This window comes from Cottoperca gobio, chromosome 14 (assembly GCF_900634415.1).
Source record: "Cottoperca gobio chromosome 14, fCotGob3.1, whole genome shotgun sequence".
NCBI lineage: Eukaryota > Metazoa > Chordata > Actinopteri > Perciformes > Bovichtidae > Cottoperca > Cottoperca gobio.
Genome location: NC_041368.1, coordinates 14,359,366 through 14,503,544, shown reverse-complemented (window position 1 = coordinate 14,503,544; position 144,179 = coordinate 14,359,366). Strand labels below are relative to the sequence as shown.

At 40.0% G+C, this 144,179-nt stretch overlaps 5 protein-coding genes and 1 non-coding gene across 6 annotated transcripts in view; 4 read left to right on the top strand and 2 right to left on the bottom strand.

Moving 5' to 3' along the window:
• Positions 1–26,363: 26,363 nt before the first annotated feature.
• On the top strand, positions 26,364–35,268 carry ufm1 (ubiquitin-fold modifier 1). Its single transcript, XM_029448995.1, has 6 exons — positions 26,364–26,461; positions 26,563–26,619; positions 29,200–29,257; positions 30,676–30,715; positions 32,239–32,271; positions 34,188–35,268. Coding segments are annotated over exons 1-6 (264 nt in total). The 5' UTR covers positions 26,364–26,459; the 3' UTR covers positions 34,262–35,268.
• An 11,260-nt stretch (positions 35,269–46,528) lies between these two features.
• Positions 46,529–101,280, top strand: frem2a (FRAS1 related extracellular matrix 2a). Its single transcript, XM_029449010.1, is given in 25 exon segments — positions 46,529–51,503; positions 54,358–54,447; positions 66,467–66,613; positions 74,294–74,524; positions 79,577–79,702; positions 80,842–81,093; positions 85,950–86,099; positions 86,257–86,466; positions 87,360–87,557; positions 87,913–88,077; positions 88,346–88,528; positions 89,757–89,887; positions 90,263–90,421; positions 91,297–91,600; positions 92,124–92,255; positions 92,641–92,972; positions 95,745–95,937; positions 96,057–96,182; positions 96,351–96,439; positions 96,441–96,479; positions 96,619–96,753; positions 96,943–97,069; positions 97,438–97,625; positions 97,717–97,863; positions 98,384–101,280. Coding segments are annotated over 25 exon segments (9,378 nt in total). The 3' UTR covers positions 98,933–101,280.
• Positions 101,281–102,591: 1,311 nt separating this feature from the next.
• Positions 102,592–109,896, top strand: trim47 (tripartite motif containing 47). The gene is made up of 8 exons (XM_029448745.1): positions 102,592–102,834; positions 103,219–103,430; positions 106,169–106,214; positions 106,361–106,456; positions 106,736–106,960; positions 107,167–107,189; positions 107,268–107,389; positions 107,520–109,896. The coding sequence occupies exons 1-8, from the start codon at positions 102,652–102,654 to the stop codon at positions 108,047–108,049; spliced, it is 1,437 nt and encodes a 478-aa protein (XP_029304605.1). The 5' UTR covers positions 102,592–102,651; the 3' UTR covers positions 108,050–109,896.
• Positions 109,897–111,249: 1,353 nt separating this feature from the next.
• On the bottom strand, positions 111,250–126,717 carry trim3b (tripartite motif containing 3b). Its single transcript, XM_029448119.1, is given in 18 exon segments — positions 111,250–113,513; positions 113,802–113,942; positions 114,035–114,105; positions 114,809–114,850; positions 115,224–115,392; positions 115,641–115,808; positions 115,939–116,042; positions 117,288–117,666; positions 117,866–117,997; positions 117,999–118,019; positions 118,523–118,621; positions 118,795–118,896; positions 119,105–119,285; positions 119,532–119,683; positions 119,857–119,964; positions 120,495–120,624; positions 122,676–122,851; positions 126,525–126,717. Coding segments are annotated over 17 exon segments (2,298 nt in total). The 5' UTR covers positions 122,822–122,851; positions 126,525–126,717; the 3' UTR covers positions 111,250–113,360.
• A 12,933-nt stretch (positions 126,718–139,650) lies between these two features.
• On the top strand, positions 139,651–139,722 carry trnaw-cca (transfer RNA tryptophan (anticodon CCA)). The gene has a single exon. It is a non-coding gene; the product is annotated as a tRNA-Trp (tRNA).
• Positions 139,723–141,618: 1,896 nt separating this feature from the next.
• fhdc3 (FH2 domain containing 3) overlaps positions 141,619–144,179 on the bottom strand; it is a 7,863-nt gene continuing 5,302 nt past the window's right edge. The window contains exons 7-13 of the mRNA XM_029448419.1: positions 144,148–144,179; positions 143,899–144,006; positions 143,707–143,777; positions 143,408–143,525; positions 143,156–143,320; positions 141,880–142,953; positions 141,619–141,830 (exon numbers count right to left, since the gene is read on the bottom strand). The exon at positions 144,148–144,179 is cut by the window's right edge and continues 39 nt beyond it. Of these exons, the coding sequence (XP_029304279.1) occupies positions 141,886–142,953; positions 143,156–143,320; positions 143,408–143,525; positions 143,707–143,777; positions 143,899–144,006; positions 144,148–144,179 (1,562 nt within the window). The 3' untranslated portion in view covers positions 141,619–141,830; positions 141,880–141,885. The remainder of the gene's footprint in view (positions 141,831–141,879; positions 142,954–143,155; positions 143,321–143,407; positions 143,526–143,706; positions 143,778–143,898; positions 144,007–144,147) is intronic.

Here is a 144,179-nt window from a genome sequence, read left to right as displayed (position 1 = left end):
CTGTTCAATGCACTCTAAAGAGTCGCTTTTTAAGGAAACTGTTGATGTTGTTTGCTTCCCCTCTCTAAGTTTATTTTATCTCTGCTTTTATACGTTTAAAATAAACTGCACTAGATGAATGTGTAGCGCTTTACTTTCACGTTAGATTAAATAACCCTCCACTAACAGGTGTGATGTATATTTTCTTTTGCGGTTTGTTTCCTCCCAAATCTCAAACACATGTAAGTCAGTGGGACTGGAGGCTTTAAAGCATCCATCTCTAATTCATCTCAAATACATGCAAATAAGTGGGACTGGAGGCTACAAAGCACCCACTGGTAATTATCCAACATATTTGACAAGCAAGCAGTTAAAAAGTATTTTCTTACAGTGCAGGGAAGATTCAAGGACAACATGTCAGATAATAAAGTAGACTTAAAACAAAACAAAACAAGGAACCACTTACAGTAGAGATCTGAATCACTCTGAAAAACATCTTAAAATATTTAACTAAGCTGGCAATTATGAGATATTTTCAAATCAATATCAACAAGTTTAAATTAAAAATGGAAGCTGCACAAGCACAATGCAGAAATCACTTGCAGAGCACAGATACAATACAACTACATAATACATTTAGTTTGAAAGCATTTCAGACTGTTGTCTCCTCAATTGTTTTGAATGTAATTTTTAAACATGTGTTCAGAGAGGATGTAGAAATGAGGGGAGAAATAACTGGCACAACTCCTGTTGCTAAGGCTACTGCTGTCCCTCGAGATGCAGTAGTGTGCCGGAGTGTGTGTGTGTGTTGCTGTGAGGGTGTGTGTGTATGTGTGCTTTAAGCATTAGTGTGTGTGCATTAGATTTGAAGACAGAACTTCTCACTTCAGTGAATTAATGTGTGAGCCTCTTTGCCCCAAGGGAGCTGGTGGAGAGCCAGGTGTTGCCCCCCGTCTGACCCCCTCTATCAAGGGGACGACCAGATGGGGGAGTCTAAAAGCCTTTTTTGGGAGCAATGGTACTGAACGATGTCCGGGAGCAACTCAGACTCCTACACAGAGATGACAAAGAGTGGGGGTGTTGACACGTCTGAAGTCAAAGTGAGATAAAAGAGGGATCCAAGAAAAATACTCTGTTTAAGTCTCTCTTTACATAGTATAGTGTACACCTTGCCTTGTGGCGTCTGACAAACTTCTCTCCAACTAACACTACTGACTATTGACTTTTGTGATTGCCCTCTTCCCACCTTCCTTTCAGCTTGTCGACTCAGATTTTAAGATATCATTCTTTTTTTTATCATCCTTCATATACAAGGCACTAGGCACTGCTTTACTCCAATCCTACAGCCCTGACGATTAAACAAAACAAGAATTTACTCCACAAAGCAAGAGATTTAATCATCTTCACCAGGAGATTATGTGTTTGGTCTTGTGTGTACATGTGTGTACATGTGTGTGTGTGTCCACAGCTCATTTTGCATACAACTGGACCCGTCAGCCTAATATTTTCTGTGCACATTTATGAATGTATGCTCAAGGAGCTCTTGTGTTTGAGGTAATTCACTTTTTTACTGACTGTTTTATGCAGTCATTGACCGCTGACTTCTCCCTCCTCTTAACCAGCTGGTAGAGAACACAAGTGATCAACAACTGCTTCAGTATTTAAATATTGTTTCAGTTAGGGATTGGGAATTGCTCCTGTCCAGATTTGCACACTGCAAACAACGTTTGCTATCTAGTAGTGTTCGTGATCTATTTTCCATCAACACTGATGCATGTGATCGGGGCTCAATGGGTCTAGCTGTGATTCCCTCAACACATGGCTGATAGCAGACCATTCTGCAAAACACCAATCATAGAAAATATCTTTTGAGCATTTTCAACTGACTATTCTTAAAATATCTGCACATGGCAACTACACATTGGTATGACAAACAAAATGTTTGGTTAAGAAAAGATCATCAGGTGTGATGTGATTTGGAGGGAGACTCTTGAACAGCTCATGTTTTTTGTTGTGCTAATTTTAGGTCTTTCCTGGCCTAGCTTGCAGCTGCTTTCCTGCATCATTTTAAAAATAAGAGGTATCAAAGACATTTTTGTGCTACAGTCAGCAGCCACAAATAAGTTGGAGGGTGTTTGTTCAAATGACTTTATGAAATGAATGAGTTCTTTAGCTGCTCAAAACAATTGCAATTAATGATGTTTACACAAAATGTAGTCTCTGCCCTTGCCCGAGGTGTTTTCACAGATCTCCGTCTGTCTGACTGGCTTACAGCACAAACATTAATTCAGGATTCAGTTTGCTGTTGAGATATTCTTACACTATTTAGACAAAGGCTTTGGACTATCACTTGCTTATGTGGGAGGATTACGAACAGGCTGACAATCTAACAAATCCTACTGTAGGTGACAGTGACTCTTCGCTTTTTTGAGATGCAATTCCTTTTGTTCTTTAAAAACAGTGTTCATGCAGTCCTTGCCTAAATGTTCCTATAATTGATGTTGCAGAGAACTCCTGCTGCTTATGGTTAAGAAGGACCTTATGAAAGCTCGGTTCAAATATAAATATTAAAAAAAACCAGTGCCCTAGTTGCAGGCGTACAGAGACACTGCTTTGAATTCTGGTCCCTCTGATATTAGTTTTCTAACTTTTCCAAACTTTTCAGGCAAGGAGGTAATTGGACAAAACTGAAATATTTCTGTCTGATATGCTCAAACTTGCAACAAAAAAAAGACTTCTTACTTGATTTTATTAATTCATGAATGTAGGATTCTGGTGGAATATATTTCAGAGATATCAACACGTAAATAAAACCTGCCTAACACACACACATCATTAAAGTTTTGGATACTGTATATAAAACAGAACAATATTCTCTAATGTAAAGGCAGCTCACAGTCTTACATATTCCACTGACTTGTGAATGCACAGTAGTGCATGTTTCCCCTTTTAGAGGTGGCTTATGAATATGATATAATTACTTAAGATTGTGTCCTTGTGCAGGTTTAATAAGGACACATTGTGTTGCTGTCTGGATGCTGCTCATACCTAAATGTGTCTCCTCGATTAAAAAAACCCAGTTTTAAAATGACACTACTCTGCATCACTGCCCCTGCTGCCATAGTGTTAATGAATAGATACACTTGCAGTCAGCTGCAATCATAATAATATCTAATAATTTGAGACAACCGTATAGGGAAGACTTCTTGTTTTTTCAGTTCATGTTTCCTCCAATCCTTTTCGTACATACTTGAAGTATTGATTTTCATAAGAGTATGATCAATAAACATTGTAGTCTCTCTTCTTTGTCTTGTTCTCGTCACCTTCTGTCAAAGAATAGAAATGTCACTAGCTGTGACACTGTGTAGGAAGGTTGTCAGCTAACGTAGTGACACCACAAATATTTGTAAATATATCAAAATAAATCAGCAAAAAAAAAAAGGGAGACATGCAATAAAGGAAAAAGGAGAAGAAGCCTCAGTAAGTGTCTGAGTCAGAAACTATTGCGTAATTTCCCCATCCTTCTTCTTATCATTAAATTGCCGTTATGAACATTAACCAACATGTGTATTGCCCATCACTTGTCTGTGTTTGTTGCCCTCAGCTTTTCACAATATATGAAGTTGTTCTGGTGCTCTGGAGTAATTTGATTGCGGGTGTGATTATGAGCTGTCAATCACACACACACACACACACACACACACACACACACACACACACACACACACACACACACACACACACACACATACACACACACACACACACACACACACACACACACACACACACACACACACACACACACACAGTGTCCAGTCATGCTTGTACTAATGCCTTGGGAGGTTCATGGTAATTACCCTTATCGACCTCTCTCCGGTATGGTGGTCATGGGTTATCTGACCATGGATCCAATCACAATGCAAATAAAAGGTAAGTTGAGCAGACCAATGGAAGTCATGGTTCATGTTTTGTTCCCTTTGCCTCTTGCCTTGGGTGAAACCTCCGCCAGAGAAATCCAATTATTAGCTCAAACAGCATTGATTGTGTCCTGCCCTAATAAGGTATTAAGCAAATCCAGAGAGAAAACACAGACAGTGTCTACCTCAAAAATAAAAGCCTGGTCTGAGGAAGATTTATGTAGAACAACACATAACAAGGGCTTTGTCATTTAATCAAACGGTCATTCTGTATTCTCCAATGCCTCACTGAACCTGCACCTTTGATTATCATTCAATATTTGAATCAGTTAAATCACATACACCACCAATATTGAACACACAATCCACGTAGAAATCAAATACACACTAATGAGAGAATCGTGCAACATGTGTGCTGGATATGAATCAGTTCATCATGGACAGAGGACAAGAAGAGATAAATACAGTAAAGGACTGAAGGAGAGATGCACTGAGAAGGAGGAGATGTGCATGTCCACTTAGTAGGGATGGAAAGACTACAAGAATGTATTATGGGGAAAATAGAAATGACACATTTTCTGTGGCGTTTTGGTAAAGCCTGTAGTCCCCGGCTAATTGAGTGGAAAGAGACAAGTCTGCACTTAAGGTGTGTGTCTGACAACATAGGGCAAACCCTTAAACATCAATAATTGTCAATTTCTTTGTGTGTCTGGGAATACGTGTGTCAGCTGTCTGTCACTTTGATCTCATATCACTGTGAAGTTTTAGAGTCTTAGCGTCATCAGGGGGAACATTTCTGCTTCTCACATTCACGGCCATCTTCTTAAGAAAGCTTGTAGCACTTAACTTGTCTCTTTATGTCAACGAATACAAACACTTGACTAATTTTTCCACACCAATTTAACAGGTGTACATTTAACCGGAAATGCACCAGGATGAAAAATATAGCACATTAGACAAAAAGGAAATCGGGGTGACTCTGTGATATTCATGACTTTTTAATGGATGGAAAGTGGAAATACTACACCAAAAACCTTTTTTGTGGAGTAGAAGTGTAATATTTCATTATGTATGATGACGACACAGAGTCTACATTTCACAGACTTGTATGAGATATCGGTGGGGGTTAAGTGCCTTGCTTTATTCAGCGATAAGTGGCGATGGGGGGGGGGGGGGGGTATAACATAACAATTCACAATTGCTGGTTACAGAAGTGAAGATAAAAATAACAATGCAACAGAATAATAAATCAAAGCAGAAAACTGAGTAGAGAGGGAATTCAGCAGTCGTTAAATGTCTTATCTGCAAGCAGAAACCACACCCTCGTACAAATGATTTAACCTCGTGTAACTCGTTCTCAGATTAACTGGTGAAGCATGGAGACAGCATAAAACATTTAGCGCCACTGCATTATAGTGAAGATTTCAAATACGAATTGTATCATTGCATGAAGACTTTCTCTCCTGGGTAAAAGTTAGGTAGTAGAAGGCTGAGATTATTAGCATGCCTTGTTGGCTTTTCTCCTTTCCCGCACGCTTCCGCCATTAAAACGACATGCTCCTCTGCTGACACAGTGAGAGGTTAGGAACCGTCAAAAATAACCAAGCAACTGGGTTCCATACTTTTTTTCTTGCCTGATAGGTAACTGGTTTTACTGTGTAATTACTGTGAGTGGGTACAAAAACGACAGCAAAAAGTGTAATCTCGCACCTTGGGAGGAGAGAGCTTTCTAAAGCTTCTCAAAGGACACCGTCACCATGGAAATGACCAGTCTCTGAAAATAACATAAATCGTCAGTGCACTGTAATTATAGGTGTAGAAACATGTACTCCATAATTTATTTGTCACTGTGCTTCTTCTCTTTACAGGAATATGCATGCATGAATGACACGTCTAAGAAAATAACAGTTTTGGATATGTATTTCTTAAGGATAAATCAATAAAATGGAACAAGAAAACAAGACATAATGTCCTGTTGTTTGATTCTTATATAGCTTGTTGGGTTAGTACAACATTAATTACATACTGTACATATCCCCTCCTCATTAATCACAAAGCATTGTATCCCTCTGGTTTATGTCATTTCTGTGGTAATTAGAGATCTTCTATTCTTTTTGAGTTGCTGGGGAAGCAATCCCTAGACAATAGCAGCACAATGTAAGAGTTGCTTGGCTTCCAGAAATACATGATAAAAACACCATCAGGACCAGAGCTGAGCAGCAAGGTCATCCATAGATGCCTTGCAGTGCTGCAGTGGCTTCAGGAAAGCTCTACAGTTTGATGCACAGCTGTCAAAGCTGTAGATGTAAGACAGGCCTCGTCCACACACGTACACAGGTTGTTTTTTTGTTTTTAAACATAGCTTTTTCTATGCATTTTGCGTTTTCGGTCACTAAAAATGGAGCTTTTGACAAAACTCAGTACACGGTTAAAACTTTCAGAAACTTTAGTTTTGATGTATAGACAGGGAAAACACGTTTTTGGTTTGTCATGTCGTAAAGTGTGGCGCCCTTTTCTCCTTTGTCAGGCGTCACAAATGAGTTGTGTTTAGATGGTAACACCTCGATTTGCGAAATATGGTAAATCTCTTAAGAGACTCGCGGCCCAATGTCCCATTCCAACAATAACCATTCGAGGTCAATGCCAAACCATCTCGCAAGAGTTTCGCAAATCGAACGTGGCCAAAACAATGCTGCTTCTGACATTGCTAACAGGACTTTTTACATGTTTACTTATGTGTGAGGTGTGTGTATGTGTGTGGCCCAACCTCCTGTCAGCGCTTCAATTGTGTTTTTGCATTTTCATCGGGACAGAGAATTGTTACACAATCTTTTTATTTTTTAAATACGTAATTCTTTTATGGGCTTGCATGGACTGAATTGCATCCCTATACATCTCCAGGAACTCAACAGGGTGGAAATAAACTGGTCTGAAAGACATACAGACGGTTGTTGTTTGTATAACAATAAAAACTGATGTATTATGATTGCAGATGATACATCATGTTTTTTGTGGTTGTTTTTTTAACGCTAATAGTTTTGGCTAATATGAAAATGATCCTACTTTCATTGGAAGTCAGTCCATTACTGGCAGGATGTATTCATTTTGATTTTAGGGCTTTTGACAGTTTCATCAAATCTCTTTTTTGTGGTTTCCTGATAGTACATTGTGGCAGCGTCAACATGTGGTGGTGTACATAGACTTAAAATGGCAAGTTATAGGCAGAAATTCTGACAATCTGGGATGTTGTAGTTTTAAAGTGTAAAGTCTCTTCACAGGTAGCTATCATTTAAGTCAGTGACAGTGTTCACATGTCTTTAGCCACCGCTTAGTCCAAATCCCTGTGGGTGCTTCCACAAATATAAAACCTATAACTCTCTGTGCAGCAGAGGTTGTGGATGTATATCTATTTAGAAAATAGAAATATAAAGTTACAATATAGAAATGTATTCCTTAATAACAGTGATATTCCCCATTATCACATTGTGTATCTATGCCTTTAAAACCAAACTGACCCAAAGGGGTATTGAGGCTCGACTCTAATTACCGACCAAAGCGATCAGGCAATGTTAGATAAAACACATAATAAACCGTGTTTGGAATATTAACCGGTTCATGTAGAAAATTGTAAGTACAATTGAGATACATTTTCAGGTAATTAACTTGACCATTAGGAAATTATATATATATATATATATATATAAAGAGAGGGAAAATGAAAATGTGTGAAAAGAAAGCAGCAGAGTGAGGTCAGACGAAGTATCTAAAAGGCTTTTATTTCTTCAGCTTTAAAAGGCAAAGAGAACTCTTGAGTCCCTGGGGGCTTAGCCAGTGAATGTCATCGCATTTAGCTACACGTCCATTTTTTTAAAACACCATCTGTGGACAGTCTGGTCTCTCAAGGGTAAGGTGCAGTACATATTTCAGTCACAGAAACGGTAAAGGGAAACCAAATAGAAAGCAGAGATACAGTATAGTGAACGTGATAAAATGTAATTGTTTTGATATTTTTAATCCAATCTATTTCCATTTCCCTTCATATGCATGTGTTCATTTCATCTGTCACATTAGCATGGGGCAGCTCTTGTTACCTCAGAGGGTGTTACACCGCTTGCTGTGCTCACTGAACCATATGGGAACTGGTCGAGTGAAATGGAATACAACAGACTAAGTGAGGAACATAATAGATTTCAGCAGGTGCAATATGTGTAAGGATATTAGGGTAATTCATTTGCATGTGAGGTTAAGCTTATCGCAGTGAAATAGAGTTTGCAGCTTATTATTACCAAAGGAAGAAGTGTAGATATTTTAATCAGATGTAAGATGGAGATACAGAGAGAAGCAATCAGCAGAGAAAGAGAAAGGAAGTTGCTTTTCATCTTATCTTCTGGGTTAATTAAAATGACCTCATACAATAAAAAGGTGATTTGTCTTTGCTATATGAAGAACATTAAATATCTCAGTAAAACACATACTCACAAAACTCCATTTAAAGTGGTGGATTTACGTATTATGTCAGATTCATGTTATACATAGATAGACAGACATAGAAAAGGAGAGAGAGCTACAGCCCACAGCTTTGTTAGAACCATTAAGGCTGAAAGCATTACAATCAAGGGATCGAATGAAACACCACAGGGAGTCTGTGCAATAGACAACAAACCAAGAAGAAGAAAAAAAGGCCACAGAAATGCAGCCTTAGGTCATGCAGCCTTGTCAGCCAAAGGCCACTATCGGTCATTTTAGAAATGAGAGAAAAGAGATGTTAAATGATCTCGATACTGTTTTATTGTTTCCAGAAATCAGAATTGTGCCTAAGTAGACACATTTGAATCACACTATGGTTTGACAGCCATTCAAACTGAATGCTGTGCAGCGAACAATTATAATCACTAAAATACAAAACAAACAACTACACAGTTTACATAATAGAAATATATCCTCATTATGATGTTTTTGCTTGTTACTGCTCCTGCTGCAGCCGAATCTATGTACATGTCTCGTATACGTGTGATGAACGGGGCACTACAAATGTGTAACCCAAAATGTTACCAGTATGCATTACTCAAACTAAATATCCATTTTCTGGTGAGTGGTGAAAATAGAATACTTTCACTCGAATACTTAGCATTCAGATAAGCTGTTATGCATCATGCTTTCCATGGTGTAAAATAATCAAGAGATATTGCATGCTGGAAAATCTAGTGGCATATGGTATCAGACACTCTGCAGGCGCTCTGCAGCATTTCTTATGACAGCTACAAGTCTTAATCCTCAGCTTGTTTGACTCGCCATATTCAAACACAGAATACTAACATTGGGCAAAACTCCAGTACTGTAAACTGGCATCAGCTGTATGAAAACAGAAGGTCAATAAATAAACCGAATGTTCCCTTAAAATTGGCGTATTCATTTATAAATTCACATTTTCCACTAGTGTACACATATGTTTGACAACATCCGTTTCTATGATCACGAATGCTTATTTAATTTAAAAGGTCCTCATTACTTCAGAAAGCATCAGATATGGGTGAGTTTATTAATGCCTTGTTAATGACGTGACACTTAGTGAACATGGTCCGGTTGCTCATTTTGCTCAGACACTGAAGTCTCTGGCAAATGGCAACATTAGCTCGCTCTTCTACTGAATGTCTATCCAATTGTCGAGGCCATGTTTCAAACTGCAGTTAGTGTGTCAGCGCAAACACAGTCTGACTCTGTGGCGCACCAATCTGCTACATCATACTGATGTTACAATGAATCACAGTCAATATAGTACAACATAGCGTGCGTCCGGAGCTTGAAGTTGTGTGAGAACGTTCATCTTCATGATTCATGGCAAAGATGAATCTAAAACTAAATCTTTGTCGGTGGGATGCTAATATGTTGCCCAATAACAGTTACATTTCACAGAAAGAGGGAAAAAGATAAGGGGGAAAAAAGCATTGATGCTTCAAATTAAAGGGTTGGTTATACAGTACAGTCTTATCTTTGAATAGAAATAAGAATAAGAATAGGTCAGCTGATGGAGGATATTGTGGACACTTTTAGAAAGAATCTAGTTGCACCACAAGACGCTGAACAGGTTGACCTAACCTCTCACCTCTTAAACCGTACACGCTGCTACCAATTCACACAGTTATGTATCCAGAGATTCTGACTGAAGTGTCATCCATCATATTGCCTGCATTTAATCATTTTCTTTTACTTCTGCTAACATTTGATTATAACTGGAACCTCCTCATGTATCATCCTCAGGGACCAGATGCAGAGCCATCAATGTTTCCTCCCAGTAGGTTAAGGTTGACATTTTTTAACATATCGCCGAAACCCATTTTGTATCCCATACCCATGAAAAAGGTTCCTATTATTGTTTAGAAATATATATATATATATATTTAAATACTTAAGAAGAGCACATTCAGAATTAAAAGTTAATCAGATGTAGAGCAACACTTGTTGGATCATTACAATGTTGTGTAAGTGGGTTACTGTATAAAAGGACTGGACTTCTGATTCTGATTCTGATTCTGATTCTGATTCAGCGCTGAACTTGACCACACTACTTTTGTTTCACAATAACTTACTTACTTTGATAGATCCATGAATTAGTCCTTTTATTTGTAATTCGAAAAATAGAGCAGTGAGATTTATTTGACTTAAAATACCTTAATAGCCATACCTGGAGGGATTTTAGACATGTGCATGATTAAAACTAACTAGCTTGAGATAACATGGCATGTCATGGTAGACATATACTGTAGTGTAGTTAGGATACATAAGACCAGCATTCAGTGGGGCTTTGCAAATATGTGAGAATAAAGTCATTTCAGCAGAGTGAAAAATGTTTGCTTGTGAAATGTCGGGAGGGTTTGTTTTTTTTTTTGTTCAAAGTAAATACCTATCTTTTCATGCATCCAAGACCAGCTGGTGTTTGAGTGCATGCTTGAACTATAAAAGCAGAGTAAGCAGATTTTAAAATTGGTGTGTTCATGGATGTAGTTTTTCGAAAAGACTAAAATATAAGCTGCTGGACACGCTTGATCTTCACTCCTGTATTTTCGAGCATCATTATGGCATTACAGATGACGAGCTGCATGTAACTTGAGCTCAACCATTTGGAAAGCATCCCCTCTTGGTCTGAAGACAAAAAACCTCTTGAGGAAGCAATGCCTTGAATTAGATTTGCTCTCCCTCCGGCCGCAGCATCTTTTAACTCAACTCCACCCAGGCCTATTGTTCGAAATGGCAGGAAATCATTGTCATCATTACATTTTACAAGAGATCATTAACTTTGTGTACTTGTGTGTGTCACAGTGCATTAGTTGTTAGCGCTAATCAAATCATGCTGCTACGTCGTCATTTCTCATGACTAGATGCAGCGCAAACCTTTAACACTGCATTCAAATAACTTTCTAATCAGATACATAGTCACAAGATATTTTCCTGTAGCATTACATCACTCTCTGAGTCACAACACTTTAACATAATCCCCTATGTCTATAATTGCCCATCATTTTAGATATATATGCACTGGGGAGAAAACCAATTTGAGAGGATGCACTCAGCCAATCTGACAGTACATGCAGAATGATGTCAGGAGAAATGTCGAGCTGCCACTGGATTTAATTGGTTTAATCCCTGTAGAAATGAAAATGAACCTTTGCGGTCTGGAAGGATAAAGTTAGTCTTGGATTAAGAGTTTAGGGATAAACTCTCTCAACTCTGCAAGGACACCGTTCTGAGTTTCTTAATGAATTATACAGGAGGAGTGTCCTGTTTTTATTACATTTTGATTTAGATTTATTTCTACCACGTGAGCGTTGATGATATTGACTTATTGTCTCATTTTATAAGCAATTCTGTGTGTCTGTGTGAGTGCAACGTCTCCTTTCGCATCACACAGCAGGAAAATAAAAAAAGAGTCTCTTTGTATAAGGTTATACTCAGGCACACAATGACTATGTTTACATGCTTTTTTTTACATTACATTACATACATACATGTTTAGCAGGTGTAATGTTATCATGTTCCTCATCTTAGTTTAGCTTGTTAGCATGCTAATTAGCATTAGGCTTATGGGAATGTTTTCCTTTTATTAACGTTATTTCTTTTCAACATAATACAAGGGTTAAAGGTCAAGAGTTTACCATGTTCGAGTTTCTGTTTCGTCCACAGTCAGGTGAAGAATTTAGCAAAAAGTTTAGAAGGGAAGTAAAAGGAATACTGTAATAAAGGAGTACTGTCACACATATCAACAGTGCAATATTTGACTAGAACTGATTACTTCATTGTAAGTGAGAACATTTATTAAAAAGGACTGCAATGCACCAGCTCCCACTGTGGCATCAAATTGCAAAAGTGACCTTTTATAGTATTTTTTATTAAACGTCAACTGCGCTCAATGGAAGACTGATGTTTTTAGGTGTTTTACTCAAGAGGGAATAGAGCTTTTGAAATGTCCTGGGCTAATAAATATTCAGCCGGTGACATTTCAGAGCTGATGCCAGGCATGCAAAAATACATCATAGGATTTCAGTCTGAAGGTGAGTTAATGTAGTTGACTTGATGTGTGTGAATTCTACAAACAACACCAACAGGCGCACATTGTGAAGGGAAATCAATGTCATCAACATCAATCTGGAAAAGTTGTTATTTCCTTTCATCTAAAGCGAGCAGGTTTAGAAGAAGGTAATTGAGCATGTGTGAGCTGCATTACTCACATGTATCTGTCCCTGAGGTGAACAATGAAACTAAGCACCCGCATAATGTTGCCTTCTGTTGTGGGCCACCGCTTGTATCATTATTGACCACATCGAAAATAATTATTTCACTCGGATACGCCGCTAAAATCTTTACATTGCTCTCTGCATACATAATTACTGCTTGTAACAGAGTTAGGACATTCTTATTAACACTATTGATGTCAATGGGCAATAGTCAGCAGACTGAATAAGTCTCTGATCATGACCAGAAACACACAAATGTTCAAAATCTCACCTCTCATAGGCAGAGTAAATGTGCTGAAAGATGCAAATTACATTCAAACACATCCACCAAAATCAGAATGAACACGTTGGACCAATGTCTGTGTCCTCAAGCAGTTCAGGTATTTGGTCCCAGCATACGAGCAGATGAGGGATGTAATGATGTCTTGTGGAATAGAGAATGAAAATCAATGCAGCAATCACTGGGAGTATTGCCTTTTCTTTCTTTTTTTTAAACCTCTTTGATCAATCACACAGAAAGCATATGAAAAAGTGAATTTTATAAATGTTGCTGAGAGTCGGGGAAGGGCGTGTGTTTGTGCGAGTGCTTTGAAGCTTATTATAGAGCAAAGCAGGTGGGTGTTGGTTCCAGATATAGTTACTCTGAGTGCCCTTCTCTTTGAGATGAGCTGGACGGGATGGCGAATCCTGGAGCTTTACGAACTGCCCCATCTACATATCATCAACACCTCTAGAGACTAAAACTACTGACTCACTGGACACGTAACACATTCCAGTGGGTGAGTCGATGTGGCCTGAAATGTTTACAGAGCACAGAACCTCTGCACTGCATTCAACCTACACTCTCTTGTTGTAAAAGTAGCTTCAACATGGGTAGTAATGATTTTTTTTATCTGGGAACATGTCACATATTAGACATTATGCAAATGATAAATGTCACAGAGGCTTGAATTGCAGACACATGTTTCACGTATGTCACATGTTCTATTTGCATCTATTGTTTTTAGAAATATATCCTCTTCATTTATATTGTAAGCATCTTTAACCAGCAGTCTATACATATGGTAATCATCTTCTTGGATATGATCAGCTAGCTGCATTGTCTCCATGACCCCAATAGTCAAATTCAAATCTCTGCACAAACTATATCAGTTCTTCATGTGAGAAGCTGTATTGTATCTCTAGACTGCTGTCTCATTTACGAGGAATGAAAATGGGTGATTTAATCAAATCATATTAAAATTCTAATTTGCTTTACCGGCATGATTGAGTAGAGCAAGTGTCTACAACAACCATTCATATTATTATACCAGTTTCCATTAGTGAATCAGTTCAGCACAACTTCTACCACACAATTACCCAATGTTAGAAACCAGGGCCTGTCTATGTGCACTATCCACTACTGACTGTGCTTTGCACCATGCATAATTCATTTCACTAAAACAGCACAGTTGAAGTGTAAATGTCAAACAAGGACAACACACCTCCGCTCCTTACATGGCATCACGGCAGTCTCCCACTTTTCCCTCACAGCAACTTCCAAATGACCTTTTCAATAAGTGCTGCAAAGATACTGTATTCTTTTCTGACTCTGTCACTGCCTTTCTTGTATCGTCATTCCCGGAGTATTTAAACATCAAGTCCTACGTACATACAACCTATAAACTGGGTAAATACATACATGGTTCAATGTCCGCCTCTATGAGTTAAAAATGTCAGAACATGCAGTTGTGAGAGTAATTTAAATGTGTCTAGAGATTTCTTCCAGCTGTTCCTTTACACAAAGCAGTAAATAAATAAATGTGCAGTGGAAATATATACAGGAAAGTGGTTTAGGGGATCTTTTACTTTGTACTTATTAACATCCTGGTAATAATAGATCTGTGCATGGCCTCAGAATAACAATAGTGTGGTTCAGCGTATATACACATTACAGGTGTATCTCCTTTGTGTGGTCAGGTTTCCGTTCTATCAGACATTTCCAGACAAACTTATCCTTTCTGAATTAAGTGTGATAAGTTTGCAAATGTTCTTCCCTCACTTCCTTCCCGATTCTCTTTCATCTCCTGCGGGTGGCCACTGAATATAAGGAAAAAATATTCCCTCTCAGACAATGAGCCGAAACTCGTCTCCATGGTTACCAGGTGTGGTATGAATAATGTCAATAGCTGGCTGGTGTGTAATCTCTTAACTGTCTTAATTTTGTCATCCCTCCCTTCCTGTCTTTGCCTCCAACCATCCTGTGCATGGTGCAGCAGTATGGGCGCTCACTGCAGCAGATTATGGCACACGTTGAGGTGTATTGATCAGGTCTGACCCGTCTAAAGTGTAACCATGCATATCGGTCATATGATGAATTATTACTTTGGAGGAGATGGAGCCTCATGGAGGGAGTCTGTCCATTAAAAGGATTAAGGATGGCAAATGAGCTTTGTTCACAATCTATAGTGCCCCCTGCCTCTCTATATCTACATTATCTACTTCAATATCCATTAACCTCTACCCCAACCCTGATGCACACGCACAAGCACACACATATACACACACCCAGATCTGTGGTTTCTCTCAAGTGGTTATTAGTCTTCCCACAGGGCACAAGTCATATAGAAGCACATTATATCAGAGTGCTCATTATGTTTGTATCATCAGAGCTTTGTGTGTGTTGGAAAAGGAACAAATACTGAAGTCAGCCACTGTGACAATGTGAACAAAACAAGGTTGATAAAAGGAAGGAGGCCTGAGGGCATTGGGAATCTCTTAAGCTTTTGTAAGTTGTCACAGAAACCGCATGTGCCTTTTCAACTACTCATGGTTGGACTTAAACATGTTAAACAGGCAGGAGGAGAGGCATTGCAGAATAGTGGATTAAAATAAACGATTAATAGCCTTAAAAAGACAATGAATTGAAACATTAGCATAGCTGAATATTAAGAAAGCAAGGTGGTTCGGAAAACAAGCCGTGGCTTCAAGCATCACGCACCACCACTGTGCTGAATATGATGAAGACAAATTGAAGATCAACAAGTACACAGGCAGGTAGCTCAGCAGACAGGAGCGTAGGACGGCAGCCACTTAGACTCACAATCGGAAACTTGCAAATAATGTGACTGAATAGCTGTGACAGAAGCACATGGATGGCTCTTTTATCTCCACAAACACAATGGTGTGACTCATCATTGCCGACCTGACAGCTAAAATGAGATCACTAGTCAATTTCCCATTGACAATAGAACACCTCTTCTATCTCCTGCGTGATAAAGTTTATAGCCCTAATCCAAAATGTGTTTACTGTAACAAGATTAGCACAACCTGCCTGCATAACACTATTTAAGCAAAGCAGCAATAATTTATCATCATGATGGCAACAATATTGTAATTATTGACTGTAGCTTTAAATAATTGACTGTGTTACTATAATGAGAAGCTGGGGGGACCATAATAACATCTCATACATACAAATTGGTAACAACAAACTGTATTTCCATAAATTATATGAGCTCTTTTTGGTGCATCATTGGAGAGAAACACTGCATGGTATTTGACACGGTCATGGTGGTGGGATGAGAAGAAATACATTTTCAGTTGTCTTGCATCATGCCAAGCAAATCTTTCTTTGCTAAGGTGCATTTACAGGGAAGGATCCTGCCACTATAGCGTCTCCCAAGAGGAAACTGAAACTCAAATCCTTGTGCTGGATGAGCAGAACACCTCAAGCTTTCCCGAACTGTGTGACAGGGCCTTATGGTGCTGGAAGCATCAATGAGTCCAAACTGCTGTCTATGCACAGTTTCAATATAGATCTAAGTCTGCGAATATTTTTTCTGTTGGTTCGAACACAATCAAAAAAGACATGAGTTACACGCTAAAGCCATGAAAATGGCATGTGGAATGAGCACAAGCACAAATAAGTAGAACTGTCAGACTGTTGACAAAAATGTGCGAGCATCCAGCCAAAATGCCACCTTGGCAGCACAAAATGCTGCTATCCACCATGTGCTGTGCAAAACGGATGCCATATTGTCTCTGCAAGATCACATTGTCCTGTGAGGACCAGTTTGAAACACCACAGCACCTCTGTGTGTATGTATGCACAAGTGTGTGAGTGTGTGTGTGTGTGTGTGTGTGTGTGTGTGTGTGTGTGTGTGTGTGTGTGTGTGTGAGACAGGCACATCTTAAGTCAGACCTCCATCACTTCAGTATAGTGCCTGCAGTTTCCCAGGCCAGTCATCCATTAAGCCTCTGATTGCTGAAGGAGGCTCAGGGTGCACTCTGTGCTCCCAACCTGTTGCCGAAAACAGCAGGGTGATCTCCACCAGCTTCACAGCCTTAACTGCTTTTCATACTCTCACCATCTTGTCTAATATGGTTACGTTTCAGCACAAGTATCTTATCATTCTTTTCCTGCTTTCGATCACACCTCAGTATGACCAAAACAAGTGCAAAGCGTGAAAACTGATTGAAGTTAAAACGGTTTTCTTATCGCAATTACGCAGACAAGCTGAAGAAGGATGACTGTTTAATTAAGAAGGAAGTGTGGTTTGGAAGATCAGTAATGGAAAATATTGTTTTGCGTAACACACTATATTTCGACGTTTCTTCACTAAGTTTTTATGTGGTTTGTGATTAAAAAAAACACCAGTTTTAATTAATCTAACTGCTATCTGTGGAAATGCACTTAAAATAGAGCAACTAGCTAATGTAGAGACACGTTTCCCGTGTCTTATTAAAAAATATGCACATCTCCTCCTCTTGAGGTTGCGTGGAACCACACTGAATATTTAAAGCAGTGATCGAATATATTATGTGATGTTAAATTGCCAACTTAAAATCCTTGCTCCAATAGTATACAAGACAGCTGAAAATGTCCACACCAATTACATCAATGCGTTGGTCCTACTGTACCACTGTGAGGACAGCAAGGATGACCTTTATCTTCTGTTGTACGCAGAGAAACTCATCTCTATGCAACATCCTTCTCTTCCACTGAATCACATCTCCAGCTCCCAAATCTAGGTTACACTTTACAATAAGAGAGCCAACGTCCTGAATCATTTCCATATATCGAGCAAGGAACAAATCAGGAACCAACTTCTAATAAAGGAAAAGCTAAAAATGTGTCCGATTGGTTCTTTACTCCTCAGGCATTATACATCTTATTGTTTACCTCGTTCTAACGTGTTACATTATCCTGTGCTATTTCAAAGTGTTCCTTATAACCTTTTCTACACATCTGCTAGTGCACTCATTGAGATATCTCTGAATAAGAGTGTCAGATGTCTGCTAGAAATGTAAACTGGTTTTAATTATGACCAAATATGAGGTACAGCCACTGAACCAGTTTATAGTGTGACGAACTTCAGGTGCTTGGTGTAATTTTGTACTAACCATTAGCATTACGATGTTTTGAGCACTGCTGTGCTGCATGCTTGACCCTCCCTCTCATCTCTGTTTCATCCTCTGTATGAGCTGAACGAGAGGAGCCCTGCTTTCACATGTTTCTAATGTGTGTGTCAAATTGAAATTCACCACAGCAGCACTTGAACTGTCATTCACAAGGCTGTAATTTACAATAAAGCAAATATGGCATAAAGATGAGCCCCCCCCCCCCCCTCCCTGGGCTGCATCTATCGGCAGCATTAAATTATATCTACAGGGCTCCAATTCAAGCTTTTTCTCACCTGAAAATCATGTTATCTGTCAAGTGTTACGTCCCCCACTCTAACAATTTGGTGCTTGTTGTTCTATAAGAACCATATTAACTTATTATGTTATATACGATAAATGTGCAGTAAACTGCCCTGGTTGTATTTGTGCAGAAACGTATTACTCAACACATTGCATCACATGATGCCAAATTCAAAGATGGGACAATGCAAAATAACATTCAGCAATAAAACTATAAGACAGTAGGCTGCACACGTTACATAAACATGCAGCATTACATTTATATGTGGATTCAAGCGCAATGGCTATGTAATAAGGGTGCAGCCAAGAGTGACAGGCGGTCGACGGAACAGAATGAGTTCCATTAGCGGTAGAAAAGCATGTGCCTTATATGGTTGTGAGGGTGATTGAGTGTGAGAGATATTTGGAGTGTGTGAGACAGGACGTTGACCATCTGCAATGACTGGCTAGTGTTTATATGGCAGAGGATGGAGAGATGTTAGTGCCAGACAGATCAGAGAACACAGCTACTGAGCTATATTATGTAGTCACCAGTCCATTACAAAAACGTGACTGAGAATCCATCTGACAATGAGTACACAAACCCGTACATAATTCTCTTTAGGGATAATTATATGCAGATACATGAGCGGATAAATGATACTTCACAACACTTCACCATGACAAAGCTTTATACAGGTATTCCATCCGTTTGTTCAATGTTGTCTTGGTAAATAAAACAATCTGTTTTCACAATGTCTTAGGCATGTAAATCCTATCTCAGATTAATTATACATACTTATATTTGACTGTTTTTGTTAGCTTGTTTGTTAGTTTTAGTGGTTTTCATTGTTGCAGATTGTCAGCTTTTTGGTAGCTGGACTCAAACTTGCTAATATTACATCCATCAACAAAATGCTTCAACAAAATGACTGTGTGGATGACTGTAATGTCTTATCAAGTAAAACAATAAAAAGAGGGAGATTTATCAAGGAAGATGAGCTGTTAATCAATCCATTTTCACTTTTAAATGTCACAGACATTCTGCAGGGGAGACTGCCATTTTATTGAACTTCTAAAATCAGTTGTGTAATTAAGAGTTATTCTATACAGAGCAAATTTGGCAGGTTTAGTTACTTTCATGTCCATAAAGAAATTAGTTTACACTGATTAGACGGAGCTGTCTTAAACGCAAAACTTGGAGAGAAAAAGGCTCCTTGCGGCATTAAAAATGAAACCCACTAAGCAAGTTAGAATTGATTTCATGAAGGCGATCCACTCTTTAATGAATCTAATGAATCAGGTAACGATAAAAACATTGGTGGTGCAAACTCCTATTGATTTTCTTAATTTAACATGTTGAATGATCGTCTGCGTGGGCAGAATTCTGCACATTCGGCTTACAGGTGTGTGGTGCAGAATAAACAGAAAGTATTTGTCAATCATTCACATCCCAGACTGATTGTGGTACACGGTTTTATTTGGCAGAAACACTGATTTTCCTCATCTAAATATAGCTGGCTATGTCTGGAAGTGTGTGAGTGATGGCAGAAGAAGAGGATTGGGCGATAATCATAAGCGCTCTTATTAGTGCTTTAGGCCTCATCTTCTGTAGTGTAGGCAGCTGAGAAACAAATAGATTCACTGCTCATGGTTACACACGCGCACACACACACACACACACACACACACACACACACACACACACGCACACACAACAAGCTGCACATACGTCTAGTACTTGGAGTACTATAGTTTAAAAGGTTGGTAATGATAATGATCCATTTTTGAGTTGCCACTGCTTCTCAAACCCTCTGAGAGCTAACTGTCACATATAATGGTCTTATTTGTATTGATTCTGTAATTGTTGCTGTTTTTGGTTTTGGTTAACCTTTGGAGAATTTAAAGGGAAAATAAAACCTTGGGCAAAGCCACCCTAATGCTATTAAGCTGGACTGCGATGGGAGGCTGCTTTAATTGTCAGCAGCACATACTATTCCAATCTTTGAGGGAGGACGAAGGTGACAGAAAGATGGTAAATTACAAATTGGATTCAGTATTGTGGAGATGAACGGAGACAGGAGAGGAGAGTGGTGCTAAATCTGGAAAGCCGTTGCAGCGCATCAGTGAGGAAACTTTTAAAAAGACACATGACAAAAAGGATGGAGATAAGGAGGAGAGGAGATGGAAACGCGATGGTGGGGTGAGATAAAGCGAGTTGAAAACAAGCAAAACCTTCCATATAAGAAACATATTTTGTACATTATAAGCACGCAATCTTTGTGTTATCTGATTGAGAAAATGTCTATATAATTGTCATACAATGTTATTCTATGTGCAGAAATGTCACACTGTCATACTTTACAGTGTCATCATACTAAACTTGCAAAATTCATATTGCGTAAAATCATACTGTGATGAGGCTGAAATAGAGCCTGCCGATAATTACTGTCGCTTCACGAACACACACACACACACACACACGCACACACACACACACACACACACACACACACACACACACACACACACACACACACACACACACACACACACACACACACACACACACACACACACACACACACACACACAAACACATGTTCACCACCCTTCCTTATGCCTGACTGCTGCTTTCTGTTTTCTTGTCCTGTCTTCTCTCCCAACACTTATCTTAAGTTTACGCTGCATAAGCATCACATTGTTCTCCATAAATCTTCATTTTACTTTGGCACTCATTCCAAACCGGTCGGGAGATCTTCCAGGCAACATCCAATCCATTCTGAATGAAGCTTGTAATTAAAACGGATGCTTGTCTGCTCTTGGCTGTTGCCCTATAATGTGCTTGTATCTTGATATCACATTGCCAACCCTTTTACTCGCCTGCTACCTGAGCAGCAGTCTTGTCAATAGAAGTGATGTGCTATTGTCTGCAGATTATAAATATGCACTGTGCGTGAGAAGTCGGAGTCATGCTGATAGATAAGATAGATCTTTTTTTTTTGAGAGAAGAACTGTCAGCGTTTACGGGGAATTCAGCACATTACTTATGTAAACTGGTGTTTGAAGGAAAATATGAAAAAAAGAAATAACTGCTTTTTTCCCTCAGTTGCTTTTCATTTCCTAAACCCACAGAGCATACGTCCGACGAACATGTTCTGTCAGGCATCATTAGAATTTGGTAATTGCGCATGTGTGTTTTAATGATGTATATATATTTGGCCTCTCTCTTGCATCTGTGATTAATTTTGTTTGGGCTCAGAGTGCCACCAGGATGATGACTTGACTTCTAAATAGCAACTAGTGAATTCATTAACAACAGGAAGTTTAAAAAGAACTATCAATGATATGTATCGTAGGAAGTCGTATGTCATGTGTCTTTGCAAAAGCTGCTTTGGTGCTGTGCGTATCATGCCCTCTCTGTGTTAACAAAGCCTCAGCTCAAATTGAATTACAACTCAGTATACTGGGGATTGTGTAAAGTAAATGAGCATTATAAGAGTGTGTAAAAGTTTGTCTCCTGAGGTTTCTTTGCAAAAGTTTAAACAGATGATTACTCATCATCATGTTTCATAATAAATGAAGGACCAACATTTTGGTAAGGTTATCTGTTTAGTATGGATGATCATTGTTTGAGCACCTGCTTGGAATGATATCAGCTCATTAAATGGAAGTTATCAGTAGTTATGTGTGTGATATATAGGGGTTAGAATGGGCCTGCTACACCTACGCCATTATCATCTATTCACATGGTTGCTCACCGATACGGTTAAAGAAGACAGTGACCTCTAGTAGTCATAGTAATTATGACTACCCAAAGGGGGGGGTGAGTGGGATGGGAGGGTTAATGGGTCATACAAACACAGGACTTTAACCCAGGTGACTGGAGTTCGAGTCCCGTGTGAAATCAAAAAGGATGTTACGTCACAAACGTAAGCATGCTTATTTGAAGTGGCAATAGACAACGTATTTGCTGGAACATGTCATTATGAAGTAAATATTGATTGCACAGTGTAATGGCTGTAGAATAATGACACCATCTGCGTTTACATTGGGTGTCTATAAGCCTCGCTTTACAATGCAACTCACTCTGCCACCGGGTTGTGTTCTTTCTGTAAATGAAGGCTCAATTTACGGCACACAAAGGAAGACGACAGCACTTGACTTCAAATTTCTCAGTTGTACTGTAAAATGTTTATCATATATATATATATATATATACAATTGTCAGTTGAACCACGAAGTCAGCATGAATAACAGAGAGGAGAACTGGGTATAGTTTCAGATGTATTAATACTATACTGTATACTCTATATACTGTATATACTGCACTGGATCTGTTTAGACTGCTGCCATGTCTTTAGTAACAGTAAGTATATTTAAGTGATGTTTTTAACACACATGTACTTGCACACGCACAAACACACACACACACTGATTCTAATAAGGGCACTGATTTCTTCTTCAACACCCTCCTGATGATGCAGTCCATGGCTCCAGTATTGCAGGTACAGTTTGATAAGCTAAGCCCGGGCTTTAAAAACTAGTCTTCACTAAAAATAGAACGGAGCAAAAAGGCTCTTTATTAAGGCATTAATTATGAACTACCTCTCTGTCAGGAGCTGCAGACATCACTGGGTCTATTACTGAGGGAAAATCGAGGATCCAAGTGTCTATTATAAATGAAGCCGGCAATATGCAGCTATCAAGCGGGTTATCGTCAGTGTGGAGTAAGGTGAGGTCAGGAAATTAATGAAAGGAAAGTTTTGGCTATTCAGATATCGACATTGTATCATAAGTATTGATATATCATTGATATCTCAGTTGAACTTCACAGCTTTTAAAGTTATCTACACAAGCCATGCAGGCTAATATTATATGGCCAGTAGAAATACAAAACACAGGAACATAAAACCGCTGAATCAAAAGCTGCACTCACAAATCCAACAACTTGAAACTCAGAAGGATTAGTGAGGGGGTGTTGCAGAGTATTTGTAGCAACAGCATGTCCTACATATAAATAGAGAATGATCTGTGTTTGTAAGTCAAAGAGTTCTCCAACACTGGCTGTAGACACTAAATATCATTTACACACTGTGCGCTACTTACCAATGATGCTTTGTTTTTTCTTGCTGGGTCACCATGACCTTTCCCAGAGGGTGAGAGTATTCGATTATGTCAATATTTCTGTTGATCCAGTGAGAAATAATACAGATGGTTCATCAGTGACCTTTTTGGCGAGTAGAAAGACACACAATCACATCTATTATGCTAGTACTGTACACCTATATGTGCATGCATGTTGGTTGTGCACATGAATACTGTTACACTTCTGCAGGTAATTGTCATTTTTCACTCTCTACTTATAGGACCTGCTTTTGGTATGTTAATAAGCTATTTCAGTGCATAGTGCACTGTATGCAGTCATTGTATTTTGCATTTTAATGCACTCTCATGCCTCCTCCGTCAGGATGATTTACAATTGTTGGACTAGCAGATCTGCTTCAAAGCAAAAGTTAATTTTTTACCACAATGATGGATTCAGACAGTCTGAAAATCTGTAAGGAATCTCTTTCTGATTATGCGATTGTCTTTATGATCAAGGAGAATATGATGATCAGGCAAGACACTTCAATGTGACTACTTTATTTAAGCGTTCTACTGTGTCCTGAATATGCTGAATTCACCATGTTCATCCTAATTGTAAAAAGTGAAGCTTATCTACTTTTGATGTATTCAAGGTGCTCATACATTATTCATAAGAAATAATTTACGTAAAAACGAGATTTTACGAGATATATTTTCTCATTAGCTTACATGTGCCGCAGCCCTCGACAGTGCTTCTTTCAGATACCACACAAGGTTGTCTTCCTCTGTTTCTTTCCGAGCCTTTACCACATCTTCCTCTGCATTTGTACTTTTTTTTTCTGGGGAAGACCCACCACTAAAATCCCAGAGGTGTGTGCCTGAGTGTCTGCGCTGTAAATGCGAGTCATCATAATAAGTCTGCTCCATTTCTCTTTGCTGGTTGTCATTTCACTGCCTACACTGTATCATCCTCTCCGTCTCTCCCCCTCTCTTTCTCTGGATGGTAGAGCACCAAGAGCTTAACTCACATGGGCAATATCTCTGAAACATGGGCTTGTAATATACATTCAAATATGCATGAGTGATTTGTCATATCTTTTTTTAGGTGTAATTTGAAAATGTCATAATAATTTAAGCTAAAAGACCCACTTACCAACTTTCAGAGGTTTGAACTGCACCTCACAGCGTTCTTCAGCGAATGGAGCTGTCTCAGTTGTCTTCATGTGACCTATGTATGAAACTTTACTCCTTTCTTGATTCTTTCCTGGCTGTCCATTGACTCCTGTTAGATGACCTTTGAACTCCTCTCAGTCGATGCTGTGATCGGTTATGTTCTTCACAGGCAGTTGAGGTTTCCTGTTTCTGATAATCATTCAGTCTCTTGTCCAAGGTCCTCATCATCCTCTCCTTAAAACAAATAGTTCAACAATATATAGAATATAACATATATGTGTTTTCTTAAATACTCATTCCTTTCAAACACAGTATATGAGTCAGAACAGGAACTAGAGGCCTAATTAAATCAGACTATAGTTGATGAGACTTTTTGATTATATGACTTAACAATACCATAACCACCGACACTTGCATTCTGATTAAACCAGCATATATTTACTTATTACATTCTGTACATTCTTTTTTTCTATATATATATTTCTTGTACACAATTAAATTAATTTGTATTTTATAGAAGATTTCTTTTTAATAATATTTATGTATTTGCTCTTATTTTTTATTTGTCCTACTGTGTTTATGTTTGCACCATTCCACACCAAATCAAATTCCTTGTATGTGAAAACCTGCTTGGCAATAAACCAAATGCTGATTCTGATATTCAGATTTGACGAGATATTTGTACAGCTCGTCCTGGAATACATACACATACGTTCACATGGCTTATCATCACCATTCAGATGTGTAATCATTCAAAGCCAGAATATAACTGAATAAGTCTGGTCTGTGCTTTGTTGGCTGACCTTTATAGTCTTACTATAAATAGTGCCCCCTGAAAATATCGGCAAAATGCTGAAATGCTGCCATTGTGGCCCGAACAATCCATTCATCATTAAATAATTTGGCAAACTCCCTTCGTTTAGATCAGCATTAACCAGGTTCAGTTTTTCAGCTGTCATTATATATTGTTGCATTCTGCTGCATTCGTTCTGTATGAACCAATCCTAGAAGTGTTTAAACTAATGTTCTGCAAATCCTGTATACTGTACCTTACCAACAATTACCTAAACATGATAGATGTTTATGTACATTTTGGTCAAAGTTTCATTATTGTTATGCAGTTGAAAGCACTTTAAAAGTCATTTGTGTGCTTTCCACAGAGTACAACATCCAGTACTAACATATGGCTGCCATACCACAGTGCATACACAAAAACTGTATATTCTCAGAAAACCAAACCTGCAAGAAAACAAATATCCAAATATGTAGCTACACCGTGAAAAAGGGTTCATAACTTATTTCATTTTAAAAGCTGTTAAACAATTCTATACCACGGGAAATTAATAAACAATTGTGACAAACTATTTGAGTCATAATACATATTATGTTACATTACCATGCAGCAGCTGCATATTTTTGTCCACAATAAAAACATGACACATTCACATTGCCTGCCTCTCAAGATAGTGTCAAATCTCTGTACATGTAGTTTGTGGAAGGGCACACCGTGCATCTCTTCCTTTAGGAAAAGATAAAAAAGCTTACTCTAAGTTTACCTGAGATATAGGATCCATCTCCTTCTCCATTACAACACGCGCCCAAGAAAATGTCAGTGCGCCTCATGGATATGTGCGCTTTCTGTTGTCATTTACGGTAAATGTTAGTCGTTTGGTATGAATGCCTGACAGTTAATAGTACAAACGATACCTTCATTTTTTATTATATCGCGCGGATTTAAAGCACAACAATTGAAAATGTTGATAAAATACTGAGATACTCCAGAAAAGACGAAACATAAACAGATATGTGTCAAAAATAGCATTAGATGGATGACGTGTATGTATGGGTCCTTCGGACTTCCGGGTGTGTATAAACAGATCGCTAACCGAGTCGCCTCTCCCAAAAGATGTAAGTTTCTTCCCTTTTTTGTGTAATGATTCCCTGAATACATTTCTTTTCATCAGCCAACATCACGGTGCTAATAACACCCTTTTGGTCCTCTTCATTAGGTCTAAAGTAACGTTTAAAATCACCCTGACGTCGGACCCCCGGCTGCCATACAAAGTGTGAGTACACTGACAGCTCAGCAGTCACATCTTTATCGTTACATTCAGCTACGTTTCACTTTGAAAAACTATTAATTTAACATTGTAGCTTATCGCTACTGCAGATTCTGGTATTTGATGCTGTTGTGGAAACGTGGTGGTGTTTTAACTTGAGCTACAGTGAACGTGGTCACTGGGTCAACATATGTTAGTGTAAAGCTGTGATTCACATGCTGATACTGAATAACAAGGTACACTTCCGTTTTAGACATTGTATATACAGTAATTGTATGGCTAGCATTACAGCATGAATGAATGAAATGGACCTGGCTCCATCCCATCCGGATTTACAGGGCTTTATTAATACAAATAATGTAACTTTGTTGTTGAGCTTATTTCTCTGTGACACATTTGAGTTTTGTGAAAGAACAGATGACAGACAAGAGGAGCAGCAACAGAAATAACCACATGCATGGCTTATTGTTCAGTGGACTTTGTGTGCAAGTTATGTTACACTCAGACAGACTTCTCGGAGCAGTGCATTTATGCTGTAAACTATAAACATAGACGGCTATAACATTAGTGGAGGGTCACCCTCTGTGCAAAGGACCCGTTCTCTTTAAACATCCATAATAGGACCTATAATGCCACCCTGTGCACAGCGTAATTCATGACTGTGTGTGTGTTGTCAGACTCAAGCACTCTAGGCATGTTTTACGACCTATAAAAATGTTTGGAAAGGTTATTTGTGTTGGATACGTTTTTTCCGCATAAAAAAAAGCAAAAACATTTAACTGCAGGACACATTTCAAATTTATTTATCATTTATTCACTGTAAAGTTAATTATTTGTGTGTGTGTGTGTGTGTGTGTGTGTGTGTGTGTGTGTGTGTGTGTGTGTGTGTGTGTGTGTAATTCAGGCTTTAGGTTTTCACATTACACATGTGTAATGCTTCCAAACTATTTGTGGCGTCACAAAGTCTTGTTCATAGGTAAAAATAAATGAAAAGCATTGATTGCTTTTAATTCTATTTCTGCCACTCCAGATGAAGTAATTTTATTTTGAAGTGCATATAATATAATATTTGATTCACTAGAATGTACTGCTGGTTAGGGCAGTGTGTATAGGATCCTAGGAGCTGCTATTAAGTGCTAACGTGTTGTGCAGTTAACTGTCCGTTACTACTTTCCATTGTGTATTTTGGTGGCGGATGATTGTGGGAATAAACTAACTCCAATTGTAGATTTTTATAGATAAGTTGTTATAGGTGGTTTACACTGTGTGTGTGTGTGTGTGTGATTCAAAAATGATTTGTATTTAATAGTGTGTACAGCTCTGTCACTATAGCCACTATTCTACTTTAGAGGGGTATGATTTTATGTGTTTTGTTGTTGTTCAAAAGCACCAAAAGTCTGTCGATGTCAAACAGCAGGGTGCTAAATGACAGCAATAGGCTCACGTTAAAAACCTAGTTATTCTGCATTGTGGTTGATATTATGTATTTTTGAATCCCTTAAATTTCAAATTCAAATTCAGAGGCTTTATTGGCATGGCCATATTGAAACACAGTATTGCCAAAGCACATTGTACATGGTGGTTGTACAGTTTTAATGTGCCTTTTATATAATACATATCTGCCATAGGTCAAACAGATATTGACAGAGCGATGAAATATCTTTTCGTAAATATTTCCCAACAGAGCATCATGCTGAATTTTGGCTTTTGTACTACTTTGAAAATAAGTAGCTGCCAAATACTGAGAGCATGCAGATTATTCTCGCCCTAAAGTGTTGACAGGGAGTTGATTATCTAATGAGGTCAGACAAGGTCTCGCTGCAGCCTTTAAAGTCTTAACATCAATAGAGGGATGATGATAATAGTACATGAGGAATCGTGTTACTTCTGGCAGAGGACTGAACTTGAGCACACCATCAGTCCATTTCAGATGTTTTTATTTATTGTTAACAGTCACATTCAAGTTACCACTCCCTCTCAGTTAAGGCAACATGGTGGTCTTTAATGCTTTCACTCTCGTTCATTACGCTCAAGCTGCAGCTCATGCTTTGCTCCTCTCTCCGCTGCTGTACTGACTATGTCAATTAATGTTGCCCTCCGCCGCCCCAGCTCCTTCTTTATCACCTTACTTTGCTATTGCATCTTCAACCTTGTGATTTAAGAAAAACAAAACAACAACACACATCTTGGATACATGTGTCCGTGGATTTCTGTTTGTATACCCCTTGGAGCTGCACTGCAGGATTAATTTGCCGAAGCATCCAACTGAAAGTGCGTAACTATTTATACCATAAATGGTCTTATATCCTCTGACATAAATTATTCTGACAGAACTAATGTTACACTCAATTTAGTACCGTTAGAAAATGTTCCTTATGTTCTCCTGCTCTCCGTGGAAGTCAAAACGAATGGTCAGAGTTGCACTTCTGGAGCTGTTAAGGTGTAATTGACTTGCTCTGCAACATTAAAGAAGCTCGGGCACTTGTTGGAGCTCAGGCCATTAGTTTGAGAGATTCTATTTAATCATGTTGAATTCATAAATATTAAAAAGTTAAACATGTTTTTTTTTTTTTTATCCTGTTACAGATTAAATGTCCCAGACAGCACACCGTTCACAGCCGTTTTGAAGTTTGCTGCTGAAGAGGTAAGCTTACGGTTTCGGCTATACTGTAAATATGTATTGAACAACAAGGAGTGTTCATGTTGGACTTCACGAGTTGCATTTAGCCATAACATCCTGTAGATGCATATGGAGACATGGTGTATGTGTAAATATACTTGATACAATTTATAAACGGTGCCATAATTTTGCAGTTTGTCCCGCAGAGACCACTTATTTATTTATCATTCACTGTTGATTTATAAAAACAAAACACATTAACATTCACACCAAGACTCAACATCAACTTAAAAGGTGTGAAGGAAAAGGCAACACACTCCTTACACACTTAACAAGGACCGAAGCTAGAACTGTGGCTGCAGGCATGCCGAGGACTGGAGCTGCTGCTGAGGTGTTGCGTTTACGATGTGTATATATCATAGGGTGTTCATGTTCTCCTATTGGGAACACTGTTATTTTGTCGAAAGCTTACAAAGTGGTTTATAAAATAAAGACATATTTAATTAGCCAGCGGCAATATTTACCTGCTGTTATTAGCAGGAGTGTGTTTTTAAGCCTTACTGTCAGTGAGCAATATAACAGATGTGTTGGAGAGCACAAGATACACTTAGCCATGATTAAAACTGTTCCTCAAAGACAGAATTGAAAACATATTTTATTTAATAATTACCCAACAGTGGGTGATTCAAACTATATTTTATCCACCAAATTGATCCTACATGAAACAAAGCTCAACACCGATTCGTTCCCAATCCAAACTGTATTTCATGCGAACTGCTTGTGCTACCTGGCAGCAGTTTGGTGAGCAGCAGCTAACCCTATCTTTCTCGGTGACAGCCTGCCCCCTCTATCCTTTCACTGCAAATCTCACCAGCCCACATCCTCCTCGGTCCAACACTGAAGTAGGACATGTATTGTGACCATGCTGAGTGATTCTCTTCCAGAAATTCAAGCGTGGATATATATGCCCTCAGGCTCTCTCCTGTGTGTGTGTGTGTGTGTCTGTGTGTGTGTGTGTGTGTGTGTGTGTGTGTGTGTGTGTGTCTGTGTGTGTGTGTGTGTGTCTGTGTGTCTGTGTGTCTGAATATGTGCACACACACACACATGTGTCTGTCAACTGTAAAAGTTAGATGGCACACAAAAGCCTGAAAACAAAACGCGCTACACGGCACTTTGTTTCTGTTTGTATCACCAGTTTTGTTTCTGAAGACATCGTAACTGCAGCTCCAATTTTGAAGCTGTCCCCCAACAAAGTCAGTGAATCTCAGTGCGCTGACTCAGTGGATTTTCTTTTTGATGATTTATTCACACTGTGTCTTCAGGCCAAGTGGAATTGGGTTGCAACATGTCCCTGGTTATTTAACCAAAGTCAGTGCTGCTAAAATGTCAACCTAGTGAAACTCACTAATGGATATTTCTCTCTGCTTCCTTTTCTCTTACAGTTCAAAGTGCCATCAGCAACCAGTGCAATAATAACAAATGGTGAGTTTAGGAGAAGCTTTCAGATAATAATTATTTTCTCTCTTGAGCAAACTACTCCAAGTGGGAAAGTGACATGTTTAGCAGCTTGACGGGTATTAAAGTCATTATTTAGACATCTTGTGTGTTGACAGAGATCGTTGGAAAGTCTTGAGTTGTGAGGATTTTAGGGAGAAAATAAATCATTGCACTGCCGTGTGATGCTGGTGAATGAAATGCTGTCAAATAAGATAATGATATATTATAATGATCAGGGGAAATATTCTTCCTTTGTGGCATGGTTGTACTGTATTATAACTGAAAGTCAAAAGTATTTACTTTCTTTACATTTCCAAGAGCGAGGAGAAAAACCAAATGATCAAACCAAAGGTTCCTTTTTTTGTAACGCAAAGAAAGGATAGGAGCATCCGTGACATTAATGAGCACCATGTAGAATTTATGGCAAATGTATTGATGTCATTTGAGTCCTGAGGTTTCAAAGGAGAACATTGCTGTGTTTGTTTCACTTCAAACTCCCAGAGGCTGCAGCAATGTTGACCATCAATCCACAGAGTACAAGCAGTACTCTGTGTCTGCTGCTAATTCTGTTAAAGATGCATTCAGTAATTCATGACCTTTTATTGATATGTACCAGCTGGCATTGCAAGATATCAGACCGCAGAAGCCCACTGACACACGTTGACCTCTAATTTACACATCTTGTTTGAATATTGGCAACACGTAAGCTAGCTAAGTAGAGCCTATATAAAGCAGAACTTATCATTATTAAAGATGTAAGATATTGCAATTCAAAAAGTTCTTCTTACTTCATACACTGCTACTAGTTAATGATTTAGTTGAAAAGTGATTATTTGACTCGATTGTTTTAAAATTGAACTCTGGCCGTCAAACTAATGGAAAGAGTTTCTATCAACATCCTAACAGATGCATGTGTATCATAACCCGAGCCAGTGAAATATAAACAGCTGGATTCATCCTCCCACAGAGCGCCACAGTTATAGTAATCACCAGAAGAAATTACAGTACGAGGTGTTCGAGGCTGTCGGAAACAAAAACTGTCGGCTCATTCATGGTTTCCCAACAATTAAACCGTGCGCCGCCTCATACAAACTTATTATGTTTTTGTTTATCTCTGTTATGTACTGACAGTCAAAGGCAACCGACAAAGATACATTTAGAACATGTATGCCTGATGTGTTTTCTCGTAGGAAGAAGACATTTAGGGGGCTGTGGGAATATTTGGACACATTGCCAAATAAGACTGAGATGAGATGTGTGTGTTTTAAAATGGTTGAGATATTCTGCCATGTCAAATGCAAGCTTTGTTTTTGTATCAGTGCAGAATTAATGGCTGGTCTGTTATTATTCCAGATGGAATTGCCTGCTTCTTTGGCACACTCATTTATTTATTTGTATTGCCTAGTACAAACATGATTATAGATATACTGGTGATATTGTAAATGATCTTTCTGTGTTCATGTCCTTTGCCTCATGTCTATATTTGTTCTTTCATGGTTGCATTGCAGATGGAATAGGAATCAACCCTGCACAGACAGCAGGTGAGTCGTTCTTTTCGAGCCTTAGATAATCTTTCTTTTCACAGATTAAAAAAAACCAAAAACATTTTAGTTTGTATTTCCTCAAAAGGTACCGTCAGTGGTGTAAAATGTTGTTCTTCCTTCCATTCAAATACATTAAGTTCACTTGGCAGCATTATCGACCTCGGGGCTTTCTTTTAAGCACTTTCACGCTTATTAATGTGCTTTCATCAAAGCAGATCTTGACTAAAACATATTTCATCATGCACTTTGGTAACGCTGGTGGCATTGTGTTAATAGTCTAAGATTAATTTGATAAAGCCCCCAGAGGCGGTGACTTACAGCATGTGGGTGGTTCCACAAAGAAGGAAAGAAATGAAAGGCTGAATATGAAAAGCCTTACTTGAGGTAACGTTACAAATCAATCTGGGATCAAACGGTTCCAGCAAATATAATCCAAGGTTATTTAAATCGGGTTTTGGAAGAGTGACGCTACATTGGTATTAATGGATGTATAAAACAGAGACAAGTTACCAGCCAGAGAAATGTATGATAAATACAAAGTAAATATTCTAAAGAAAAAGCTAAAAACGGTTGCCACTAAGCTTACCAGCATAGCAAGATATCGCAGATCAGAAATATGCAGTGACTCTGACATAGGCAGTAGTGAAAACCACCTAAAGGGTTTGTCTGCTACGGTGTTTACCTTGTGTAACCGTGACATCCTGAGTTGGCCTCAGCCCCAAAACTGTTGCCCAGTCTCTCATCTCTTCTCTCTCTACGCCTTTTTAGAAGGACAGGGGAGTCCAGGTGTATGATCCTGTCCTGAGTTTTAAACACTTTCATTTTGTCGAGTGCCTAACCCGAAGGTTATGTAATAGTGCAAGGTTGCTAAAGTGTCTAGCCGCATTGCACACTGATTGTAATCCTAACATTGTGACATCTCTGTGTTGGAGCTGGCCTCATGCTTGTTTGCATGGAAATGATGTTTATTGATTCATGAATATACATGCGGTGCCTCGAGAGGCAGTATTTAATGTTAAATTAAATTTAAAAAGTGGCGAGCAACATTTACCACGCTGTTTAGTCAGAATTCACTTGACTTTAGAGTCGCACATTATTGTCAAACCCCGGTGACTCACTTTTTCTCTGTGTCAGCCTCCCTGCTGTTTCCCTGAGGTTCATGCTACATTGTGTAGTTGGGTAATGGATGACTGGGTTTTCTGCATAGAGTAGGATAAGGTAATGCCTTGCTTTGACCGAAGGCAACGTTGGGTCTTTTCTGTCAGGAGAGGAAAGAGTGGTGGGCATTCACAACAGCTTTCATGCTGTGTGCTGCCAAGAATAGCCTCAGTTCAGACACCTCCGTCAGATTGCCTTGTTTCAGCCACTGCAGCCACTCCGCCTCTTGTTCACAGGACTCAGGACACGGTGGGAAATTGATCCGATTAAATTTTTACAATCTCTTTTTCTTCACACGTCTTTTATATCAAACATTTCCTGTAGCATAATGGGGGAATAGTCAAACATGTGTGTATGATCTCAGCATGATTGCTGCTTGAATGAACGAATGAATGAATGAATGAAAGTGCTATCTGTGCTTCAATAATGCAGTGTTCTACATTATTCAAATGAGGTGTGTGTGTGTGTGTGTGTGTGTGTGTGTGTGTGTGTGTGTGTGTGTGTGTGTGTGTGTGTGTGTGTGTGATATGTTACCTTCATATTAAGGTTTAAGATAATCAGATACAGTTATAGTCAAAAAGTTCCAGTATTTTTCATCACTACTTTGGACAAACCACCGAGAGTAGAAAAGTGAAAGGTTCTCTCCCAGCTTGTGATTTGAAACGTTGTTTGCCATGTGTCGGCTTCAGTGATTGTTAGAGAACACCCATTTATAAACTGTGATCTTTGATGTGGTGCTCTGTCCTGTGTTTCAGGGAACGTGTTTCTTAAACACGGCTCAGAGCTTCGCATCATTCCCAGAGACAGAGTGGGAGGACAAGGAGACTGATGCTGCTTTTCCTCGTTGACGGCATAATGACTCACCCGGCAGAATCATATAACACTTGAGACGCAGGAAACACCTCGGCGTGTGTCATACTTATTTTCTGGCCCACAACTGACAGTGACTCACATGAGAATATACAGTATATATATTTAAACTTGATGACGGCATGTACACACACACACTTGCATGCTCCCTGCTTCTTCATTCTCAGTTTTTTTTTTCTTTCTGTAAGTGTAGTTGCGTTAAAAGATTGACAGTGACAAGAGTTTGTAGAGGTACTGAGTAATTAGTAAACACAAACACAGCAGCTGCATCATGGGAAATATCTTAGCTAAGATTAAACAAGAGTCAACACTTCTAGCTTTTGTATCTTTGTAAATGACAATAAATCCGTGTGACTAACAACATCTAATGACCTTTTTTTTTGCAATGTTTACTTTTGTCTTCATCAGCATTGTGAATATGGTAATGTAAGAGGTGAACCTTTTCTTTATAAATATATGTAACACATGCTTTTAAGGACCATTCTCATTAGAGTAAGTGGCTGTTGATATGCAGGTGTTCACATTAGATATTCTTTTGTTTTCTTTTGTCAAAGTATTCCTTCAAACACGTGATAAATAAACTTGCATCTTGGATCTGTAACCGCTCCTTCAATAAATAGAAGAAGATATTTACATTTTAGCTAATGTAAGAACACGTGAATTGTTCATCTGTCCAACAGTGCAGGCACGTGGATCTTTGCTGCCCTCTGTCAGGTTGTATTTTAACATCAGTTTGTTCTCACCCTCACTTTGTATTACAAGCCATGTATTATGCCCCATATTTTCACTTTAGATAGAAAAAGATTACATTGAGTAATATGAAGTATTTAATATGCACTGCGAGCTTAATTAAGAGCAGGTGGTGAGAAAAACGAGGCAGGCATCCAAAAAGCTTCGATTATAATGTCGAGGTCCTGAAGTAAATCATTCAACACTTGGTGGAAATAAATCCCGTGCTTGATTGCAGTCTTTGTGTCTTTCCTTTTGTCGGGATCTGCTGGTAATTTTAAATATCAGTGAATAGAAAATATACCTTCCTATTACGTCTCCAGATCTCAACCAAAACTAAAAGAGTCAAGAGTCTCTCGGACTAATTAAGGACGCAAAGCAGTTTATCCTTCATGAGACACCTTTACTTTAATCAGTTTTATCTGAGTCATTTGTTTTCTAATGTGGTTCTCTTTACTCCGGGAAAACAGAAATGCATACTTTGGAAGAGAAATATGCAAGAGAGAATAATGGAGCGTGCATGCTGTAATGCACAAGAGGAAGAACACCGTTGTGTCTCACCAGCCATTAGGATGCAGAGTGCCATCACAAATGGATGTTCTCATTTATTTTAATCAAAGTCGCTGCTGGGCACTTTCACCAGGAATGTACTTCTGAAATAGGAAAAGACCACACAGAGCCCTGGATGCAGCAGATGTCATCTATCACAGTGTTGGCCTAGCTTAATTATAGCAGTTGTCTGCAAAATAATAGGAATTTAAAAGCATTAAATGCACTTGTTCAAAATGAGGATTTCAATCTTAAGAAACAATCAGTTTTTCTAAAAAAGGTTGTTTTTTTAGGCTAGAGGAAATATTTGATACATTACATACTGATTAAATACAAGGAAAAAAGATAACATGGATTCATTAAAAAGTAAGACATCAGCTCATTCCATCACGTCCTCTGATTCTGCGCTCTCTTAGGCATGAAATTAAAGTTTCACACTTAAACATAGCGGATGCTGCAGTTTTAATTTTCACGAGCAACGAGGTAGAAAGATGCTTTATAATCACATTTCAGGTTGAGCTGTCTGTCCTGAGCCGAGTTCAGGATGAACTGCTCACAGAGCTGGCTCACAATGTCGCCTGGATGAAGTCCTGACTGGGACTCACACAAGAGGAGAATTTCTTTTGATCCACCACCACCGCATCAGTAGCAGAAGCATTCCAGGCGTCAGCAAGTCCATCATGGCTTCCAGGAAACATGTTTTCAAGAAGTTTCCAGACTGACAAATGACAACAAGCCGTCCATCATGGTCCTGCTGAACTCTGAGAATCCTTCAGTTGAAAGAGAAAGTGAGAAGGGAATGTGTGGGTTGATTCAACATTTGGGAGAGGAAAGGAGATGCTTTAATTGGGTTGCATTTAGCGGAGTGTGGGACAGGTCCATCCTCCACTGCACCCCACCCTGCTGCTCAGACGTCTTCTCGTTGCCGTTGGATTGGGTTAAGCTTTAACACTTTGACTTCATCCCCGATCTGCAATTATTTTACTATTATTACGTTTTCTTCGGTTCTTCTTGTTGTTTGCTCTCGTGCCAGTTCAGCACTTTGGTCAACTGTAGTTGTTGTTTAAGTGTGCTATACAAATAAAGTTTTACTTGACTTTTGTATGTGTGTGCATAATCAAGCACCGGTTTCTCCTCAAAGTGCAGCAGAGGTGGGTGGTGGGATCGGATGTGTCCCCTGCTCCTGGCCTTGCACCTGTGTGAATTCAGACAGATGCATAAAAAAGGTAAGAACTACAGAAACGACAGCCGCTCTTCTGTTATTGCAGAGTAAACAACACAATTTGTGGCCTTATTTGTGGCAAAATTCACAATGAGAAAACGTGTTGATTGATATGTCTTGCGATCAAAGTTGGTACACACACACAGCTCATGATCTGAGTCAGAGAATGGTTTTACGTCTCTCCGTGTGAAGATGGCAGATATGCAGAGAAACGGGAAACACTACGCCGAAACAGGGATCTGAGCAGTAATTATAATTTGTATTTGCACTGCGTGTTTTCTGTTTTTACGTCTTTGGAGCACTGTAAAAAGAAACATGGTTAGTTCAAGTGCTGTGTGGAACAGATAGAGGATTCAAGACCCACTTGCTATAAAATGACATGGATGACATGTTGAGCTTGCTCTTTGGCCTCCGTTTAAAGGCAGCCAATCTAAAATGAAATCTGGTGGTCTTTCACAGGCGCAGAGCAGATAAAACCACAGGTCATTCAACCAGATAAAGAAATAGGGAACCGGGTAATGGAAACAGCCCCCCTGTGACAGCCCATCCAGCTCATTTTCACTTAATTCTCACACATCTGTCACTCAAACACATGCAGCACATGTGTATACGCAGGTGTGTGTGTGCAAATTCCACAAATAAGCTGGAACCTCAATCATCCATGTGCACACAGCTAGATGGAATCACACCTCAGGGAAAATGATACATGTGAAAAAGCCATTTGAGGCTCCTCATCACGATTATTTAATTATATAAATGACCTAATTCTGCCCCCTTCTGTCTTAAAATAAGTATGACAGCTGGAGGGAAACCCCATGGAGGAGCATATACTGTTGTCTCATGTTCTTGTATCTCTTCCTCTGCAGAACGTCAACTAATTCATCTAGATGAAGTATAGATATTTAGACATGGTGCAATTTTCGAGGGGGGGACACTGCCAAGAGGAAGATTCTTCTTCATCATAGATCTGAGCCTCTGATATCCTTCAAGCTAAAGTGAGATAGATAATGTGGCTTTAAAGCAGCATTTTAGAGCATCTCTTGGTTTTCAAGTATTAAAATACACCAAAACCCAGGTTTGTATCTTTCCCAGTGGTACATATTTGTGTACAGATGTTGTACATTTTTCCCTTTTCCATGGATCTTTGGAAATTAAAGGCACGCAATAATCTAGACTTTGATATAAATCACATTTTTAACTGTGATATTCATTATGCACCAATACAATAGTTCAGGTTACACTCAAATAAAGTGCTAATTTATTAACTTGACTTATGACGTGCTGTTTTATTGGATAGGTGAATTTACAGCATCGGTACTGTGTTTTAACTGCCAAAGAGAAACTTTTAAGAAAGTTGCCTCACTAAACTGTTTTTCCCCTTTGAGTTAAGTGGTCTCCTAAATCTGTTGAGGCAGTCCCAGAGCTAATCTTTTATAATCCCCTCGTTCTTTGTATCGTTTCTCTCTCTCTGCACCAACATTCTGTACCGATGTGTTTAAGGGGCTTGTGGGAGTATTAATAAACCACTTGGAGAGTGTATTCTAAGGACACAACAGCCACAGGCGGAGTTTAACTTGTGTGTGCTTTATCCATAAAGCTTGGTCGAAACAGAGAGAGCAAAGTATTAGCCAGTCTACTTTCCCAGCAGCAGCTCATTTTGTCTCAGTGACAGCATGCTGTGTGAGTGCAGGGATTGTCGAGCTTCACAACTTTATATATCTATCTTGTTTTGCTTTTTTCTGGCCATGCTGGCCGTGTGGCTTTATGGATTGCATTGTCAGTCTGTCAAGTCCACCACTTTGGTCCAGACTGAAATATCTCAACAACTATTGGATGGATTCATGGGCCCCAGACGACGAATCCTACTGACTTTGGTGGTCCCCTGACTTTTCCTATAGCACAAACATGAGGGGGACATTATTATTTTAATTTTTTTGTGAAATGTCTTGATAAACTGATTAAAGTAGCCAGATGTTAAATAAAATACGACCAACAAATAATAACCTACATAGTAGGCTAATACTAGTTATATAAGACTTCGTAGAGCTCTTCTAACCATATATCATTATTTGGCCTTGAGCTGACAGATTTTTAGTCTCCCAAAAGTCAAGAAATCAGATCTAAATTTAAATGCTATCTTCTGTAACCTAAAGCTTTCAGTATTTTGGGACTCTGTGTCTGCGGGAACATATCCAAGGACTACATTTGCGTTCCTCTAATGAGAGCCATTTCTATTCCAAAGTAGCAAATGTTACAAATGATTCTCTTAAAACTTTGTTCATTTTCTAGCAATCATCAATATATATGACTGGGTCCATATAAGGCAGTCGCACCGCACCAATTTTACACATGAAGTTTCATTCAGCCTCCTGAAACAGTTGTATTGTGTCTTCTGTGGTTCTGGAGGGAGCTCTAAAGCCTGAGAAGAAACCCTGATGGTGTTATCATGTTATTATGGGGTTATCTCAGCTTGAGATCGAGATCTTAAATTTTTAACAGAAAGTCTGCATTACAAGCTGGAGGTGTGAGGTTTGAAATAAATGGGTTTTTAGGAGGAAGGGAGTTTCTAATGAAGGACATAATTCAGTATCAGTCTCCATAGAGACTGAAAAGTCAGAATATCTCGGCCTCTGCGGCTTCAATCTTCACCATAATTTTTCAAATCTGTCTCCTGTGAGTCTCCCAACTTCGGAGAAGAGCAAATGGCTAAAAACTTTCTTTCCTTCATCATCATCGCTGCTTAGGTGAGCCTAACCTCACCTTTCTGTCAGTGACTGTCTGAAGTTAGTGGCTGGAAGTAGAATAGAGGTAGGATAGCTTTGTTTCTGTAGGTAAGGTGCAGCTGGCCATCTTGTGTCTTGTGCTTTTTGCTTTGTAAATGTAGACTTGTTAGATCTACAAAGGTGTGTTTTAGAGTACCCTTTAATCTGTATTGTATAATCTAAACAACTCCTTTTATTGATTGTATCTTTCTTAACATTTCAACATTTTTTTAGAAGCCCTTCCTCGTCTTACACTTCTTCTCGCACTGCAGTCCAAGTTCATCCCAGGACATGAACACTAGTACAACTCTCAAAGAGGTGAGTCCGTTTCTCACAGTGAAACTCTACTGATAAGATAAAAATCATTGAAGTGACTTGAGCAGTCTTCCTTCATTAACAGAAATCTCAGTGGTGCACTGGTGCTAAATATCTGTGTGCTGCAGTGTGTGTGTGTGTGTGTGTGTGTGTGTGTGTGTGTGTGTGTGTGTGTGTGTGTGTGTGTGTGTGTGTGTGTGTGTGTGTGTGTGTGTGTGTGTGTGTTTAGCAGGTGTGATTGGACGGATGAACAGCTCATTGAAACAGAGAACAGAGTTGGTGTTAAGGGAAAGGGTGTCATACAGAAGGCTGTTCTAACCTTCAAAGCAGTCCTCCCTCTGAGTTCAGCTGTGACGGCTGAAATCCTTTCATACACTGAGACTCTCTCTCTCTCTTTTCTTTAACATCTGTCTTTAACAGTTCTGCTTTCACACAGTTTCTTCGTAGCATTTTTCTCTACAAGGTGGTAAAAAGAGTCAGCAGATAGATACCTATTATGTCAAATGTCAGGGTGAAAACTCTCACTGAAGTTAGCTTGCATATTGAATTTCTTTTTTTTTCTTCGTCTGAAGTCTTTGATTTGCTTCTATAGTATACGTTTCTTAATAACTTACATGCAGACACGTGGTAAATGTGTGTCTACAGCTCTCAGCCTTGAGCCAGCAAAAAACAGCAATCTTGTGATCTTCTCGAATCCCTGTAACTCAACACTAGCATTAGCAATTAGACCTTTTTCAGTTCTGATGTTGAACCCGTTGTTCGACTTGATGTACGTCAACATCTGATAACCTTTAGCACTTGACACCACTTCACTGCCACTCTTCACCACCAGAGAGCAGTAGCCTATTAAAAAATAATAACACTATTTCTTTCCCTGATCATGACTGCATTTAAATGATTGATCTGCCTTGTTCACACTCAGACAGATGGAGGTGTTTCTTTTCTTTTTCTCACACTGCTGAAATCCTTTTGTTATTCTGTAAGGCAACAAATAATCAGCAAGAAACTGAAAGTGTTTACGGAGCATTAGTTGCATCAACTGTGTACTGACTGTAGTGAGTAAGTTTCATCTTTTTTTCCAGGAGAATATTTGGTCTCAGGAATATAAACAGCTTGATGTGTTTCTTATGTGGGCCTTAAAACATGCTCAGAAGTTTTTCATTGGCTTAAAGAATGCTCTTCTTGTCTCGTCTCGTCTCGTCTCTCTTCTCTTCTCTTCTTCTCATCTTCCTCATCTCTTCTCTTCTCTCTTCTCTCTTCTCTTCTCTTCTCGTCTAAATCGTCTCTTCTCTTCTCTCTTTTTTCTCCTTCTCTTCTTGCTAGTCTCGTCCGTCTCGTCTCTCTCCTTCTCTTTCTTCTTCTCTCTCTCTTCTCTTCCTGTCTCGTCGTCTCCTCGTCTCGTCTCTTCTCTTTCTCCTTCCCTCCCTCTTCTTTCTCTCTCTTCTCCGTCTTTCTCTTGATCTTTCTCTTCTTCTTCTCTTCTTCTCGTTCAGTCTCTTCTCTTCTCTTCTCGTCTCGCCTCTTCTCTTCTCTCTTCTCTTCTCTTCTTGGTCTCTCTCGTCTCTTCTCCTTCTCTCTCTTCTCTTCGCGTCGCGTCTCCTTCTTCTATCTTTCTCCGTCTCGTCTCGTCTCTTTTCTCTTCTTCTCTCTTCTCTTCTCTTCTCTTCTCGTCTCGTCTCGTCTCTTCTCTTCTTCTCTCTTCTCTTCTCTTCTCGTCTCGTCTCGTCTCTTCTTCTCTCTTCTCGTCTCGTCTCGTCTCTTCTCTTCTCGTCTCGTCTCGTCTCGTCTCTTCTTCTCTCTTCTCATCACCTCTGTGAAATCACATGAAATAGAGAGAATATGCTCTGAGAGAAGCATGTCAGCTGTAAACACGTCATTAATGCCAAAAGGTTCAGCGTACAGGCTACTCTGCATTTAAGGTAAAAGTCCAACCTGTTCAATTTCAACCTGGGAAGCACAGGGTTTTTCAAAAGTACAACTATAGACCTGAAATAAATGGTCTTAACTAGAGTGCTTTTCAAAAGCCAGAAATGGGCAAAGTGGTCAATTGAAAGTTTTTATTTTCTCACAATTTTCAGAGCAATTAATGTAGAAAGAGATTCAGGTACAACAGATATTTACCCAATTACCCTCCAATTCATAATAATAACCTTGTTCCTCTAACTGAAAAGCAAACGCCTACAGGAGCATTGTCATCTGAAATGTAAATGAGTGTCTGAGACGCAGGAACAAACTGGCAGTTTCACCAGACGGTAAACATTTACCGGAATGGCACTTTGTGTAAACTCACACGATCATTGTGTTGTTGATTACAGAGCAGCGGCGGCGTTGAGATGCCTGTTTGGAGAAAAGAGTTACTTTTTCACGACTGTAATATGGGAACAAAGACGGACCAGATGTGAATCTGTGTACGGTATGTCTGTCCTTGTGTGAAGGTGTTTGTGCAGTGGTGAAGGGGGGGGGGGGGGGAGAGGGGGTTCCCATTACACTTTCAGCTGACCCAGACAAAAAGTAATTGCAGGTTGATTCTGCAGTGAGGTAAAATCAGTGGATTTGCATGTCGAGCTATTGCTTTTATGTGTGGGCTTCCTCAAGAAGCAACAGGTTCTGTGCAGTTATGGAGATATTGAGGACAGAGCGGAGAGTGACAGGAGGCCTGCTCCTTTCATTGATGTTGAGTGTTGAAAGCATGAGAGCAACAGCTGTGTGATGTATATGCAGGAGGAAGTGGTGGAAGAAGCCATCAGATCCTGTACTTAAGTAAAAGTACTGATAGCACAAGTATAATGCACAAAGACACGACAAATAAAAGTATACTCATTATTCATAATGATCCAATTCAGAGAGACGTATTACTTTACGGGATTATTATTTATGATGCATTATTGTGTAAACTGCATTTTAATGTTATATCTGGTTAAGTTGAAGCTAATAAGAACCACTTTATACTTGTGAGTAGTTTAAACTATATCAATGCATTATACTTTTAGACAGTTGTGTAAAATATGACTATAGCGGTTAAAATATGGTGAGTACAAATGTGTTATTTCCATATTAAAGGTAGGAAAATGATTAAGTAAGTAAGTAAGATTTTATTTATATAGCCCCCTTTGAAAAAAAGTTAAACAGTGCTTCCCAGGGAGAGACATACATATACAGATATAACCAGAGAACACGTAAACAAATACAGAAGACAAAAATAAATTACAAAACCACAGTAGCATAAAATAACAAAACAAGCGCAAGTTACCCAAAATGTTCCACCACTGTCTGTATGCATCGGAAATGATTTTGAATGTAATCACAATGTTAATAAATTCACATAATGTATATCATTCATTTGGAGTTATGTTTTTTTTTGTGACCAGGAGGGATGTTCTCCCTGGACAATGAAATGCATGAAGCCTGATTGACATCTGCCAGAGATTTATTGTCAAGTAGGAGACACATCAGAAGCAGAAAATTCCCTCAGAAAAAGACTCCTGTATACTTCCACTGTCACAGCATTGTCAAAGCATCACAGATTAAAGCACCTACTTCTTGATTCTATTGGGACAGAGGTGTGTGGGTGGTGTGTGTCTACAAACAAACCAAATTTTCTCAGCCGAGTAAAGTCACGTTTTTTGATCATTGCAGTGAGAATCTGCATTGTTACGTTAGCAGTTATTTAGGATCTTTGCTGATGTCTTTGTTACAAGACAAACCATTTACCAACAATACTCTTATTTCACCATAAGAAGTCCACACATTTGTAGAATTGATGAATCTGCTCCTTGCACACTACATTGGTGAATACTCATTTGGCTTTTAAAGATGAATGTGGTCCAGCTCATCACAAAATGTCTACTCAAGTAAATTAGCTTTTATGATGGGCATATTTTTGTAATTTGAGGCATGCACACCAAGATGTTATGCAAATGCAACAATCTGATGGGTGCCTAACTCTCATACTGCCTCATTACCTGACAGTTTTTAATCTTTCTCATTCACATATAAGCTCAAACTCCAGAATCTCCATGTGAGGCCTTATCACAGCAGATCAGCTGCTGTGTAGTAGGAACCCCACATCCACATTCGTATGAATGTGTCATAAAGCTGAGGCTGGACTTTCAATAAGTCTCAGTGTGCTTGGTGGGTGATGGAGATGCGCTGCAGGGGTGAGCCAGAGTCTCAGTGCTAATTATTCACGTGGGATCAGAAGCATCCAGGTAGTCAAAATAATGGGCACACACAGGCGCTCATCATGCCATCACATGGACTCCTTTATATGTTTTCTTGTGGAAAATACTTTTGTGGGAAACAAACGGCGTAGCTTCGAGTTCCAGGGGAAAATGTTCACTAGTCTCTCATTTTGTTGACTTAATAATGATCTTTACATCCTTCCTTTGTACCTCATCTCTCCCACTGTCTCTCATCAGAATTCAGCATCCAGTTGAATCAGTCCACATCACTTCTCACCATGCAGATCTAACATGCGTGTATCTGAACGGTTACTCTCATGTAAAGTCAAAAGAAGAATGTTCTGGCACATATAAAAAAAAGAATGACAGCTGGAAAAGCCGGGGGTGCTACGTACTTGAACTACTTTGAAATAACAAGGCACTCGGAACCCTCTAATCACCTGGCATTTTAAACGTGGGTGGTGTTGAGAACAAAATGCAGTCACAAGCAATACTTCTAAGCTTCAGCCTGTATGGGGATTTTAAAGATTCAAGGCTGGCAGGTTCACAAAAGCAGTGTCGAACTTTTCAAATATTCATGTTTGAATCTTGTAACCAGTTTCATGGCAATTGAAAGATCCTTCAATAGGATTATAGCAAATGTATAAAATGTGCCTCTTAATGGTGTTAGTATGAATAGTTACATATTCACAGAGATGATGCTCGACCCCTCTTTGATGAACTTGTGTAAATTCCTGAATGTTTCTCAGTAATCTCACAATTTTTTTTTGCACAAACTTATGACTTACTGACTGTGGATTTCATTAATGGCAGCTATGATTTTTATTTGACCGCAGCAGTTGCCAAAGCCACTTTAAATCTCTCTCCATTAATCCCAAATATCAAATAAATAAAAATTCAGCAACAATTTTAATGGAAGAGAATTGATCACATCTAAAAGCCAGTTTACAGCGCAAAGAGAGAGAAAAGGATTTATTCTCTCATGACTTAGCCTTGACAACGTTCCAACTTGCTGTACAAATTTCCCCCGAGGACCACCAAGGTCTAGCCGGATAGATTTTCTCCCGTCTTAAGAAGCAGTTTTGCAGCATTTCTTTGGACCCTGTCAGCCAAATGTATATTTCACATCCCTGAGCTTCTGTTTATGGCAGTATTTATGGATGTTTGTATTTTTGAAACATAGTTTACTGATCTTCACTGACAAGGACAGTGTCATTCTTTCTCCGGCCTAATGCAAAGAGAGGTGTACTGTGTCTTTTTCTTGCTCAAGGGAAGGTCAATATATTTCAGAAGCCCACATTCAACTGTCTATACGCCACTAACTAAACAGCAAATTAAATACATGGATGGATGTCTGCATGAATGCTTACATGAATAAAAAATAAATAAACGACCCAGTCTGTTACTTATATCAATTATTTACACATAAGCTTTCTGCAGGAATTGGGGGGTTAGAGTAAATGAGGTGGGACATTAGAGAGGACTAATAAAGTAACAATTAGCAGACTAATGACCTCCTTCCTTTATTTAGGGAATACAGACTAATGTTTATCTCCTCAGTATTACATCACATCCATATTTTAGTTCTACTATTTTACTTCTAAAACTTACTGAAACCAAATATTACAGTTTTCTAGAAAACAATTAGATTTTTGTTGCACTCGAGAAATTTGAGAGCTCAGCTAATGCTGTATGCACAATGATCTGTATTCAGTAGGGGGTTAATTGAACAGTTTGACTATATAAGAAAACAAATATATATATCATTGCTAAAAAATATTAATTCATTATTCAAACCTTTAGTAAGTAAATTGCGCCTCTATCATCAAAGCAGTGACATAACAAAGTTAGTGGAGTTATTAAACGTTCTCTTTCTGACATAGCATGGAAAACATTGTAGATATCTGCAGCCCCCTGGGTTACAATTTAGACATTTCTCCCAATTTCATCAGTGTCTCTGAACGTTGATAGATGACATGATTGTATTATCTGTGTTTGAGATTATTTTTGATCAATTCTTAAATATGCTATTTATCTTCAGGGCAATATTATCTTTAAATCTCATTCTCAAACTCATATTACAAAGAATAGTCCTGATAGGACAAACTCAGTAATGTATTGAATCTGTGTAAATTAGTCTATCTTCTAGTCCCCGCCCTCCTGTGAATGTCAGCTGTACTGCCCATTGGCGACAGGGCTGAGTTAACAAGCCCTCAAAATCCTGCAATATATGCAGAGATGGGCGGTAGCACTTTTACGCAGGCTCTCAAGTGTCTGAAGTTAAAACTCCTGCGCGCTATTCTCGTGGAGTATGTCGAAGGTCCGGACGGATAGATGCATGGGAGTCACCGTGTAGGCATCCAGCTGACTCCCAACACTTTGGAGATTTTTACCTTTTCGAGTAAAATAACCTCAACGTTTCTCAACATCACCTTGGCAGAGCGACTGCTTTTGGATCAGTCGCCACGATGCTGTTCCACGGACTTCTCCTGTGTTTTTCAGTAACAGGTATTGTTTTCGCGCAGCCCGACAGCTCTGGATTATTTTACGCACTGAGATCTGAACTGTCAGAAGATGCGATCTTGGTAGCCAACAGCGGAATACGTGTGCCTTTCGGGAGATCTATCTTCATTGATCCCATCAATGATTTGGTGATTCAGACGCAGCCGGGAGACCGGTGCAGCATCACCGTCCTGGATAACGATCCGCTCTCTCAGAGACCGGGGCATCTCTCTCCCAAAAAGTTTCCGTGTGATTTCGGTCCCAATGAGGTGACATACTCCCACTACGGGTCGAGAAGCCCGGTTAAAGACAGAGTGAGGCTGCAGCTCAGGTATGATGCGCAAACTGAAACCGTTATTATCCCGTTCATGATGGAGGTTGAAGTAGTTTTTACGCAGCTAGAGTTACTAACCAAAAACATGCCACTCACTGTTGATAATCTCAAAGCGATCAGTAACCCCATTGATAAGAAGATTTTAGAGTTTACTTATGACAGAGACTCTCATAAATGTGAGGTGACAGCCCTGTCTAGTGGCAGTGCTCTGCCTCGATATGGAAGACTCGTTGATGGAGGGAAACTTTCCCAAATGATGGACTGTGATGAATTCACACAAGCTGACATCCGCTATCAGCACACGTTTGACCGCAAGTCTCCAAACAGGGACTATGTTCCCATGGTTGTGGAGCTGCATGATAAGGAAGGCAACCTAGTGAAACAGGAGTATTTCCATCTTATGATTCGCATCAAAGACGGAGAAGAAAACTCTCCCCCCAAACCCAGCTTTGTGTCCATGATGATGATGGAGATCAGCCAGTTTGTTATGACCGCCCTCACCCCTGATATGCTCGCGGCTGAAGATGCAGAGTCAGACCCAGATGAGCTTATTTTCAACATCACCTCTCCCTTATCTTATGAGGAGGGCTACATAGTCAGCACTGATGACAGAAACCTCCCCATCACATCTTTTTACCAGAGAGACTTACGTGATCTGAAAATAGCTTACAAGCCCCCCTCTCTGGATGCAGACACTGAGAGGATTTTCCAGCTTGAGTTTGAGGTGGTAGACACAGACGGGGCTGTCTCAGACCCCTTCGCTTTTATGATAGTTGTAAAGCTGATGAACTCTTTGGCCCCTGTTGTGACGCGCAACACGGGTCAGCTGCTGTACGAGGGGCAGTCTCGGCCTCTCTTCAGCGGCCACAACTTGGAGATCAGCGATGAAGACAACCTGGACACTGTCACCATCACAGTGGTGGATGGGCTGCGCCACGGGGACCTCATGGTGCTGGGCTCTCACAGGCAACTCTTCACACCTGCTGACCTGACAACAGGGGTTGTTGTGTACCAGCACGATGGGAGCGACACATACAGCGACAACATTGTCTTCAAGATGTCGGATGGAAAAAATGAAGTTGAATTCCTCTTCCCCATTACAATTGTTCCAACTGATGATGAGCCACCGATTATAAATGCCGACACCGGCCTGGTGCTATTCAAAAACCAGATGATGCTTATATCTCCCCTCATGCTCAGTGCTGCCGATATTGACTCTGAGGACTCAACTATTAAATTCACCATTTTTCCTCCCTTTTCCACCATTGGCACAGTGCTCTTAAGGCAGTCAGATGCTCCAGAGGACCCCTCCTCTTGGAAATTCAACGCTGAGGATGAAGTGTATGAGAAAGAGGTGACAGAGTGGCTTCAGAAAGATATCACTGATGGGAAGTTGTTTTACAAGCACACAGGCCCTCACAACACAGATACCATCATGGATCAGTTTGTGTTCACAGTTCAGGATGACAATGACCCCCCTAATGAGTCAGGAGAGAGTGTATTTATAATCCGGGTTTTACCCATAGATGACGTACCCCCTGAGCTGTTCCCTGGCACCACCCTGCAGATGACCGTTCAGGAGTACAAGCTAACTCATTTCAGCAAAGATGTTCTGCGCTACACTGATTTGGACTCTGAGGACCGTGACCTCAAATACACAGTTATCCAGCTCCCGATAGATACCGATGAAAATAATCCAGTTGTGTTCGGCTCTTTGATTCTGACAGACAGCCCCGACACTGAAGTCACTGAGTTCACACAAGCTCAAATTAACCATCATAAGATCTCATATGGCCCCCCTGATGTTGAGCTTGGAATCACAGCCCATGTCGTGCAGTTTCGTTACACTGTGGAAGACACGGCTGGGAACACCGTAGAAGGAGCATTCACTATCTATCTCCAGCCCGTCAACAACAAACCCCCTCAGATTACAAATACAGGCTTTACTGTGTTTGAACGCGGCATGCACATCATCAGTATTGCGGAGCTGGACACCGCTGACCTCGACACAGACAGTAAACAGATTACTTTTACTCTAATCCAGCCCCCTAAACATGGTCAGGTCCAGGTTGGATTCACTGATCTAGAGAAAAAAGGGCTTTTCAGACTTGAGGATATCTCAGAGAGGAAGATATCATACATTCATGGTGGAGAGGAGACAACGAGCGATGAATTTCAGCTGGATGTCAGTGATGGGATTCATGTTGTAACTGTAACGGTCAAAGTTAACGTAAAGCCTGTCGATGATGAAATTCCCACCGTCAGCCTGCCTGCGGGAACAATCGGCTCTCATATAGATGTGCTGGAAAACGGAGCCACAGAAATCACTACTAATGTCATTCAAGGCCATGATGATGACACAGACAACCTCCACCTGACCTTTATTGTGGAAGATCCTCCAGCTATGGGTGAAGTATTGGTTAAAGGAGTGCCTGCCACTAGGTTTACACAGGCGGATATTATTAATGGTGTGGTTGTGTACGCACACACCGGTGGTGAGATAGGTCTCTCCTCTCAGCTGGATGGCTTCAATTTGACTCTCACAGACATGTCCGATGATTGGACGGTGGGTGGCAATAAGGTCAACGGAGTCCATGTTCGAGTCACTATCCTTCCTGTTGACAGCCAGGCCCCCGAGGTCGGAGTCGGGATTCAATTCAGTGTCATTGAAGGGGAGAAATATGCCATCGGCCCTGAGCACTTGAACGCTGATGATAATGACACTCCAACGGATGATATCCTTTGCACCATCATTGTCCAGCCCACTGCCGGCTATGTGGAAAATATTTCACCCGCCCCAGGCTCCGAAAAGTCCAGGTCAGGAACAGCGATCAGTGCTTTTACAATCAGAGACATCAGGGAGAGGAATATCTACTATGTGCAGAGCATTCACAAAGGGGTAGAGCCAGTGGAAGACAGATTCACGTTCTGGTGCTCTGATGGCATCAATTTCTCAGAGAACCATTTCTTACCAATTGTCATCATCCCAGCAAATGATGAAAAGCCGCAGATTTATTTGAGGGAGATAGTTGTGATGGAGGGTATGAACATTGTCATCGACACTCCTATTCTGAACGGGGCTGATGCCGATATTCCACTTGAGGAGCTGATGTTCATCATTTCCAAACCTCCTAAACATGGTGCCCTTTTAAACCAGCTATCCACAGGCTCAGTTTTGGTGACTAATTTCACTTTAGAGCAGATTAGGGAGGCATCAAGTATTATTTATGAGCATGATGACTCAGAGACAACGGAGGACAGCTTTGATGTCACTCTGACTGATGGAAAGTATTCTGTGCAGAAAACAGCCGTGGTTATGATCATTGCCGTCGACGACGAGACCCCCAGACTGCTCATCAACGACGGCCTGGAGGTGGAAATTGGGGAGACCAAAGAGATCAACAATAAAGTGCTCAAAGCAACAGATTTAGATTCAGATGACAGTGCGCTGACATATATCATCCGGTTCGCACCTAGCCAGGGTCTACTGCAGAGGAAAATACCATCTGGGTCTCTGGAGAACATCACGCTAGGCATGAATTTCACTCAAGCTGAAATCGACGCAGGGCTTATCCTTTACACACACAACGGTCAGGAGGGCATTCGAGACTTGGTTAAATTTGATGTCACCGATGGAATAAACCCACTTATTGATCGTTACTTCTACATCACTGTGGGCAGTATTGACATGGTGTTCCCTGATGTGGTCAGTAAAGGCGTGTCTCTGAGAGAAGGTGGCAGAGTGACTTTAACCACAGATCTTCTCAGCACCACTGACCTCAACAGCCCTGATGAGAACTTAGTCTTCACCGTCACAAGGGCCCCGGTCCGAGGCCACCTGGAGTGTACAGATACTCCCGGGATGCCAATTGTATCTTTTACTCAGCTCCAGCTGGCTGGCAGTAAGATTTACTACATCCACACCTCAGACGATGAAGTAAAAATGGACAGTTTTGAGTTTGAAGTCACTGACGGCTATAATCCTATTTTCAGAACATTCAGAGTCTCTATCGTGGATGTTGATAATAAGAAACCTGTTGTTACTGTGAATAATTTAGTTGTCACAGAAGGGCAGATTAAGCTAATTACACCATTTGAGCTCACCGCTGAGGACCAGGACACAGCTGAGAAGCTGCTGAAATTCACCGTCACCCAGCTGCCTGTTCATGGCAAACTCCTGTACAACCGATCCTCGCACGTCACCAGCTTCACCAAACAAGACCTCAATGAAAACCTCATCAGCTACAAGCACGACGGAACTGAATCACCAGAGGACTCCTTCTCCTTTACAGTCACCGATGGCACGCACACTGACTTTTACGTTTTCCCGGACACTGTGTTCGAGACTCGCCGCCCTCAAACCGTGAAGATCACCATTGTGGCAATCGACAATGGCGTCCCCCAGATCGTGGTGAATAAAGGTGCCCCTACTTTGAAGATCTTGGCCACAGGTCACCTTGGGTTCCCCTTCAGCCCCAAAGTGCTGAGAGCAGTGGACAGAGACAGTACCCCTGCCTCCCTGGTGTTCCACGTCACCACGCAGCCCAAACATGGTTACATCGTTAACCTGGGACAAGGGAACAACTCCATCAACACATTTAGTCAAGGTAAACAAACACCCACCATTATTATAATGTACGACCTTTGCATTAATATTGCATGTGGATGGCATAATTAAATGACAATGTTTTTTTTAAGTACTGTGCACGACAGATGTTGGGCTCTAGAAAAAAGGGATTTTAAATGTAATTGTCAATTCTAGTAAACAAAACCTTAAAGGTTATACAAATCTCTAAATATAAACAAAAATATTACAGTTATTATTGGTGAAAACAACAATACATGTAATTCTGTCATTTAAGAAATGCCTTTCCTCAAACATCTTACATGTTTTTGAGTATCATTATTTTGCTAATTTGGCAAATGAAAGTGGTTTTATAAATGTTTTATTGTAATTAAATAATCATATTCCCCTAATGTGTGATGAGATACTCAAGTGATACTAAACTTCAGAAAGAAAGTTAAAAAGTAAAAAATCAATGAAAATATGTAAGTTTTGATTAATGTTCCACACTGCATACCAAAGATTTTAATTTATGGAGTAATAATTATTCATATGTGTGACAGTGCAGGCTTGGGATTTTCAATAGTGATTTTTAGATTTTAGATGTGCCTTCCTCATCAAATCATAATTAGCAAAGTTAGAGGCTGATGTTTCACGAAAATGTCTTGTAGACGGTTAGAGATGAATAATTTATTATTTCTGCATCTCCGGGGAAATGTTCACATCTGATGTTCTCTACAGTGGTTTGTTAAATGAAGCAGGACAGAAGTATCATGTGAAAAGGTCAGAGCATATCTTTTAGTGACAGGATGACATTTTCGTTGTGGCACATTCTCACGGTTTGACCAGGTCAATTCAAATTTTAAATCATTTATAGCAGTTTGTCCATCTTACATATTCATATAGAAATCTGAAACTTCTCAAACAAAATACATATCTGTGCACCAGCAACATACATTCATGGAGCGAGATATGCTACCCGAAATATGAATTTGTAAAACATTTATGTCTGTTTATTGATAATGTAGACACAATCAAGACAACAATGCCGCTGATTGAGGTTTTAAGCAACGCAATCAATGCAGTATCTCATGCTGAGGCAATTATACAAACAAGTAAGAAGATTCACCTGCTTGTGCCACAGCTTGGCATAAGCCCAGACAGGGGCTGAGAATTGAGAGTGGAAAAGAGCTCTTCAGTGTGCAGGAGATGGACACTTCTGCATACCACTGTGCGGCTCCAGTCTTTGAAAAGAAAAAAGAAAGGGCACACATGAGACAAGAGTACGGCGAGAACAAGAGGCAAAGGGGTAGCAGAGAGGGAAGAGGGAGCAGGTAAAGTGAAAGAGAGTGCAAAGGAGGCAGGGGAGAAGGGGGGAAGCGGGAGGTGTAGGTGGCATGAGAGAAATAAAGAATGAGGCAAGGGGCGTGAGAGAGTGAGTGCGCGAGAGCAAACAGGCTCGTCAGAGGAATCAGTCAGGTGAAAGAGACAATCCCTCGCTCTTTATTTACTCTTCCTATTTCCAGGGCACATCCCGTGAGGCTTTCTCTTTAAATATTTGATGAACAATGTGCCCCCGGTTCACAGTGTTGACTTTACATTTGCAAGGTCCTCGGGTTCAAGGCTGTGTCACAAAAACTCCAGAGAAGACGTTTCTCTTGCCGTCTCTCCTGTCGCCTCTCTAGCGCGAGCAAATCGATACTGGCTAATGTGAAAAGATGAACACTAGTCTGAAAAAATACTCTCTAGGTTTAAATGTAATATCGCCATGCATTTCTTTATCTGTGTCTCTATGTTAGACTGAGAGAAGGAAAAGCAGCAATGACAGGAAGCCACTAAGAGGTTTAAGATGCATCCCAGCAGCAAGGAGTCAGGGGTTTATACTTTTATGAACCTCCTTCCTCGGAAATGTATTATTGAAGAAGGTGGTTCGCAGAGGCCAAGCCCTTTCACAGTGTTGATGATTTCTTTAGTACTGTAATAGACATTTCTGGAGAATGTTGAAAAAAAAAAAGGGAAGGCAGAAACCCTGTAATTTATAGAAGCTAAGAAAACAGCTGTGGAAGTGTAGGTGCCCACCTCAATCCTGCTTTTAACATTCTCACTCTCGTCTGTCATTAAAAGATCCACTGTCACCTGGTTTTCGGGGCTGTTGACAGAGGGCTGGCAGGTTCAGGATTTAAACGTTTTCTGTTGGTTTAGCTCGAGCTGTCTCAAGTTTGAGGTTGCGGCCTTATCGTTCTGGATTCTGGATGCATGACTTTAAGAACGCTTTCTCTGTTAATGGTTAAAAGTTAAAATTGTTCATGCTGAGTGCTGATAAGGAACAGAATCAGTGTGATACTAGAGACATGCTGTTACTGTAGCAAGTATGATGCTGAAGCGGGACTGCTTCCATCTTTGAACAATTATTCGACAGTGAGAGTACTTGAACAAGCCACAAAGCCACAATACAACTTCAAAGTGTGTTTGAGGCTATTTCTGTGTAGCCAGCATGAAACTTCACATCAAAGTTTTTATTTTTTTATCTTGAAATGCAAATTGTTAAATATTTATTTTTAATCTTGACAAGGGCAAGTCTCTTCGATATACAATTTGTAATTTAGCCATTTACTTTGCTCTAAGTTGGGGCAAGGTTACATTTTTCATCAAGCATCATTGACATGACCCTTCACTTTAAAATGCAGAGTACACAGGCCTTCATTTGCATGGCATTAATTACATCTAAAAAAAATGTTTTGTTGCTTGTTATTTCAATGTTTTTGTTTGTTTTCCTTTGTTGGTTTTGAGGTTGACGGGGTTTTACCATATTTTCACAGATTTCATTTTTTTTGCAGCCTTGACTTTTATACCTGTTTTATAACCTCCAAAAAACTAAAGTTACTTTCCTGTTACAGCTGATATTGATGACCTGAACATCTGCTATGTGTTACGGAATGAAGAAAACGTCACATCTGATGTCTTCCACTTCTCCGTTGAGGATAACGGTAAGATTTCACCTTTTTTATTTCTATATTTGCATTTTAATTTGAGTCTTTTTTCTGCACAGAGACTTAACACGATACGAGCAGAAAGGTCCCGAATGTTTTTCCAAGTGACATTTCAATAAAATGTTGAAAGATACAAATTGGCTCAGGTGAAGATCACACCTGTCACGTTTTGCATATAGTAAAGCCTCTCTAACCTTTACACTCATCTCTTCAACTGAATCTGTAACTCTCCTCTTCACCCCTCTCCTACGCTAGTTGTCAGGGTTCAGACAAACACATTCGCGTCATATTCCAACTTTTAGTGAGTTGAATTTCTTTAGTTGTTCCTGGCATTTTACAGTTCAGTAAAGAATATTTTTGATATTCTGTTTTCATTTTATAACCACTGGGCTGAATGGAAGCCTTTTCTCCATCAGCTTCAGATGCACGAGGCGACAGTGACTTTATTTCATTCAGGATTTGCTTATAAAGTGATCTGCCATTCAGAGCAGCTGGGGGTCAGAATATCAATCTCTGACAAATCTGCATAGGCTGACAGAAGCCCTTTGTCTGTAACTGCACACTGCAAATGATGCTGCATCGTATTAACTTACTGATGAACTGATGAGGCTCACAGATTCATCAAAGATAGAAAAGTAATTTTTTGAGGCGTCGAGATTAACACACGTCACTTTCACCGTTTCTTGATTTAAAGCGACTGCCTGGGTCATTTGTAAATATGGCTTCAGGATATGTCAATTAGTATTACTCGATATTCTATCTTCATCCAAGGCAGATTTCTCAGCATAAAATAAAATGTTTTAACAACATGTATTTCAAATACACAATACATATTGTACAGTGCAAGGACAACTCCCATTCATAGAGCAAGCATTTGGAGGAAATAGCAACACACTTTTATTTTAATGTGTAAAACCCTCTGTGTTATGACTAACTTGCATCGCATTATGACAGTGAATCACCTCCTAATTCATGCTCATGAAATGGCCTCTTTAAATTCTGTACATTGCGTCCTATATATTCGCTTACAATGTGTATGAAATTAGAGTCCGTTTACTCAGGCGACAGCTTATTGAACAATCAGCAACTGGGACTCTTGTGTAGGAAATGTATCACATTGAAGGATTGCTTAAGAGGTGGTTAATTTGCTTAAGATCAGCAATTATTTGTGTATTTATATCAGCGGGCCTAATAAGAACAAAACATATACAAGAGGAAAATCATACACTATAGGGGAAATGCACTCACAATTAATAAATGTGGCAAAAATATACAAGAGTGGAGACACAAACAAGTGGGACATGTTGCCAATACTAAAACATTAGCAAAAGGTTGGTGGTCTTTGTCTTGTTAGATGCAACATTCCTTATATGTTGTCCTATAGGGGGGGGGGGGGGGGCACCATATTGAATAGTAATAATTAATAAAAAAATAAAAAAAGTTTGTTAAGCAATATAGTATAAGTTCTTAGATGACTGACACATGGAATGACTTTAAGATATACAAATGTCTAGATTTCATATTAAAAGAATAAAAGACCCACAATGAATCCTTTCATAAAACCATGACATTGTGTTTTAGGCTTTTAAGTGTCACGACCACAGAGCCACAACTCTCCGGCCATACATATTATGTTTTAAAGATCTCAGGGGTTTACGCGCTCAGTTGGTTTTGGATTCTCCTCTCTTTCTTATATTTTAATTATTGAGTGGTGCTCACCCTTAATTACATTTTCTCACCACAACCGTATTGTACAAATGTGTGCCTACTTTTTATTGTGTGACAGAATGCATTTGGAATAAGTTGCAACATAATCAGTTCCCTCAGTTGATTTTCCTTCTGTATGATTAGATATGATAGTCTAGTCTAAATGTTTACACTGTGGTGCTTGTGCACTTAGGAGACAGTGCTAATGGTAGAAGAATTACAGTTCCGCTATGCACTTGAAAGGAGAAACATGGACAAATTGATTGTCTATGCTCCTGTAAAGTTTTCTTTTTCCTTTTTTTCCCTCTGCTCTTGGCAACAGTCTGTCTTAAATAAAAAGGCCCACATCTTTTAAAATGAACGCTTTCATTGAAGTACATGAGTTTAGATTATCAATCCATGGGTTTACTGGATCCACTTGGATCTCAGGAGAGTTGTTTTTTATGGATTCCAGATATAGAATTTGCAGACGAAGGTTTAAATAACACACTGTTAACATGTTGTTGAAAAACAGCACTGCAGTAAATCACAGCGGCAGGTACAACAAAATGCAAAGCATCTTTCTCAGTTTCTTCCTCCCCCAAAATATCCCCCAAATCAACTCTCTCTCTCTCTCTCTCTCTCTCTCTCTCTCTCTCTCTCTCTCTCTCTCTCTCTCTCTCTCTCTATATATATATATATATATATATATATATATATATATATATATATATATTATATATATATTTAAAACACTAATCCAGATGCTTGATGGTACACACTCACGCAAATAATCCCACACAGCCAAGCACAGAGGGGTAGCCGTAGGCTAAAGGGTGGTCGTGCCTCCAGCACAAAGCACAAAGAGGTGTCTGATATTTAAGAGCCCAGGCAGCATTGTGGGTAATGAGAGCCCTGGGCGTCTGAGCTGGGCAGAGCTCCAAGGCAGCCCCTGGTAATTACATGGCCCTATTACAGGCTCATCTTCACCAGGAAGCACCTTCTGTCACAGGTTAAGACTCGCCAGGATCACTATAGTTAACTGTAATGGGCTGCAACATGGCTTGTTTCCCAGGCTTCTCTTTGGCAGTGGGAGGTTCAGATGCCAGTTATAATGAGCAGCAGAAAAAAAACACAACACAAATTACATTGAGACAAATTTGACGATGATGAAAACGAAATACTTACAATAAAAAAAAGTGGGTCTGCAATTAATGATGAATTTCATTATAGATTGGTTGGCCAACTATTTTCTTCATTACTTGATTAATAATTTTGTCTATAAAATGTCATAAACATGTCATAAACATGTCAAAAATGTCTTCTTATCTTGTCTTAAAGAGACATCTATTCTGTTTACCGTCACATAAGCAAAGAAAACAAACAAAGAAAAGCAAAATCAGATTAGAGAAGCGGGAACAGGAGAATGTTTGGTGTTTTTTCTTGAAAATCTAATTAAACAATCCATCAATTATCACAATCGTTAACACAATAGTTGCCGATTATTGTTGTCGATTGACCGATCGATTAATTACCAAATTGTTCCGTTCTACTTTTCTCCAAGATATCTATATAATTTCTAATGTTATATGTGCATGTAAAGCGTCTTTGAGTACCTTTTAAAAGCACTCTATAAATAAAATGTATTATTATTATTATCTATATATAGGGCAATAACCCTGCTACCTAAAAATACAATATATCATAGAAATGATTGGTCATGTTCATGTTGTTACAAAGCAAGAGATGCTTTATATATTCACACACAGAAAATATCTTTTTTGAGAAGGAAGTACCTGCTGAGTGTTTTGTCTCGACCTCTGCTCATCCTGTCGTGTTGTCTGTATGTTTCTCCTCCCACTGCAAACGAGGTTGATTGTTACAATAGAATCCTTTCATCCACCCTCACCCCTCCTTGCACATGAGCAACCCCGACACGCCACTGCTTCATCTAAAGTTACAATACATCCCCTTAAAACATCTCCTGCAGCTTTTATATCCCTATTCTTTCCACGCTACACTGAACAGACTACACACACACACACACACACACACACACACACACACACACACACACACACACACACACACACACACACATACATACATTATAGTACATGCATTCTTTGGACTTACAAATATCTCTTGAATATAACAAAATACTTTGTGTGAAACGTCACACACTTGTTCCTGTTAGAAGAATAAGTATAACCGCAGATTGCACTGCAATGGCACCGGTTCTTTATCATCAGTTTTGTTTGTGCATGATGTGTGATTGGTTGTGGATCTGTGGTGGCCACTGTGACTTATTTCTCCTTTCTTCAAAAGGGCTTCTTTTTTTTTTCCCATGAGAGCAGTGCCAACACTTCAGATGACATGACCTCCTCATGCTGCCCTCTTCTCCGTTGAATGATAAGCGTAACAAATTATTTATAAGCATGCAGACTTTCTTTTCTAATGGATGAAAGAAATCAGTCGCTGAAAAAGAAATAAAGAAGTCCATTTTCAACTGCTTCTATAATAACTTTTAAACTCAATAGTAGAATGACAGAGTCTGATTAAGTCTTGGCTCAGAAGTTTGAAGTCATCCATGAACACACTGAATGTAAATTGGATAATCTGCTTTTAGATTGCTGGATTTCCTGGAATTTAAAAAGCTGTATTTAATTTGTTTCCAAAGTTGAAACTCATTGTACTATAACTTTTCCCAATCCTTTTTTAATGCATCTCACCTGCTTTGAAAGGTGATTTGAAAGAACCTAAAACACAAACAATCCCAGGCTTAAATCGACTGTCACCATAGCTAAAAATGGAGGTTAATCCCTTGACCTTTTTTTTTTTTGTTGTCAACCTGTCCAGCAAAGTTTACTGATTAGGGCAGAAATGCAAGATAATACATCAGCATGCAGCACAGAATGACACACACACACACACACACACACACACACACACACACACACACACACACACACACACACACACACACACACACACACACACTAACACATCCCCTGGCTTTAGGAGAGGATTCTCTTTATCTGTCTGCATTCAGGAATTTACTGTCACTCACTTCTCCAAGGGCCAAACTCTCCCTTCTTCATCCTCTTCATCTCTCCCTTCTCACACTCTCAGGCTTAGATTTTGTTGGATGTGCTTTATCATTCCAATATTTTACTCCTCTCGGCACCCATGTTCATTATATATTTCATTCTTTAGTGTTATTTTTGTCGGTCTTACTGCCTATCAATGTCCTCTTTTCCTCTCGAGGTACAGTATTTTGCCCTCCTGTCTCTCTGAGTTTAATCTCAAAGTATGCTTCAATTTATATTGTGCACAGTGTCGAGTCTGTCTCAGGCATCAGAATTTGGTTTTACTGTCACACCCTCGCTGTCGTTTCCTGCTGCCTGTACTCGCCTGCCGTGTTTGTCTGTCAGCGTTGGCGCTGATGGGTCGCTCTGTTGTAGGATTACAGCTCATTCTGCAGTTGCGAATGTCGCGCGCGATGATCAGCATCTCATTAGAGCGCTGAGATGTGAGATGTGAGACTTGTTGAAGACATTTTTCATCATGTTAATCATCTTTGGTTCCGTCTCTCTCTATGCTTGACAGCCGACGAGTCGACGTGTAAACACACAAGCATGACCAAACACCCTCTAATCTCAAGAATCAACAAAAAGCTGGATATTTTCCACATTTATTTTGCCACCGAAATGTTCTGATTTACATTTTTTACTAAATGAATACATTGCACCCAATTAACAGCTTTTTTCACACAGTTACTTTACTCTTTTTTTAGCAGTTTTTTTTTTCATCTAATTTTTACCCTGTCTTTACTTCTTCCTATAGGGTGTATGATTATGTCTATACAAAATGAAACAGTTGGAAAGCTCACATCAAGTCTCAAGTCATCCTTACTAGGTCGTCTGATTCCTTCCATTTTATTTTTAATGGATCCTAATTGACCTTTAATTTATATTTACGTCATATGACCATATCAACGTGAAGTGACTTTATGAGCATTTTTTGCAATATAAAAATACACGGCACTGGGGAGCTGTTGTGAGCTCTGCTTTATTATTTGTAATTTGAAACCCTATAATGAAAAACATATATCTTAAAGGTTCAATGTGTAAGATGTGAGAGAATTTAAACAGGTAACAGTGATGAACTTGTGTCAAAGACGTCTATGTATTGTGTTGCAGAGATATCTACTGAAATTAGCAGACTAACTGACTAATGCCGCCCCGTCCAGTCTTGTAATACCACTCGTTCCTCTAGAGGCGATAGTGAGTCACTGTAGCGCCAGTCTGCCCTCAGTGCAGAGGGAGAAGAAGTACAGCTGCCTGACTCCGGCAGACTCAGGGCTTGTCAACATTACAGCCATGATCTTTGCACGTTTTGATAGTTTGTTTTGGTTTAATCCAAAGTGGCAGAAACGAGAAAACGACTCGCAGCCTTGTTCTCACCGTTCGCGGGAGGCTGCTTTGACGGGATTAGTGTGTGCGAGAGAGACGGGAGACGGACAGATCTTCCGTTAGCGGTCAGCAGATAGCACTGATTTAGCCGACTCCTTGTCGGATCAGTCAAAATTTCTGTTGCTGCCGTTACACAAGTTAGATCCGCTGTGACTACCGTTGCTGGGATATGTGCCGGCCGTTTCCGAGTCACCGACGACGAAACAGTAATTTCCTCATCTCTGCCGCCCCGAATTCAAGCCAACATGCAAACTATCAAAACATAACGTTACACGGAACGTACAGCCCCCAGTGCCACAGTTAACACACAGATATCTAAGCCCCACGTGGAGATTATAAGATAGCAGTGATAGACTGACTCAGAGTTTCTGCAGTCTAATGAACTGACTTACACAGAAGTGAAGAAATACACAGTAAATATATCAACTCTAGAAGAGAGAGATACATATCTGTACTATACAATACACAATATAAAGAATTCACTATAATACTCTAAAACTTATAATACAATAAATATGACAAACTACTACAACTAAAATATAAACAGGTTAACATACTATAGTTGGCTTTTTTTTGATGATTGATGCATTTCGATTGTATGGACCCAGTAGTAGAGGTGAAATGCTGCCCTCTATTTATTTGGAGCAGGTGGCTAGGAATTACACATTGAACCTTTTAAAGTAACATTTTAGGTAAAAATAAACATTTTCTGGCAAAATAAAATTCAGTTTTAAGGAGTTGAAGGAGATAACGGAGGGAAATGAGAGCAGAGGGGGGAAAAAGAGGGAAGGAGAAACCAGAGATTTCAGAATCTAGTTTATCATCTCTGTGCTCAGACACAGTTTGCTCTCAGGAGTGCCAGTAACCATCCTGAGAAACATTGAACTCATCCCTCTGTTAAATTAAATATTATATTGGTGGTATAGGGAGAAGCTGGAGTGATCGGCGTGCTGGAGTTCTGTCTCTGTGATGAGCACAGAACAATCATGCAGGAGAACAATTGCTTTTAGTTGTTATCATTCATCTGACACTCAGCACGCTCACAGACATGCAGGCGTTTACACACTGATATAAGCCCGTATCTATACACACACATGCACAACTGTAGACGCACACATGCCCCTGAAGGATCCACCATTTCTTTGTCCCCAAGCCTTTTCCCTTTAAGCTATGCCCAGGGTCGTATTAGGCATCAGTAAGAAACCTCACGGTTATTAAGTGCATCACAAGAACTTCAAAGGAGTGAGGTTTGTCTGCCCCAGAAGTCAGTTTCTCATGGTTTCATGTGCAAGGTCGCTTAAGGTGTTTCTAGTCATGGCTGCTGGCTATTGATTGTAAGGAGGAAACAATATTCTGTTCAACGCAACTTTTATCTCTCAGGTGGGCGAGGCGGGTAATGTATATGCCCTTCACTTCCTGTGTTGCCCAAAGGCACATATACAGTGTATAATACTCTTACACCAGATTTTGTCTTTCCATTTGGTTTGGTTTGACGTCCTGTGAAGTAGATCAAATGCAGTGACTAGTGGAAATAATCACCAACACACATCTGAAGACGGTCGAAATTTACTTGATCCCGGTAAATTAACAACAAAGAAAGCTCACACACGTTGGCTTCAACTTGCCCTTGAATTGAGCAGCATTTTAAATACTTGTGTTTGCCCAGGGCCATGAATTCTTGGTCAGCCTACTGATATCTCATCACACCTCAGGAGATTTCCACTATCAAGCTGATTGCCTTGGGCGAAGTGTAAATGTAGTGGGATACACACATACACACACACACAAAGACAGTGGCTTAAGGTGCTGCTTAAAGACTTGTAAGATGACCTGCTTTCAGTGTGATTCATGCATGACCATGCACACACACACACACACACACACACACACACACATATGCACACACACACACACACATACACACACCTTGTATAGGAAAGAAACAGCTGAGTGCAGAACCCATCACAATCTTTGATATCTTCTTTGCCACTAGTTGCACTCACACCAAGACTCCTAACGTTTGTGTGACTACACGCCTGACACGTCTGTCAGGATAAAATAAAAGGTATTTGAAAATGTGTATTTTGTCAACCATCACAATTTATGCAGAGAGGTACTCCTGTCAGATGAATGGTGCTTGGGCTTCTATTACTACAAAGCTATTACTGCTCGTATCTTTTAGCAGAAAGAGTGTCACAGCGCTTTGCATGCTATGTGCTTTGTAAAAATGCTGCCAACTGAATAAATAGCAGATTTAGCTATTACTTTCTGGCCACTGTTTCTCGAAAGATATCCACGGTGGGAGAGATCATTGGGTTTGATGGTTGCCAGTTGCAGTGGGAGTTGAGGACTTGTATACAAAGGATTACAGATGGAGATCCTTTCATTTTGGGTGTGAAGTCTCAGACACGCTGTTCTGAGACAGTTGAACCTCAAGAAAGTCCTGCACGCCCCTGATTTTATGAGACTGAAGCTACGAGTTTAATCCCACATTTGCTTCGAATCAAATGAAGTCAGTAAAACAAATCTTTATTAATCTGTTGGTGATGTTTCTACTTTCATTTTAATATGCAGTGTTGGCTGTTACAGTACATGCAGCAATCTCTGCTATCAAAAGCACAAAAGTCCAGCACAAAGAGAGACGACCTCATCCTTCACACTTACCACACACACTTTAACATTCACTTCACACAAACCCGAGAATGATGGTTCTACCTATATATTAGTGTGTGTTATGCTACACATAAATGTGAGTTATGTTTATAGGACTAAATGGGAGTCTGAGTGTTGGAAAAGAGCTTGAAAAAGCATCTTATCTGAAGATTTAATGTTGTAATTTTGAAATTGCAGTCGCTCCCAGGTTGCAGAATGAGTGCTTTATCTACATTTGTTGTGCCTAGCAGTGGCCATTGACAGACTGTGTTTGACTGTGTAATGCATGTATTTCTTGACGATTTCATTCAAATGTTTTCATCATCCCAAGAACGAAATCAATTGTGTGGCTGTAACATACAGCATAAAATAAATTGCAATATATTGTGTACACAGTTTTACCTAAGACATTGCAGAGCTGTAAATACCAGTAAAGTGGTTGTAATGGGGATTTGGTTGCTTGGTGTAATACTGGTGTTTATCGCTACGCGCTAAAAGCATAACAGCTTTCTGGGCTTTTACGTTTGCTCTCATGAAGACTCAAACAGAACATGCGTGGCAGGTCTGTGTTCTCAAATCATATGACTTTGACTCAAGTCGGCATCAGATCAAGAATTTGTTAACCGATTCGGTTTACATAGCCCCAATTGTTATAACTTGAAAGAGAGAGTCTTTGCTTGTGGCTGGCAGGGATATTTAGACACAGTGCAGATACTCAGGCCTACAGTATGTGAAGGACAGTAGCACTTGTTTTGATGTGCATTTGAATGAATGATTGTACCTTAGTGGAAGGTTTCTTTTAGGGGTCAAGAATTTACATATCTTTAGAAAGAGAAGGTTGGAGAGAAAAGTAGACCGTGGGAGGAGATCTTTCACTCTTTGTATGCAAATACATTTGATTTAACAGGAAATAAAAGTTACACCAAAGTGTCTCTGTCAAGGCTAACATCTTAATAAACAGGTAAGCAGCAACATTGGAATTCATTTTGAGCTGTGTTTCCAGCTACTTTAGGAGTAATCTAATATTCACTGTCCTCATAGCTCTGGTTAGGTTTTCACTAACGTCTGGGTAATGGATTTGGATGTTTAGCCTGCTCCTTTGTTCAAATTTGTTCACCAGGTAATTGGTAAACAACCACACAGTGCTGAGTTTTTTCTCTAAAAGTGAGGTAAATGAAAGCATTAAGACTGAACCACACAGTAATGTGTTGAGCATAAAACAAAAACAAAAAGCTAAAAGAGTCTAAAAAGCTAAAAGTAAGATAATCTAGTTGAGACTCTTTGGTTCAACTACCAACAATTACCCAAGTCGGGAGCTGAGTCTATATTATCTAAAACAGTTTAAATGACAGTACTGAACATATAAGGGGACATGCTTTTGATTTGATCCCTTTATGATAATTAAAAAGTGTATTCTGACTGGACAGCTGTCCGTGATAAAGTAAAGTAGAAAAATAGATCCTACATCACAAGCCAGCATGAAAAAACTGTAACATCAAAGTTTTTCTCTGCAGATTTCTCTCAGTGCCCTGATCCTTGAACATTTTTGTGCAGAAACTATGATCCCTAATTGGTAAAAAAAAAATAAAAAAACCTTGTGGTGAGTTTTTGTTAGGAAAGCCTTTGAAAGAGGGTGTAAAGTGAATTTAGCTCTATTGAAGTTGATTTCAAAGCTGCTTCTTTGTATGGTCAGCACATGTGAGATGTCTTTTATCCTTCTGAAAAGCTGGAGAAATGAGGACTCAGATCCTTATTGTCTGTGCACTGCTCCTTCAGTGGGAGGTCACACAGAAGGACTGGTACACACACACACACACACAAACATGCACACACAAACACAGACAGCTTATGCTGCATTTACTATCAGGGATGAAACTGAAGGTTGCAGGGAAGTTGGGATGGAGAAGTTTTGTGTATTTTGTATTTGCACCAGCTAAGCGAAGCCTCAACTTGGCCTACAGGCTTTTTGAAGGATACAAGAGCTCTGATTATGTTATGTCTCTTCACCTCAGCATGTTGTTGAAGTGTTGAACTTCTCACCTCTGCTATACTTTAGCACCATGTCGGCATATCATGTTAAAGACAGAGAGCTGAGCCTACAGTATGGGTACTTAGTTATGAAGGTAGAACATCATCTCCACTCCGTATGATGATGTGTATGATGTTTTATTGAACGGGAGAGGGAAATAGTCTTATTTTATCTGTTATCAGACTGTCAGAGTGCAGGATTACTAACAGAGTAGCACTTTTTTCGCACAAGGTTTTAACAGCCATGCCCTGCTGCCGTTTATGACCTGTACAATGATGGAGGTGAAGTGCTCTGCTGTGTGTGCTTTTAACAACCTTACAGCTCCAGCATGTAAGAGGCATAAATGACAGGAAAAAACAAACCGCTTTTAAATTGTCCTAACCAGAAGTAAATAAGATGTCCTTTCTAACACGCTACACATTATGTCTGTGCAAACTGTTCTCCATCTCTGCATAGTAAAACGCATACTCTCAGACATTTAGTTTAGCACTCACAGGAATGCCACACATACTTAGGCATTGTTTATCGCTCCGAACGGTGCTTTACAACGCTATCTCATTATTTCCTTTCATTGTCGCAGAACTCAGTCTTTTCCCCCTGCAGGTGGGTAAATTAGCCACACAAAGAAGCATCCTTCCAAGTGGCAGCTTTTGAGTAGTTCTATTAGCCATTTACTCTGCAAAACACCTCCTTACCAACATTGATTGGCTAGCATGCATCAAATCCTTAGGATCATGTGCATTAATTGAGAAGAAAATACAGTTCAATAAAGGGAAATTTGAATATAATCGTAGAGCATGTGAAAAAGATTAGCTGTTAGATTTAGAAAGATTTAATATTGTGTGGTGTTCTTTTTTTATGAATCTATAAATATTCTGCAGGTGATGTGTTGGGAACATACTGCACATTGAAATAATTAAAACACTTCTTCATTACAGTTTTACAGTAATTGCCCCCTTTGGTCACATCGTTTCCACCTCATAGTTTCCTCTTTATTAATATTATTTCCTACATTACATACATATATTATTTCCACAGAGACAGTGTGTTCACACAATTCAGGTAAGTTTGAGCGTTTTGTTTGAAAGAAACATTAACAAAAAGAGAAAAAGCTTTAGAAAGTTTACAATCAGGAGTAACAATATTTATTTATGTTCTTATGTACTTTGTCCAGGTGGGAACAAACTCAAAGGACAGAAGTTCCGTCTGGACTGGGCCTGGATCTCCCTGGAGAAAGAGTACTACGTGGTAGACGAGGAAGACAAGTTCCTGGAGGTGGTGCTCAGGAGGAGAGGATACCTGGGAGAGACATCTTTCATTGGTTAGTCTCTTTTTTCTTCCTGTCTCTCTCTCGCTCTCCTACTCTCGGATCCAAGAGGACATGCTGTTTTTGTTTTTAGGCAAGCAAATGGGTTGGCTCTTGGGATGTCTGTCTGTCTGTCTGTCGGTCAATCGGTTCACCACTTTGGTCCAGACTGAAATATCAGATTGACAATCTCTTACTGTTTTCTTTTCTGTAGCATTCATTTAAACATCCAGTACTTTGCATTACTGTTGACATCAGGTTTGTGTTGGCTCTGTGTTGCTCTTTCTGTGTGTAACAAGCATACAAGTAAAAGTGTGCAGATGACAAGTGTACACAATTTTGTCATTTGCTTCACTGCAGAGTTTTATGTACCCATCATTCACCTGGACTGCTGCTCTACAATACACACATACAGACCAAACGTAATATCCGACTATATGAGCTAAAAAGCAATTGCAACTTCTCCTTTCAACACACACTGTAACCAGATTTATCCTCTAAGTCCTCTATTTCGTTTGGCCTTGGGCCACTTGCAAACATTTTTTATTTTATTTATGAGTTTGAGGAGGCTCGATGAGATAGCTCTAAGGTCAGTGTGGTGCCCTGTGCACAGATGTGACTCTTTGTTTTTACCAGCCCATACAAGAAAACAATGTCATGGAAATTATTTTTGCTAAAAGACTGTTTCAATCCAACAGGTCCTTTTTCCTTGGTGTATTTGTTTCAGATAGGAAAGTGATTTGTCATAGTGAGGACATGAAACAGGCATCAAAAGGAATCAGTGTCAAAAAGCAATACGACACCGTGGAATCAACAAAATCCACAAAAAAACTGCGAGCATAAATAGCGTTGAGATTACTGAGGTTAGATCAAGTCATTGATAAAAAACATCATTAACGTAACTTTCACTCCCTCGTCTCCTTGTCTCCATGTAAAGCAAAGCTGTAGATATGAATGAATATTGATCTGTTACATGAGTTTCACTTGGTGGTTTCTAAGGGCTCTGACGCACGAGTTGACAGATAGCGGTGTATGACTAACTGCCGCCTCACAGTTTTACTGGCACTGTACATTTTATTTTCTCTCATGCACCAGCTAGTTGTTGGTTGTAGTCTTCACAACTGCGTTTTGTAGTGTGTAGCACAATTTATGACAATAGACGGTAGGCGGAGCGAGTCGAGGCATCAATCGATCGTAGTTTTATGTAGGTGGGTTTGATGATTCAGGGCCCTAAACTGCAGTGGGGACAGATTTAAATTAAATTAAGATCAGACCAAATACAAAGTGACAGTTTCACTTAAAAAGGTAACTATTGTTCACATTGTTTGGGTCTAGTTTTTGAAAAAAATTGTCCATTTTCTGAGAAGAAACAAAGCTTCTGTTTCATTTTGTCCCTTTTAAGATCGGTTTTGCTCTTAAAATTCAGCTCACCAAGTTGTTCATCTGCCTTAGGTAGCGTATTACATACTACCCTTAGTCATATTAGAATGCAAAATGAATGAGACATTGTCAGAACAATAAGTGAGTCATCAGCAAACTTAAAAATAAAGCGAGCATCATGCCAGCTGCAGCACTCATCACTGTACAAAACACAGAGAACACACTGCTAGCTCTGTGCAGCTCAAATCTCCAATCCAGCCAGCTACACACACATGGATGCCAGACTTTTTAATAAGCTTTTTGACCAGCAGATGGAGGTGATTTTATGTTGGAAATAATAGCCTAGCATGTTTTTGTGCTTATGTCAGAGTGTTTGCGCAGATTCAAAGGTTAAAAGGATGATGATGGCGTTGTCCCGGAATGCTCCTCTTAGCCCTGACTTTGCCACGCTGCAGCTCAGTCACTCTGCGAGACGCAGCTGTAAGCGGCTTTTACTCTCTCTCACTTCTCATCATCATTCTGATCCCTTTTAATCATTGGGTCAGGTAGCATCACAGTGTTGCAGTTTATGTAAGCTTTAAGACTTATCTACCTGTGTGTGTGTGTGTGTGTGTGTGTGTGTGTGTGTGTGTGTGTGTGTGTGTGTGTGTGTGTGTGTGTGTGTGTGTGTATAATGTATGTGGTTCCTCTCTGGAAGGTTTTGAGTGTATCTCTTGGACACACATGAAAGCTTGCATTCTGACTCTCATCTCTTTGCACAGTTGGTGTGTGAGCTCCTTGTTATCTCCGACAACACATGCACACACATTAATTTTCAAGACCTTCTTTTGAATAAACTAGTGAACTAGTAGATACGGTGCAGAAATGCATCAGTGTGAAAGTGCTTTGCTAGCTACAACATGTTGAGCTGAGACATATTTATGCATAAGTGCCTGGCTTGAAGGGAGAAATTAAAGAGAGAGGATGTTTACTTGTAACCTTAACCAAAAAGTGGCATACGCTTACCCACCAAAGTCACACTGACAACTATGTGTATGTATGCTTGCATGTATCTCTATGTATTTCACTGTCTATATGCCCTGTGTGGACCTGTTCACGCACAGATGATGAAATACAATCTAGTGTAGGGCAACACAGAATGAGAAACAGAAAGTGATCGAACTCTAATAACTTTCATAGATTTCAATTTGCTGCGCTGGTGAACAGAACAATGGAGCAAATGAACCAATAACAGAGTGGTGACATAGGTGGACAAAATAGCAGGAACACCATACAATGCAATCCAATATCATCCAATACCGCCACTGTAATGGGTAATTGTGCCCTTGATTGATTGTAGGTGCCGTTTGTGTCGCTGTTAAGAAAATATCTCATTTGGAGTCAGTGTTGTTGAGGCTCTCTTTGGGTTTCTTTTTGCTAATTTAGCCTTCATGTGTTTGGCTCGAGTCTTGATGGTTTTACTGTTTTCTTCTCGCCACAGTGCATCATTTTTGACGTGTGCGTGAAAGATGTGCTAGAATGGGCTCTTCACAAGCTGTCTAATTTTGCCTTGATTTCGTTGATTGTCAGTTAGCTCACACATACTACTGATTAGAGCTCGGGTTCGTTTCTCAAAATTCCTTTGGGCTTGAATCAGGTCGGGGTTCACGCAAATGTCTCTATGTTGTTCTTTCTACAATCTCTATTTAATATATATGGCAATGGCATTTGTTTTTGGCCTTTTTTTGTAGGCGCACGTTGGAGATCGTGTCACAAACGCCTGTTACTCACTTTAGTTCACTTTAGCTGCTGATATAACAATGTTTTAAATATTGTTTATTTTTACAGTAAAGATTCTGCTTTTTAATCGGGCTCAGGTTCAACAAAAAACTATTCGGGTTCATGCGGGGTTGGGCCTGATCTATTGGGCCCAATAATAACTCTACTGCTGATGGTCGTCAACTGTCAGCTTTATTTAAGGGTTGTTATACACCCACATCAGATAAACAGCATAGGAACCAGAAAACCTCCTTGGTTGTCTTGGTAGTATTTTAAGCATCCTGTCACACTGTCTGAAAGTTGTTCGATCAATGTCATAAAATAGTAAAAAATTGCCATCACAATTTCCCATAGAATGAGATGGCATAATTCAGTTGTTTGTTTTGTTAGATATTTAGATACGGCAAGATATTTAATTTACAATTTTATAAAACCTCGAAAATCATCAAATCTAGAAGCCAGAGACAGCGAATGTTTGGCATTTTTGCTTAAAAGATGACTAACAATTAATTAATTAACAATTGTCAATACATTTTCTTGTTGATTTACGAACTGTCTAAATCTACTAAATAGTTTCAGCTGTAAAGATGGCTACACGTTTATACAGCCAATATGGTCATGAACACCCTCAAACAAGCTCAAAGCTTAAAGTCAGCAGTTTAACTTCAGAACCATTGTTTCATTTCAAACCCTATGTGCTGAATCCGTAGCAAATCCATTATGAATAACACTTTCTCAATTTATGAGCAAGTTTGTGTGAAGTGTGCTAATCGGGGACATGGGAGGGTAGTCACAAAGATCATAAGCTCACTACAAAACCAGAGCTGTAAATTAAAATATAATTAAAATCCTGTAAATATAAATATAAATGAAAAACAAGGAAAGGAAAGGAAAGGAAAGGAAAGGAAAAAATTTAAAAGGTACATACTGTAGAAATTCCAGGCAAAGGTAGACGATGGATGAACAGTAGTATCAGGGATACGAAAAGCAGGGGGGGAAAAACCCAGCGATGTTGTCAGAAGCTTGCTCCCTTAGTTGCACAAAGGTTAGCTGATGAAAGCTGTTACGTTGTGCCAGGCAAAGGTGGAGGAGAGCCGTTACACATGCTTCCATCACAACAGGATGTACGGAGAGGATCAGTGAAGGACGAAAGCAGAGATATGATCAAAGTTCAACGGACTGGACAAGAGCACGGGGATCAGATTGGAGTCTCCTACCACTGTTTTCCATCTTACACCTCACTGTCACTTAACATGCCAACCGTCAGCTTCATTTGTCATGGGGGTGTGCCTTCACCATTACCCGCTGTGTCCTTTGACTTTGTCTCCTGTGACACCGTCCCACCGATTTACCTTCTTTCCTTTTCATCCCTAATCTCTCTTCACCTCATCCCACCGCGGAGAGCATTTGGTTGTTTTGCTTCTAACCTGCTTTTCCTCATCAAAGACACCATGTCACCTATTCCTCCTCCCTTTCTGCCTTACAGCTCAGGGTCTATGCCATAGGCTGTTTTATATTCTTCTTCCTCCCACTCTCCCTTTGTCATTCATCTTATATCTACCTTCTTCTCTCCTGTCTTTCTCACTCCAGCGCAGCACTTGTTCGCTGTCTGTTCTTGCTCTGTCATTTATGTTCCCACTTCCTCGTGTGAGTTCTTGTCTGTGGTTTTTAGACATTGCAGTGTATTTCTATTGGTTCGTCTCTTTGATTTGTCACATCTTCTTGCTCTGTTCCCTTCAAGAAACCCTCCACCCTCCACACTCAAAGTCCTCATCCTCTTTCCTTTCCTGTCCTGTCCTCTCTTCTTCCTATCTTCTTTGAGTGTTTTGAGGAACCCCATGGGGAAACAAGATGGAATTGAATTCTCATTCTTCTTTTTTTATTCCTTGCATAAGTCAAATCTCACTCCTTGAATGCAGTTTTTTGGCCCTTTTCTGCGCTGTCCTTCCTCTGAGATATTAATGGAGGATTGTTTAACAAGGTTTACATTTCCCAGCTTAATCATCTCCTGTGGGATGTATTCCTCATTATCTTTGGCAACCAGGGTGGACGGAGAGACAATTTCATACGAGAATAGAAAGCGTTGTCCCCCTGAACCTCTTTTCTCCAGACGTCCACCTCAGCTGCTTTGATGTGAAATGACCTTTATTGTATAATTTACTTGCTAATCCTACATTTCCTGATGGATTGTATCATTTACATTCATACAAACTCAGCTTGTTGCAGTACAACACAGAGCAAAAGAAAATAAAGTTTGCAGCTATAAACAGAATGTGTGTGTTTGTGTGTGTGTGTGTGTGTGTGTGCGTGTGCGTGTGTCTGTGCGTGTGTATTATGGAGACACAACACAAGGGACTGTGTTGAGGAATAGCATCCTAGAGATCAAAAGCCCTTGGGTGGAAGTACCTCCACCTGCTGTGAAGGAACCCCAGTGCAACCCCAGGCAATGCGTGTCCCTTCCCCACGGGGAGTCCAGCAAACATGGCTGAATGAGGCTCCACCCTTTTAGGATCAGCACCCCTTGTTCTTGTACGCACTCTTTTTGTGTTTGTGTGTGCTCTTTGATGTGGATCAATTGATCATCAGGATAGAAGTATAAGAAAGATAAGATATAAAGAAATCTTCTGTTATGACTATGAGGACACTTTTCGAGTCGTCTGTAGTTTCCTCCCTATACTGCAGAGCAGTCTTCATTGTTCGTGGCAGAGTCCGTTATTAAAAGTGAATTCTCTCAGTTCGTTCTTTGTTTAAAACAGATGCACTTGTTGCATGTCTGATGCCGAGCGGATGCTCAAGACGAGTTTGCTGCCGAGAGTGGTCAATACGCACGTCATGTTCAATTCTGGGATCTGTATTATTTGAATGTGTATGTCAGGCGTCACTGAATCAACCAGGAATGAAACTGTAAAGATCATATCCAGCAATTATGAAGTTGAGATCTACAGTTTATAGGTTCAAAGTTAGTCTGTTTGTTCGAGCCAAACTCTTGTCCACAGCGAGATATCTAAACAGTGTCTCAACAAATGGCCATGAAAGTTGCTGTCGATAGTCAGTCTTGGTCTTTCTTTTTGTTCCCCTATGTGACCCTGCTTTCTGCTGAAGTTTACATTCCTGCAAGAGAAATATAAAAAATCCAATAGCAGATTGCTATGAAATGTACTTGTGCACATCTATGCTCTCCAGAGGATGACTTCTTTGAATCAGAACTTGGATGTAAGTCGAAACTTCTTTAACTTTATTATTAGTTTTATTCTAGTAGAGAAACAGGGCTGAAGCTTAGCCATGTACAGTATTGGTGGCATTGTCTCTGTAGTCTCTGATGCTTCATACTGTTACATTTAATCATATTTGATTAAGAATGTAGCTACTTCATGATAAACTGTTCATTCAAAGGTTTGATGCACCTCATAAAACGTGCCCCAGGTTAAGCTGGTCCACTCAGCAACTGAACCGCCGTAAATCATCTCTAAGATTTCTTGCTGTGTTGAGCAATAGCAGCGTTGTTAGTGTGTCTTCTTGAGAAAGAGCAGAGGAGCAAAGAGAGTTGAAAGATAACAGCCTCATAAAGTGAATGAGGTTGTTATATTTCTTATGTGCTGCTGGCTACAGATCATATCAAATATGAGAGTACAGCATTCAGAAATCTCTTCTCATATTAGAGGTTTGTGATTGAACATAATTACTGAAAGTCCTCACCGGTATAGTAACATGAATGACTGTATAAAAGTGTGTATACCTGTATGTGTATGATTATTTTCTGCTATATTTTTGCATATAATACTCACCGCTCAGCTTGTGTATATGAGCTAATGTGTCTAGTCTCATCTGCATGTGTTTGTCACCTTCTTTTTTTTTTTTTTTTGTATCTGAAAAAGGAAAACAAATCCTTTTGTATGTACAGTCGCATGCATCAGCCTGGCATGGCTCTGCACACCTTGTTCTCGTGAGGCCCTGTGAATGTAGACAAAGGAATGGGAACATCTCATTTCCAAATGTAATACATTATTGTATGGCTTCTGCCACCTGGGTTTCCTTGATGTGCGTTTGATGTGAAACCCAGTGGAACAAGTAAGCTCCACTACTTTGAAGAAGGTGTATTGATGAGCATGAATGTTAGATGGATCGTTGTAAAGTGGATTCGCATGAAAGCCCTATTATAAATGAAATAAGAGACATTCAAAGAGGAGAAAGAGACACACATACACACTTGCATGCATACCTAACCATCATGGTAGCTAATATATCTCAGTAAGGTGGAATATACTTATTTAAACGCTTCAGTCACAAATTCATTTCACACATTTCCTGAGGCTCTTTAAGTGATCAGGGAAGAAAAATAGACGCAACGCTCTTTTTCACACCACTCTCTGAACAACATTAAAGAGTGTGAATATCTAATCTGTTTTTCATCTGTTTCTCTCTTCTCACTGTCACCCTTTAATGGTCGCTTTCTTTGTTTTGTCTTCACTTCTTTCTGACTGTCTTCTTTTATCTATCTGGCCTGCTCTCCGTTCCTTTTCCTTTTTTTTTTACACTATCACTCTCTGTGTCTTTCAGGCATTGGCACCCAGGATGGTAGTGCGAAGAAGGACGAGGATTTCAAGGGCAAGTCCCAGAGGCAGGTCCAGTTCAACCCGGGACAGACCAGAGCCACGTGGCGAGTCCGAATACTGACTGATGGGAAGTATGAGCAGGTGGAGACCTTCCAGATTTTGCTATCGGAGCCGGTGATGGGGGTGATGGAGTTCCCTGCCACAGCAACAGTTGAGATCCTGGATCCTAGTGACGGTCAGTCTTTTATATATGCTGCGATCAGCACACACACACACACACACACACACACACACACACACACACACACACACACACACACACACACACACACACAGATACTTTTAGATTCAGACCATTGAATATTTTTTTATGCTGACAATATTATGGAGGTATTTTTCTCTACATTTAAATTGCAATAGACTATAAAAGCTGAAATGCATTTATTCATTTTTGCACATTTATTCTGAATACTCTCAGAGTTTTTTTCTATCCTGGAAGTTACAATTTTTAGATACTGAATATAGAAGCAGAATATAAGTGTTGGCAGCATTCAATATATACACAGTATATATATATAATGTATGTATATATAATGTATGTATATATATACTGTGTATATATATACATACATTATATATATATATACTGTGTATATACTATATGTATATATACTGTATATCTAGTAGTAGATATACAGTATATATATATATATATACTTATACATATAGTATATATACTATATATGATATATATATAGTATATACTGTATATATATATATATATATACTGTATATATACATACATTATATATATATATATATATATACTGTGTATATATATATATATATACACAGTATATATATATATATATAATGTATGTATATATACAGTATATATATATATATATACTGTATATATATATACTGTATATATACATACATTATATATATATATATATATATATATATATAATGTATGTATATATACAGTATATATATATATATATATATATATATACTGTGTATATATATATATACACAGTATATATATATATATATAATGTATGTATATATACAGTATATATATATATATATATACTGTATATATATATACTGTATATATACATACATTATATATATATATATATATATATATATATAATATATATATATACTGTATATATACATACATATCTATATATATACTGTGTATATATACTATATGTATATATACTGTATATATACATATAGTATATATACAGTATATATATATATATATATATACTGTATGTATATATAATGTATGTATATATACTGTGTGTATATATTTACACAGTATATATATATACTGTATATATACATATAGTATATATACAGTATATATATATATATACTGTATATATACATATAGTATATATATACTGTATATACTATATGTATATATACAGTATATATATATAGTATATATACTGTATGTATATATAATGTATGTATATATACTGTGTGTATATATTTACACAGTATATATATATACTGTATATATACATATAGTATATATACAGTATATATATATATATATACTGTATATATACATATAGTATATATATACTGTATATACTATATGTATATATACAGTATATATATATAGTATATATACAGTATATATATATATATATATATATATATATATATACTGTATATATACTATATGTGTATATATACAGTGTATATATATATATATATATATACTGTTTATATATATACTGTATATATACATATAGTATATATACAGGGATGCCGAGTTTCTGTATTAGGTTCATATATGAAACTCAAACAAACAGATTATAAAGAATTGTCAGTGTAGCGTCCCTATTCCATGTGATATCCATACAATACAAATCAAACTTTAATTGCCTATACGGACAGACAGTAGGATTGGAAATACAAGTTAATTGAGTATATCCAGAACCAGAGGTGTTCGCTTTGTGCACCTGACCAGACAAATATAACAGACACGGTGACATTTATAATGCACACCACATAAAATCCCAACCGCCACTCAAGTATTCCTGTTACAAAGCAATGAAAAATACACAATCCTTTAGTGTATATCACATTTGTTGTGTGAAGTTAACTTGGCACACACAGAATGGAGATTTGTCAACATAAACACTATCTACTGTAGATATAGAGTCGTGTCAGATCTGTTTTGAAGGAGGAGAAATAAGACATGACAGCCAGTGGATATTTGTTGTTGGGACGATGAGTGTGTTCTGTTTTCACACTCACCGAAAATACTGAGTACAATGCTTATTCCTAAAACCCAATGATACATAAAAAGCAGTAGGCCTACTTGTTTATTTATATGTCCATTCCCATCAGGCCAAATCAAAGGCTGCTAGCCACATTTGATATTGCTGTTTAGCTGTGGACATTGGTCAGACCTTAATGGTTAAGTACAGAAAGCGTCTCAGGCACACACACATAAAACTTCAGTTTTTTGTTTTACTTTGTAATCTGCCATTTTCACTCTGCTCCGTCTTTGTGTCTTTGCCTGCAAATTGAAATGTTAATGGAATATTGAGTAGTGCGACAAACTGGCTGCTCTGCTCCCTCAAGACCAGATTTACGCTTCTGCAGCTTTTACATTCAGTTTTTTGTATGCATTGCTCCCCTTCTCGAAACACCTTTTAAATAATTATAGTTGTGCAACAAAGATGGAAACACTGAAGCTTCCATTATAGTAACGCACAACAGCTGCTCTCATCCCTCTCTCTCTCTCTCTTTCATTTGTCTTATCGTTCTCGCTCTTTCACCATGTCGTTATCTCTCTCTTTCTCCCTCTCACATTCTCCCTCCTCCACTCCATCTATTCTCCCCTGTGGGTTAATTATGGTGTGTGTGGAGGGCAGGGGCTGGTTTGTTTTCTGTCATCTCTGGGGATTGTCTAATGTGACAGAGATGTGCCACTCTGTACTCTAATGGGCCAGTGAAGCTTTAGCTATGCCTGTGGCGTTAGCTGTACTCCAGCTTCTTTCTCTAATGATGAAAACTGGCTTTGTCTGGTCTTCATGTTAGCCTGGAGATCCCCTCCCCAGAGCATATGTCAGCTAGGCTAATAGCTTTAGAGAAGCCGAGAGGATCGCTAAGCTTTAACCAAAAGTGTTCCAGAATTAAGGAGAGCGTAACAAGCTGAATTTGTTGGAACAGCACGGACAGTCTCTGTTTGTCTGCACAAATGCCTGGAGCTTTTTTGTTGTTGTATTGTTTTCTTTTTGCTTTAGTTGTAAGAATGGGTATCCTTAACCCCCCTCTGTATTAGCCTGATGCTACTTTAATTAATAACGAGGAGTGGGCTGGTCCTGTAGCCCAATTGCCTGTGGTGACCCCACTTTCAGTGCTGCAGCAGACACAAACTCGGTTTAATTACAGGGTGTGATAGCATATCTTTCCTCCTGCAAAACTTTGTTACTTTCTTCATATATAATCCATGCACAGTGCTGACTGAAGATGAAGGTGGCAGGCAGCCTGCTGTTTGACTGTTTGCTGCAAGCAGCACCAGCATCTTGCTAAAGTCGGTTATATCTTTCTTGCTTCCTTTACAGCAGGAACACTATATATCAGTAGAGCTTACTCTGGTACATTTTGCAACAAGGTCATTCAACTAAATGATGAAAAACTGTTTTTTGCATTTTCATCATTTTTTGTCTGATATTGCAAGGCCAGCTGCAGTCAAGCACATTCTTGAGTAATTATGAGCGCTTCGTCTCACTTAGGATGTACAATCTGACTAATATACACATTAAACGAGGGGCTGCACGTTGTGTGTTTGCTGTGTTTGCTGTGAAAGAAATTATTAACTATGAAACGATCAATAATGGAAAAGTTCTAGGCATAGAAATTTAAGAAAAATTGGCAAGACAATAGCAAGATCAGGGGGAAGTGTTCACTATTTTAACACCCTCTGTTTTTTCTACCCATGAATGTTTTAAAACGACTGTTTTTTTTCCTCTAGGAGGTGAACTTGACCCACTTGGCTAAAAATTTGCTTTTGTAATTCTCGGGTGAATTTAGAGGCACTAGAATAGCGAAGTGTGAGGTAAAAGGACTGTGAGGAGAGGAGGTGTGCAGTCAACAGTATGTGTGGAGAGAGAGAGAGAGAGAGAGAGAGAGAGAGAGAGAGAGAGAGAGAGAGAGAGAGAGAGAGAAAATCAGTCTATAGCGGTGTGTGTGTGTGTGTGTGATAGGTAAGCAGTAGACCCCAATCCCCTGCTATGAGTCCCTGTACCCCCTGGGGAGTGACAGATTGTGGGCAGTGACAGAAAGGAGAAAGGGAGGAGAGAGGAGAAGATAGAGAGGAGAGAGAACGATTCAGGGAGAGTTATCGTAAGAGAAGAGACATGTTTGACCCCCTGCAGTGTGTAAAATTGTCTTATGTTGATGACTTCATCCCAAAGAGTAATCTCAGGTGTTGATCTCTTTTTACGCTGGGTCTTGAACCAAACATCCAAATCTGTTTATTTTTGCAGATTTTTCGCACTCCAGCGCTTTGCCATTTTAATGCAAGTGTTTGTTGTACAAGAAAGCCACAAGTGGCTTAAAGCCCCCATCGTTCATTCGTTCACACGCTCAAAGAGGGATGGGGGAGGGGGAACAGAGTGGAAGATGTGGGAAAAGCTGAAGCTCAGTCCACTCTGATAGTATTTTTATTGGTCCCTGTGCGTCTGTGGAAAATAACTCCAACTTTCTATAATGAAAGTAAGTTCTTTGCTTTGATAGATGATGCTTTCACTGGCTCTAATTCTCTCTCTGAATCACAAAGTCCGCTCAGAGAGTGTCGTTGAGAACGAGAGAAAAACAATGAGAAAGATGGTTTCGCTGACCCCTCTGTGTATATAGAAGTCCATGTGTCAAAACTCCCAGCTGATTCCCCTCTGTGGGATGGACTGAGAGGCTTGCATGTATAATTGTCTGCGACACACCAGGCAGTGAGAAAAACTTCCAGAGGGGTCTCTTTGAAGAGCACCTCTGGTTGCATCAAACCGAAAACCGTGATGGAGAGTTATTTTTGAATATGAATAAGCACACCGCAGGACCACCACTGCAATAGATCTGAATAAAAAAAAATGTCAGCTGCGGCTCACTAATGCAGAACCAGAACAAAAGCCTCTATCAGTATTGATGGCCTAATGTACTGTGGATATTTTGCAGATTGTTATACATATCATTACCCTTTTTCTTCTTTCCTCTGACTCCCTCCACTCGTTCTCTTTTCTCCTTCAAACAGAGTCGACTGTGTTCTTCCCTGCACAGATCCACTCAGTGGAGGAAGATATTGGAGAGCTTTTCATCCCAGTACACCGCAGTGGAGACATCAGCCAGGAGCTCATGGTGGTCTGCTACACACAGCAGGGTATAAACTTGCCTTTTTTCACCTCATCTAACCCTTTTACCTTTTGTAGTGTAGCTCACCTGTATGTCGGCTTGCTGGTCACACTGATCACATTACATGTTAAATGTGTATTATTCAAGGCTCAATAATGCATTTTTGACCACATATCCTGTATTCACATACATGTATACATACAAGATATAGATGAAACATTATTAAATGTATTTTATTTTATCATAACAGCATCAAACAACTCTAATAACTTAAATTAATTTGTTGTTTAAGGATATTATAGACATTTAAAAAACAGTCAATTTGAGACACTTGCATCACAGATTGTGCCTTTAAATCTGGTATCCATATTGTTTTTATTGTGATGCTATGAAATCTGTTTACAACACGGCCGACGCACTGAAAGAGATGCAGCTCAACCCACATATAAAAAAATTAAAGTAGCAGAATAAGCTCAGTAGTATTATAATAAACTGTGAGCTGGGTTTTTTTTGTAGTTTATTCAAATCAATAAAATGCTTTCATACAACCTCCACAACAGATTCACTCTCGTTGTGATTATTTTAATTGCTTTAAATGACTTATTTGCAATTTCTTATTTTCATTGGTGTATGTGACAGTGTATGAAAAGGTACAGCTGTTAGACTGTTCTCCTCATGAAATGTAATCCCATGACAATAGGGATAATGAAGGTACTATTGTTGTTATTATTAATAACATTAAGAGTATTGTGTTTTGATTTTTAGAAAACCTGTTGGTCTGTTCCCATTGTGTTCTAGCATTCAAGCGTCTTTGAGTTTCTAGAAAAGCGCTATACAAATATAATGTATTATTATTATTATTACAACAAATACACTGACTGACATGATGGGCTGCAATTAAATGTCAAACCTTCACAAGCCATAATAGCTACAGTGTGAATGTTATGAAGCTGAAAGGTAAAATGTATCTATTACATTATTCATGTTTGTTTGTTAGTCTAATGAGCTCAATAAAATATGAATACATATGATAATTACTACTTCGAATGCAGTGGATCCATTATAGGAACAACAAATATCTGAAGCCTAGCACTAATGTGGAATATCTTTCAATTTCTTTCTAAACTCCTGTCATGGTCACCTGTCCTTTTGCTGGTCCCTCTGAAGGTTCGGCCTCAGGGACGATTCCCACCACCGTCCTGTCTTACTCGGACTTCATCTCCCGCCCCGAGGAGCACGGCAGCGTCCTTCGCTTCGACAAGGGTGAGAGGGAGAAGGAGTGTCGCGTGGTTATTATCGACGACTCTCTGTACGAGGGAGAAGAGAACTTCAACGTCACTCTGTCGATGCCTGTCGGGGGGCGTCTGGGAATGCACTACCCCACCACTAAAGTCCACATCTTGGAAGACATGGATGATGGTAAGGCATGCTGACGCTGTCCCCCATGTTTCTAGTTCACAATTATCTTTCTATGCAAGCTATAATCAGTATATAAAGAAATTCTCACGTTATACAATTTCCCATTAAATGAGATGTACCCAATTCACACTGATGTAAAATTGTGATGAACTTTGGAAAAGGAGAGGCGAGAGAAGATTCAATGTATTTCCGTTTGTTGTGCGTATGAGTAGGGTTTTAAAGAAAAACAACACATGCAAATGAACACGTACAGGAGCATGTAAACATAGTGTGTGGATGTCTACTGTGCAATAAGCTCCGGGAAATTGCCATTAGAGCTTTTTATATCACAGAAGTTTGCTTAATTAAGCTTGTTTACAGACTGGCAGGCTGTCGAGGCATGTTGGAAACACCCTGACATACACTCTTCACCCGCAGCAGACACATGGAATCAAACTCCTGTCTTGCTTGTCGTTCAGATTCAACTTCTAATTAATGTTGAGATTCACGCAGGAGTCCATTGGGACTACATTATGTAGACATGTCGCTGGTCTGTTTTCATCATGTTACAACAGCGTATGGACAAAGTCAATTATATCTTACAACTGGCAGAGAAATGAGTAGAAGTTTTATTTGGGGAGGGACAAGCCTGCTGGGAAATACTTATTTTAATCTACAGGCGTTCTCCACCATTTCACTATTGTGCATTGATTTACTTAATGGAGTAAGAAAGATTGAATGTCTCTGCTCCAGGTGTTTTGTTAACTTCCATTGTTACAGTAAAAGGGAGTACTGGTGTATTACATTTGGGCTGAATTCCTGCAATGTAAAAGAAGGGGTTGACTTTGCATCAAGGCTTTATAGATAGTGGCATGGAAGTCTTTTTCTGTCCTCATGTACACTGTAGCTCTCGTTCAGGATGTTTAGGCTCATCCACCCATCTGGCATCAAATTATAGAAATGCAAACTTTAATTATTTCCCTGGTTTTGTTTGTAAAATCCTAGTAAACCAATATTTAAAATGAGTTCTGAGTAAAACATTTCCTCAAATAAATAAGATCTGATTGACCTACATCTAGTCCAACTGAGTGTAAATGTTTTGTTAGGCTGCAATGCTCTACATGTATAAATGTGGCTGTGCCCTGAATTCATTTTTTCCTCCTTCCTATTGCTCTCTTACCTTGGTATGTAGAAATTCAACATATTATTAGTCATATTCTGTAGTGCGAAATGGCTGTCTACATTTAGCTGCCATCCAAAATAACAACACAGGGGAAAAAAAGTGTTCTTCAGGCAGAGCAAGGAGAGGAGTTATATTAAATGCCTGTATTTAGTTGGGCATATTGGTTACAACGCTGTTTTCATCATAGAGGATCTGGTTGTCAAAATGTCAACGTTCAGCCTGAAAACACATTTTTGTAGTATGTGGGCCAGGGAATATGTCCAGGTCAAGATTACTGTACATCTTAGAAAAATGAAAACTGCTTTCAGAGACTATTATTCTCTTAGTTTTCCTTTTTAGTAGCTCTTTTATGACATAATTGTTTTTGTATCAGAAAGAATAGTGTCAGAGAGAACTTGTCATGCCATTGCCAGACTGCAGACAACTGAGAGCTCATTTAGGAATACAAACAATTGTGCCAAATTGAATATGTGTGTGTGTGTGTGTGTGTGTGTGTGTGTGTGTGTGTGTGTGTGTGTGTGTGTGTGTGTGTGTGTGCATGGAGGCATCTGGGGGCTAGTTAACAAGAAACTTGACACACTGTCTGATTGTTAGTATATTGTCAGAAGACTTCAGTCGTGGTGCTAAGTTCAAAGGAATGGAAAATGTGTTTGTGAAAGCCCAACTCCAGTGAGAGATGATATGTCATTTTTAGCCTCCCGGAGGATAATACACCGTCTGACAGTGCTCTAATACCTGCACCCAGGCAGTCAAACTGCACCCTCCTTCACTTTAATGCAACCGCCAACAGCCAAGGAAAAAACAAGAGTTACGACGCTCTGTGTTTACTTGTGTGCGTCTGCTGTTCTTGTGTGTGTGTGTGTGTGTGTGTGTGTGTGCAAGGCTGTCTGCGTCTGCTGTTCTTGTGTGTGTGTGTGTGTGTGTGTGTGTGTGTTAGCGGTAGACATCAAATTCTGCATCAAAGGTAAATGGTGAGAAAAGTGTGACTGCTAGTGCTCTCTCTTGCCCCATTTTTCCTTCCCCCAGGTTAAAGTCAAGTTCAGTCCACCGTTCTCCTTCCATCTATTTCTCCATTACCCCTCTCTCTCTCTCTCTCTCTCTCTCTCTCTCTCTCTCTCTCTCTCTCTCTCTCTCTCTCTCTCTCACACTTTAGCTGAAAAAAAAAAAACCATGGGTGTCTCCTAGATTTAGTACTTTATCAGATTAAACTCTACAGTACCTGTCTCCCTGAGTGTTGCGCTCCGCTTGGCTGCACACTCTGACTCAAAGTGAGCGCTGTCATCTCCTTGCACCCTGCCAAGGAGAGAGGACACTCAGTTTCTCTCCGTCAGGTGCATGTGGCCACAGCTGAGTTTGTAAATTTGTAGATTAGAGTATTTCTTGGAAACCCAGTCTTTTATTTCAATATTAGTGCAGCCTTACTGTTGGTCACACTGCCAAAGCAGCAGAATCGCTCGCTCATTGCTCTTTTGAACATTATACCCTCGCTGTAGATAAAAAGTGTGTTTTTGTTATCACTTCAGGAGTTAGATTGCAGCAGACTTAGAACTAAAGGAATTATTTTTCACCTATAATCATTATATGGCAACACATTTCAATATTGAAATGATAAATGTGTTTCTTATACATACATGCCATCTTCCAACGTCCGCCATATATCCTCAAATTGTTATAGAAAAGTTATTTTATTTTATTTTCTCTTATTTTCCTTAATTCTGCCTCCTATTTTATACTCATAAACATTTAATATAAAAAGGAAAGAAATAAAAAATGTCACAACAATTTGCACATCAGCATCTGGTAAATGTTTCTTGTTTCAATAGATGCTGATGTGCAAATTGTTGACTTAACACCACATCTTAGTTTGCCAAACCTTTTTGGCTCGTGAATCTTAAAAGGGAAGCAGTGTCTGATTGCAAACTCCTTGTGACAGGCAGTTTTATATTTAAATCAATCAAGCCAAGGAGTGATGGTGAATGTTTTTTAAAGGCTTGAAGAAGTAAAACTGTCCAGTATTTCACAATAAAACACAAACAATTGTGAAAGATGAGACAAAATAAACATAATATATGTAGCAAAACATACAGATCCTAAGCAGCAATTATACGTTTATAACTTAAAGAAAAACAATTTTGCAAGATCTTGTTAGTCAACTCCTTCCAAAAACAGGGTCCCGTCTTTAGAGGACAGCTGAGAATGCTCTATAAACTGTATTTAAAGGCGCAGTGACACACAAATGGCTACAAACACCCACACATAGTAATTATCACAATTTGGCTCTACACCTTCCCCAGCCCTCACACACACTTCAGAGTGCTAAACAACAGGCATGGAACCAGAGGGCAGAGAGGATGCAGTTCTCACTCATCAGTCATCACTCAACTCCCTCTTGTGTTGTCAAGAATGTGTCGTCCCCGGGCACAGTTGGGTCATGTGTGAATGCATGTATATATTAGCACTCAAGCAGAAGTTTCCTCTCTGGGCATACAAGGAATGTGTGCCAGATTGCTTACATAGTATTTAGAGATAAGTGACATGTTTACGCTATAAAGGCATTAACATATTAACACTTACCAGCCCCCATACTGCTTACCAGAGTATTTGGTTAGATGTTTTTATCCATGTGTTTTTCCCACCTACACAATCTGTAATTTTCCTTTTATTCCACTGTTCCACAAATTCTATTTGCATTACAAACCATTGCAACATTTGTTAGGTGAAACCGAGTGTATAGGAGGAAAAGGTATGAGATCTTCAGATCTTTAGAACTGTAACTTCAGTAAATGTTCTCCTTCCCTTAGTTATGTACACTATGCTTAGGTTTTGTTATCTGGCCCAGTTAAAAATAGGAAAGTTCATATACCAGTAAAGTAATATTCAGGAAAAAAAATATCTCTGGACTGCTAAAGCGTTTGATCGCGGAACAAACAAACGGTAATACACAATCTATTTTTGGATTACATGCCAGAATACAAGAAAGCAGCCCAAGTGAGAGAGAGAGTGGAAAAAATGGAGACAGAAGAACTTTCATTCCTTCTGTTTTTTTGGACTTGACAGGGGGGTTTGTGAGAGATGAAGCTGTCAAATACACATTGGACTGCCTCCACTTTGCTGCCTCAGGAAACAATGCTAGTTCAAACAAACCTTTGAGCAGCCTAGGGTGCTGCTTTCTCTCTGTCTCACCATTGCACTATACCACATTCAGAGAAAGACACACCACACACACACACACATATATAGAGGCCTTGTTTTTTCAGTGCTAACTTGGTCTTTTTTTGTTGAAAATACTCAGTGGTTTCCGTCAGAACAATAGTAATGAGGTGGGAGGAGAGGCCAGGAAAGGTTGAAAGGTCAAGCTTCCCTGCAGTTAAATTTCAGACTAATGGGCTGTCGCTGTTTGACCTCTGTGGCCGTCTGCTGGGTTTACTAATGAATCCTTTCAGACTGCGGGTGGCTGCTAACAGGCCTGATGTTACCACAGGTGCACACATAAGGAGAAGAGACAAGTAGCATTAACACTAAACACAAATTGAAATAACAAAGTTTAAAATATGAACTCTGCTACAAAGGTGGCTCATGTGAGGTTGAAAGGCATTAAATAGAATCTGTCAGGTACCAAAGTGTCAATCAATATAAAAATAATAAACAAAAACTGCTAATTGAATTGTTTCTCTTTTGCTTTCTTTGTCTCCAGCTCCAGTGTTTTACTTTGGAGAGGTTGAGTATCATGTGGATGAGAGTGATGGGTACGTGGAGGTCAAAGTGTGGAGGACAGGGACCGATCTGTCCAAGACCGCCACTGCCACCGTCCGCTCGCGCAAGGACGAGCCCGTCTCTGCAGAAGGTAAGCTCCCACTCATAGAGTCAAATGTTTCTTTTGATTCATTTAAACTTTTGAATTTACCAATAAGAACTCCTGCCTGCATTCTGTACTTCATCTCAACGTCTTATCATTCTATTTTTTTCTGATCCTATCGCCCTACTCTCTCTTCTTCCTCTAGCCGGTATTGACTACGTGGGCATCAGTCTTAACCTTGACTTTGCCCCGGGCGTCAGCATGCAGATGTTCAGGGTCACCATTCTGGATGACCTGGGACAGCCAGAGCTGGAGGGGGCTGAGAGCTTTGACCTCGTCCTACGTATGCCAATGAACGGCATCCTGGGAGAACCTGGGAAGACGACAGTCTTCATCAATGACTCGGTGTCTGACTGTGAGTGACTTGATTTACCTCTGTTCTCACCTTCAGTTGGTCGGTTCTGATGGTTAAACAGACATGTATATTTATGGGCCCCAGAGGATGAATGTTATGGTTCACTATTTTTGATTTAGTGAAATGTCTTGACAATTATTACGTGAGGACATCCATGGTGCTGAGGAGGAGAATCCAAGTGAGTTTGATGACATCTATCCTGTAAAATCTACTTGATATATTGGTACAAAAATCATGTCCCCTTCAGGATGCATTGTCATAAGTTTGGTGATTTTTGACTTTTCATTTTGCACCATTACTGCGTCCAATACTTTGGTGTTTTACGGTTTATGATATTCCCATCAGCCTCAGCTGTTCTTTCTGTTTAGTGCTAATTAGCTAATGTTAGCATGCTAAGACACTAAACTAAAGTGCTGAGCATGTTAGCATTGTCATTAGGAGCTGTAGATTATTGTTTTTCTTTGTATAATCTGCATGTTTAATTGGATCTTTCTGTGTCAAATGTGCTATATGAATATATAAGTGTATTGTTATTAGTGAATATAACTGTCTCAAGCATTGAAAAACGATGTGAAAGCCTAACAAAGAACTAATGTCTTTTTGTCTGTTTGTTTTCCCCAGACTGTCAGAAGGACTTCTTTACACTTCAATTTAGCTGCTTTACTAAACACAACTCAACAATTAATTTGTCACTTTTATTTTTGCTGTGTAGGCTATTCCTAGTTTTACAACTGTTCTGAAAATGTTTTTGTTGTGACAGCTTTGTTATTCTATTTTCTTCTTAAAATTAGTCCAGTCAGTTAAATTAATCACATTACAGCGGGTGGTAGCATGGGAGACATTATTACTCGCTTTTTCATACGAGATGATTGGGCTATCCTTTTTACTGACAGTGCCAAAGGTCCAGTTCCGTGAGCCGGTGTACACTGGAGAGGAGAGCGATGGTCGGATCACAGCAACAGTGTACCGCAGTGGTGACACCAGACACACATCCACTGTTCGCTGTTACACCCGTCAGGGCTCTGCACAGGTCGCCTCTGACTTTGACGAGCGACCCAACACAGAAACATCTATCATCACTTTCTTACCAGGTATTTCGTTAATCACACATGTACATCATTTTCTCTCATTCTCTTTTCTTTATTTATCTGTTTTTTTCATCACAAGTTTTTTTGCTAAATTCACGGTGTCTTGCAGATGACGCAAGGGTTTGCAAGTTTAACTATGTTCCTACATTACCTACTGCGCCGTCATTATCTGTATTTACTTTATTTACAAACTACGTGTAAAAAGCTTCAAAAACTCTGCAGGAACTGAGCAAAGGGTCATTTGGGTTATGCTGTAAAAATCAAATTAAAATATTATTTAAAAATGTATTCTGTCCTTTCTTCCACCTCAAATTGTACATGACGTTTCCTGTCGCCACCATCTCGCTGTGCACTCTAGGCGAGGCGGAGAAGTCATGTATTCTGTCACTGGCTGATGACACGCTGTATGAGGAAGTAGAAGAGCTGCGGTTGGTCTTAGGGAACCCGAAGAGCAACTCACAGTTTGGCGCATCAGTGGGAGCTCTGAAAGAGACCCTGGTGAAAATAAAGGACACAGCTGACAGTAAGTGAGACACAGAGGGGAGGGGGGGGTCTTGAATGAAATGTATGATAAAAGTAAAAGCAGTTGATCAAGTTTTTTATTCATCTGAATAGTTGAGTGGTTTAGGCTGATGAATATAAAACATATGGTAAATGCCTAAACACATGGTTTTAAATTAGAATTGTGATCAGCAGTTCTAATTAAGGGAGTGATAATTAAAGGTTTATGTCCATAATCCAGCGATGTGTTAGCATTTTATTATAATTTTCTCCCTTTCTGTGCAACTCAGAACCCATCATTCGTTTTTTGGAAACCAAGTTCAGTGTTAGTGAACCGAAGGAGGCTGGCGCCGTGGCAACTGTGAGGATCCCTGTGGTACGAGTGGGTGACACATCAAAAGTGTCAGTGGTTCGCGTTCACACCAAAGACGGGTCAGCTATCTCAGGAGAGGACTACTATCCCGTGTCCCAAGGTAAACCTTACACACAGTTCGTATGTCGCTCATGGTTAAAGCTATATTGTGGCATTTTAATAAAGAACCCAAATAGATTTTTTTGCAATTAATCCAGTGCAGACTTCTCACATCAAGCTGCAATTAAACAACATTACCATGCCACAGTAATATGCTTTTGAGTTGACTAACTGATAGGGAAGAAATTGATGTATCCAAAGACCTGAAACATCACCAGCATGGTTTTCAAAAGTAAATGTGATTTGTAGAAAATAAGTTGAACATTAAAAACTACTGTTGTAGTCCTTTAACATGTTAATTGCATGTCCTGAAACAACCTTTACAGCACCACTAGTGGTAAAAAAACCCTCACATGATACATTCCTTTTGTTCTTACTGGCCTGCGGTCTGCAGATATCATTCTGATATATGTATGTTATGCATTTGCAGCAGCTAGAGTAATAAGAGAAGTTTTGAAACAAGGCTCCCTATAGGAGTGTTGAATTAATGAAAGCGGGCATTGGGATTTATTTTGGCGAGGGTCAATGATTTCTAATTTCATCCCAGGTGGGGAAAGGTAATTCTTGCTATAGTCCAGTGGAGGGTCATGTCATTTTTAATTGAATTTCAGTACACTTCATGCTTTGTCAGCAGGGTGAAATCGTCCTCTCTGTCCATTCAGCTTTTAGCGCAGCGAACCTTTCTTAGCTTAATCAAGGTTTTAAATATTTATATGAATATATTCAGTCTATTCAAACCACACCTTCCTACCCACTGTTCAAATGTTCCCAGACGTTTTGAAACACAGCGTTGAATTTCTCATTTGGCAGAATATTTTCTCAGTGCAGCACATTTCTAATGCAAAGCTCTCCTACTAACCTCGCTAGAAGATGGACCACCTTTGGCGTTATGCAAATAAAAAACCTGCAATGCTTTTTAGTTGGGTGATATATTCCACTGAAGCAAATAAACATGAATTAAGTTGTTCAATTTGTTGTTGTTTGTGAATAACTAAATGCAAGAGAACCCAGAGAGAAGCCTGTCCGTTTTTGTCAACACAAAACAATTTTACTAAACAGCAATTACCCGAGTTGCCGGAACCATTGATGCATTATACTTCGTCTAGTGAATGCTTTTCCTGATGTCCGTGTGTGTCCGTGTGTGTGTGTCCGCGTGTGTGTGTGTGTGTGTGTGTGTGTGTGTGTGTGTGTGTGTGTGTGTGTGTGTGTGTGTGTTTATGTGTGCCCAGACATTGAGTTCAAACAGGGGGAAAAGGAACATGTGGTGGAGGTGGAGGTGCTGTTTGATGGCGTTCGAGAGATGAGGGAAGCCTTCACCCTCCACCTAACGCCTGATGAAAACATGGTGGCTGAAACTCAGGTTAGGATTGCGTTCCTGCCTAACCATCACACTTTTATTTTTAATTTCTGATTTGACTCATATCTATCCAGCTCAGTCCCACTGAGACCAGTTTTGGGTATCCTGGCCCGGACAAAAGGAGCAGTTTTACTGTAGTTGCAGCCAAAAGAGTGATGAAAACATTTCACAATAAATAATAGATTATCTGCAGAAGAAAACAGAGTGAGAGAAATGTGAGAAAAGATAAAAAGAGAAGCCAAGAATTAGACAGAGATTGAGATTGTAAACACTTCCAGCTCTGTGATGACTTTGATAGTAAATCATTACGTCTTGATTCCTAAAGCAACACTGTGCTAGTAGTTCCAATAAGTCTTAAACTTCTTTACTCTGCAACAGGTAACAAAAGTGATAGTTTACATCGAGGAGACCAACAGCATGGCTGATGTCACCTTCCCCTCTCTGCCTCACGTTTTGTCGCTGCTTCATTACGACGACGTTGCCAGGACACCAGACAACCTCCATCCGCCAGCCGGCTACCCAGTCATCTGTGTCACGGTGAGTCAAGCGAAAACCATATTCAGGGACACAAGTGACTTTAGAGATATCTTTTCAAATGTATTGAATTGTATTGCTTGTCTACAAAAACAGTATACTGACGCTGCACCCGGGAAACTGTAACTCGACCTTCTACAGGCTTTTTCTATAATGAGTTAGCAGGACATAATCACGACCCACATCCTCTGGGAGAGGAAGGCACATTGTTATCCCTCAGGATTCATACTTTTCTTCTGCCACAGTTAAGCTGTCCTTCCGGATCTGGCAGGTCTGTCCTTAAAAGACACACTTACACAGTTTAATAGTCCACAGTCTTCCTGTTTTCAGCCACAGGAGAATAACTTCCACTCCTGAATGTAGACTCAGTGAGACACTTAAATGGATTTCCGTGATGTGTTAAGTCAGTTGCTTCTCAGGTGACTGCTCTGTGTGTGCGTGTGTGTGCGTGTGTGTGTGTGTGTGTGTGTGTGTGTGTGTGTGTGTGTGTGTGTGTGTGTGTGTGTGTGTGTGAGTGTGTTTCCTGCATGGTGGTCAGGGAGATAAAATGAAGCAGTCTTGTGAAAACTGAAACGTTGAGTGCTGCATCAGGAGGCACGGTCTCAACAGGTTTAAAAGTATATCCATGGAAACACTTAAAGGCTTGCCCCTTCATCTCATACCTCTGTCTTTCGAATGATTAAAAAAAAAAATTTTTAAAGCTTGAATAGAAAACATTACACGCTGAAACATCTGGATTTCCTTGCCAACAGTTGTATTTCATTTGTATTCTGCACTTCTTTCTCCTTTTGTCCTCTGGCATCTGCTGAATCTTTCCCATCTCTCTGCTGTCCCTGTCCACCCACCCACTCCTGCTATTCTCCATATCCATCCTTCAGGCTTGCAACACAAAATACCCAGACTATGACAAGACGGGTTCTATCTGTGTCAGCGAGCACATCAACAACACCTTGACCCGCTACCGCTGGCTCATCAGCGCTCCAGCTGGCTCTGATGGCGTCACCAGTCCCATGACGGAGGTAGACTTTGACACCTTCTTTACGTCCTCCAAGATGATCACATTGGACTCAGTCTACTTCCAGGCAGGCTCAAGGGTCCAGTGTGCTGCTAGAGCTGTGAATTCTAATGGGGATGAGGGTTTAGAGCTCAGCAGCCCCATCATCACTGTCAGCCAGGAGGAAGGTGAGAACAGAACAATGAAAGTCCGTCTCTCTCTATGTCTTGTGTTGCCAGTTTTCTGGAGGATGACTTGAACAGGGATTTGGCCCCAAGAACCAAAAGAGCTGTGTTCTCCAAGCATCATGAATGCTCTGGAATAGTGATTTTGAAAGGACAGTACCTACTGTACACAGCTGCATAATTCTAAATGTTACTTGATTAAAGAGCATAAGTATTATAAGCTAAATGTACTTTCCCTTTCAAATGTAGTAGAAATAAGCTCCCACTCTTTTCTCAAATGAAAATTTAAAAGTGTGTAATGTGTAAATCACTACCTGACTCAGAAGTAGTTCAGGGAGGTTATGAGAAAAATGTTTTTAACCGTATATATTACAGTATAACACCGTACAATATAACTTTAGCACATTAGTAACCAGCTGTAGACACAATCATAGCCATTCAGTGTGTTCTTCCTTCTTTCCTCCAAAGTGTTGCAGTCTGTCCTTGTGTTCACAATCTAATTTCTCTGCTCCTCTGTCATATAAAGGTATGTGTCAACCACGTAAGATGGGGACTGTTGGCGCTGAGCCTTTCTCTGCCAAGCTGCGCTACACTGGAGTAGACGACCCGAAACACCCCAACCTCATCAAAGTGACTGTCACCATGCCTCACATAGACGGTAGGTAGGAGCTGGAGGCAGGACTCGTACCACGGATGAAGTGAAGTGTAATCTAGTGTGTGTAATATTCATGTCCGTGGATCCTCAGGAGTGTGACAGCCAGAATGTAGATCTTGCTGGGTTGTATCAAACCCCGCTGTAGAAACCCTCCAGCGCACCTGCTACTTAACATTCCCTTCTTGATTTTTAATCAGTTTCCTTCTGCCTCGTCTCCTCCAGGTTTCCTTCTTCCTTTTTTTCCCCGCAGCTCCCCTGCTTTTCTTTTCATCACTTTTTGCTCAACTATTTCTTTCCACAAAAATTTTGACATAACACTTTCTCTCAGTACAGGTATCAAAAATAGTTGGACACAGTCAGAATCACATTGTTTCTTTTCGCCTTGCAGGCATGCTCCCGGTCATCTCGACTCGCCCTCTCATGAACTTTGAACTGACTCTCAGTCCAGACGGAACCCGGGTCGGAAACCACCGCTGCTCCAACTTGCTTGACTACAACGAGGTCACCACCGGTCACAGCTTCATCACTGCCTCGACACGCAGCCCTGAAAGCATGGGAGACACAGCGCCATATCAGTTCAGCAACCCTCTGCGGGGGAACAGCACATTGCGCTTCTACAGAAACCTCAACCTGGAAGCCTGTCTCTGGGAGTTCACCAGCTACTACCACATGTCTGAGCTGCTCACAGACTGCGGAGGCACCATAGGGACCGATGGACAGGTGTGTGTTTATTCTGTATTTCTGTGTGCATTTGTCTACAACGTATAAATTCCAATCTAGGGTTTGTATGTACATCTGTTTGACTGTTAGCCTTCTGTGTGTGTGTGTGGGTGTGTGTCCCCACCTGTGTGTGTTTTTGTCTGTATGTTCAGTCTATTTGCAGCCTCCTGAATGAGAGGGTCGCACAGACAGAATGGCACCATATCTGTTTGCCTGCATTTTACGTCCCATTCACTGCATGTTTGTGTGTGTGTGTTTGCCAGCTCTGTGCCCCAGCGTGTGAGTGTGTGAATGCAAACAGATGCAGACAGAAACATATGCACTCAAATAAAGTATTGCCATTGTCATTCCCCTAATTCTCACCACTGCTACTGCCTCAACATGGTGTATTAAAGCTTAGATTCGCAGGAAATCTGTGAGATCATGAAAGGGAAGTCATTTTACTTGAAGTCTTTGATATCTTAAGTACACCTACATCCTGTCAAGTTTAAGAGAAATCTTAGTCACCTATGAGGCAGCTTTGCTCAGTTTTTCTTTTACTGGCTTGGTGGCACAGCTGAACTCACCCATAGACTGTATATAAGAAGAGGATGAAGCCACCGTGGCGTCACCCATTAGTTTGTGGAGTACCGTTTTGAAATTTGAGTTTGGCATTTTGGCCGTTTTGGAACCAGCAGTGACACGAGAAGGTGGAGCAAAGTACTACCAAACGCTGAACTAGGTCACTCAAATATTTATACATTTCTAAAATGAAGACACGGACAACACCCAAACCCAGACAACACCGCGGTAGCAACCTGTCCTAAAACATATGCTGCTTTATCGTCTATTTCACATTAACTGGGACTATCATTTGAAAAATGGACATGCATTAAAGAAGACTTGAAACGAGGAGTCGCTCCCTGATTGTCACATTGGCTTCACTTTTCAGAACCGCTGTTTTGACATTATGTGCCGGCTGTCAATTAAATGCTAACACCCTTCCAGTAGCTGTTTGCTGTTGTTGCATCATCGCGGAAGATGTTGCAATCATTGTTTGTCTTGTATACTGTACAGAGCTGCGGTATGCTCATGGTTCTTGTTGTTATTGTGGATTAGGAGACCCTTGCTCCCTCGCTCGTGTCCTGCTGCTCTTTTGTGTTCCTCCAGCCTTTGATCTGTGAGCTTCTTGGTGCTGATCAGACTGAGTGTGTGTGGCACTTTGAGAAGGAGATGGAGAAGAACTAAGAAATTAATTTACTTGTCCACAGTTACAGCAAGAACCGCTTGCACACTTAGTTACACATGACGCATGTCATCCTCCAAGAACTCAAGTCCACTTCGTTAAGAGAGATCACTGTCACACTGTCACTGGGGTTATGGTTTGTTTTTTTCCAAGGAGTACCAAAAAAGCGGGGGAAAAGAAGCCGTGCAGCTCCAGCAGTGTGCATGAATCAAAGTGCACAGAAATAATTAAATAATTCAGCTACCTCTCAAGAACCAAAGACTAAATTAATGTTAAGAAAATATTAGATTTTGACATTTTAACAATCTCAGTGTTTTATTCTTGTTTTTTTGTGACACTTTTTTTTTTGGTCTCCAGAACTGCAGAGTTCTTTTTATTTTTATTTTGGGAGAATATGCACTAATTGAAAGGTTGAACACACAAGAAAAGGAAAGGCCATGATATTTTTGAGACAATTGAAAATACTGTAATCATATCATATAAACATATGATTTCTTTGTTCCGTGCACTATGCATTTAATTTAGGAGGATATAATAAAATATGGCATTTTCAAACCCTAGCGTCGAGGTAGTTTGTTTCTCAGCTTGCAGTCATTTAATTCTTTATTCGGATACTGATTCAGTGATGGCCCAATTAGTCTACTCTACTGAGAGACACTGTGATGGATTGGGTAAGTTTCAGGTGTGTGTGCTGTGAATTTCAGATCTTTGGTGGAGATTGTCTTAGTTTTTACACCAGGTATTACACCAGACTAATAATGTAGTCTTTGTGTTCCCTTGTTATTTTAGAAATAAGATAGGATGTTATATTATTTACTCAAGTGATGAAGAATAATTGCTCAGAGACGCACCGAAAACATCTTCTACCAAATTGTTTTTCTTAGTTTTCCTTGTCAGTTAATTTCCTACCCAGCATTCATTGTGGTAATTGACTATGCAAATTGACACGTTTTCACTTCAAGTCACACAAACATTATGTGGCGCATTTTCAATCTGTTTCTAAGACTAACTGTCAAACCTGTGTGGGCACATCAAATTCTAATCTTTCACACACAATTGTTAATATAATGTTGGTGAGCAGAGACACCTAGTGGCTGCCCTCGTGAAAATACATGTAAGAATACATGGGTTTCAAGTTATACAGAATATTATACAGAAAAAGGTGCCGAGGTAGAAGACAAGAAGGTGTTGTTGTTTTTTTTCAGCTTACAAAATCAAAGCAAATGTGATCAGGTTTTTTAAATACGTGTGAGGAAAAAAGAAAGCCAATATAGTAAAGAACAATACAAGCCCACATCGCTGCCCACTGTGTTGTGTTGTGTACAACACAGGAAGACTTTTCTGCATCTTTGACAACACTGAGTAGGATTGAAAGAGTTCTTGCACCTCGTGGAGGAGCACAATTTGTTCATTTTTTAAATATCCTTATTATAGCTTATCGACCTGCAAAAAAATCAATAAATAACTTTTGACAGAATTTGACATTATTATGTAGTTGTAACTGTTTTTGAAGGCTTAGGTCATCACTGATTGAAACATCCTTACAGGTGCTGAATCTGGTCCAGTCCTACGTGACCCTACGTGTGCCTCTTTACGTGTCCTACGTGTTCCACTCCCCCGTGGGACCCGGCGGCTGGCAGCACTTTGACCTCCAGTCAGAGCTGCGCCTCACTTTCGTGTACGACACGGCCATTCTCTGGAAGGATGGCATCGGAAGCCCCCCGCAGGCCGAGTTACAGGGTAAGCTGTCAAGTCCGTGAGACTGTTACATTTTGTGCTTCTGGATTCAATATCATCAGCATAAAAAAGAAAAACACTTCTTGTAAAAATCCGGTGTGTTTGTATGTATTTTTTGCCAGGAGCGTTGTATCCAACAAGCATGCGCATCAATGAGCAGGGACGCTTGGTGGTGAACTTCCGCACTAAGGCTCGTTTCAGGGGTCTGTTTGTGGAGTCTCACTCTGGAGGCAGAATGAAAAAAACGGGTGAGACTGAGATTATTGTAAACATATCACTTCTACAATTCCTCAATAGTGTCACTAAAGACACAGAAATATTGCTTAAGTGATTAGTTTAAGTTATCACATTCTGTTTTGATTGTAAATGTTTTCCTCCATTATGAACTTCTCCACCTCTCAACTTTTATTACCAAGCAACTTCCATGTCCTCCATGGTGATGAGTGTGGACCACCCCGGCCTGACATTCAACCTCACCTTAGTGAGAAGTGAGCCCACTTACAACCGAGCCAGTCCAGCAGTGGACCTTCACCTCTGACTTTGCCGTAAGTATGACCACATAACATTTGTTTGTGCCCTGGTGCACAAACTAAAACATCCGCTGTGTAAATCTGTGTGCTCACGCAGCTGGACAGACAGACACAGACTGACGCCTGAGTGTTTGTCTTCTTTGCCCCTATACAGGTGAGAGACTACTCTGGGACCTACACAGTGAAGCTGATCCCCTGCACAACAGCACAGAATATGGAATACACTCTTCCACCTGTCTGCAGTCCCAGAGAACCAGTCACCTTCGATCTGGACATCAGATTCCAGCAAGTAAGGCAGTTTCTTTTATTTTATTAACCTTAAGATCCAAAAGCTGCCATTTTTCTTTGTTCTGGTAAGATTTTCTTTCTCTTTCTTTGTCACTGGTTCTCTCTCTTCCTTGGTTATCCTGCCTTGTATGATTACATGTGACAAATACAAATTGATTGATGCTATACTTCATTGTGAATGCCTCTTTAGGTAAGCGACCCGGTTGCAGTGGAATTCAGTCTGAACACTCAGATGTTCTTGCTGTCCAAGAGGAGCTTGTGGCTCTCTGATGGCTCCATCGGCTTTGGTCAGGAGACTGACGTAGCTTTTTCTGAAGGTAAGACCTCTTACTAAATTAGTCCTAGGTCCCTTTATAATAGTCTAAAGACTTTTCCGTTTAGTGAAGATTTAAAAGACTATACATTACTTGTGGTTGTAGATGTTTTTGTCCCATTACAGGTGGAATTTGATTTGAATTACTTCTGTCAATTTTGTGAGCCAAGTTTTTAGACCTTTCAAGCAAACATTGGCTTGTGATCATGTCAGCACAATATGTGCCTGCTTAAAATAAGCCTTGCTTGACCTGCTGTGGCTCATTCATCAGATATAATTTTATTATTATTATCAAATTGTTATGTGGTATTTAAAATAACTGATATTTGAGCCTAAAATAATTTAATTAACACATCAAATCCTTTATTTCAGGTGATACAGTCTACGGCCGTGTGATGGTGGATCCTGTGCAGAACCTGGGGGACTCTTTCTTCTGTAGCATAGAGAAGGTGTTTCTGTGCACTGGTGCTGATGGATATGTACCAAAGTACAACCCGACCAAATTTGAATTTGGCTGCTTGGCTGACTCCCCGTCATTGCTCTATAGATTTAAGATTCTTGTGAGTACATTCAGGTTTTTTTATGTTGCAATTTCAGTATGCAAGAAGTTCAACACAAAAATGTTTTTTATTTTTTACTACACCTCAACAGGACAAGGCTCAGCCGGAGACTCAGGCACGTGTGTTTGGTGATGTCAGTTTTAATGCTGTGTTGGCAGTGGATGATCCATCAGCCCTGTCCCTCGTCAGACAGCCCGGGTCTGATGGCTTTAGGGTGGACTCTACAGCCATGTTCCAGGTATTCTTACTCTTCCTCATGTCCAATGACAGATTTGCAGTGTGAAACAGAAGCTACAGTAGCAAGTAATTTTGTCATTCAATGGAAAAGGTTTTACTATGCATGTGCTACTGTGGGATACAGTTGCAAAGCAGGAAAGCATTGCAGCTGTATGAACTATGAGCTTGGAACATACAGGCGTTACCGCTCAACTATTGTGTGTTCAGTACTTTATGTTTTGCTTTGGTTTAATGGAATTTATGTTGTATTGTTTAGACTACAATAGAATAAGGCTTTTTTGGTGATTTAATCCCCGATGGTTGTTACTTTGCTGTGCAGAGTTATTCTTTTTAATCGTCAAATACATTCAATCAATTCAAGGTTAGTAAAGTGCACTTTTGCCAAAAATCTAAAATTCTATGAGTAAATTTAGCACCAGCAGGTCCCATCCTATCAAACATTAATGTTCTGTTTGCTCATTCTGATTGCTCGTTTTGCAAATTGAACAAAGTTCTGAGATATGCATATTTTGGTGTTTTAGGTTGCTGCAGGCCGTGAGTGGTTCATTCACACCATTTACACAGTCCGCTCCAAAGAGAATGCTAACAGAGGCATTGGAAAGCGCAGTCTAGAGTACCACTCCTTTGTTTCGACAAACAACAATCTCGCCCTGTCCCCATCGAGCGACAAAGGTCATCGCTCCAGGAGGTCGGCCGGCGATGAAGTCCCAAAGATCGCTGATGATATCGGAGCAGATAACAACCGTGGTACCAATATCATGCACATCGCTTTCGACCGCACCAAGCGACGGGCAGGGGGGTCGAATGAGCTGTTTACCGATGGACTGGAACCAAGTGAGCTGAACGCAGAGGATGAAGAGGAGGGTCTGGTGACTGTGGTGGGGGCACTCGTGGGGCTGCTGCTGACCGTCCTCATTATTGTCACCATCGTACTGGTGCTGAGATCCAGACAGAAGCATGGGAAAGAGGGGTGGAGGGAGGGGGTGCAGGAAGTGGTGAAAGGGTCTGTCAGTACGGAGCCTATGTTGGTGGTGAGGATGCAAGACTGCCACAACAGCTCTGAGGTCTGAGCAATGAATGCTTAGATGGACAGATGGACAAAGGGATGGAGTGTATGTGAGGGCTTTTATACAATTTGGGATTTTCTTCTCTTTTTTTTTTAACTTGTATTTAATTACTTTCATAACACCAAAAATCTGACATTGATCATATGCGTTATTGGGTGTGTGTGTGTGTGTGCGTGCGTGTGAGCCTGTTAGTGTGGGGATTTCTAAAGTATTGTATCCATTACGTACCTTGATCACTGCAACAGAAAATAGCACAAAAGACAGACCTGTACGCTGTCTTCACTTAACATTCACACTTGTGCTGTTAGTACCATGGTATTTATTTTCTCCCTTACTGGCTTTATGGAGATAAAGTGCCTGAAGCAGCTTTATTCCTTCAGGACAGTCCTTGTCACCGAAAGCACTTTCTCATAAAGCTAGTGTCACGTAGGCCAAGTCAGAGATTTAGTGCTGCAGGTTTACCTCGGGTAAAGGGGACTAAATTATGTCAATGTTCATACTGAAAGGAATTGTTCACCTCATTTAAGAACAGATCCAGACTCAGATGTTATCGACCGGCCCCTGTGTCAATCAAAACTTCACTGAAGTTTATGAGCCCGGGTACTTCTGTGTGTCTACCAAAAGTATATATGGTAACAAGACCATCTTTTCTACAGTATGATTTCTGCACACATTGTAAAGCATATTCCACTTATTTAGTATCTTAACAATTGGATGCAAAAGTACAGTGTTTACACTATAATCTTACTAAACTCTATAAAAAGAGTCTGCATATGAATGCTTATCGTCATCAGACCGATGTCCTATGGGTTTTGAGATTGTAATCGTACTTACTGCCCTCAAAATTGTGATAAAGCTCATCAATTGCCAGAGGACAATAATATATTATTATTATTATTAAGAACATTGTTTATTGAAAGGTAAATATTGAACCCATAGTGTAAGTGATTTGACTACACAACATTTAACACTATGATGCATGAGCAGATTAATATTCAATCTGGGCTGAACTTTAATTTTTAGGCCTACAATTATGAAATATTTGCTTCATTTTGGATTACACAATTTGTAATGAAAAACATGCACACAAGATGCCACACCCTGTTTCCTATCTGTGAACTAAACCTGCAGAAGTATCTTATCAGACTACAAGTCATTAACACCACTGCTGTCAGAATGTTTATAAACCAGCTAATCGTTTTATTCATTCACTGTTGTTTGTTTTGTTTACCATATGATGAGGAATGTTCGATGTATTGAGAATATATGTTGCTGCTGAGTTTCCCACTGTTTGTATTTTTGTATACTCAGTTGTTTACTTCATCACGTGTTACAAAGTTTACTGCTATTCATCGTCGCAGTGTTGTTGCTCCAATGTATTTCTATGATATTGTTGTATTTATTCAATATATGTTGGGCATAAACTTTCATTCTTTAAAAAATAATAATAACACTGGTTAAGGTACGTGTGTGTGTGTGTGTGTGTGTGTGTGTGTATAAAGACACTCATCTCAGGAGTAATTTCTTTTACAGACAATGGACCGTGTGTTGTAACACATTTTACTACTGTTGACTGAAGAGAATCTCTACAGAGCCACTTTCCACTTCTGTGTTACACTGCTAATAAGTGTGGTGCTGTGAACATGCAAATACTTTATCCATATCCAATGGTTTCACTCGTATTCCTCTCACACTATGTTCCTGTAAGCTTTATTTTTCACTGGTGCTGTGTGGGATTTCAGTGTTCTGAGTCACGTTTTCGAACAAAGAATGCAAACAAAATAGCTGCTTACAAATCGGTATGTCACGAAAAATATTACGTTTGAGCCATTTATATAATCTGCTGTCTCGTTATTTTGTTGATATCACTGGTGAAATTTCTCGTTTACATGTTGTTAAACCTGTGTCTTACTCTGCTATGGATAAACATCATGCTGAGATCAGTGTTCCTAAATATTTGTCTTATTATGGTGTTGTCAGTCATCATTGTATAATTATTTCCGATATTTATCAGGGCTAGCTAATGTGATGAGCAAGAAATCAGCTGAGGTGTGAATCAGCGAGGGATGTGATGATATATTCAAGTAATAATCTTCTGAAACCCGGCTGTGATTTCCTTTTCTTGCCCTGATATATTTGGAAATAACACCATATCTGACATCCAATGCACTTTTTGAGTCACATCCCTCACATGCCAATCCAAGCTATGCAATGTAATGTATCCACAGCCAGTTATCCCCATGTATATGACAACTTTAGCACAAACAATCAAACTTGATATTCAGTTTGTGTCTTCAGTTTTATGAATGGGTTTTTATGTATATGTATTTAAGAATAAATAGTGTTGTTTACGGGTTGTTGCTGATTTACTCAGTATATATGCAGAACTGTAGAGTTGAGATTTGAGAAATAAACTCAAAGATGAGACATACCCTTCTTGAGACCGGAAAACAAAAATATTAAAATCTTGTGTTGTGGTAATGCACACAGGCAGGCAACAACCAAACACTTGGTCTCAGTTGTGTAGAAAGCCATACTTATATTTTAATGGTCAGCATTCAGAAACCTGGGAAACTTGCAATTGATTTGCAACTTGCCCTCATTGACTTGGACTTGTCCCTAACAAGTTAAAAGAACAGCCCTGCTTATATGCTTACCTCACATAAGCACATATATTTCTAAGTTATATTTATAGGCAAATCATGATAATCAGTTGTTGATTTATTATGAGAGAGTGAAAAGTGAAAGAATGTCCTGATGCAATTAATGCAACTACATATACAGTATATACCCTAACCCAGTGATACTAAACTTGGATGGCCCACCAACCATTTTCTAATTCAAAGTGGAGTAGGATCAGAAGGTGAGCTACGCACAGGAATACTACTATCAGCTAAAGAGGAGCAAAAGTTACGTAGAATGGAGGATAAGTCTGACCTCATAAATGTTTATTTTACACTAATATAGCTTACATATGTTATTTATTCTGTCCTTGGTAGGAGCTGTTTATGAATAATTGCAACATTTAATTTATTGCATGATGTAAGAGGTTCCAGCTTGTTTATAACTCTTTCAAATGTAAAATGCAGTTGCAGCTAGTAAATGGAGTAACATTATCTGATTTATCTGTCATAGGCCTAGTGTCAATCCTTGTGCCAACTTAATGTAGATAATAAGTTAATAAGTCAGTTAATTGGAAATTCAAGAATTTAGATTAAAAATGAGATGCGTTATGGACCTTTAATGTTTATAAATTATATCTGATAAATATTATTAATATGAGTGCCCCTGCCTCTTGTCATTTTGCAAAGGTGGCCCCCAGGCAAAGCAAGTTGTAGGCTATCCCTATATATATATATATATATATATATATATATATATATATGTATATATATATATATATATGTATATATATATATATATATATATATATATATATATATATATATATATATATATATATATATATATATAAGGCTTATACCATGTCAGCAGCATGTGTAAATGTGACAAAATAAAAGTGTGATTATGTGTATTGTTTTACTCACCAGAGATTGGTCCTGTGGTAGAAACTTTTGTACCTGATTAGAGAAAGAGAGAGATGGAAGAATCTGATTGGTTAAGACGGAACGTGACGCACCACAAACGTGCCCTTCTTCTCTCCATCATCCTCCTTCACTTCCTGCAGAGTGTCAGTGTTGTGCTGCTGTTGGCTTCTAAACATGGCTACTGCTGGAGCAGCTGGAGACGACCTGAGGAAAGAGCTCACATGTGCAATTTGTTTGGACTTCTTCAAAGACCCTGTCATACTGAAATGTGGACATAATTTCTGTCGGTTTTGCATCTGCATGCACTGGGATGAAAATGGCGGAGACTACGGGTATCAGTGCCCGCAATGCCGATCGGTAAGTTAATACACGCTATCTGTATTTTCCACCGTTTTTTGTCACGAAATAAGTTTCGTATGCTTGTGACACTATTACTTCCACGTGTTTTAAAGCAAATTCGGTAAAGCTGATTTACGGTTTGAAAAATGACATTGGCTAAAGTTACGCAGTGCATTTTTTAAGGCAACCGTTGCTATGATGGCTGGCTCGCTGGTACCAGCTAACGTTAGCTAACTTTAAGCTACATTATTAGCAGGTGATGTAGCCACCCAGCTTTTGTATTTTTTAACTAAGAAAATGCTGTAATGCAAAATAAATAAACAAACTGTGGACAAAGCAATACTGGCTTTGGCTACAAGTGGGTTTCTGCGTCTTTCTTAGTTGCTTTCTTTGTCCTCTCAGGTGTTCAACAAGAGGAGCTTTACTAAAAACTACCTGGTGCAGAACCTGGTGGCCAAACTTGACGATCTGGAGTGTCTGGGGTCTTGTCCTACACCCTCTAAGCCCGTTAAAGTAGATGGGAAGTGTGACCAACATGGAGAGGAGCTGAAATTGTACTGCCAGACTGATAAAAGGCCCATCTGTGTTGTCTGCAGGGAATCTAGAGCACACAGGTCGGTCGTGTTTGCACCTTCTTTGTATTCATTATTTGTATATGTGTATCACACACGTACATCTCTTTTGCAAATTCATCACGTTCTCGTTAAGAAGAATCAGGAAATCAGGTTGTAGCTTAGACCTTGACAGTTAAATGAGTATGTACACATTCTACAAAAGAGGCTAAAACCTTGACACTCTACATTTTGGCTGCATTGACATGAATTAATCAGATAACTCTTATCATCTTATCACTTTGTCACAGTCTTTGTCCTCATCATAGTTTTGATGAGGAGTTGACCAGTGACTCACTATTCCAATGTATCTTTCTTTTCTTCGTAAAACCATTGCAAACATAATCCTTCCCATCCCATTAGAAATTGGGAACAGCAGGACATGCAGCTGTTAATGCACATGTTTGGTTTTAAAAGGGTTGAAACTTCATAATGATATCACAAACTCTAATGTTACAGATGTGGTGTAAAGTTTTAATTAAGTGCTTATGCAAATGACCAGTGAAGTTTCTAATACTGTAATAAAGATTCTTGAGGAATAAACTTTATTCTTTGCAAAGAAGGTCCAATAATCAGAGTGCAATCAGTCTAGGTGAGAATAGAATGCTTTGTTTATCTGTGTTTGTTGTAATAGCAATTTAAATGTCTACTGTTTTAATTATATCCTATGTTAAACAAGCCAACTGCCATTTGATGCTAACATAGAAGTGCCGGTCATGTTAATACAAGACAGACGCATCTTGATTAGACTGATACTGAACTAACAAAAGACAGGACCCACCCAAATGTTTTAGCATCCTGATCAAAACAAAAGACAGGACACACCCAAATCTTGATCAAACTATTTAACATACTGAGACAGAATATTGAGTGTATCACCCAATACTCTGTTTACATAACCATTACCTTACAAGCATCAAAGGGCAGTTTTGGCTCGCCCCCCTGTGTTTTTCCATCACCTCGCCTCCAAACCAAATTGTGTTTTCTTCCAACCTGTGCCCTTCCATAGATTACTCTGTATTCTGTGAAACTGGTACCTATTTGTGGCCGCAAATAAATGCACAAAGACAACTCTGTCTCTATCACCATGTATTTGATTTTATATACATCTCTCCAGAGTAAAGCAGGAAAACTTCCACAACATTGTGCATTTTTAAAGACTGAGTGGAGATAGTAGGAAGATTCACACAGTTGCAGGTGTTAGTTAGACACAAGAAAACAGTGAGTAGAGAGGGGAGGGGTGGAAGATTCACACAGTTGGGTTAGACGCCAGAAGACTACAAATAAAGTAAGAGAGATGCTGGGCAAGACGGAAGCTATTTGAACCATGTATCAAACAATACAAGTTTAACATGGACATGTGACATGTTCCATTACACAGATTTCAGTGTGTATTGTAGAAAATGTGGATTCAGGCAAGGTTTAGTAGCACAACCGTGGGTACAGAAACTTCAGTAACACCTGAACAATCCCTGCTGTCTTCAAAGAGAAAGTGTGTGTGTAGCTGTGAGAAGGAATCTAAGAACAAAAAGTGACATTGATGTTGCAAGGTATAAGGTATCACTACTGTGAATTAACTGAAATGCATATTATTGTTGAACCCTCCCACATGAAGCCATAGCTTTAACATGAACATGGCTTTACTGATGTGTAAGACTTGTACTTCGGGTAATTCTTCACTCGGATGAATACAATAATAAGTAAATGAGCCCCAGATCTCCTTACTTGTAGTGTATTAGAACACAAATGTGATATCAGAAGATGTTGGTATGAATGGACACGGCTGTATTAAAAGCTTAAAGTAATGTACAGTAAGATTCACCCAGACTTATACAGTGTATCCTGTAATACAGAACCTGTAATACAGAACCGCATACAATCTCAACACCAGGGATGAGCCACAACAATGTGTAATCTTTTGGTCCAGACCTCTACAAGGTCACCATCTTATCTTAACTCCAGTACACACTCTTCTCACATAAGGCATACCAAGTGTGAAGGACTCTGAGGCCTCCTTTATAAGAAACAATCTAATCTTTTTAGATTTTTTGGTTTAATAATATTGCCCCCTAGTTCTGCTTAATTCGACATAATACTGTTGGATATGTCTCCATAGATCGAGACCTTGTTTTAATACAGCCAATTAAGTCTTGTATAAAGCATCAGTATTGGGGTTTTGACCGTATACTGTGGTATTAAAATGTATGTTATCATACAGTACAGTGTACAGGATGAATTGCTAAGCAACAGGGCACATGGGAGTGTTTTTATATCTTTTTGTGTGTGTGTACTATGTGATTTATGGCATTTAAAAAAAAGAATCCGTAGTGGTGGTACGATGCCAAAAAAAGGAACATCTGCTTATCTAATGTTTTACAAGGAAGGAAATGCACAGCACTGTTAGACCTCAAGGATACACACAATGTGGTCCGGTAAGAAGCACTGAATGAAAACTTGTTCGTTCATTTATACTTTTTTTTTTTTTTTCCCCTTTAATTATGGGGTTTCTTTTTAGGAAGTTTTTCCTTGTGCGATGCGAGGGTCTAAGGACAGAGGGTGTCGTAACCCGTACAGTCTGTAAAGCACACTGAGACAAATGTATAATTTGTGATATTGGGCTATATAAATAAATTTGATTTCAATCAATGACAAAGATTTTTTTTTTTTTTTTTAGCGTGTCGTTTCACAAATTGCCGTGTAAACCACCAACTGCCAGGTCATTTGTTTCCTTGTTGTTTCAGACACCATGAGGTAGCACCAGTGCCAGAAGTTGTGAATGACATGAAGGTGAGTGACTAAATGTGTGATTTTGCTAGGACTCATTCTCTTCAGTTTTCAAGTCTCCTACTGTAGCTTTGGCCCATTTGTAGTCTGTAATCTCATGATTCATTATGTCCTGTGTTCATGTGTCTTGATGTACATGTTTGTTACAGATGGAGTTGAAACTGAGGCTAATGGAGCTGAACTGGCAGAAGACTCAATGTGTAAAAGTTATAACTGCTGATGAGCGCACCAGAAGTGAAGTAAAGGTATGGTGCAGACTTTTTATAAGCAGATTTGTTTGCTGGTGTCATTGACATGTTTGCAGGTCAAGCTATGTGTATGTTTGGTTCAAGTGGTCTTACAAGATAACGGCCTTCTCTAACTTCCCAATTTTAACCATATTTCGTCGTTTCAATTAAATGCAAAAATTGCAAACCAGCACTGCACTCATGTTACGGTAGTTTACACTAAACCTACACACCATTGGCAATTGTCATCATTATGAAATCCTTCATCCTAATCCTCTGACCCTCTCTGGCCTCCAGTTGAAGAAAAAGAGACTCAAGGAGAAGATTGAGGCAGATGTTGGTGCCTTGGTCCAGTTCTTGCTAGACGAGAGAGACTCCCTGCTTGAGAGCCTGGATGCTGAGGAAGTGGCCACCATGGCTGTCATAGACGAGAACTTGAAGATTGTGGAGACGGAGGTGGCATCTGTGGACAAAGCTATAGCTGATATCCACAGCCACATCAGTGGGAAGTCTAGCTTTGAGGTCAGTCTAACGCTTCAGCTGATTTAACATCACCATGCCTCTGCTAGAGCTTCACTTCAGAGATGGACCGTTGCTCTTGCTGTGTAATATGGAACATAATATGAATCCATCTTTAAAATCCTCACTGATATAAACAGATTGAGATTGATATGAAGTATTTTCAATAGTCATTGAAATAAAAATATATATTTTTTTTCTTCCAACAGAGCCTTGCTGAAACATTCAATGAGTAAGTAGCTTACTGTTGGTTATTTAATAGGAAACTATAAAAAATCCATTAATCCATATTTTTTTTTTCCTCCCACAGAGTTATCCATTGCAAGCCTTTCACATCTCTTGACACAGTTAATTGTGCGACTGAATTTACGGACTTCTCAGGGCCCTTCCAGCTTATCATGTGGAAGAAGATGATGCACGTGCTGCATACCAGTGAGTTTGCTGTACACACAGACTTTACATTGCAACAGGTTTGACTGGCAGCTTTGAATAAACGTACTGCCAGCTTCAGACATCTCAAGAGCAAGGTGAACTAACTTCTCCCCATCTCTTTTGTGTGTAGTGCCCCAGAACCTCACCTTAGACCCAGACACTGCTCACCCAAACCTGCTCATCTCAGACTTTGACACCAAAGTGGAAGAGGGCCGTATTCGTAACCAGGAACCGGACCTGCCAGCCCGCTTCACCCGGTTCTGCGGTGTCCTTGCCACAGCCCAGTACGCCAGTGGCCAGCACTACTGGGAGGTGGATGTGAAGGACAAAGGTGTGTGGTACCTGGGAGTCACCACTGAGTGCAGCAACAGGAAGGGCTTCGTGAGCCTCACTCCCTCCGCAGGATACTGGAGCCTGTGTCTGCAGGACCGACTATATGCCAACGGAGAGGACGGACGCATTCCTGTCGCAGACTACTGGAACTCCCCTCGGGTCGGTGTGTACCTGGACTACGACAACGGGCGCCTTAGTTTCTATGACGCCGTGACAATGAAGAGACTGTACATGTTCGACACCTGCTTCGAAGAGCCGGTCTATCCTTTCTTCAGCCCAGGGAAGAATGACCCAGGCAGCAGGCTGCAGATATGCCACTATTACTGAGAGCGCTGCGATGAGTGACTTCTAATCTAGTTTTCGAAGGGTGAACTCGTATGCCAGTGTTTTCAGGTTTGCTGTTGGTCAGGTTTTATCTCACAGACCTGGCTGGAGTGACGGGGTGATGTTGACCCTTGGAGCCATGTGCATTTCAGCTGTTTCTTGTTGGTCTTACTGGTGTTTAGAAGATACGAGTTACCAGGTGTCTTGTCACACTTTGGTTGATATGAAGAGCTTAATTTTTCTCATGAAGTTGAAAATGTGAAATGTGGTACCTTTCAACCTAGGCACACACACTGTAGGCTTAAACCCTGTTCACTACTGTGGCCGAGAGTTTGGAGAGGTGCTTTATTTATATTGCTACGTTTGCATGCGATGCAGATGCCTCCGATGCTCTTCTCCTATTAGCAATCAATATGCCATACTACTATTAACTCATATTGGCTATTTATTTTTGCCAGGCAGGGTCAGCTGCCTTTGCCTTGTTGGGTAGAACCTGAAGAAAATATCACATTGATAGTTGTTGAAAAGTTAAGATTCACTCATTAATTTTAGACTGAAGAACAGGAAGTTCAGAGCTGATCAGAATGATTTGACTGAGATTGGCCAGCTTGTCCTGGGATTCCAGCTCCCAAACATTGATTAGACTTCCAGGAAGGACTGGTTTGGGTTGTTTTGTGGACATTAATATTCATACAGATCATTTTAACACTAGTCCTTTTTTTTAAATCCCCATAATTTAATACTGTACATTGCTAACATTTTTGGACTTGCACATTCCTCTGTATATTACTCCAAAGCACATTTTGCAGCTTTTGTGAGCAGTGATACTGAAGGTGTAAAGTAGTGCCATTTTACTTTTGTTAAAGGTATTTTAAAAAAACATTTAATTAGTCTGCTTGAAAAATGGGCAGGTATACAAGACAAATGTATTAAGATTTACAGCCATATCTTCAAATGTGTTACTTAACAGGAGAACCTGCAGATGGGATTCACATTCGAAACAGCCAAGTGCCTGATGGACTTGACTAAAATGTAAACGTCTGGAATGCAGAATGAAAGTTTTTATAACAGGTTCATATTTTTTGTTTTCTTTTTACAAATTGCCCCCAGCATTGTCTTAATTATATTTCTTTTTTTAAATGAATCCTGCTTTAGATTATTAATCGCTAGCTGTTGAGTTGGTCCTGGTGCTGCAAATTGGTCCCGACTCCTGATGTTTTTCAACTCTGTCCAGTGGGATTTCTATTTTTGATTATTGATGTTGAATGTGAAAATACATGTATTTGGGCAATTGTATAAAATATTTTCCTGCCTTTCGTAAACTTATCATTTTAAAACATTCTTATTTTAGATCATTTACGGGTTTTTATTTTTGGTTATTGTGCGGTTATGGACCTACAAATGAGATGTCTGCAATCTTACAGGCTTTTTTTTTTTTTTTTAATTTATTGAGGAGCATAGTAGAAACATTTAACAGCATGACCAGTGATAATATTTGAGACCGCCAATCTCAAGTTGCTTCTTTTTTCAGTTCATTATCAGACGTCTTAAGATGTTCATGTGTTATGACTGCAAAACTCTGTGCTCTTTAACTTTTAGAGTATTTGTTGATAAATGTTTTGTCTAAGATAGTATACCTCATTTAGTACCTAATGCATACTTTTTTTTCATTGCTGAGTTTCATTCATGTATTTAGCTTAGCAGTGTTTGGGCTGTGTCTTGATAAGTGACTTAAAAAAAATGGCAGACCCTGTGTGGCCCTTTCACCTGCTACGTACGTGCTACGTGCTAAGTGTTTCTCAGACTTAATGAGATTAAAAGAGGAAAAATAATTGTGTTTACTTTCCTTTTCTCTACTATCCACTTGCTGTTCACACTTTGCTCAGTGTCTTGCTTTCCACTAGGCAGACTGTGTGTGTGTGTGTGTGTGTGTGTGTGTGTGTGTGTGTGTGTGTGTGTTTGTGTATTAGTCGAGGTACAAGTGGCCTGTAATTTGGTTTGGTTGTTTGCCCACACTGAATCTGCTAAATTAGAGTCAAAACCAACTAAATTTATTTCTAGATGCTGTCAGCCAGTTATGTCAAATTCCACACTTTGATTTTTGGAAGTTTGACATCGGCAGGAAGATGATGCTTCTTTTACTGATTTCCTGCATCAACTATTGTTTCACAACTTCCTTCTCAAACTGACTTAAGTGGCTGCACTGACTTTTAGACCTGATTTTTACATCTGGAAAAAACCAAGGTGTTAAACTTTGATATGTGAAAGTTCTTTAAGGGCTTCATTTATTTTAATACAACCCTGAACTACACTTAGAAATGCCAAAGAAGAGCACTCTGTGCTGCTGTAAGAGAGCAGTTTGTCTCAAAGTTAAATGAGAATATTGGACCAGAATAGCAATTTGTTTCTGATTCAGATTTCATACTGCCAGAACATTTAAGGAGGAGGTGAGAAAACTGCGTTCTCTCCTACGTCTGCTCTGGTAATGACTCAGTAGTGACATTTTGCCTTCTCTTTGCAGTTTTAATGAAGGCCCGCGCATATAAATAGTTGCCCAGCTCTCACTGAACAGAGGACAAAACGCTTCAGCTTTATGAGCACAAATTGTAATGGCTGCCTGTGAGACCTCATGTAGCAGAGTCTCAGTCAGTCTGTAATGACTCATTCCGGTTACAGATGAAAGTCTCTAAAGATGGATACTTTTGTCAGTTTTCCAATGAAGATGTAAATATCAAATCTTTACAGTAACGTTCGGTATTTTCTGAAAATCTGTTAACAAATGTTATGGGAGGGTTGTTTTTATAAAGAAAATGCAAAACTACCAATTAAAATGCCTGAAGATCTAAAAAATAAATCGTATTACAACCAGAGATAGTTTGAAATGTCCACTTTTAGTCGTAATGCTTATATTTTAAATGCCATGGCATAACAAGCTGGTTCAGTCAAGTTCCAATTACTTTTTCAAAAATGTTTGCAGCTAATTTGACAGCTTTTTAATAGAGCCACTAGGGAGCAGGGGTATCAAACAAAGTCCTGTCAGGATGGGATTAATCCACTTAATGAGGCAGCAGAATATTCACACTCTTATTTGAGCAACAAAAAAAGTATATAGATGTTTACATTAATAAAAAAAACAACCCATGTACAAAAGATAAATGCATTAACTGAAGACTTGTTGTACAAAACTGAGCTTTCACACAACAATAGGTGTAATTTTTTAATATTTACAATCATACCTTTGCCATGATTACATAAATGCAGTGATTACTTGTAAGTCTGGCCTCTTGTAGTATACAGTAGGCTACACAAGATGGTTGATGTACTGTTTCATTTATACAGTATGTGTGCTTCCTTTATTTCAGAGACATGTGTGTGGTCAGTGTCGGTTACAGGTGAGAAATAGACTAGCATAAAACCATAGGAGCACAGGGGTTTGATTTATGGAGGAGAACAGTCAAATGAATCTGTTATTACGGAGAGTTTTCCATTAAATAGGAAATGCAGATGGAAAGACGGAATGGATTACAGATCAATTACCGGACCGTATAGACCGTTTATTCATAAAATACAGGTGAAAACTTTCTGCTTTTAGCTGGTGTTGTGTTTCTCGAGGAGCCACACAGAAAACCTAAACACTAAACAACCAAGCAAATGAATACAAATACTGGAAAGAATCCATGATAAAGGTGCTTGTCAGCTACAACAAGGATGTGATTGTAATATACAGAACACGTTCTGATTATGTTAAATGATAACTATACACTGAGGCATATATTACTCTTGCAAACTATATAACTCTTATAATATTTGTATTTTGTGCAATGTTCAACAACGACTTACGATACGTTTTGGCAGAAGGAAAAGTTACTGTTTAACTGGATGTGAGCTCTGGGAAGAGGCCAAATAGAGAACGGCTTTCAGTGCTACAAGTTACAAGGCCTATGTACGAAAATGTTTGGCAAAGAGGAGACACTTCAAATGCACCAATTAGAAAAATAATTTGTAGAACAAATTATGTAGAAAAAGAAAAGAAAAAATAAATTAAGTCCTTTGAAAAATAAATACAGCAAACAATGTGTAAACAACTTTGTTCCATTAGTGTTTGCAAGTCATTCAGTTGGCTACTACTATGCATGACCGACTGTATTAGTATAACGTTCCAGTGTTGATTCATCGAGTGCTGTAATCAGTAGGCTAAATAGTGAAATAACATGGACATGAAATCCATATGTACACTTAAATATGCATACCGTATATACAACTACATTAGGTTGCAGATATGAATACACAAAAGTGCAAGTACTAGTGGGGTCACATATAAGAAGTTTGTTTTGGTTAATAGAAGAAGAAGAAGACTAGCTCATGTTGTGTTCAAAAACCTTGTCGTTATCTCAACTGTTGTGCTTCTTGCTGCTTGTCTTTGGGTACCAAAACAAAAAGAACGTGCATATAGGTCAACTCATCTCATAACTCAAAAGAAAACAAAAATCTACTGAATATCCATTTGCAGCGATCTTGTCAGAGGGATATGATGCAAAAATGAGAATAAGAAAAAAGTCCTTTTACACATTCTTGTCTGCATGTTGTGTTTACTGATGAGAAATTGAAGGCAGTGACGAAGGGGTCGTTTTGTTTTTTTTGGAGCACACCGACATGCAACAGTGTTCAAGGAAAGGCCTGAGCATTGTTATTTCAATCACAAAGCATCATCAGGAAACAGGAAAACTTCTGCTTCCGTGTCTCGCTTTGTTTGCTGGTTGCTGAGAGTGTTGCCCATCTGTATTGCCCAAAAGAATTGCAGTGTATCACCAACTTCAGACTGGCAGGCTACTGGTAAGGTCACACTTACAAGAGAAATACAGCTGCAACGCCTGAACATTATTTCCAGTTCATTTTTCCATCAGGGGATGTGGTTAATTAAACACACTCAAATAGACACTGATCAGAGAGAGACATATCTAATTATGGGATGTGAAATTTCACAATTGTTTTACCTTTATTTCACCAGGATAGTCTCTTGAGATTTATTTTTTCCCCAGAGAGGAAATTATTGTCACTTCTTGAAATATCTTTTGTAATAACTAACTTATTTGTACTACAGTTGAATGTTGGGTGTTTTTCATGTAAAAATGAATCAGATTTCTTTGTCTTAGGAATTTTAGATTTTCTAAAGTATGTACAGACGAAATGAAAAGGACATTTATTTTTGGAAGCTGGGACTACTGTAAAGTGTTCAGGCATGTTGCAGCTCTATTCCCACAAGCACTATGTGACGTTAACTCGTCTAAGCAGGGTCTGGATATCTCCCCTGAGCCTACTGCAGGTATCTGTAAACCTTAAAGCAGTGGTTTCCAGAGTCTGCAACAGCCACATGTCCATCTGAGGTGAGCGCGAGACCCTGGGGCCCGTACAGCGGGTCTGCTGAGGTGTTGATATAAGACAAGAAGGAGCCTGTGCTGTCAAACACCTGGAATATAATAACACAAAGGTTAGGCTTTGTCAAGTTGCAACAAATCATAGCATTAGCATTAACATAATACTCAAAGATACTCAAAGCTGCAGGTTTCAAGCTGCTGTGACTTAAATGTACTGTGCTGATGTCCTTATTATGATAAAATGTACAGCTTTCCGTAGTGTTTAATGACTTAATGTGCAACCTATATATTTTCCTTTGCTGAAAAACAAAGCTATACTTGAAATACTACAAATCTTAAAGTTGTGAGGTTGATAGCAGACTGAATGTAGCCTGTCTCACCTGTATTCTGCTGTTTCCCCAGTCAGCTACAATGATGTTTCCATTGGCGTCCACAGCCACACCAGTGGGAGCGTTGAACTGGCCATTGCCTTCACCATGAGAGCCGAATTTGAACAAGAACTCTCCATCCGCACTGTACACCTAGGGCAGGAAGGGTTACACGTTTTGTGTACATCTCAGTGTGCACTTTGATACATATTATCGGCGTCAACTAAGGACCGAGCATGTCTTACCTTTACAGAGTGATTGTGAAAATCGGTCACAATAATTTCATTCTTGTTGTTTACTGCAACAAAGTGCGGACCTGGATAAAGAAAGAGAGACAGGTTAATGTGGAATGTGTTGTACTTGGAACATAAACTGATTCCTTGAGGTAGCATCATTCGCTTTACTGTTAGTAGGATGTTTAAACACACATTTCAGCTGGCTGTGCCTAAAGCTGCAATTACAAAACCTAGTTTGATCAGATGGTTAGCAGTTCTTATTTGCAATTGGCGATCTTTCCATGCATTAGAATTAGAATTAATGTGAGTTACAATTGCTTTTTCAGAACGTCAAACAGTACTAAAACTCTAAATGAGATTATTTGGAAAGGCTCAAGGCTCTGAGATTCACAATCAACAATCATTGTTTAGATGAAAAATGTATCCTGGGTATTTATGCAAAGTGAAAGCTATTGGCTGAGTTTACTGATTGTCTTGTAGCAAACAGGGAACATCGGTTAGTTTCATGGCACAGGAGTCAGAGCAGTGAAAATCATTCACACTAATGTCTTTCTAGCCATTTACACTAAAAACACATGACAAAATGTTCATTATTGTAATAGTAAGTTATTATTACAATGGCAAGTACTTGTGTTTCTGATTATTATCATTGTACAGGCACAGCTTCCATTTGTCAACAATCTGAGTTCTCAGGAGGGCAGACACAAGATCGGGGAGTCGGGTTAGACAGAGGGCACTGCACTGTGGGATTAAGGTTGCAGCAAGGCCACACTTAGTACTTACTGAAAACTGAGCCAGATTTATTAAAGTTTGGGCCAAGTTTTTCTAGATTGAAAAACAAGATGAAGAACAGAAAGAAAGAAAAATAGATAGTCAGAGATAAAGGATAAGCAAAGAAGAAAATGGAGTAGGGTGGTCCGCACAGGCGCAGTTTGTGGGGGGAGCAGGGGGCCACTGCATTGCCTGGGGCTTTGCCTACAAGTTTATACAGGCTTGTACATGTGATACAATGCATTGATCTATATTCAGACACAGAATAAGAGTGCACATTATTGTTTTTTTCAATAAAAAGTGTCAACAAAACTTATGTTAAGATGTTTAAGATTTACTTTAAAAGCCGGGAGACACTACCGCCTCACTGACAGACGGTGTCATTCAAAGAGAGGACAAAGGTTACATATTGAGGCCTCCGTCTCACCTGCAAACTGTCTGTCAGACGTCCCCCTGCCTCCAAACTTAGTCACCAACTTCCCATTCGACTGAAAGATAAAGACACAGCATGCCTTGTTGTCCACAGTGATGATGTGTCCATTCTTGTCCACAGCCACACCCTTAGGACCCATGAGCCGGCCCGCACCGATCTTATTCTGTGAGGGAGGAAGACGAAGAGGATTTTAGGAGGGAAAGAAAGACGTGAAAGACTTTGAAATTATTTTATAAACAAGCATTATAGTGCATTTAAATACTGTTTTGTTTAAGGACAATGATGGAGCAGTGAGATAAATTATTCAATTAGGAATTTATTTTACAGCAAACATATTGTCAATAATAACCTTAAATGAGTCATATTGTGTCTTAAGTACTGTTTAGCTCATAACAAGCTATGAGGTCTCACCTTAAATTTGCCGTCAGAGGAGAAGATGCTGACCCATCGATTGTCATAGTCGGCCACCACAATGTCACCGTTCATGTCCACAGTGACGCCTGTTGGTCTCTGCAGTTGCCCCGGAGAACGACCTCTGACCCCAAAGCGCATCTTGAACTGGCCTTCATTGGAGAACACCTGTGATGAATTCCATTAAAGAGCCCCTTGTGAGTGAAATGTGTCATGATCTCAGCACTGCAGTATTCTTTTGACCACAAATGCATCATGGTTGCACTTACATGCACTTTCCTCTGCGTGTCTGTCTCACCTGTATGCACTGGTTGTTGCTGTCAGCCACCACCACTCTGCCGTTACAAGAGGCTGAGATTCCCTGCAGATTTGTGAACTCCCCTTTTTCTCTGCCCCGGGAACCTGGCAAATACACAACATGTATTTTGTTCATGTCAATACAGTTTAAAAACGACTTGACCTGCTTAAGAAAGGTAATCCTTCACAGTGAGAATGTATTACCTTCATTTATTTGTGGAAGTTATATTATTTTTGCATGGAAAGGACACTCTGACATCCAAAACCTGAGAGTCAACAATTGAAGTAAGCAACTACCAAATTCTCCCTATCACACTTTTCACAACATCTGTATTTGTTTTCTGCATTTGATCTTCGGACAACATACTGTAGCTTGTGAATGCAGTGTGGGGTTTTCTTTGGATGTCACCTCTTCTATCAAGTCACAGCAAGTTGACAAAGGCTGCTGTAATAGCAATTTAAATGTCTACTGTTTAAATAATGTCCAAATAACGTTACAAGTGATGATCTGCCTATTTCTCACTCTATGCATGATTGCACAACTTTACAAGTTCCCTTATCAAGCCAGGGTCAACTGCTGTTTCATCTTATAATGGGGGTGGCATTGTAAGACAGGACACAGACAGTCCTCTCATCAAATGTACATACTGATTAACCCACTGAGAAAGAATGTTGAGTGTGCCATTTGCTTTAGTGTTTACATAACTGTTATAAAAGAAACAAAGTCGGGATGCTATGTTGCTCCAAGAAGCAAATGTCTACGCATCTACATATATACCCAAATATCAAAGGATTGAGTTCAAAGGACTGGGTTCATCAGATTGGAGGGAATGACCTCACAAACATCAAAAGGAACTAATCTAACAGAGAGATCGTCTTTTGTGTATTGCTTGTTTACAGTAAATAACATATGTGCTGATCAATCACCTGTTGACTGTTGTTTTATTGTTCTATAGCTCATCAGCTGTTTGTCCCTTGTCCCCTGCTGTGTCTATCACTTAGTCACTAGAGTCAAGGGACCAAGTGTGTATAAAATCTCTGTGTGTTCTCTTTCTCTTTGCACTCTCCTGCAGACTACACTGTGTTCTGTATGACTTGTTTCTTTGAGGCCTCAAATAAATAAATAAAGACAACTCTGTCTCTATCACCCTTTATTTGACTTTATCTACATCTCTCCAGAGTAAAGCAGGAAAACTTCCACAACACTGCCTATAGGGAGATGTCTAAAAACATGATTTATGGTTGAGAAAGTTTGGCGTGATAATAAGTCTAATGTCTACATGGTAGCCTACTTGGTTTGACGTGTTCAGTGTATGGACTTTCTCTCCTGGATGGGCCATCTTGTCTTACCCACTCTGTAGATGAGCTCATCCTCAATGGGATTCTCCTTTTTCTTGGTGGTGCTGTACATGCTGGAAGGCCGACGCACTGCTTTCTGCCGTATGTGGCCCCCCGTCCCGCTGGGAGACTTCACCCTCCTCTTCACATCATCTGGAGATTGTGGCACATCTGAGGGCTTGATCACCCGCAGGCGGAACGGGCTGCCGCGTATCGGCAGGCCGTACAGCAACAGTGCAAAAGAGTACTCTCCCTCTAAGCGTAATGTGTAGCCCACCTCGTATGTTCCATTCTTATTGTCCGCTATCTCTGCCTCTGTAATGCGGCTCCCGTCAGCAGATGTTATCTCTGCCTTTAAAACAGCGTTTCCTGTCCGCACCAACTCCCCATCCTGCAGAGAGAGGTCATTGTTTCCGTTTCAGAACAAGAAGAAATATCTAAGCAGTAAGCACATGGTTGCAGCCTCTAAGGCAGCTTTCTTCTACGGACACATATTAAAGTAAAAGTAAAATGTAAAGCTGCCAGCATTATCCAGGGTTCACGCTACACAAGTAGAACATGGACGTGAGGCTAAATGTTTAAGACCGTACCTTGTCTTTTGTTGTCACAGTAATTGTGTGGTGCTGCCCAGTCGCTGCATGGCGGAGGCCCTCACCTGTGGCGACGGAGGTGTTAGCCACAGCGGCTGTGGTAAGGAGAACTCCCAGGTTCTGGATGGAGCGTCCGCAGACCTTCAGTCTCCACCTAAAGCAGACAGATAAGACACAAGATAAACAATATTTTCCACTACAGAAAATCCCTTATTTCTCCAACTATACTATGGCTTTTGTTTTGAACAAACTATGACTGTTTCTGTGACATACTATAACTTTTTAATGATATACTTTATTATGACTTTTTTATGTCCTTTTTATGACTTTTTGGGCCATACTATATCTTTACTTCATAATAAAAGTAAGAATATAGCATGTCACATAAGACAGTAAGAATGTAAAAACTCTTTTTCTTACAGTAATCAACCCCCGCTTAACTGAGAAAGGATTTAAAACACCCACATTTTTTAAGAAAACTTATATAAAACAAATCTCATATATCCACTTGAGATTCTATACTTGTCATCAAGCAGACTCTCACAACCAAATAAGAAAGCATCATTGTGTGACCATGTGGGAATATCAATCTGACCGCCACAATGACAATCAAAGAGCAGAGAAACAGTTTGAATCGGTATAAACAACTGGTGGTACCTGACAATCCAGATGTGCATTCTGATGTGGTTTCTCTGGGAAGTCGTGTCTGGCCAGTGCTGTTACCCGCTCACTCATCTGCTTCTGAACTAGCAGCACCTATACTTGCAAGAGACACATATTTTACTCTAAGACAAACCTTTTTCTATTTGAGTTTTTAATGCAAAAAAACAAGCTCACATCCTGCTACACTACTGCATTGCATTTGATTCCCATCTGTGTTGTAATCTGTTTGTTAGCTTGCTTGTACAAATTACAATCTGCCAGCCCACCTCAGTCGCACTCCCATGGCTGAGAGCCTGCTCTGTGAAGTTGCAACTGCTCTGGATGTGGTCCTTCCCTTGGAGGAGAGATGAAAGCTGGGCCTGAAGGACCTGCGCTCAGGTAAGGAAGAAAGGGACAGAAAAGAGCAAGAGGAGAAGAAGAAAGGAAGAGTAAAAAAACAGTATTTTGTATGTTGACAGGAATGTGAGACATGTGGCAGGTCTTGCTTGTTTCTAAAATGATCTGACAATGAGATTGCAAAGTAGCGAGTGCACTTGACTGAGTGTGTGACTATATGTGAATGTGTGAAACACATACCTTCTGTTTAGTGCTGCAGATGTTCTCCAGGTCTGTGATGAGGGCCGTCTTGCGCTGATGCAGCGCCCGTTCCAGCTCTTCAAACGTACTGGTAATCTCTGCCACCGCCTCGTTCTTCCTTTCATTCAGCTGGCGGGAGATCTCACTCACAAGCTCGATGGATGCTGTTAGTTGAGGGAGCCTGCAGGATGACACAATGTGAAAATGTCTTCCATAAGAAATCAGATGAAAAACTAGCTATCAAAACTAAATTATTCTGGACTGAAAACGGGCCTTTGCCATTATACACAGTACCGTGTTTTGACATGCCAGGCACAGCATAGCATGAGTGAGCTTTGATGCCAGATGCCAAATCTGGGCCAAATGCTTAAGCTTACAAAAAGCTGATGTCAAGGAAATATTCTGAAAGCTTTATCAAGGTCCCCACCTGCTCAGTATGTCATCCAGCTGTGTCTTCAACGCAGCCTTGTGCTGTTCCACGACGTCCCGCAGAGGAACAGTAACATGCTCCCTGTGCTCGCCCTCTGTACAGTCCAGACACATAGCTGTCTCACATGACTCGCAGTAGAACTCCATCACCTGCAGAGGGAGACAAACGTAGTCAAAAATAAACTCCTTCACTCTTGCTTGACTTTGCCGTAAATAAGTAAGGAATTTAAGAGTTAGTCTCTTTAACATTAATTATTGCTAAAAAAAATTAAAAGAGGTGGGGCAATTTTGGTGAGGTGATGCATCACAAAAGGGCTCCCCACCTTTCCCTCGTGGTTTGGGCAGCTGAGTGGCTTCCCTGCAGCAGCGCTGACTGACTCCAGGACACTGCAGGCCTCCGGCCGCGAGCACTCTGGGTCTCGTTGAAGGACCTGGTCAAAACATTTTAAACTTCAAGAGTTGCTTTTCAATAGTTTCAATAGACTTATAAGATAAAGATCTGTTTTTTTGTATTAACTGTGGTAGGGTTGTTTCTTTCTTTGGGCATTTGTTCCCCTTATTTGGCAGTGGGCAGGTGACTGCCAACTCTCATCATCACCCCTACATGCGCAATGGAAACCTTACATTTAAAACAAACCTTAAAAAGAGCCCCTTAAAAAAGAAAGGACTCTCCAGAATGACCTCAGTCTGCAAAAATGTCCTCCCTCTGTTCAACACAAAGAGTGGTGCTTCCAAAAACAACAGTACAAGAACACAAACAGAGCCTCCCTCTCATTTCTGTTGGTGCTATCTGTACTTGTAATCTTTGCTTTGTTGTTAACCTCATATTTAATCTCATCTATTTTCTGTCTTTTGTTCCTTAAAACGCACTTGAACATCCAGTTTGGCTAATTACATTTGTGTCTAATTTGAAGTATATATATATATATATATAAAACAAAAAAGGGATTAAGAGTCAAACCTCCATGAGATTAGTGATGAAGAAGTTGTTCTGTAGAGCACAAACACCTTTCTCTGGCAGGATGGACGTCTGCCGACACACTGGACACGAGAGCGTCAGAGACTCTGGGGGAATGTAGTTCTGCAGACAACTGGAGGGAGGAAGTAAACAAATAAAGAAAGCAAGAAATTAGAATATAAAATCTACCCCAGCAATGTGCATCGTTGTGTGGATATGTATTAGTCATATTCAATCCACCAATATACAGCAGAGAGAGGGAAGACAATAGAGAGACAGCTGTCACCTTATCACAGTAATTGAGAGTCAGTGCCTAAATAGTGCTTCTGTCACATCAAAAAGGGGGAAAGTGGGATTTTGAGTCAATCCACAGAATCCACAGCCTCAGGAGAAGACACTTCCTCTCTGAGTAAGTGGATTTCTGGTAAATCAATCTGCCTTCGTGTGTTCGTTAGTGCTTCTGTATGTTTATGTGCGTGGGTTTTAGATTCTGGCATCCTCCTGGCACCAGTCACACATCTATCCTACCGGCCTCTCAAGGCTGAGGATGTTGTGCAGGTTCAATTGCCCTTAGGAGGCAATCTATTTACCATTAGACAACCTTCAAGCTAAAACCAAACCCACAGTCAGCAAAGTTCAGCTGCACTATGCAAATGCCCCAGTCCGCACTCCTTGCCTACAGCCCAGTTGCCCTCCAAGCATGTGATATACGTACGTTGTTTTTCTGCTATCACTAAATTGGCCATTGACGCTGCAAGAAACCTGAGGTCAGTGTCGAGGATAAGTCTCTGTTGTTGCATGCTAACACCCTTCTGTTTAATTTATGACACCAGGCGGACTCGTATCAACCAAGCCTTGGTAAACTGCAGTGGATAGCTTTTGAAAGCAACAGAGAGCTTTAACAAAAGTGTATCTGCCGCTCTGTCAACACCACCGTTACGCTCTGAAGCCTGGATAAATGACTGTTGCTTTGTCAGACACACAACCAGCTGGGGACCACAATGTGGTGAAAAAGGTCTGTGAGGGGGCCACAACTAATGATAACTTTAATTGTTGGTTTACGTGTCAATTTGTGATTACTTGAATACTAAAATAATCAAGATTTCCTACTTGTTTTGTCCAGTATCAATACAAACCAACAACATATCTTTATGTACAACAATATAAAAGAGAGAGCTACACTCATCCTTGTTAGGTAAAATCCTGCAATTATGAGGGTGATTACAAGTAGTCACATGCCCCTGTTGTAGGAAGACGTCATTCATTTTGGCATCATTTGAATAGTTGCACAACCCATGGCAAACTCATGACCCTGATCTCTGAATAATAAGCACACAACTAGGATAATCACAGAAAGAGTAAAAGGGAGCAGAATTAAAAGCGATGCGATCTCATACCAAGCAGACTAGTTCCCAGCACGGGTTTACCAGCTCAGCCATAAAACCCCTTAAACTACATCAAACCCACCCAGTGTTAAAACATCTGCCTGGCAACATCATGTATCGCTCCAGACAAAAATCTGTTCACCTCAGCAGGGATCCTGATCACATGCCATCCAGTTAAACCGGGGATTTAACTTGCCCTCCGGTGGGTAAATGCCCCTCACCCTGCCTGGAAAAGGGATTTATCCCGTGTGGCTATTCAAAACTATTCCATAAATATTTATTTAATCATAGGCTTAGAAGTAAACCAGTTTGAAACATAATCCCAGTTATCCCATGTACCTAACAACATACCCCCCTCTTCATTCTCGATCCTCCCACCCTGACCCGCAACAAGCTTTTTCAAAAGCCTCCTCTGCTTTGCTCGGCACGAAAAGGCCCCAGTAAGTATCGCCTGAGGGGGTGTCATCTTTCTGAGGAACTGTATATTGAGGAAATCGTAATTGTTTCTCCCAACAATGAGTACTTTCTCAGATGTTGACGGTCCCTGGTGCTGAGGAATGCACTTAGTTTTGAGTCGGGGAGAAGTAAAGTGGCCAGGGATTTGCAAAAGATGAGGCTCCTAATTTATAAGGAGACATGTAAATATGGGAGGATAAGTACTGTCAGGGAAAAAGCTACAGGGTTGTACAAACTTCTTCGCATGGCCAGAAAAAGCAGACGGTGTGAGCAGAGACTTGTGTTTGTGTCAGATTAATCTTAAGGGATGTGTAGGAAATTAGGACTTTTGACTTTTGGTTACCTTTCACAGAAGGTGTGCAGACAGGGCAGAACCTTGGGGTTGCGGTAGTGATCCAGACAGATGCTGCAGACCAGAAACTGCTTGTCTATCTGACGCACCACAGGGCTGGTGCTCCCAGCCTCACGCTTTGCCATGGCAGAGGACATTTAAAGCCACGGACAATGACAGCAGTTAACCTGCAGGGAGACAAAGATTAAAAAAAATCATCAATATTTGTTTATATTTGACAACAAGGGATTTTCTCTAGAGAGTGTCACTTTCAGGGCCAATAATGCTCTGTCAACTTACCACAGGAGGTACCAGGAACCAAAGTTAACAAAGCTGCTTAATTCCTTGATTAGTACAGAAACATGTCCATTGTTATGGTGTTGTTTTCTAGGTTAATACCAGACAAAAGCCAGCTAAGAGAACTGTGTGAAATAGAAGCAAGCACCAGTATGCAGGCTGCAACAGATGTAGACAAACCAGTATGGACATGTGCCTGGCTTTTGATGAACATCTCAGATAACACCAACGCAGGAAAATAAAGGAAACTACAGGTTATGAAACTAAACAATATGTGCAGTCTGTGGTTAACACACAGGCTACACAAACTGAACTAAAAATACACACACACACACATACACACACACGACTGAAAACAGAATGTGCTGAGTGGTTTCTATGTTTCTTATTTCTTTCTATGTCAGTCTGCCTATATTTACAAGTCACTAGTGAGGTCTCACTACTGCTAAACTTTATTTTGGTTCTCTACTACAACCCCATGGCCTCTACATCAAACCATTATGCTTTTGTATAATATTTAAAATGAACAATCGTGTATGTGGGATTTGAAGTATATAATAAAATAGTTTGATGTAAAGGCGAAAAACTAACTTTAAAGTGTTTCACACATGTTGGCCCGTTTACAAATGACTGAGCAGTACTTCTATTTAGTTGTTGTGTGTATTTAAAAATCAATGTGTGAGCGATAGCAGGTTATAATCCTGCATTTGCATTTTTTGTGGCTGGGCATCGTTTTGCTTAAATTTGAAAAACGAAACCATGTTTCCTTTTAACACAGAATTCTGTCAGTGTTTGAAATTGTTTTATATTATTAAATATTGTTAAATGTTGCAAAAGATCTCATGTTGCCACTGAATTGAACTACATCTAGAAAAACATAAAGAATGCACTGAATAAAAGGCCACTCATACATATGTGACAATTTGAAATAGTAGCAGAACTTTGTGAGGTGACTAGAACTGGATGCCTTACATAATATCATCCATTATAGAAATACAGCTACATGGTTTGATACTCTGCCTAGCAACACAAACCAGTGTTGACTCCAACTTGGCCCACTTTCACATTCATCCGTGCAAGCCAGAACACATATGGGACAATAATTACACTGGTAAAGATGCTACCGCAGCATGTTCTCTTTGCTATGCACTCAACGTGTAAATGAAGTGGGAAGATCAGGTGTTAACTACGGAAAGAAACATCCAGTCTGAAATGCAAAAAGTACACACGCCATTTGCAACAATGACAAGAGGCCACGAGAACATATATGCAGTATATCACCTGACTTGACCTTAAGCTTAAAATTGTTACCTTCGATAAATACTATGCATACCATTTGTAACACAGACAAACACCAATAATCATATAATAATCATAATTACCCCCCCCTCCCTAGACTCTCCCCCTCTCTGCACATCTGGCACTGCTGGATACAGCTCTCAACCCCCTTATGTGCCATCTAGTGCAGATGTTTTCAACAGGGGGTACGCAACCCCTAGGGGTCCGCGGAGGTATTACAGGGGGTATTTTCACAAATGTAAATGTCTTTAAATACACATTAACATGAATCCAACATATTGTAGCGAACGGCTAAATGGAGGCAGAAGACGTTATCGTTCAGTCAGCAATGTACACATTCAGTATTAATTGAATAGCTTAGTATTGAATGCACAATAACAGGGTAGCTATGTTCATACATGGCACTAGGCCCCGTTTAATATAAAACACAAGTTCATACAATATATATAGTAGGAGGGTCCCTGCTCCATCTCTCCATCAGTTTGGGGGTCCTTGGCCTGAAAAACGTTGAAGACCCCTGATCTAGTGCATGTGCTATTGTCAGTCTGTACACTGGAAGGGTAAAGGTCACTTCTTAAGCCGTCAACCATGAGAATGACATGTCGCATTCCCACTCTGGTTAGGGACAGGCAGGGTGTCAGACGGGAAATGATTACCGGAAAGTAGCTTATTGTTTTGTCTGAATCTAAATATGCATTGTTCTCTATAAAAACCCTCCGCTTTGAACTGGCATATCATGAGTATCCAGTTGTCTTTGTTGGATTCTGATAGAGCGTAGAATTAAAGAGGGATCAACCACAGGATGTACCGCGTTCTTCAGTGCAGTTCTCGCACGTCATTCTCTTTCTGTGCTAGAACACACTGATACTAATATCATCTGTAATGACGTCTATCTAAATTTAGACACATGTATTAGTGGGTAGGCAAGGAAGCAATGACGGTGAAACTAAAATAAGACCGGGGGTCTTTTGACCGCTGAAAAGTGAAGTGGCTGGAATCTATTTGTTCACTGTATTGTTAGTTATATCTAAAAACACAGTTTTATTGGGTGGACCAAAGCAAAAGAAGAATCTGGAGTTCAATATATCCCAAATAAGATATCTGAAAAAGAAATGGGTTTAAAAAAATAAGTAGCTTGAATGCTAAAACCATCTGTTTGGAGTCAATTTTAAAGTTAAAGTTTGTTTTGAATTTACAGTTCAGCGGATGCATAAAAGGCATTTTTACTTACAAAAGCAAGTATGTTCCAGCTTTGCTATAAAGTCGATTGAAAAAATGCAACAGACACGCGTAATGGTCGTGTGTGCGTGCACATGAGTGAGTGCTCATATGTTTGTAGTTATATGCATTCAACAGACTGTGTTTTGACATTGTCCCAACTTCATTCATGGCCACTTAAACGCCTAAGTAGGCCACGATGACGAGTTGATGCTCTCTGAAGTAACTGTGACCAGTTAAGTGACAGGCTTGGGAAGTTAGAAAACTGAGTGAATACATGCAAATTCAAGGCTCTGCAGTTACAGGCTGCAGAGTGGGATAAAGCCAAGCCCAGGCAGGACTGCAGGAAGCTTTTTAAAAAACAATTATGCATGAGAGGACACATCCTGCAGAGAGCTGTCAACTAATGCCATCAAATTGAAATGTGTTATAAATCTCCTGGCTATTATATGTGCAGTAATAACAGCAGTAATATTACCAGTTCCCTTAGTCTGACTAGTTCCTCAAACTCTCAGGATTACAGCTTTAGCATGTGTAAGCAATTGTTTGTGTGCATGTTAAAGTGCATCAGTGCAGCATGTCTTTGTGCAACAACAAGCTAACACCCGCAAAGTTAGCGCACAAAGAGTCTATTCTCTCACAGCTGGCTTTAGCGAATACAAAAGTAACAGTTTTCTTTGTCTCGCTCAGCACTGAAACCTCTGCTGTAGCTTTACTGTACAATAGGATCCTCACAGCTCATGCGTATCTCTTATAACACACACGTGTTCATGAAGTGGGGGAAGAAGCGCAAGACAGGAAATGTAACCTCTCATTCCCAGTTTATTAGGAGGTCAGGAAAATGGACTGACAATTGAATAAAAAATAAATAAATACAGTAAAAGTATCAGCCCTTCTATTCTGTCACACAGCACCAATGAATGTGTGTTGACAGCTTGGACAAACATAACAACTCACACACTTTTCTTAGCTAACAGCTGAGCTGATAATGTCATACTTGCACACATGTAGATGAGGACAAACACACAGAGTTGACAAAAAGACTACCTACTGTCAGTAGAGTGGAGTACCAGTCTAGAAGACTCCATGGCAGCTCTGTGTTAACATTAAAGAATCAGCACACGCCTTGACTCACACTGACTCCCCCCTCGTCTCTCCCCTCGGCCCTGCTGACCACACTTCCTTTTCCCTTTTCCTTCTGTTGCTTTTCCCTTTTCCTCCTCCACAACAACACATACAAACACACACACACACACACACACACACACACACACACACACACACACACACACACACACACACACACACACACACACACACACACACACACACACACACACACACACACACACACACACACACACACACACACACTGAAAAAGGCTGGACAGGGATGACAACAGAGGGTGGGACTGTAAATTGAAAGTCCCTCCTACTGTCAGTGCTGTTTACAAGCATGAGCTGTCTGCATACCCTCCTACTGCCGCGCTCGGATTGGCTGGAAACTTAAACTAGCAGGGACAAGGGATTGCATCATAGGCCAACAATTTGTGCTGGCCAGAGGGAGAGAGAGGCAAAGATTGAAACAGACAAGAAGAAGAAAAAGGCCAACTGTCAAGGCTGGAATGGCAACAATCTTAAATCCAGGAACATATTGAACATAAAGTCTTAATCTGCTGCGTTATCATTTATTTGGGAAATGTGCACACTCAAAACTATGATAAATAAGCACAGAAGCAGGCTGGGTTCTTGAATGCAGCTGGCTACTAATTCTGATCCGAAACAGCAGCTGACGGGTGACGATCATCTGGCCTCCAGCTCCAGTTATGAAGAAATACATCATTATTTAGCCAGCCAAGTTCACACACGCAGTCACGCACGCAGGGCAACCAAACAAAACATAGAGTTACATAATTCATCATTGTCACCTTAAAAAAAAAAGGAATTTGAAATGAGAATTCGGAACACATGCCTCTCCGCCGAGCAATATAATATCAAATTACGCATATGCAGGGATTAAAAAAAGACCCTTAATACTGAAAAAGAGATTATCATTTTGAATTTCAATTAAAATATCTTGTCACAGGATCATTTTGCACCCAATCCCTTAAACTCCACCATCCTTGTGAAGTGGTCAGAGTTTAATCTGGTGCAAGAGGTGACGATTCTCTGACAGAAACATCAATCCACGGTTAATCTGTGCGGATTGAGTCCAGTCGTCTCTCCTCCCTCGCTTGCGGCTCTGCTTCCCACACGCCCACACACACCTTTTTCAAAAATTCCATCCCCCTTTAATTCACAGGCCAGACGTGATGGGTGTAACAGGAAGTAAAGGATTAAAGGATGAAAATACCATTCAGAAAATGACTGCAAAGCTTGCTCAACTTGATAGTAGTTACAAGTTCTGATGCTTCTTTCCAAACCAAAACAACTGCCACAAACATATTGCCATTGGATAGAATAATCTAATAGGATCTCTTGTATTCACGCTCCACAGTAAGTAATTAATGGCATCCGCCAATATACCAAATGCAGCTTCTGAAGAAGACTGTTGTCCTCCCTGCAGTGAGCGCTCCACAGCGTTATTGGTTAACTGCTGCACTTTCTGCTGAAACGCCAGTTTTATCACAATATACGACTCGTGCGGTTTATTAAAGGAGAGGAAGATGAGCCACCAGTGGCACCCGCAATGAGTCTCCTGAAGCTTCTGCACATAATATGATGGGAGTACTGTATGTATGGAAAACAAAGGGATAATTCGAAAATAAAAGCACAATTGTATGTCTTTAATTTTTCCAAATTTGGCTCTAAAAATTATTATTTAAGCAGAACGTTCATATAATGCTTTGAGAGGAACTTTAGTGTGAGCTAGAAACAAAGCATGCTGTGCCTTGTGCAATAACAACAACCAGAAGAAACCGTTCTGCCCCGGGGTCTGTAAGAGGCGGAACGACAAAAGTAATGATATAAATGCTAGGGATGTTTTAGTGACACACACTTCAGGCAGTTTCACAAAAATGACCTATCTCTCATGTTGTATGTGATTGTGTGAGGGACTCTGGTTGTATTCTGTGCCTTGTGGAAGTCACATGATGAATAATGTGACAAGAAAGGTTCTGTAAGAGTGGGAGTGAGAACCGAGGGTTACGGGTGCTGCCGTGCTAGCGTGCAGCCAAAACTGTGCCGACATCGGTGCTGCACACCTGATGCCTTGTTGGGTTTTGTGTGCTCTCCCTACAACATGTACTGTAGTGTCCTCCTTTATCTGCCTGCTGCGCTCTCAAACCTCAGGATTGGTAGAAAAAGTTAACTTGGAAAGGTGTGAAGAAGGAGTCAGGGGGAAATGACTGAATAACAAGATGAGAAGGAAAAGTGATGAAGAAGAGGAGGAAAAGGAGACACACAGATACTGTACATGCAGTCGCACACACTGAACAACAAGAAAGTTATTGTGTAACAAAGCCCGATACTGATATCTCCAGGCAACCATGATGGTGTATTACAGCCATGGCCTGACTACATCCCTCACATACCAACACACACACACACACACACACACACACACACACACACACACACACACACACACACACACACACACACACACACACACACACACACACACACACACACACACACACACACACACACACACACACACACACACACACACACACACACACACACACACACACACTCAGTCAGCTGTTTCAATAGCCCACATCCCCCAATCCTTCTTAGCAGCTAAAGTTACACCAATCACATACAAACACCAACACATCTCACACTGAGGCTTTAAACCTTAATTTGGTCCTCACAAATATAGAAGCACATGATTGTACACTCAGAGATAATATATGGCGTGCATGGACCAGCCTGTGTAACCCTCGCTAGTGTGCACGCCAAGCCTCCATTCTCCTGCACAGTCCAGTCTTAAGCCTCAGTATACATATACTTCTATATATAGAGCTATCAGTTCTCATCCCCCTCAGACCACTGGCAAGCACGTGCTCTGAGCTGCACATACACTGCGAAAAAGCACAGGGATCCTCAGATGACCATCATAGTGATGGCTCAGAAACAATCGAAAAAGAATCTATACGCTAAACTTTTACATGAGCCTGTCCAATACATGGAATGCACATATTACACATCTGAGATTTATTTGTGCATGATGTGACTCATTCATGTGTGCTGACTGTGCATTAACATCTTCAAGCATTGCCGTCGTATCTTTAGGGTTACTGTGTTTTTGAATGGTTGCCAGCATGTTTGATGCAAAGTTAAGAATGAAAAAGCAAGATACATATTGACAAATGTGCAAATACATCATAAATGCATCACACATACACGGTATAGGGCTATGAAGACATTTGAAAAGAATTCACACACTGTTGTAAGAGGGACACTTGTTATTGGCAGCTCATAGTAAACACACAGGTCTATCGTGCATGCAAATCGCTGATTGATTGATGGGTTGTAGAAAATACTGACACCTCCTTTCAAACGCTGTGGCAGCCACCCAGCTGTCTTTACACCACAGCCGGCCTCAGGGAAAGCAGGTGTGTGAGCGTAAATTGTGTGAGAGCTCCACTTCCCACAAATATCCTTTAATTTGTATCCATACAAAACAGACGGGCGAAGGAAAAATCACTTACGATCTAAGTTAAAAGTATCAAGATCTAAACAAATAATTCCCTAAAATGTTACATTTTTGTTATCATCGGACACTTACACCTGCTCCTTGTATATGAGCAGCAGAACATCACATCGCCATAACCTGAACAAAGTATAACTTAAACTTAAACAACACACCGTGCTCTGTGAATCATATTAGGTACAGCCTTCCAGTAAATGTAGAAGCGTAAATATATTGAAATCTAGAAGGAAATGTGTCAAGTATATTTCAATTCTTTGCACCTCTGAAATAAACCCCAATCTTTGACCACTGCAGTCATGAAACTGTTTTATCTCTGCTCATATTTCCCTCTGTTGCAAACAGAACTTCATCGAGAGATTCTTGACACTAATAACATCAAGGCAGACATCAGAACAGCAGCTCAACTCCGCTGAGCGTCTAGAAACAGATACGTGAGCGGCTCAGATAGGAAAATACAGGCTCCTTCACATCTCGTAATAAGGAGTGCATGATGCAGAGGCAGCACGTGCATACTCTCACAACGTCACAACCTCTTGATATCGGACCAAATTTGGGTAAAAAAGGGTCAATCTCTTTTCTTTCCGCTCTCATTTTTTCTGAATTATGAATATCAAACAAACTCACTTGACATTGACATTCGTTATTCTAGCATGTGTTTTGCATTGGGCAGTTCTAAGCCTGTAAAACCACGGTATAAAGAATAAGAAATAAACATCTTATAATCCACATTTCAAAGTGTATATATAAATGTTTTGAAGTTAAATACATTCAAAGGGAATATTACATGATGCATCCTCTTTCTTATCTTACTGAACCCTGTCCCTCCTCCCAGCAGAGAGATTTTCTTTTTCAGTGAAAGAGGAGCATGTGCCACAGGGTAGAGGAGCTGATGCTGAAATAATTTGTTTCTTTAAATAACTGAGGGAATAGACGCTCTGAGCTAAACATATATTAACATAAACAGCAAGTTCCTGTGTCACATGGCAAAATAGCACCCAGACCACAGTGACATTTCAAGTAGTTTAACAGACCCTGCATGTCTTTGTGTGAGTGTTCATCGCTACAGATTCGTGGGAAATGTGTCATCATCTGGGTGCTTTTAGAAAAGAAGTCAGAAATGTGGTTATATAAGAGCCAAATATCCAGAACACCAATCACAACCAAAGAATAAAAGCACCTGGCCATTGGGTGCTTTACTCACATGCCCTTCACATCACAGAGACACCAAAATCCAACACGGGTGGAGGATGTCAGATATTTAAATAAATAAATGTGTGTACCATGACGTGGAGTTTGGGATCTTTCTTCATGCTGCTCATTATAAACAGACATCATGAAAAACCCTGCCATTGAATCATACATGTGCATTACAGCTTTGATTCCTAACAGGGTGGAAATGCATGTACTTAAGGGGATTAGGAAGAATTCCATCATTTGTTCGTCATGCTGATAGGTCAGCAGATTTATGATTTGACCCTCTGTCAACCTCTGCACATGAACCAGGAGAACTAGGAGTGTGGGCTAAATAGCCACACTCCTGGTGGACACATGAACAGAAACTCCTTCCAATGTAATGCAATCCAGTCGGGAAAAAAGGCCTCAAAGCGATCACAGAGTTGAATCAACACCGCTCGGATGCCACAGAGGTCGTTTTTTTCTGCAGTACTATTTTGAATTGGATTGTACTGCTTCTATTTAAAAAATAATAATAATAATAATAAGTACATACTGACCACACGTTTGTGATGCAAGATTCAACCCTGCTTGTCTTGTAGTCTGCTTGAAACACTGGATTGCTGTTATGATAGTAGGGCAGAAAAAACAGGGTGGCCAGTCAGCTGACTAACACGTTACAACACACATTTGTATCTTGATAGTCCTCTGGCAATGATGATGTAGCGGATGACAAATGTCGAAGAGCGGTACCTACTCTTCGCTGTCCACGCACAGCGGGACTGACTGACATACGCGCTGCTAGAATTATCAGCTTGCCTGATCTGAGCCAAGCTGGACAGGAATTTGTCACAGGAACCGCCTGTATCAGCATATTAGCACACGGCTCACACTCCAGCATGCAAGCACATGTGAACAAACACACACACACACACACACACACACACACACACACACAACTCTAGCTGCCGATCATTACCACTGAAGTGTGTCAATGGAAAAGCATAATGAGCACACAGACCATAAATTAGGATTTCCATATAAATGAGTTAGAGGCCTTTGGATATATGGATATTTTCTTTTTTTTTGCCTAACTGCACTGCGTTTGTTTTTATTCCCAGAGGTTTCATCGAGCAATTTGTTTTACAGCCACGAACATAATTACAGTCTTCATTCTCTCGTTTCTTTCTTTTTTTTTTTTTTTGGAAAAATGATCATAGCTCATAATGAATGAAGCATCAATACACAAATCTATGTAATACTATAAAGGTCAGAATTGCAAACATACTGTCAGAAAACAGGCAGCTGTCTCCCTGATCAAGGAATATGCAGTTTGCAAAGTGCTTTCTGTTTTTTTTGCAAATTAGAATTTTGCTGAATCACTAATTTGAAAATGACATGAGAGGAGCACAAAGATGGTGAAAATAAGAAAGAAGTGTGAGAAGAGAAAGAGTGTTTTTATTCCAGATGTTGTATGAAATGCTCAAGAAATGGCACAATATGGCCAGTGCTATTATTGCACCTCCCTGAGGGATCTATCTAAATATATCCAACATGACATGACTGCATCTTTCAGCTCAGGCACTAAGCTTTCATCACATGCTTCTCCCCCCACAATAGCCTGCGAAGTAAATATGTTTAAAGCCAAAGCCCAAACATGCACTCACAATCTTTATGCCACACGTAAACACCACACGTGAGCATAGCTAAGCTTATTCAAACACACTTATTTCATTAACCAAACGAGGACAAGACTCCACGAGCGATGTTGGAGTCAGACAACAAGAACCTACAGTATTATGATCAGCCAGAATCTAAGGTTTAAATCTTCAACTATCTACTATGTTTTTTCTGTCCATGAGGGAAGAAAATGTTTGCGCTTCCAAGTGAAGCATAAAATGCTCATAAAGCGTCACATGAAGACATTTTAATATAAGCTGTGTATATACTTAAACTATAACTTTAAATAAAATGCACATAGAAATGCCAACTCAATCTTGTTGTGATCTTATTGGTCAATGTAACTATAGAGTCTGAGTTTGGCATCTGTAGATAAACGTACAAACTGAGTGGCGTTGGAAAAAGATGGAGTAGGAAGTTTGGGAAAATCAATAGAAACAGAAATAAAATAAAATGCTCATAAAGCCATATTAGCCATCACAGCTTTCGCAGCAGACGATAATAACAATTAAGCTGAAGTTACATTTCTCAGAGGAACTCCTCGAGCTTAAAGATTAAACTCATACTTAGATTAAACTTAAAATGAACGAGTTTGAGCTGCTATTTGTGTGACACTGTACAAGTTTGTCATGAAGCATAAGCGTAGACTTGCTCAAACATTTGCTTGACCATCCAGACTGGACGAGGAACTCAGCTGCTGTTACCCATGGCAACGCAATCACCCAAGAGCTGATCAAGTCCGCGAGGAGGACGAAGGGAGTAACACACCTTAACACAAACACACACACACACACACACACACACACACACACACACACACACACACACACACTGACAGGTTACAAATGTCACAACTAACAGATGCATTACTGCTGGTGTCACATCATTTGTCATGGTGCTGCCACTGTGAGGTCATCTCTTATCTCTTATTCATTTGCAGAAATATGTAATATTCAGTATGTGTGTGTATCAAGTGTCATACCAAGAAAAGCCATTTAACAAACGTAAACATAATTGCACAAAGGCCTTATTAGAACATGACATTGGCTCCATATCTCTCCTTTTATCGATTGTTGCACTGGTTGTTGGTGTATACCCGCTTCTGCATGTGCATCAAGTGAGCTGACACTCCAAGCATATAGTGACAGCCCTCTGACAATGACAACATCAACACCTTAACAGAAGCCAGCCAGAGAGGTGTAGAGGCAGTGATGGCTCAAATGGGGCAGAACATCCAGTAGATACAGTATTGGTAACAATTCAGTTAATCATTCAGTGCGCGGTTGAGTTTACATTTCTCCTCGCCTGACTCTCACACCTCCATTGCAGTTCAGGTGACATTCCTCCCATGCCAGCTGAACAGTCCAGTCTCCACTTCCCCCCACAGCGACTAAAGGTGATCACAATTTTCACCTTTAAAAAAAAAATGCATGCACAAGAGCGCATTCTGTTGTAGTCACATACTGAGTCCTTCAGTGTTGTGTGCAGTTCTATTAAAAGCATATACTTGTGGACAAGGATAAGGACAAGGATAAGGATACGGTTCAAGGTGTAAACCTCCTGAAACCTATTTTACTGACAGAGTAACAGCAAACTTCACCAAGCAACAACAGTCTTGCTTTAAGCTTGATTCATTATTGATACTATCCAAGGAGATCTGAAAGGTTTTTTTCTGGGACTGACAGGTTGTAGAAAGTGCCTTGTGTGGAAAATTATTGTTAATAAAATAAAGAGAATTATATCAAATTGGACAATAGCAATTGTGGAACACTGAAATTTCTTCACAAAAACAAGCTCTCATCCCGGTCATTACACACTCAATGCAAACAGTTAAAGCATCGAGCCACAAATCATTACTTTGAGTGTCCCCCAGTCTGTAATCATTTTTTAAAAATATCAACAAACCACCTATCCTGCACAGATAACTGCAGCCTATGTCCCCACTCATCTATAATAACAGTCTGGTAAGCAGAGGGTGTCTCACGCAGACAAGCAGGCAATATGTCCAGGTTATACTGCACAGTACAAACCCATCACAGGCCAGTAAATGGCCTGCGGCATTCGTTTGCATACGGACAACAATCGGTGTATGCGTCCGCCAGTGGGAGGGAGGGGGATACAGGAGAGAGGGATGGAGTGAAGAGGGAGACGTGAGAGGAGGAAAGGCTTGCACCCTCTGCCAAGGGGAGAAGAGTGGGAGATGGAAAATAGTGGAGGATGAAGGACTGAGCGCTGGCACACAGTGGGGATGGCATGAAAGAGAGAGTGTTAGAAAGATACATATACTTACAGCAGGTTCCTGACAGGCGAAGGAGAAGTACAAGGAAGTTTCAGCACGCTCTCCTCCACAGGGAGCGATATCCGTCCACAAAACCCAGCATCGCCAAAGCAAAAAGCACCTCACACAGAAAGTGTAGGGAGGGAGGCAGGAACAGGGCGTGTGTGTGTGTGTGCGTGTGTGTGTGTGTGTATGAGCGTATGTGTGTCTTAGCGGGAGGGAAAGCGATTGAGGGAGAGAGAGAGAGAGAGATTGTACGAGCTGACTGGCTGGTGTGAAAATGGGAGGGGGCTGGATTGACCAATAGTGTAAGAGATGAGCAGAGCGAAGGAGAGATAGCAACACAGAGACAGATCATTTTTTAATTCCTTCCCTCACTCTATTTTACCTCTCCTGTCTCTCTCTCTCTCTCTCTCTCTCTTTTGTTTTTTGATTGCATGTGTAAGGAGAAAGAGAAAAGCCCAAACTATCGAACTGAACATGTGTGATGCTTCAACAGGAGGTCCGCGACCCCCAGGGGGTCTGCGGAGGTACTGCAGGGGGGTCGCGAAATTGTTTGTAGATAAAGCAATTAAAAAAAACAATATATACAGTAGGGCAGGGGTCGGGAACATATGGCTCACGAGCCATATATGGTTCTCTCGATGACGCGATATGGCTCGCAGACAATTTTGAGCTGACATTTTTTAACATGATTAACAAGTAATAAATAATTATATTGTGTCATTTAAAGTAAAACATTTAGCAGCGGATTTTGTTTTAGTTCTCCCCTTTCCTTTCCTCCGCTCCATCTCTGACTGCAACTGTGTGCGCACATGTGTGTGTGTGTGTGTGTGTGTGTAGGGGGTGGAGCTCTGCCCTTCGCGAAACAGCAGAGGAGAAACTGTGCAAAGCAAGCAGTCCAGGGGTGTCAAACTCAATCACAGAGAGGGCCAAAATGAAGGCATCGTTTCGGGGGTGAAGCTTGGAAACTGCAGCGCCCACAGAGTCACACTTTGCCTTGAGTGTGTCGTTACACTGGAGGTCAATCAGCTCCATTTGGATGTTCACATGTGCTGTTTACAACTACAAACGGATTGCTGAGCAGTTCATGCACACCACGCTACACCAGTTTAGGGGTCCTTGGCCTGAAAAACGTTGAAGACCCCTGCTTTAAAGGCAAAGCAGTATATCACTCTCTTTCCTCCTCACAGAAAAAAGTGTGAGAGATAAAATACACAATCCTGCTGCAAACTCTAAAAATCTACATCTGTGAAGCTATAAATTAAGAACGTAAAGGGTTGTTTAAGGACACAGGGTTCAAGTTATTCTGAAGGAAAACCAACTGTGTTGTTAAGTGTGTACAGTGGGGGGCCGTGCATTTCACACCTAGGCCTTCAGTGATGTCCTACACAGTCCTACCTGAATTATTCCACCTCTTAATACCATCATTATGACGCCATGGCTCTAGAAACTATACATTTAGACAGAAACACAGTATAACCGGGGGTTGCATCACCTTAACATAGTCAAGTACAATTAACTTAAAATATTCAAATTAATTTATTACAGTTATATTAATATTTCCGAAACATTTAGTTGTAAATAGCAGGCATTCCCAGCAGTACAATTTGCAGTGCCTCTCGGAGGCTGAGAGCCAGGGGTACCGCTCGTAGTTAGTGATTTGAAAGTGGCGGACAGCTTGTAGAAATCTACACAAATTAGCTTGTTCAAAGTTTGCTAACTCTGCGTAGCTCTGCCTCTCAATAGTGCGTATCCAACCAAAAGACGTGCACGTGCTGACGTTATCGTACGCCTTCTAGCTGGCCCCAGTGTCGCCAACTCGAAATCTGATTGGTTAACGCCACACTTTAAGCTACAGGCGCCCGCACTGTTGATTCTGAAGGCCTCAGGGCAGATTTCGTGGACCCTGGCAACACATGATGGCTGAAATATGATTGGATAAAAGCTCTAACATAAAGGCCAGACCTCCAAATCTCCATCTGAGGCTGGAAGCAGCGCAACCAAGAGGAAAGCTATGAAGTGAAGAGAATAGACTATGGGGAATAATTTAATACATATTTGTGGAAAAAATATATAAAAAATAAATTTATATTCTGATGATGTTTAGGCCAGCAGAGAAGGCCTTGCTGGCCCTGATGGCCCACCACCACACACACATTGTGTGTGTATGATTTAAGGCAGTGGAGAGAACACAGCAGTAAATATGTAGCAGTCAAGTGTATGGACAGAAACATTGTGATTGCTGGGTTTGTAATATATGTGTGTTTGGACAGCGGAGGCATGAGCAGCGTCCTCCTTGCGAGTGTGTTTATCTATGTGCATGCGCAAAGGGGTGGGGACCAAACCATCATCCCAGGATTGTACTGCGGGAGCACCATGTTGCCATGGAGACTGCATCCATTTGCAGCAGAACACACAGATGGCTGCTCTGTCTCTCTGTCTCTCTCTCTCTATCTCTCTCGCTCTCTCTCTCTCTCTCTAAATTTCTCTCTCTCTCACACTCACACTCACACTCACTCTCTCTCTCTCTCTCTCTCTCTCTCTCTCTCTCACTCACTCTCTCTCTCTCGCTCTCTCTCTCTCACTCATTTTCTCTCTCTCTTTCTTTCTCACTCTCGCTCTCTCTCTCTCTCTCTCTCTCTCTCTCTCTCTCTCTCTCTCTCTCTCTCTCATCCATGACCAGCAAATCATAAAAGCTGGTCTCTGTGCAGGTTTAAAAAAACCTTGAGGTATAGACAAGCTTTTGACTCAGCATGCAGGCAACTATTTTTTGACAAAAGAGAATAGGCCAAATACTGAAAAAAAAGAAAAGTATCATCTAATATATTTAGACAGCATATAGCGTGAATGTAAATAGCACACCAACTGTGTCATTACATATCCGTTAGATGAAAAACTAATTAAATCACTTAATTAAAGGGACATTCAACATCAAGTGCTTCTTCATTGCGATTACAGCTTGTGTAAAAACTGCTCAGTAACAACATAAATGCACAGTGACAGGCTTAGTTAAACGGTTACTGCCAAGCTCCAATGACCTTAAACAATTTACTTAACCAAAGCTACGCCATATGAGTAAACCACAAACATTACAGTCTGACCCGCTGTAAACCCAATTAGGGGGCTTGCTTCCAGCAAAAGAGATAATCTTAGAGAGAAATGCAACACTTAGACTGAAGCCATGCTTTATATTCGATTGAGAGAAAGGAAATCTGTCGTTGGAGTTGTGAAAGAAGATGAAAAAGACAGCATCGCCATTTGTTCACTTTGCTGGTAAGAATGTGACATTTACCCATAATCAATGTGCCCTGCGCTGCTCAAACTCCCTGACGCTTAAGCCCATCTCATCAGTGTAGGCAGAAAACAGCATGCATCCTAATCAGAGTGGCTACAGCTGGAGCAGAAAGGCATTAATATCAGCATTGAACAACCCTATTTTAAGGTGACTGATGAATATAATTACTGTTTTATTGACGACAACAAACCCTGAGAGAGCACTATAGGATATTGTAACCTATGAAAAGCACCCAGTTTCAGCTGGGTGATGGTGCCTTTTTTATGGCCATGGTCAAACAAAAGACAATGCAAAATGTGTGCAATGTGTGCACTTACCTATCCATTCTGCTATGAACTGGCTGGTCACTAATGACGGTTAGCTGGTAAGTGCCCTAGATTCTCCAGATGCCTCTCTTCCTTCCTATGCACCTGGATTAACAGACAGACATGAACGAATCTGAATTAAAACCCCAATTACATTTTTATAACACTGCAAAGAACACACAAGGATTCTGGAAATAGCGTTTGTTTTTTTCATATTACTTTCTTGGATTGTGTATTAGGACCTTAAATATGAACAATTATGTCACTATTCTTTTATAAATGTAAAAGTTCAAATTGAACAACTTGTTACTTCACTTACTTACTGCTTACATCTTTTAAAGGACCAATTTGTATCTTGTGGAGGGCCTTCATGACTCTGCTGGATGTATGTGGATGCATCTAATCTGAAACCAACTCAACTCTGTTAAATTGCACCATCTAGTGACTGACTGGGGACTTAATCACCGACATCATCCTAACATTTTACTGAAGGAAACGTACACTTTCATACCATGCAAATACAATTACAAAGTAGCGTTGTGATCTCACCTTCTTCTATCTGAATGAAGCCACGTGTAAAAGCGTAATCAGATAAAGGATAAAGGATTTCGGTCCGACGAAATTGAACACATTTATGATTGCACTTTATATAGTATCTGAGATGCAAACTGACAAGTGTATTTTCTTGTATGTTAACATAAAGAAAGGTTAGAATATGTAAATATTACGATATCAAAAATCAGTATTTATTTTTATTCATTCCTCTACTTCAATCATAAGACTTCGTGGCGCAACGGTAGCGCGTCTGACTCCAGATCAGAAGGTTGCGTGTTCAAATCACGTCGGGGTCAAAGCATTTTTTTCCATGTTTGTTCTGGAGAAACAAGCGATGCTAAAATCCTTAGATTTCACGTTTTGCTGGTCAATTAAAAAAAAAAGAAGTTTTGATTACAGGCCTTTAATAGTATATTATAGGTACACAGCTGTGGTTAAAATCTATACCAGTCATTTTAAGTAAAACTCCTTGAAAGCTCATTCTCTGATGTTTCCATTCTTCAATTAAATCCCAACCAATGTAAATTCAAATCAATATTGCAGGCAGTAAAATTCAAAAATACATAGGATCTATGGGATGCACAACAGTTTAGGAATCACTCTCAATCATAAACATAGAGCAGCCTCTGATTTTCAAGGCTGGACATGAGACTTAAAAAGCAGCTGACACTTACCACCAAAGAGCAGTCACAGGTTCAACATTCCCAGGCTATTTATAGTGTGCACTTTAATGGAGTAAAGAACTCAACTCAAAATGAGTTTTAAACTCAAACAAAACTCCGTGCATCACAAGTTCATTCTTCATGGTTTCCAACACTAGTACACAGTCTAACGCCCACAGCTGCTATGGTGGATTAAGTTTCCACACAGTGTGATTTTCTGTCATGTCACCAAAGAGCTGGAAATTGAATTTCTTCAAATCAGACTTTTTTTCTGCTGGACTATTTGCTTCAGTGCTTTAGGCTTACACAAAATAAAAACATGGAAATATTTCACTTAGAGCAAAGCTTTGACACCGTGTCTCATAGCTGATCTGTTATTATTGAAACATATTCAGCATTAATCTACCTTTTCGGTGCAGCTGCTAGTTCCAAAACAAAACAAAAAACATCCAGGATTGTCACTACAGGCTTTTCCTCTCCCCTGTAAGTCCTGTTGACCTCAGTTATTGCTCCTGTGTATTTCCCCTTGTGTGCTTACTGTCCTTAAGGTTTTGGTTTCCTGTCTCCTCTCACATTCTCTTCTCTGCTTAAAATACTTCCTCACAATGCAACTTGCAAGTCTCCCTCCCTCTCTCACTTGTTCCAAGTTTCCCCCCCACCCCACCCCACCTCCTTTCTCTTCTCTATTCATGCCCTTTTCCCATCTTTCACTGCGACACACACATTTACTCTGAACGCAAAGTTTGATTAGTATAGCCCTGGTGAGAGACAGCAGGCGACGTCCTCAGGAGCTGACTCACATGAGATGGTAATTCGAAGCGCTCAACGTTTTATCACAATGGCCCGATTGTACTCTGTAGCTCTCATTTTGCCCATATATTACCTGCTTTATTCTATTCACTGTGCCCCTTGATTTGAAATGCCAGGAGACTGAAAACGTCCCCATTGAGCGCTTGCCAGTAGGAGGGATGGATGTGGGAGGACAACAGAACAGTCAGAAAGGAGCCTGTATTGAGCAGTTTGTTCAAGAGAGTATTATTACACAGAGAGCTCGAATGAAATGGCTGTAAACAAACCCTGTTGCCCAAGTAACAGTTGAATGTCTCATTCTTCTTCAGCAGAGACACCGGGGTGGCACAGTGGTGATAGTACAGATCATCTGGATACCATTTTGTTGTCTTTAAATAAATACATACCTATAGTCTGAACGTCCAATATGGTTGCGTTTGTGTCTGGGGGGGGGGGGTTGTCTCAATGTTCATATCTTAGAAGTGTTAAAAGCCTAAAACCTAAAAGGCTCCCTTTGCTACCCGAACAGCTGCCTTCTAGGACAGAGAGAAGAAATAATAGATGTAGTGAAAGGAACGTACTGGAGACTGAGTACACGTCTCTAAGGAGACATTAACACCAGACAGACTTTCAAGGATTTCATGAATAGGGTGGAAGAGAAGACATTTTAACATAGAAAGCAATACATAATAAATGTTGTTGAGTGCATATTCCATAGACAAGTAAAAATAAAAAAAAAGGTAGAATAACACCCTTTATTGCACACAAAAAAAAGACAAAAAAAGATTTTTGAACATGGTTCGACTTCCACAAAATTAAAACCTTCACAGTTCAAAGCAAGTCGTCATTTGCCTTGGTTCCATTGAAGCGTAAAACCATAACAATAAAAAAAGACAAACACATTTTAATATCACACACACACACACACACACACACACACACACACACACACACACACACACACACACACACACACACACACACACACACACACACACACACTTTAAATCAAGTATTAGACCCTTGGAAGTCTTCCACATCATCAGGCTTGCTTTTGCCTCCGATGCGTCTGAAGAAGGATATAAACCCAGAGGTGCTCCCGTGACCCTCTACACGATCCTCTGCCTTCCTGCCAAGCAATGAATAGACTCTTGCTCCTCCTTCTCTCATGCTTTCTGTCCTTGATCCTGAGGAGTATGACCTTTGAGCCATGCTTCTCAAGAACAAGTCTCCCAGCCGGAAACCAGATGCTGGAGATCGCCTGCTTTCATCCATGGAAACCGACCTGATGATTGGACCCTGTGACACAGCTCTCTGACTGGGGCAGTCAGGAAGAGACGCAAAACCCCCAGGTAGAGAAGATAGGCTGTCCAGATCAGAGGAAGTGGGGAGGTAATTGCCTTTGTCAGTCTCCCAGACTTCGTTTTCAAAGTCATCTCCGCCGAGCGATGAGGATAGTCTGCGTTGGTGTGCTCGTCTATTTCGGTGGGAGGCATTTCTTTGGGAGCAAGTAAAAGGGCTCAAGATAGTCCATGGGGAGCCCACATCCTCAGTGTTGGAGAAGAAGAAGTCTCTGGTTCTAGGCTGAGGGGTACTTGGGGTAGCTGGTGTGTCTTGTACTCTCTCCGACGGACGAGGAGTGTCTGAATCTCTGTGTCCATCCAGGCTGCTTTTGCTGTTTTGGTAGCAAAGCACCTTTCGAGTTATCTCCCGCATCTTCTCAGCTTTTACTATGTTTTCTAGTTCAGCTAGTTTCCCATCCTCTTTCTGAAGCTTGGGTTGTTTCTTCTCATGTCTGTCTTGTTTAGTACGGGGCGTAGCCTCAGTTATTTCTTTTGATGGAACAGTCGGAGAGCTGTGCTCGTCAGGGGATCCTTCGATTCTGGACAGTAAGTTCTTCCTGCATCTGACCACTCCCTCTGAAGTGGAGGAGAGGAAGCTGTGCAATGCCGACTCCAAGTTTAAAGAGTCCTGCTCGGGTCCTGGACAAGACACTGTGGAGCGGCGTTTGGCTGCAAAACGCACACTCTCCTTCCGCTTGTGCCTCTGCTCGGCAGCCTCTCGATCTTGATTCTCCTACAGCCGTGGCAAGAATGAAAGAAATTCAAGTAAGACACAAAACAGTGAAAACAAATGACAAGAGGAGACCAGCAATCTACATTAAACCATCAAAGGTTCCTTTAAAGTGCTTCTTAAATACAGAGCAAAAGTATATTTTGTCCTTGCAAAGGTTTGTTCCACAGCACATTAAAAGTATTATTGTTCTTTATATTCTTACCTTTACAGCGGTGTCAAACCGCTTGCAAAATGAATGAAAGATGGAGCAGCACTCCTCCAGCTTAAAGGCAGCTGGGTCTTCACAGAAGTACTCAGCGACAGCATTGCTCAGAGCCTTTAGCTCTTTAATAGAGGACTCCACATCGGCCAGCTTGGCCTCAGCCCTCTAAACAATTGAAACATAAAAAGGGTATAAAGCAGAGGGATCCAGACTGAAGACTGAAGTATTCACAAGCTCGGGGGGAAACTTTACCACGAGAAACGTCTCCATTTGTTGCATGAGGCCAGGCTGTCTGCTGCTGTACAATTTTGCTTCCTTGACCTTCTTGACTTCCCTCTCAAAGTCTGTGATGACTTCCTCTTTGCAAACTCTGTGTTAGCAGGTGACATTTTGCACAATGACATGATGCATTCCAACTAATACAAAAGTGCGCATCACACCAACGAGACACAATATCAGATTGAAACATATACGACAACATTTGAAGCTACTGTAGGTAAACAAACTACGTTCATTTAAATCACCAAAGAGATTGTCAGTGTACTAATGACCTTGATCCCATCCCAATGTGTTCAAGCTGGGTGTGAAAAGTCAGCAACTCAGCATCGATGTCCTCAGCTTGCTGTGGGCGGGACATAAAGGAGGTAAGGGCAATAGTGAGTATGGTACAGGAGAATAAATCTCTTACATAGCTGTTTAGGGACAAAGCTTGACAGCAGGCTTTTTTTTTTATGATTTCTCACCTTGGCAACATAGTGCATGAGGTTCATGCCAGGCTTGTTGGCCTTGGTGTCTGCCAGCTTGAGCAGAGAGGTCATCCTGAAGCCAATGGCATTGGCAGTGTAACCACCCTGAATAATAAATCATTTGAATGGTCAAGTCATCAGCATATAAATGCTGGGTAAAAAGCACAACGGGCCGCTTAAATGCATCACATAGAATAGATACAACAACAAGTCATGAAAACACCATTCTTAAAGAAAAATACCAACAGCGTTCATGTAATTCCCGGCTTTTAATACCA

Excerpts from the sequence above, each read along its gene's own strand:
- ufm1 (XM_029448995.1), top strand. Across the intron at positions 30,716-32,238 it reads CAGTGCAATAATAACAAATG|ATGGAATAGGAATCAACCCT; the intron begins GTGAGTTTAGGA and ends GTTGCATTGCAG. Across the intron at positions 32,272-34,187 it reads CAACCCTGCACAGACAGCAG|GGAACGTGTTTCTTAAACAC; the intron begins GTGAGTCGTTCT and ends CCTGTGTTTCAG.
- trim47 (XM_029448745.1), top strand. The coding sequence starts at position 102,652 with ATGGCTACTGCTGGAGCAGCTGGAGACGACCTGAGGAAAGAGCTCACA. Across the intron at positions 103,431-106,168 it reads AGGGAATCTAGAGCACACAG|ACACCATGAGGTAGCACCAG; the intron begins GTCGGTCGTGTT and ends TTGTTGTTTCAG. Across the intron at positions 107,390-107,519 it reads GATGCACGTGCTGCATACCA|TGCCCCAGAACCTCACCTTA; the intron begins GTGAGTTTGCTG and ends TTTTGTGTGTAG.